The following is a 144,179-nucleotide window of genomic DNA, read 5'->3' as shown; positions in this document are numbered from 1 at the left end:
TCACAACTACAACCAGGTGACTCATTTGTGTCAGAGAGGGTAAGCAGTTAAACCAAAACAGCTTCTTCACCGTCTGAGCTCCGACATTGAAAAGTTCATCATCAGCCGCGGCTTTTCGTGTTTTCGCAGAATCCCGGCGGCGCGTTCCTCCAACTCGTCTCCCTGTGGGACGTTTTTCTGACCGTTAACTCAACTGCATTGAAAGAGGATCTTTTTACTCTGGGAGCATCAGCTGACAAATTGATTCTGCTCGACCTCCGTGGCTCAGCGAGTTTCTGTAGACAGGCTCTTATCGACCATATCGTAGATTCAAGATAAAACAGATAAATAGATGTTTGAGCATCTTTACTGTCATAACAAACGTAACAGTGTCAGAGGGCATTTTGTAAATACGCGGTGCACCGATCTGACTTTTTTTTTGGGCCGATTTCCAGTCGCAAATTTTGCCAAAACCTGCTGATGTCGACATTAAAACACTTTATTTTTGCTTCACTTAAAATTGAAATAACATGTTTTTTTTCTCTGAAACAATGAAAATCTACAGCTACAATCATTTTCAATTATGAATTAGTAATAATTTATTTATTTTAATTTATTGAGTGGGTCCTGCAGGTTATTGAACCATATAAACCGAACTGAAAAAAAAAAAAAATCTCCAGATATCTTCTCTACTCTTTTACAAGAGCGATTATACCTCGCTAACCTTTTAAAAAATGATTTTTAATTATTGTTTTATTAGCTCAAGATATGGTGCTTTGCCACAACTGGTTCAAATCTCATTTGGCAGGACGAGGCCACTTTATTTGCTAATTATTAATCTGAGCGAATGAGGGGGGTTCCTCCAGGCTCCGTTATGCTGCACATCGTTTTTCTGTGTCACCTCACATCCACTGCAGCTGCTGAGTCAGTGTGTCCAAAATGTCGTAATTTCCTCCACCCTAGTGGAGAAAATACAGAAGTCATTGTCTTTGATTCTGGAAATGCAAGATTATGAAATCAGCTCCCTCTGACAACGACGCTAAAGCCAATGCAGAAAAAAAAAAAAAAAAAAAAAGCACCAAAGCAAAGCTAGGTGTGATTATTCACCTCATTGCCTGCTGCCATCTTCACTCCAGTTGCCCCATCAAGGTCAAGATTGCTTTACGATGTCGCTTTTATCGTGTTTTATTTTATTTTTATTTGTTTTGATTGCATTTTAAAGTTTTTCTTTCCATGTCACGCCTAGGTTTTCAACCCACTTCTTGTTTTTTAATGCAATTTCATAATCTCTGTTCCTTTATTTCCTTGTAAAGAAATAACCTAAATAACCTCTAAATAACCTTGGACGTAAATAAACTTAGCTTTCTGCGCAGTGTGTTCCACTGTTCATTAATTTATTGTAACTATGCATGAGCCTTGAAGAGTCTGTTTATCATAAATGGTTATTAATTACTGATGTCAGCATAACAGGCTGTCACAACATGTGTGTCTAAGAGAGCAGCCTGTATTACACAACTCTTTACCTTCATCTTTATTAAAACGAACAAAGGGGAAACGATTGCAGAGCTGTGATTTTTCGCTCTCTTTACTGCTTTGCATTAGGCTGAAGCACAATTTCACAGTGAAAATTACAAACCGTAATCAATCTGAGTCTGTTTATATTTGCTTACCTATGTACTGAAAATAGCTAAAAATTTGCATTAACAAAATTCTAGTTTCCCAAATCAAACACAAAAAAACTTCCAGTTCCTGCAAATCTATTTGTGCAATAAATATCCTTCATCTGTTTCAACCGGCACGTCTAAAAGTTAAACAAAAACGCACAACTTTTAAGATCTTCTCTCCACGCAACAAGTACGCGTCGCCTTTAAGAGGACAAATTAAGGTCGCACGTTTTTTTGTGAGAACCAAAACTGCGCGCTAATGAGCTCGTCAAGAGTCACAAACTGTAGACAGCCCTGGCACAAGTCCCTGAAAAACAACCTCACCACCGTGAAGTCGGTTAAATCTTTTCTCAGCAGTACTTGTCTGTCAGGAGGCGATTGCGCAAGGCGGCCTTACATCAGACACCCTGTGACTGCTTCGATAAGAGTTGATGGACGTGATTGCACTTCACGCCTCGGGTCCTTCTCATTGTGGCAGGGATATATACTCAGGCAGGACGAGACATGCTAAGGCTAGGAGGGGGGAAAGAACACAAGGACTGTCTCTATTGCCCGTTATACACATAAAACAGGATTTGTAGAAACATGCAGTAGAGCCGTCTAAACGAAAAGGACCAGAAAACCAGGTAATCTAACTCGGAGCGAGACTAAATAAGTTCAGGGCTAAGTTCAAGTGCATATCAGCACATCGATTAACCTATAAACCGCTGCTTTACGATGAGGTAGCATTCATTTACAGACACTCAGCATCATCATGCACGTTGGGCATGTCTGTGTTATTCGCTCCCATGACAAGAAATCTCTGCGACAATCAGCGATACAGTCCGGTTACAGATAAGTACAGCTGTTGCCAAATTGAGTCTGGAGCTCTTACTGTATTTCACAATTCAGAAATTAGCGCTGATAACGCCTGCATTGCTTTCTTTTTTCATCCTGGGATATATCCATGCCAACACAGCCCACATAACAGAAACAACAGGATTCTGAGGAAAGAACTGACGAAGAGGAAAAGGTCAAGACTTTTGACATAGAAAGTAGAAAGGCTTTTTTTAAATATATATATATATATATCCCAACCACATTGTACAGTCAAGATAAAACAGATTAGTGTACATTTGAGAATCTGCATTGCCATAGAAACCTGTAACGACATCTGAGAGCATTTTTCATGATTCACAATGCGTTCACTGGAGAATCCTGCAATTTATTAGACAGAGGTGTCTGCAAATAAACCCAACTAAAAATATGTAGCTTTTTATCTTTACTCATTTGCAAGACAGACTACAGCTTAGTAACATTTTCTTCCCTTCTCTTTTTACTTTTTTATAGTTTTTTTTTTCACAGCATAATACGTGGCACAAACTGTTCCTGAAATGACTTCATCATTTTCAAATGGTTGAGTTTTGTTTATATTCATTTTTNGTCCCGGTTTGCTGAGACCTCTCAGTCTCCAGGCCAAGTTCCATGTCCGCTCTGATTATGGCGTCAGAACAATGGGAGCAATTGTGACGCAGCGAGTGTGGAGTTACTGCAGTTTTCATCTCATCCCTCTCGCGCGGCACACACCGCAACGGACCTAAAGCCCTGAGAGAACCACATGAAGGTAAAAATGTATGGCGAGCATGATATATCGTCGACTGGATGCTTAGTGTTCAGGCAGCCTGCCAAGACTTGCAGCAGGCAGTTGAGATCCATCAGAGTGAGAAACACTCACACGCACACACACATGTGCAGCCAGCGCCTCTAACACATGCACTCTGGCTGCAGAAGGCCTCAGGCCCACAGGGGGAGAACAATCTGACATGCCACACAGTGAGGCTCTCTGCAATTAGACACTTTATCACACCACAGCCTTCTCCCTTTCCATTTCTCACTCCTTGCACACCCCTCCCCACTCCACCGACAAACACACAAAGGTGTAATCACTCGCAAACACACTGCCAAACTAAAAACTGCTATTATCCTTCATTAGGCACACACACACACGCGTGCACGCACACACACAGAGAGAGAAACATGTTTCACAGGCACATTCCCGATAAATAAACCCAGTCACAGTCACACGCTGGATGCCTGCACATGGAGTTATAGTCATGAAAACAGACATGTTATGATTTGTCCCTCCGGGACAGGTAGAGCTTCTGTAATCCATAACCTTTGACCCAAACCACCCCGAGGGGTCAGGGGAATTACCATGAGTCAGGAGACCCAGAGGTGTGCACAGGAGTCCTTCGTTTCTCGTTGTCTGTCACTGCATCCTGGAAAAGTCCCACTTCTCTGCATGTGAACCTGAATCCACAAACACTGACGCAGCCAAGTGTTGAAACTGTAGGGAAAGCCATTAGATGAGACTAAAGAGACGGCGGATTAAGATCATTTATTTCATTCAAAATGAACAATCTCCAGAGATAAGCCGTTAACATGTCTCACCTGAAATAGTTTACTCACTTATTGTCTTCATTTGAATCCTGATTGGTTCCGCAGGCTGCAACTTGGAGAAGATGAAACAGACTCAGCATATTGCACGATGATCATTGCTATTTGCTTCACTGTTGTTTGGGAAAAGGAGGTGGGAGGCGGCGAGCCACAAATAATCTTCCTGTGTGAAACACGTACCGACAACGGAACATGTAAAGTGTTTCCTCTCAGAGGCATTAAGGGCTAAATACTCTGTCATTTTAAGTGAACTCTATGTTATGGATCACATTAAGATGATTCAGTTTCACAGTGTGAGCGCTGTGAAACAATAAACTTTAGCTCCAACATCATGTTTTGATCCCTTCTGAGTGTGTTGCTCTTGTCCTCTAGTCTCAAAGGTGACGCGTCAGGGAATTCTGCTCTGATTAAATCGCTTTAAATTTTATTTCAAGTACATTCCTCCATAATGAGGTCGGTGAAAACACGAGGAGCGCAGTCCGCGGACGTCCTGCGTGGCGCTTGAGTAGGCTTTGTGAACTTTCATTATCAAAAATGTTAAAGACGAGTCAGGCCGCATTTGGAAAGCCCTCCAGCGACTCGGTTCTGAGAGACACCGTGACCCATTTTCCTTGGAATGTGCCTTCCCCGTCTTTTAAAGCGCAACATTTCTCAACACGAGCGTTAAACAATTAGACGATGCTTATTTCAGTAGATTCTGCGTTCATTTCATATCAGGAGATTTCCCACTGGATCGACAGCTTCATAGGGAAGCGGGACATTAGGATTAGGATCCATTTTTCATTTTTTGACAAAGGCCATCCTGTTTTCACTTAAAGCGTCTCAGTATTTGGAAGAGCTGATATCTGGAGAACGGACGCAGACCACAGCATCCTGAGTTGAGTGGACTTGAGTTGCTTTTCCAAATACTCAGCGTTTGCGTTGCCTTGGAGAATCACATCCGTTCTCCACATGGCCGTGTTTGTCTTTAGAAACTATAACTACAGCACGTCAATCATCTGAAGAACAAACTAACTTTTTTGTCTAACCTTACATGTAGCTTGTAGCTTGGCTTCTGTCTGTGGCCTGGAGTCCAAATCTCATCCTGGAGTCTCTCAGCAAAGATTTTCCATCATCGCTTCATCCCGTAATTAAAAAAAAACAAACAAAAAAAAAACAAGCATGTTAGGTTAAAAAAAAACACAACTTGATTAACTCTAGTAATGAGTCAATGGTTTGACCAGTGCGTCTCTGTGACGAACGGGCAATCCTCTCACCCAGCCTCTCGCCCGTCTGTGCGTCACTTTTTATTGTAAAGCAATCTTTCACAAAATTTGTAAAGTCTCAAAAACCAAAACAAAAGGAAACCAGACAAGAGAAAGAAATTTCATCTTGCTTCACATCGTTTGACACACAGACCGGCATGTATTCATTTCTCCAGTGCTTTTCCATTCTCTAGAATTCTTTCAATATTTTCTTTTTCTTGTTCTCTGTATAAATTTGTCCTTTCTCTCTCTCTCTCTGCTCTGACGCTGCATGAAAGGAAGCGACTGGGGCGGAGGAGCTTGAACCTGCCTGTGGGGTGTTCTCTACAACAACATCTCAGATCAGTGTCTCCTTTTCTGCTCTTCTGATCTGCGCAGCTTCCATCAAAGACACCGGAGCTGCCTGGTTGCTGCTGCTGCGGCGGGGATGGGTCCAGCCCTGCCCAAGCGCACACACACACACACACATACACACACACGCGCACACACCCGCAGCTATTTCTCTTGCCCTCCACAGGTACTTGGGTTACTAACAGGCTGCTACAGGCCGGCATCTGGGATCCTGGCTTGTGTGCGATCTTGTCCGTGTCGTTATGTGTTTTCTGAAAGCTAAACAGACTTGCTAGAAAGGGCAGGCATGTCGCCGCACGCCGCCAGGATCTGCTGCGCAATACGCTGTAAGATAATCTTTATATAACACTTTCTGACAGGGTAGACGGATGTTACACGGAGGAAGAATGCGCGGCGATTTGTGGGATGAAATGCAGACACGACGGAGAATAAATACATGCAGAATTTATGAGCAAATCTACAAAAATGTAAGTAGTTTCTTTGTCAGAAAAAAAAAAAAAAAAACTTTGGATTTTGCAATCCCCTTGCAAAATCCCTTAGGTCCGCCCTGTCAACAAAGCTTTCTATAAATGAAAAGCACAAGTCCATGCAGGTCAAAGGGCAACAGGGTTACACACGAAGGAAAAAAAAAAAAACTCTCCTCATTCCAAAAGCATGACACCTAAACCTTCAGCTGCGAGGGTTAAACACATTCTGTTAACGTGATCGGGGAAAATTCCCAAAAACAAAGTCTAAAATCAGTCAGTGCAAAGATTTATTTATGTTTTGATTGAGACGACGTGTGGAGGGAGTAAGTTTTAAATCTTAAAATCCTGCCTTTAAAGAGGAGCTAAATAAATCGAGGCAGTCACAAAGTAGATGATTTACTTTGGGGAAATTTGGATTGGACTCCTCTTATCAGTGGTAGTTATTTCCGATATTGCTCACAACTACAACCAGGTGACTCATTTGTGTCAGAGAGGGTAAGCAGTTAAACCAAAACAGCTTCTTCACCGTCTGAGCTCCGACATTGAAAAGTTCATCATCAGCCGCGGCTTTTCGTGTTTTCGCAGAATCCCGGCGGCGCGTTCCTCCAACTCGTCTCCCTGTGGGACGTTTTTCTGACCGTTAACTCAACTGCATTGAAAGAGGATCTTTTTACTCTGGGAGCATCAGCTGACAAATTGATTCTGCTCGACCTCCGTGGCTCAGCGAGTTTCTGTAGACAGGCTCTTATCGACCATATCGTAGATTCAAGATAAAACAGATAAATAGATGTTTGAGCATCTTTACTGTCATAACAAACGTAACAGTGTCAGAGGGCATTTTGTAAATACGCGGTGCACCGATCTGACTTTTTTTTTGGGCCGATTTCCAGTCGCAAATTTTGCCAAAACCTGCTGATGTCGACATTAAAACACTTTATTTTTGCTTCACTTAAAATTGAAATAACATGTTTTTTTTCTCTGAAACAATGAAAATCTACAGCTACAATCATTTTCAATTATGAATTAGTAATAATTTATTTATTTTAATTTATTGAGTGGGTCCTGCAGGTTATTGAACCATATAAACCGAACTGAAAAAAAAAAAAAATCTCCAGATATCTTCTCTACTCTTTTACAAGAGCGATTATACCTCGCTAACCTTTTAAAAAATGATTTTTAATTATTGTTTTATTAGCTCAAGATATGGTGCTTTGCCACAACTGGTTCAAATCTCATTTGGCAGGACGAGGCCACTTTATTTGCTAATTATTAATCTGAGCGAATGAGGGGGGTTCCTCCAGGCTCCGTTATGCTGCACATCGTTTTTCTGTGTCACCTCACATCCACTGCAGCTGCTGAGTCAGTGTGTCCAAAATGTCGTAATTTCCTCCACCCTAGTGGAGAAAATACAGAAGTCATTGTCTTTGATTCTGGAAATGCAAGATTATGAAATCAGCTCCCTCTGACAACGACGCTAAAGCCAATGCAGAAAAAAAAAAAAAAAAAAAAAGCACCAAAGCAAAGCTAGGTGTGATTATTCACCTCATTGCCTGCTGCCATCTTCACTCCAGTTGCCCCATCAAGGTCAAGATTGCTTTACGATGTCGCTTTTATCGTGTTTTATTTTATTTTTATTTGTTTTGATTGCATTTTAAAGTTTTTCTTTCCATGTCACGCCTAGGTTTTCAACCCACTTCTTGTTTTTTAATGCAATTTCATAATCTCTGTTCCTTTATTTCCTTGTAAAGAAATAACCTAAATAACCTCTAAATAACCTTGGACGTAAATAAACTTAGCTTTCTGCGCAGTGTGTTCCACTGTTCATTAATTTATTGTAACTATGCATGAGCCTTGAAGAGTCTGTTTATCATAAATGGTTATTAATTACTGATGTCAGCATAACAGGCTGTCACAACATGTGTGTCTAAGAGAGCAGCCTGTATTACACAACTCTTTACCTTCATCTTTATTAAAACGAACAAAGGGGAAACGATTGCAGAGCTGTGATTTTTCGCTCTCTTTACTGCTTTGCATTAGGCTGAAGCACAATTTCACAGTGAAAATTACAAACCGTTATCAATCTGAGTCTGTTTATATTTGCTTACCTATGTACTGAAAATAGCTAAAAATTTGCATTAACAAAATTCTAGTTTCCCAAATCAAACACAAAAAAACTTCCAGTTCCTGCAAATCTATTTGTGCAATAAATATCCTTCGTCTGTTTCAACCGGCACGTCTAAAAGTTAAACAAAAACGCACAACTTTTAAGATCTTCTCTCCACGCAACAAGTACGCGTCGCCTTTAAGAGGACAAATTAAGGTCGCACGTTTTTTTGTGAGAACCAAAACTGCGCGCTAATGAGCTCGTCAAGAGTCACAAACTGTAGACAGCCCTGGCACAAGTCCCTGAAAAACAACCTCACCACCGTGAAGTCGGTTAAATCTTTTCTCAGCAGTACTTGTCTGTCAGGAGGCGATTGCGCAAGGCGGCCTTACATCAGACACCCTGTGACTGCTTCGATAAGAGTTGATGGACGTGATTGCACTTCACGCCTCGGGTCCTTCTCATTGTGGCAGGGATATATACTCAGGCAGGACGAGACATGCTAAGGCTAGGAGGGGGGAAAGAACACAAGGACTGTCTCTATTGCCCGTTATACACATAAAACAGGATTTGTAGAAACATGCAGTAGAGCCGTCTAAACGAAAAGGACCAGAAAACCAGGTAATCTAACTCGGAGCGAGACTAAATAAGTTCAGGGCTAAGTTCAAGTGCATATCAGCACATCGATTAACCTATAAACCGCTGCTTTACTATGAGGTAGCATTCATTTACAGACACTCAGCATCATCATGCACGTTGGGCATGTCTGTGTTATTCGCTCCCATGACAAGAAATCTCTGCGACAATCAGCGATACAGTCCGGTTACAGATAAGTACAGCTGTTGCCAAATTGAGTCTGGAGCTCTTACTGTATTTCACAATTCAGAAATTAGCGCTGATAACGCCTGCATTGCTTTCTTTTTTCATCCTGGGATATATCCATGCCAACACAGCCCACATAACAGAAGCAACAGGATTCTGAGGAAAGAACTGACGAAGAGGAAAAGGTCAAGACTTTTGACATAGAAAGTAGAAAGGCTTTTTTTAAATATATATATATATATATCCCAACCACATTGTACAGTCAAGATAAAACAGATTAGTGTACATTTGAGAATCTGCATTGCCATAGAAACCTGTAACGACATCTGAGAGCATTTTTCATGATTCACAATGTGTTCACTGGAGAATCCTGCAATTTATTAGACAGAGGTGTCTGCAAATAAACCCAACTAAAAATATGTAGCTTTTTATCTTTACTCATTTACAAGACAGACTACAGCTTAGTAACATTTTCTTCCCTTCTCTTTTTACTTTTTTATAGTTTTTTTTTTCACAGCATAATACGTGGCACAAACTGTTCCTGAAATGACTTCATCATTTTCAAATGGTTGAGTTTTGTTTATATTCATTTTTTTTTTAAAAAACAAAAACATATTAATATAACCCACCATCCATTCACATTTGCTGTCTGTGGTGTTTCTTTTGTTTTGACTCATTTAGTTGATCATTTGAACTGATTCATGCTAACTTTAACAAACAGCTATGGACTCTAAATCTTAAAAGTTATGAGCTTAATGTGATTATTGTCCTGTGTCGTTTATAGTAATAACACCAAATGAAGCGACTGTAAACATATTCACTGGTAACACATCTGTTAGCCAGGGAAGCTAACCTGCTTTTTCCTGCTGATGTTCGGACTCGCTCCTTCGTCCCTTCCTACTTACTTAATGACACGACGGATTGCTTAAAACCCGCAAATATCCTCGAAGATTTCATGTCCGTTTCACATGGATTTGTGGAGCATCTAGAAGTTAAAACCAGAATCAACACCGAGAGCGGCGGGACGCTGCTCCGGACTAAGGCTTGTGGCAGGTGCTGATCACTTCCTGTGCGTCAGCACGTTTCCTACAATCGTTTCCTTTTGCTTCTATCTGATCTGTGGTGAAAATAATAATAACTTATACTAATGCAAATGTTTTGGTTTTCCCATTTCTGATTGGACAAGGATTTCTGAGAAATGAAACGGTGAAAAAACTCATAGATAATAATAAGAAAATATCTTTACAGGAAAAGTTAAGGGAAAACAAAGACTATTTTTCTACTTCCTAAGAGAAAAATCTGATGCATCTTTCCAGTCCACTTCAAGACTACAAAGAAATTAGTAAGTGTTGGGATTTTCCCAACATTATTTGTGCAACTGCGTTGACGATGGACACTTCCTGTGTTTTTCCAGGTCTTCTTGCTCTTCAGCCAATTGCGACACATCAGCTGATCAGGTGTATCGATGTGGAATTAGCATGGTAAGCTATTTGGTCGAGAAACAGCAACAAACTTAGCAACTAAGTTGTGAAAGTGTTCACATTAAACACCCATCATTAAATACAACTCTAAAATTTGAGTTATTTGAAAATCTCAATTCAGTTTTCTACAAACTGATAGTCTGCGACAGGTGAGTAAAAATACAGCCGACAATGTTTTCAGTAAAAACCTCTCCTCAAAATCCGAACCGTCCCTTTGAAGCCTAAAACCAGATAAATAACCGTTTTGGCTTTCTCTCACCGAAACACTGCGATTCTGTCATAATGCTGAAAGGAACATGACAGGTACATTCGTTGATCTTTGTTTTTTTTTTTTTTTTTTTTTTTTTCTACCTCTAAGATGTCTCGTTTCAAATGATGGAGACTCAGTCTTTGGCAAAGCTGCAGAAAACATGCCAGCAGCCGCTTGTATTTTCAGATTATACAAGAATCAATCAACAGGTGAAGGCCACAAGGTCTAGGGAGAGGAGGAGGAGCCTTTGAGGGGTTTCTCCTGGAAAAACGTGTTTCAGCAGAGAGATTTTATGAGCTTGTCACATTTGACCTGATTGCTATACAAAACAGTTTTCCACGCCCAAAGGCTCCCATTCTGCCAGGTGTGTGTGTGTGTTTTCTTGCTGGCAACTTTGTGTTGCGCACCAATCTCTAATCTCTAAGTGTTTTTTTTTTTTGCGCACCAATCTCTAATTTCTAAGTGTTTTTTTTTTTGTTTTTTTTTTTTTTTGTGGGATCTAAGAGACCTGAAGAGGGATAGAGACCAACAGGACACACCTTCTCCCATGTTTCCACTTCCCATTCTAGTTTCTTACCATAAATGTGTGGTTAACCAGGAAAGAGGCTGCTGGTGCAGGCAGAGCAAATCCTGAGGGAAGCAGATTTCTTTGAGAAATCCTTTTTTTTTTTTTTTTTTTTTTTTTTTTTGGTGAGATCAGAGGTTACTGTGGATTTGTCAGGGGCAAGCCTGCGACTGGCCTAAGGACCGGGTGATTATTGTGGCGGAGTTTATGCGCTTTTGGTTTTGGCTAGCGAGCACATGTTGCCTCTCTGAGCTACAAACAAGCTCAGATATCAAGGCCAAAAGTTAGCTATAGCTTCTGAGACCGGCGAGAAGGAGATAGGCGATGGGAAAAACAAGCTGACGAGCCGAAAACAAAGTCCATGAATGAAAGAAACAGATAGGGAGAGGAAAGGAAAGAGTGGAGCAAATGACAGAAACAGCATGAGAGAGCAGAGGGATGGAGGGGGTGACGAAGGGGGGGGCAAAGAAGAAGAGGAGGAGGGAGCGACTGAGCATTGCTTTTCAAGAGCAGAGAGAGAACAAAGGCTCTTTTGTGTGGAGTGCTGAGAGAGTGAAGTGGAGCCAGGGCTTAGGGAGTGTTTAACAGTGTACACCGACTGCATTCCTGCAATGTGATTACAAGACGCGTTTAATTTATACTCAGGAAATGGACTTAACTCTTTGCTTTCCTTGTTTTCCATTACACTCGACCTGTATTTGTTCCCGCTCTCGTTGTGTTAGCGTAGCGTTTTGACGCGATCAGGGTAAACCCGGTCAGAGTAAACTTTAAACTTTCGCACAGTATACACGACTCACTTTTTTTTTTCTTTTCTTTTTTTACCAAAGGGTCAGTTCCACCCGATGTTGATGCTAACTTATATATATTAAAATGCAGAGAGTTTCTATTTTACATAAAATAATGCGTCTGTTTGGCTTTAACAATTGACAATTAATCCTTTTTACTTTCCTGTAGGAAGACATTTCAAAATAAAGTTTTTGGAAAAGCTTATAAGCTCTTAATATTTTACCTCTCTTGAGATCTTAAACTAGTTGGGGCCAAAATCAAAGTGGACATTTATCTTCTTAGTCAAATGTCAAAGTTATTTATGTTCATTTACACAGGAAGTGAAGATGGAAGGTAGTGCACCTTCAATGATCTTCCTACATGAAACATAAACTTCGAATGGAACATCAAAAATATTTTTTTGCTATTTTATTTTTTGCTTTTAGCTACTTTATTTTTAGACAGATGTTCAAGGGGACTTTATTAATGGCTTTATTAGATAGATTTGGTCAACAACACAACAGAGATCAGAATCGATCGACAAAAGTTCAGTCAAGTGTGTTACAATACTCAAACATCAAGGCTGCATGTGGACCTTAAAAAAGATTTTGATAAATACAAAACGACTACCTAAATGTAAAACAACTGTAAATAAGTCATGCACAAATAAAACTACAAGCTGTTTAACAGCAAAGCAAACAAACAGCCAGGAACAAAGCGGTTCTTAGTTTTTATATTTGCGACCTCGACTGAAGGAGTAGGAAATACCCAGAAGGAGAACAGGACTCATCGTGGCGAATGAAGCTGGCCAGTCACTGCAGCTATCTGCTGAACTGTCCAAACATTTCACATGTTCCCTGCACACCACGTGTTTCACATAGGAAGATGTTTGGTGACGCACCGCCTCCAATCTGCCTCCACTTACATACGTCACTGCCAAACGTTAGCGACTGAGCGAAATCAGATCAAATTGTCCACATCTCCACCAAACAATCGCTTGTCAACAGTCGAGGGTCCAGATCCTATGAGTGAAGCAAAGCGTATAACGACGGACCGGCTTAAAAACAGATTGACGTCTCTGTTGGTCTTTTTTCACTTTTAAAATGTTGATCATTGTGACCTCAATTCAATCTGTCCCTTTACTCGACTGGAGGGCGTAACTTCTGAATCCATAGGTAACTCAAAAGCGCCTGATCGACACTATAGATACTCCTTCTATCTACTGTAACGATCTGGATGGATGGAGCGGAGAGTTACGGGGGAAATCTGAACGCTCTAGCGGCCGGAGTCGAGCCTGGTGGACGCCAACCTCTGGCCTCGCTGCTGAGAAAAGTCCCGACCCGTGTCTGGAAGCAATCACGGTGGCTGGATGGTATCTGGAGGAAACATCTGATCTCAGCTCATCACTTCCCCTCCCCCCGTCGCTCCAGTCCGTCCAACCAGGACCAGACAATGGTACGACCTAAGTGTGTCCACCTTATAAGAGACGAGCCACTCGCCGCTTCTCTTAAAGCACACTTCCTCTTGCTTTTTTTTGTTTTGTGTTTTTTGTTATCCCAACTCTCGTACCACTCCCACACGTCCACCGCCGACTGTATTCATGCACTACAATGTAAGATGAAACTCCTGCTCTGGGGTTTGCATTTCTTCCTCCCTTTTCTCCCTTTGCTTTAAATCCTGCTCAGTGCTGACTGATTTCTAAGGGGACTGGGGGCGAGGGGGTTCTACCTCTTTTCTTTTTCTTCTCTTAACATCTTTGCTCAAACCCTCTTTTCCAGTAATGAGCCTGAGCATTGTCCGACTCACTCTCAAGCTCCCATGAACCGCCATGAAAAAAAATAAAATAAAAATAAGAAAAAAAAATAAGGGTAAAGAAAAACCAGGGGTGGGCTGAGAAATAGAAAGCATGAAGAAGAGGAGAAAAGATTTTGAAAACGTTTTGTTTTTTTTAAAGACAGGACAGTCCAACTCCCACCCACCACAAGATTAGCTTCCCTTCAGGAGAACAGTATAAAGATTTAATTAGCTGACCATTTCTTCATGGCTCGCCATTCAATTGGCTTTTTTCCCCCTTTATCTGTATTTCAATATGCCTGCTCTGCTTTTTCCAGACCACCTAAAAACTTAAACCTCCCTTCTTTTTTTTTCCCAGTGTGCACTTTCCTTTTCTTTAATCTGTGCAGGTCTGTGGTGACGGGACGGGCGAGGGGGCGTAGCAGCCTAATGTCCATCAAGAATAAAGTAAGGCGTTCAGTTTAGCAGCCAATCAAGGAGGATTACACTTTCTGAGGCATGTGAAGTTTTTTTTTTTTTTTAAATGTCATCTTTATCCTAAAGCAGCAAACCTTCGTCTGGTCAAAATAACTTTAGCCCAATATGGGCTGGACAAGAGACCTTTGGGGAGGCTCTGCGGTTTAACACGGAGACACCGATTGGGGGAATTTATTTAATTCTCTCGTTGTGGATCAGGCTCACTCAAACGCATCCCACAAACGCTTAATGGAAGCTTTGGCTTCTTTGTCACCTCAAGCATTCACTGTGGAGATTTTTTTTTTTTTTTATGCAAAGGGAACATTATTCTGTCAGAGGAAGGCTGTAGCCCTGAAGGTCTGTGCCGTGACTGGAGCTTTCTTGGTGGGTGGTGTGTGTCAAAGAACAATCCCCCGACGAACCCAAGTTTCTGCGGTTTAAAAAAAAACAACATAAAATAAAATATAAACACTCGTAAAAAGCTTTTGGACGCTCCGAAAAGAACATGAAAATCTTCATGAACTGGTTTTGGGTAATGCAGCTGACCATCGTCTGGCTACCTGAGCAGGTTATTAAGTGGGTAATATAAACCAGTCCGGACCAACTTCAACTATGCCGTGAATGGAGTACAGTTTAAAACTATTAAGAAATATTTATTGCATGCGTAGTAAAAAAAAATATGCTAAAGACGCTCAGGGTTGGGAAGACCGCCATTTCCGAGCCAAAACCAAAAAGTCCGGTTAAGGTTTATGGGTGAGGAGGGAAAAAACAAAAAAAGGAGTGTTTTGGAGGAGACAGCTCAGCGTGCCTAAGGGCCCACTTTGTCAATTGAGCTGAGGCAGAGGAAGGGAGAGCGAAGAGCAAAGCAGTGGGGGATAAAAGATGGCGAGAAAGGAGGCATGGTGAAAGTTAGTCCGAAAAAACTTTTTTTTTCTTCTTTTTTTTTCACTTTGCATCAAAGCAAAGGCTGGCAATAGAAATAAAAGAGGCAATCTGCATTTCCATGGGCTGCTCCTGACCTTCCTTCCCCCCCACCACCACCTCAAACCTCCTCATCCTACCTTCATTATCCTCCTGTACCTTAGCCAACCACCAGCCACCTCCCTTCCCACCCACACCTTTCTCTTGCGCCTACACAGCAGAAACACTGGAAACTGCTCCTCGCTTCATGGAAACCAACTGCAACCCTGTCCTGACCTGCATCTTGCTCAACTTTGACTCCCTTCCAAAACTCTTAATAGGGTTTTTCCAGCAAAGCTGTTCCAGTTCTTAACCAGAGCTGGCGATGGTTAAGCCAGTTCTGCACCGGTTTCTTTAGAAAACATCTTGGATTTCCACAAGCAGGGAGCCAAAAGCTTTGATCATCCGTACATTTGGGATTTTAATTGGGCATCACAGTTGTGTTATGTACATGGCAATACTTCTCCTAGGATGAAGGCCAGTTATTAAACATGTAACATTTTATAATCTGATCAATGCAAGCTGTGCTGGGAAACAGAAGACACAGAAAGGTAGCAAGCAGTTTTTCTACCTTACCTCATGAATGATTGGTTAAGATTTAACAACAAAGAAAAAGCATCTAGAATTTGCAGCACTTTAGTCGAATTAAAAACAAACAGCGAAAAGACAAAGGGATGAGAAGCTAATGTGATTTCCTTTTTTACTGCTTTTGTAAAAATTATACGTATAACAACAAAAGTAACTTGTGAGTTTGAAATGTGAGGCTCACGCCACATTGTGATTGGTTGCTGGGTTTTCGTGGCCCCGCCTCCAGCTCCTGATGAACGCGGTTCTTTTCTCTAAAGAGTTGGTACGAAGATGGCGCCAGAGTTGGTGTTTGCTGCGATGAAAACACAAAGAACTTCCTGATAAAATAATGCCAAAGACTTTTTTTTATAATTATGTTGATATTTGTTACCGTTCAAGGTTTAAGTCAACTGAATACGCTGCCTCTGAGAGGAAATATATTTGGGCCCACAATCCCTGCGACATTTAAAAAAAAAGAAAAAACATACTACGCACAAACATGTAACCGCTGTTGTTTAGACGCTGGACCTCCCACACAAGATCTCTCTAAAGGATTCGGTCTTTCGTTGTCTGAAAGTAAAGACGTGTTGGTGTATGAAGAAAGGTCAAACCACAAATGGAGAACAGCTCTGAGACACCGGTGGCCATGGCCGAAATAAGGTTTCCGTGCCCACATCTAGAGAGACAAACTTCCTCTGGAAGACTTAGGACAAAAAAAAAACATAACCGTGATGCATCTGTCACCACGCAGTGTGGTCTGCTGGTGTGATGTGGTTGGGTGGAAAAAAACACACGCACACGCACACACACACACACACACACACACACACACACTAGATGACAAATGGCAGAAGAGAAAGTCTGACAGATAAAACACTGATAAAAATACAGAGATGTGTTCTCTTTGATCAGAACCCTAATGTGATGCTAAACTGTGAGATATATGATTAGAAATTTATCCTCTTCCAACTGTGTTCCAAAAGACTGAAACGCTATAAACCTTTTGCCAAAAAAGAGGCCTCGGTATCTCATGCCTTATGCCAAACTAGCGTTATTTTTAACTTACAAACCAGATAGGTTTTTTTTTGTCTGTGTTCTGCAACATAATTCCACCACTGTTCCTTGTTTCACTATGATGTTTTTTGATGGCTTTCAGGAACGGACTGACTTCCTAACTATTCCCGTGAAAACCAGCCTGGAGAGAATTTTTGAACTGCAGGACAGCTTGGAAAATCCAAGTAAAAGTCCCTTTTCGGCTCTCTTTTGGTTTCACTATTACATCCCCAGACTTCTTGCGTCCTCCGAGCAGAATGAAAGAAGCACATCAAAACACACTCACGTTAACCCTTCTGTTTAGACAACAGCAGGATTGGGAAGATATGGATGCGCTTGTCCAGATTTCACGCTCTCCTGCTCAAACAACAGAGGTTTTGACCTTTAAGTTTCTGAGCCACGACGAACGAGTCTCTCGAAAACAAACAAACAAAAAAAAAAAAACGAAGCTCCCTGCTGTGCGCAAGTCATCTTTTGTCTTTGTTTTTCTCCGCATTTCTGAATTTTAGTTACCCCCCTCCTCCCCCCACACACCTCCCTTCGTCTCTGTGGGTTCAAATGTTTCATGCCAGAACGCGATGGTTGGCATCGCTTCACGGCAGCGGCAGTTTGGGTTTGGCGAAGAAAGCACGCCTGTCTGTTATAGTAATTATCAGTTGGTGGGAAGAAAAAAAAAATTGCTCAGCTAAATTGTTCTTCTTGTATGTAATCATAAACACCTGCTTTGCGGTGGGTTCAACCTGATTGCTGGGCTAAAGGCAGAGCGGAAAAACAACATCAGCTGTACCAACTCAGAAAACGAGGAACAACTAAGCAGGAAGTCTCTGAGAAACTAGAATCAAGAATAAAGTGTTTTTTGTTTTTTTTTTTTAGGAAAAAAACAAAACAAAACAATAAAAAAGTTCAGGCTATCCCCTGCATTGATAGTATGAGGGATTTACGACGGTGACAATGTCTGAGTCGACCTGGAAGTAACCTCAGTGACAGTGCTCGCACTCGGAATAGACGCAGCTTAATAAATAGCACTCAGCAATCTGGGTGTGCCGCATTTCTCCTTGGCTTCGCTCCCATTGGCGGAGGTGTGCCGATCCCTCGCATCGTACGGAACCTTAGAATGGGCAGGAAGTCAGAAGACGGATTTACTGTTCGCTTTAAGACAAGGCCGAGCTTGTTGTCTTATTCGTTTGTAGCTCGCTGCTCCATGTAAACCACATTCTCTTTTGCTTCCAAGGAAAGTGGATGCCATAAAAGAACACTCTGTTTTACTGTGCTGACTTTGGTCTTTGAGCGGTCACGTACAGTGCAGAGAAAGCCACCCTGACACCCAGGAAATTCATCTTTTATGGCAATGGCGACATCTCCGACCGAAAACAGGACTAAAATACAACCTTTAAGTCTTACAGCATTTCACGAGGTTGGGACACAGAGTGAGAGATATTTGAGCATTCCTGCTTGCACAGGAAGTGTTGATGATGCCAAGCACTCTAATGTGGTTCCCAGCATCTTTGGAAGTAAAAAAAATAGCCTATTTTTACTTCCAAAGATGGTAACTTAAGACAGTTAAGACATGGTTCTTAACTGAAGACTTGAACCGATTCATATTTGGCTTCATTGACAATCAATCAAACATGAAGCTTTGAAAACTTTACATATTTACTTTTGTTATTGTAGGACAGAAAAGGTTGTTTTTTTTCCCCAAAACAACTAGTTAGCATGTAAGTAGCATTTGCTGATTTTGTTTACTGCTTTTTCCAGGGGTGCCATTAATAAATATGGTCAGTGCTGCGACTTACACAGCTGGTTCACTGTAAGAACTGAGACCTAAATAATGGCATCAGATCAAAACATGAGCAAAAAGGAGAAGAAACCAAACATTAACTTTACATGCAGATATTTGGTGCTATAAAAGTGCAGCTTTTTCAGCAGATGTCACAAAGTCGTGCTAAATAAATGGTTTTTCCAACACTTAAAACCAACATTTTGTTTGGAATCACTTTTTTTGTTTTCCCCGTTTGGTTTTACTGCTTGGTTCTAATAAATCATAGCTGACCAAATCATTTGAACTGAAACTACTCCCACATGCTTTCACTTTATTCTAGTTTTGGCCCTGTTCTATTTCTCAGTTTCATACAGAAACCTTTCCAGCAGCAGGCAAAAAAAACAAAACAAAAACAGGACGACGTCTCCACGCAGCTTATAGACCGCGACAACAGACGGTCCATTGAAACCAAAACTTTTAAGTTATCAGGAAACAGACCTGGAATCAGAAATTTAAATCATTTTTAGATTTTCGAGATCTAAAGTTTGTACCAGCTCAAGGAAAACTGCTCCGACAAAGGTGGAGAAAGAGAAAGCAGACAAACCATCGTACTTAAGAGACGAAGAGTTTCACCCTCAGGCAAAAAAATAATAACAATATAAATCAGTCCTGAACAGCTGGGAGCAGTTTGAGAGAAATGTGGGGTGTGATCAACACAGGTTTGGATTTAATAATTCAAATTGGAGGAATTTACATGACTGGAAGGACAAGTGTACCTCCTTGCCTGGCTTTCCCCCCCATCCTTATTTAACTAGGCCTCTATTACCAGGACCGTCCTCCCTCCAGAACCCCCACCCCCACCTCATCCCCCACCCTGCCTACCCTGTGACCCGTTCCCTGCATCACTCACGGGTCATCAGCAAGAAGAAAGAAGGATTTAACGGCCAACTTGGCCCGGGGAGGGCCCTCAGAGGTGGGGGCCTTGCACGTCTCAGCGAATCCAAACCTTCGGCTGACTCCCCCACCCCCCCTCCCTCTTGCCCCCCACTTTGGTTCCCTCCTACTGTGCTTTTCTTTTCCCACTAAGGAACGGAGAGAAAACATCGGCCCTCACTTGGGTTGATTATTAGGGCTGGAGAGCACGTCTGTCAAGAGTTCAATGATGAGGAACAGAGAGACACCCGCTCCCACAACGCACCATCTTGTAGAGGCATGGCGAACGACCTCTGTAGGGAAAATAGCTTCAAGGCGTTTTCATGCTTATTCGTTTTCTTGCTGAGAAATGGAGAAAAAAAAAAAGAAAAAAAAGAAAATCCTACCATGCATGAGCCTGTAGGCATGTACAGAAACTGGAGGCAGTAGCTTGTTAGCTTAGCATTAAACCCGGGGAAAAAGGAAACGGGAGGCCCGACTCTGTCAGTCAGAACCTTACTCAGGATTCCTACACATTGTCTGGGAAAGTATGGAATGTAATTAATCCAGTTTTGCATATGTATGGAAAATAAAATAGACTATGAAAAAAAATATATGTAATTCTGAACTTTATTCCCTGTCCCATTCTCTAAAAGTGTCATCCATTCTCTCCTTAGAGTCCAGTTTCCCCAGGTACTATATTAACCCTTTCATGCATAGTGGTCACTACAGTGGACAGTTGTCTAAAAGCCTTTTTTTTGTGCTTCTTGTTGATTTTTATGTTATAAATCCAAACAGACCACTGAAGTGGACACTAATGCATCATAAAATACACTATCAATTACTGGCCATCAGCAGCAAATGCAAGAAATTATTTTTGGTAAATCCAATATGACCGACAGACAAAACAAAGCATGCCGACCGACCCGGTCCCTCCTCCTACTGTAGATGACTCTAGCAGGCAAAAAAAAAATATTGTGACATCAGATAACCCCTAAAGACCAATACTACTGATGTATTTTTTCAAATAACTTTGTATTTAGAGAAAATTACAATTGATCCAGGTGTGTTGCTAATTGAGCGTGCTAGTCTGGAGGGGCTGAGCAGTGGGGCGTCTGCTCTGTGAGGCTTGAAGCTTGGAAAATGCAGCTCTAAGGAGGTGCTGCGTCTTGAAGGCGGAGCTAGGTCCACCCAGGCGTTTCGCACGGCTGAATGGTTGCCATGAGAGACAAAAAGGATTTCTCAAACAAGCTTGAAAGCATGAAGGCAACACTTTAGGTACGGTTTTTGATGAGGGAACAGCATAATAACGTTTACATTTACTTTAAATAACACTGCCCGTTTAATGCTGGACAACTGCTGAGACATCATCCTTAAATTTAAATTCACGTAATTACCATTTTTCTCTCGCAATAAAACAAGGAAACTGTCAGAGTCTTGAGGCTTTATAGCGTGCCGAAAGTGATCACTCAAATTGGCTCTACTGTGCAGTCAACTGCACGGCCTGTGTGACACCGTGGTGGTGGAAAGGTAACAAGAGTTTTATATGGTGTTGTGTTTACACCACAGACCGTAGTGCCGTAAAATCCTGCTCATGCTTCCCTCACCAGGAATGTGAATAATGAGTCACACAGTTTCTTCCTGCAAGCCAGCGGGGGGGACTTAGCAGGCCCTGCTAGGTAAAATAAGAATTTGGGGAGTGAAATTATGTTTTGTTATCTAAGAAAAGGGACTAAGAGATTAAGGGATCAGGCAGGAAATCACAAAAGCAATCCCATCTTTTTTTTTTTTTTTTTTCTTCCAAAAGCGCCTCATATCAGCCATTGTGATGGGAGGCCTTAGGAGGCTTTTTGTTCCTTCCAGGAGTCCTCAACTCACTGCTTCACTTCTGAAGCTTCGTCGGCCAAGTGGGGAAAGCAGGAAGGTTGGGAGAGGGGGGGTGGGGGGGGCGACGGTGGTGCGATTTTGCCTCTGGGTGGGGTGGAACGGAGCGAGGGACTAGTAGGATTCTTCTGGTTTGATCAATAACCCTATTAAAGACTAATGAATTTGGTGGAGGCAGACTCAATTTGATTGTGAGGCTTTATTTGAACATGGCAGGAAGCAGCAGCAGCAGAAATACATCAAAGGGAGGCTTTGTGAAGAGAGGACCAGATTAGGGCCTCTGACGCAAGGATGGACCCAGCCAAGGGGAGGCGATGAATACACACACACACACACGCACACACACGCACAACGCACAGAGAGAGTGAGAGAGAGAAAGAGCCTCAGCACACAGGCCAACACACTGCAAAGGCATTCAGTCTAATTCCACATTTTCCATTCACTTTCATTGGATGTCTACACGCACTGCTACCCAGAGGCACATGTGTGCACTAACCCAGTTGCACAAAAGCACATGAATGCTCAACGAGATGCATATTTACTGTGAGGGGGCCGGCAGATGGTGGAGCACTGTTAATCAGTACATAAATCTCAGTTAAAAGAAGGACGGCATAAACAACCTTAATCGTGCATGACAAGTTATAAATAACCAGGCAATTTTTTGTTTTAATTATTATTTTTAATAGCACTGGAATGATTTTAATTGTCTTCTCATATCCTGCTGGAACATGTTCAGATAGCATGTCACGACGGCTTTTTTTTTTCAGAAAGTGCAATGAGCACGTGTGTTATCTAATAGATTATGTTAAAATGCTGAGGTTTTGCTTGTCAAAGTGACATTTGTGCTGCAGAGTGCTGTCCAGTAGCTGTCGTTATGTTTAAGACTTTTCATTTGGAAGTAAGAAATAAATGCATTTAACAACTTTTCAGAGACTCTTCTTCCAGAATGCTAAAAACGGCAAATCTAAGCACTGTTTTTCTGGTGTTATTTAAAACTTTATGCGACTGAAGGAAAATGCAGGAATTTTCCTGCAAATTTCCTGTTCCCTCATCATCAAACTACCGTTCTCACTTTTCTCTACAGGAGGCAATCGGAGGCGACCCAGTCCTTGTGCAGTTGTGCATCCCAGCTGTTCGCCATCACTGCTCCATTTGCACAAGTATGTTTAGAGGTTTATAGATAACACTGTCTTATTGTGCAGAAATTTAACATTTCATTTTGTATTTAAATTTTGTGTATGTTAAGTGTATTGTATGTCCAATAATTTCCCAATTCTAGACTCAAACCTTTGCGAAAAGCAGAACTTCAAAGCATATATGGTTGACCCCTTTACAGACAGGTGGGGATATAGACATACAAAATTTTTATGTAAAATAAGTCAAAAATAAGTATAATATACTGTAAATTGACATGTTTTCATTTAATGATTTAGATTGATTTTGAAGTTTAAATATAATTTTAAAAAATGTCTGATTTTACAGTTAATTGTTGTAGGTTTCTAAGGAGGGTGTAAAGTTTAAAACCAAACAGAATGGAGAAAGGAAAGGTTATCTGTAACTCCAATTACATTTAGCTACTGTGTTTTTACTTACTCTTTGTCTCTCTCCCACAGCGTTAATCTTTTTTCCTACCGTGTCCAGTACAACTATACGTGCAGTACTTCAATTACGGAAATAAGGCAATGAAGTTATTCAGCAAAATCCTGTAACTTCTTTCTTTTTCTCAGGAGATAAAGAAAGGCAGTTTTGCAATTTGTGGCGTCCTGACGACAGAGTAGAAAGGATTGATTTACAAAGACTGGCTGTTGGGTTGTCCAAAAACACTCAAAAGAGACTTGAAAAATCTTTTGCTTCTTTTAAAAACTGTCTCTGGCAACAGTGGGGTGCTCTGCAGAAAATGAATAGCATAGAATTTCACATCAATACTATGGTATATTTACAGTTTTTTTTTTAAAACTATCATTTCTGTTTCAAAATACAAAATAATGTAAAATCATTCCCACCCTAGATTTCAACAGGGTGGAGAGCGTGCTTTCTCTAGATTCTTCTTCTGATGCTTCTTGTTGAAGAATGTCAGATTTTTCTCTGTATCGACATCTACTGTTCAAAAGGAGAACAACGATGAGTTTTGCGTGTCTAAGGCAGCAGGTAGTAAAGGTTCACGTTGCTGCAAGAAATAACCTACAACTGGACAAAAACCACTGTTTTAAATTGCAGCATTGCTGAAACCATGCGCGCTCAAACTAGCCTAAAGAAAGTTATGCTTTTTGACATTGTCAGTGTGCAGTCTGTATGTGTAATCGAGTGCATGCTGCCGTTTAATTTGCATTTCTCACTCAAGGCAAATCAATGTGTGGGAGAGAGCTCTACTAAAAATAAATGATAGAACAGAGCAGCGTAATGCTATTAAAAATGAAGAAAAAAAAAACGGTGACTTGCAAAAGACTTCGCATCCCGTTTGTCAGAGTTCTGTGTATTTTATTTGGTTTCTGTGAACACGTATTATTGCATAATTGTGACTTGAAAGGGAAATGATACATGCCTTGGTAGCCATGGCAACACAGGCAGTTGCCGGTGTTGGGGTCCAGCCATGGGAGGAGCAAAAAAGACTAAACTACGGAGAACAAAAGAAACAGGGAAAAACTTTGAATGCAGTGTATTAATCTATTTCCAAGCACAGTTTCCATAAAATGTCAGGTCAGATTGGACTGAGAGCAACTGTGACAATCAGTTTTCAAATCTGGCCAGAGATTCTCCGTTGGATTGAAGTCTGGACTATTGGTAGGTCATTCAAACAGTGGCAAAGCATTAAATGGTGAATGGCCTGTACTTATACAGCGCTCTAGTCCAGAGGATGCCAAAATGTTTCATACTACCATCACCACATTTCGTTATGTGTTTAGGACGCATGTACAATGTCACGTTTCCATGTTTTACATTTGTTTCTAAAAAAACAAACAAAAAACCCCCAACAACTTTGTTTCCATCTAACCAGAATATATCTTTTTATGTGTGGCGTGTCTTATAAAAGGTTTGCCATAAACGACAATCACATCCTGCTTTTTCTTTTGACATTCTTCTATAAAGGCCAGAAAGTTGCCCTTTCAGCAGATTCTCCAACCCCAACTGTGGATTTTCTACGCACAATTATTTACAAGACTGAGTCGGTCTGTCACATAAAACTTCCCTCAAGTTACATCGAAGTGTTTTGTTATAATGTGACAAAATGCGAAAAGGCTCAAGTAAATTCTTTTACAAGACCCATTAACCTCCTCTGAGTCACTTGTTCTATATTTGAAGGCCTGTTCTCTCCCACACACTGCTTTGATTACTGTGACCAATGTGAATGAAATGGCAACAGGCAGATGATTATACATAAATATAACCTTTGTTACAAGTCTTAGGGTATGAATACTATCCCAAGGTAGTTTGTTTAGCTAAATCAGAAACCATTTGCACACACCCCACATCCCCATCCTGCCCACTCCCCCAACCCCCTTGCTTTAACGATGCCCTGCTTCCTAATAAACTTTTGTGGTGTTTGGAATCCATTAGGAGCAATATCCCACTTCTCAAAACATCCTGGCTCATTCTGGGGGGAGCAGAGCGAGGTTGACGAGAAGCCCTGAGAGGGGAGGGCCTCAAATTTCCATTTCTATTGAAGGCAGATGAAGGAGATTTGAGCAAGGCTGTAGAGTCTCATATGATGGGAGAGAAAGAATGCCGTGAGAGTCGATCTCAGAGGTGTCAGAGGAGAGGCACACACCAAAGGGAAGACGCCATGTTTTGAGTAAAACCTACGACGCTCTGCTCTCCGACTGGCTCTTTGCAAAAAGACAGAGATCTGGTCTACGTCATCGCCTCCATGTGAAAAGCCTCTTAGGCCTCAAGAAAACAGAGATCAAACCAAGCAGCCAAATGGAACAATGAAACGTTCCTCAAATAAAACATATGAAGCGTGTAGGTGCTGAATCCATCCTTCAGATGGTGATCATAAATCTGTTTGGAGGCAGAAAGCTGAAACTTTTGTTGTGTTTCTTGGTAAGTGCCTAAATTCCTTCCTCAGAACAAACATAAAACGCAACTGTAGCTCGGCAGCTGCTTGCGAAGGACCCAAAAGAAACCGGCTGAAAGAGCTTTTACTTTCCCATTCTTCTTTTACCATCCGACGTTCGTTGCCCTTGAAACGCACACAGGTATTGTGAGGTCCTTCTCCAAGCCGCTCCGTACGCTCAGAAGCATTCCCATCTTATCGGCTCTGGTGGGTGCTTTCCTGCACCAAAACAAACCTTTAATCCAATACAGATATCAGGCACTCGAGTGTCGCAACAATTGTTCCCTCTGTGTGAAAGTAAGCCGCTATCTTAAAACACAAGAGCTGCGAGACAAATGTGTGGCAGAGCGCCAGAAGTGGGAGGCACGGGAGTGTCGGGCGTGAGATTACAGACAAAGCAGGAGTAAACAGCGCCTTCAGATAAAAAAAAAAAAAACATTCGGGTGTACGTTTAACAATAGTTCTTTCCTGGCAGGGGAGCAACAACAAAGGGCCTTCCTGTATGCACACCCCCCTGCATGCGCCCTGACTTCCCCAGGACGCAGAGACATGCGGCTCACCGCCAATACATCAACACTGACCCTGCGTGCTACTGACCCTAGACCTCTTTGTGGCTTTCCAGCGCTAAAAAACTCACTTACTTCAGCAGGTTACATAACAGGGTTCTGTGTTCGATATGGATTCAGTTCATTGTGAAAGTAACTCCAGAGGAGGTGTTAATCCTGACAGATGACATGCTTACTCAGTTGCCATTTTCAGACTTAGTGAAAGGTGCCGAATGCAGCTTTCAAAAAAAAAAAATTGTTTTTTTTTTACGTGTTTTTTAAAGCTGTCACTGTGCTGTGACAGTATTATATGAGACAGACGATCTGTGAGGAAAAATTGAGCTCCTCCAGCTGCCGTCTGAAGAAACACACCGCTCCTGGTCAAAAACAAACAATTAAAGCTAGGAGGAGGGTCTTAGTGCTGTCAATCAACCCAGGTGGGCGCTGCTCAACTTAATGTCACAGAAAAACTGTTTTTCCGACGTTGTCACAAAGCTGTTGCACGGGCATGATTAACAGCGCTAAGACCCTCCTCCTGGCTCCGACTTGTCGTTTCTAGTTAGCGCTGGGAGCACTGGGTGAAGGCAGTGGAGCTGGAATCGTTTCACAGATTATCTGCCTCATACTGTCTAGACGTAGTTGGACAGTTTCATTTTAATTTACATGTAAAGATCCGACACCCCTAAATAAAATCCCGTGACCTGGTAAATGAGAGGGGCAATTAAATCTCTGCATAAGTACAGCTGTTCCTTAAAGGCTTTAGAGTTAGTTTTTTTTTTAGAGAAAATAAGTGAATGTTAGCACTGTTCAGTTGATCATCTGAAAATGGAAATTGTGTAACCCAACTACAAAGTTACAAAGGTTTGTAGTTGGGTAAAGAGAGCAGTAGTCTCCTAATCAGTCAAGACACAAAATGCTGTGTGAGGCAGAAAAGTCTCTCTATGACTGAACCTCAATAAGGTTGATTTGTTGGTTGCATAAATCGAATTCATCAGGAACCTCAATTGTGACCCGCAACTCAATGCGGTTGGGTGAAATTTGAATATGTCTTTCAAGAATATGAGTGGTAACAGGCTACGAAATCATAACAAGAAAAGCAGCGCGAGACGATCCAACTGTGTTCGAGCAAACTTAGCTTGTAGCAGCGTGAAAAGCAAGCAGCCCTCCCCTCGCAGCTCTGAATTAACACAAGTTGTGCTCGTTCCCCACTCTGGTTTATTGAATCCTGCTTGACTCAGCTCCCTTCAAAGCAGCGTAAAGATCCCGAGAGGCACACAGCTATCTAAAGAAGGAGTTGCAGATCAGACCGGTTAACAAATTCATCATGTTTGTCTTGTTTTCTTTTTTTATAAGTCCTGGCAACACACTTTCAGCTGAAGTAAAAGAGCACATTTGTGCATGGCACGTCTCGGCAGACCCTCGAAAGCCGCTTTCCTTCTAAATCATGACCATAAATGACGCCTGCGCTCGGGCTGCTTTTATGATTCGCACTGAGGACGGGAGGGAGAGGGTGGAGGGCGGGTGGGTTCTGGGGATCATAAAAAGAAAAGAGAAAAGGAGAACACAGGACTTGTGGGTAATCGTGGCTCAGAGTGGTGGGAGAGGGAGCGTATGGGAAAGACTCTGAGGCCAGATGTGTGAGGAATGTTCTGGCTGCTGCAGCACACAGAGGGCGGATGGATGGGTGGATGGATGGATAGATGGGATGGGGGCGGTTTGGAGGGTGGCGGTGGTGCTGGAAGTGTGTGTGTGGGGGGGAGGGAGAGAGAACCAGTCGAATTACACAGCCTGCAGATTGTTAAAGAGCTGTCAGGCCTCCAGCGTTCTACTGTGTGTTTCACATCATCTCCAGAGCGGCTGCAGCCCGTCCTCTCAGCGGAAAGAGAGCAAGTTTCTTTGTTGCTCAAGGTTCTCACGCTTTTCCCACAGTAAAGTTCAATCCGATCACTTTCAAGCTTTTTTCAAGGTAAGTTTTCAAACTTTTCCAGCGCCGCACCGAGGAGATTAAAGCAGCACAACTGAACTGAAGAAAGGCTGTTTCAATTCACTGTGATGTGATGTCGTTTACTACTGGCATTGATAATGTCACCAGGGACAAGATAGGCTAAAATAATAGCATTTTGTGTTTTGAAATGTCTCTCTCACACACACCTTATACACCTGACTGCTCCAAGAACAAAACAGAATGCACTGGATTAATCTACAAAAAAAATCTCCCAATTTCAATAATGTTGTTTTAAGCCAGTAGCCATTAGGAATAATAAATGTTCATTTAGTTCAAACAATCCAAACAAAAAGGTGGATGATCTTCTTATTCAAATAAAAAGAAATCATCCAAAGACGAAGCAAAATCTCTAAAGAAATTTAACCTACATGTATTTCTAAGGTGTCGATTGGTATGGAGACAAAATATATGGAGAAATATTTGAATTTCTAAACTTTAGTTCATTTACTTTTTTTTAAGCAATCCGTCCATCTAATCACTCACTAATCCCCCAATGTTTGTCTGTCCATCCATTTGTTGCTCCATCCATAAGTCCTTAACTTCTTTCATCAAGTTTTCCATTCATCCATCCATCCTTAAAGCCCAAACACTGGACAGTTTTCTTGCATTAATAGAAAAACGCCCCATTAATTTATTACAAATTGGCTGAGAAAAGGACCGAACCCTCTGGAAATTAGAGTTTGGAAAAGTCTGGACTTCTGACATGACAAATGTGCAGGAACCCTGGTGTTTGCACCAAACCACCGACCACAGGACCGAACTTTAAAGCTAATCCATCGTGATCATTCCACAACCTCAAAAACTTGGGCATGTGCTCACAGAGCCTACCCACAATCCACCTGGTGAGCTCAACCTGCGTCACGGGTAGATAGCAAAGCAAAAAAACGGAGGGGGGGGAACGAAAGACAGAAAGAAGAAAAAAAAAAGAAAACACCCTCCATCTGCTTCCCATCATCTTCATCCATCTCCCCCACCCCTGTCAACCAGACTCTTTCTCCCTCTCTGTTTCATGCTCTGCCTTGCCAACTCATCCAGCCCTCCAACACCACAACCACTGGAGCTGCGGTGTGGATAAATAGTCCCCCAACAGCTGGGTCTGACTTTTGACCAGGACCACCCCTCCAGACAGGACCAACAACACTGCCTTTTCTTTCCCACCACAACCACCGCCACCACCTCCTCTCTGAGTGTGTATCCTGTGTTTCAAAGACGGAGCCGAGACAAGTCAGAGTCTTTGTTTATGTTATGATTTATTTGAGCATGTACATTACGGCTCTGTTTGTTCAGATTATTTACTCGGGCATTTCATAAATGGCCCTCTGACTTGCTCCGTCTGACCTCGGCGAAGGTTTGTTTACAATTCCAGACTTGCAAAAAAAAAAAAAAAAACGGGATTTGAGGTATGATCGTTCGACAAAAACCTATTTTCCCGTGTTTCCTTTCAAATGTTTCAGGACTATACACAAATACACCCGAGCCGTACGCGGCTCCAATAAATTCTTGATTGCGCCTTTAAGTCGAGAGCGTGTTGTTTGTTCAGCTGCTCGAGGGCCTCGGAGAGAAACCCGGGGAGGCCGCGGAGAATTCATACCTTCTATTCATCACAGAGGAAGGGGAGGAGGGAGGAGTTTTAGGACGAAGAAAGAGCGAGGAAATGAAAAGACAAGAGCCTGTTTTTTTCCGCCCCCCCCCCTCCTTCTCTGCTGAGTAAGGAAAGAGGTAAGCTCTGCTTTCTGACAGCTGGGCCGAGAAACCTCTGCTCAAATGATCAACGACTCATACCTCATTTATGCAACCATTAAGGCACAAATTGTTTCAGATTTGCGGCAATCAATAATCTCAGTTCCAGACTGAAAAGACAGAGGTTCTTTTTATCTACGGAGGGATTTTCATCGCGATGCACCAGATTTTTGTTTCAAAAGATATACAGAGGAATGGACTACAGACGTGTTGAGTCGATATAAAACTGACCGCTGGCTCACAGGAAATAGCATCACGGAACCATTATCAATGAGGACATTTGCATCACGTTTTTGTACAACTTTTTAGGACCTTGAAGAAAGTTTACTTCTAGATAAGATGTTCTAAAGCTTTCGTACTTATGAGCAAATCTCTATTAGTTGACTACTTACAAATCAGAAGCAAAATAAACAGCAAAAACACATCATGTGCCCTTGAGTAGGAACTGTTGACTTATTGCCTTCTTAGCGTCCCGTCTTTCTTGAAAGTTCATCGAGGTTCAGAGTTGCGAGCCTGTACCTGTTGAATCAGCTGATTCCAGCTGATGGGATTCAGGTCAGGCCACTTTATTCGAGGTACCGCTGTGTCCAGCAGCCGGGACCTCAGTGAGCTGCAGCATCGTCGTCCACGTTGATGAAATTAGGCCTCACAGGAATGATGACATTATTCAGGCAGTATTGGCTTCTCACTGTGCCATTCACAAAATGTAGGGCAGTTTTGTCAACACTGTATCACCACCAACACCAAAAGCTTGTTTAAAGACAACAGCAGTTGATACATCGCCGGCAGCCATCTTGTCTACTCGATGTGAACTGACTTTCATCAGAACCAACCAGTCCTTCATCCGGGGTAAATGCTCCCTCGTGGTGCGGTCAGGGGCCCTAGAACAAGCTGAGGTAAATAGTTTCCAATGGCCAGACGGAAGACCTCTCTTAAATGAGTTGAGTGGCATTCATCATCTGGTTCCACAAGAGAACTGTTCACAGCTTGGGATGTGGCCAAAGGACGTCCAGCTCCAGACCTTTTCTACGCCTCTCCCAGTCTCTGTATCTTCGTTGCAGCCTACAGATGTGACACTATGACCTCAGCGGCCACTTCCACCTGAGGACATCCTGTTTGAAGCCCTGCAGACACAAAGTACTGTTGATCAGACGTGAGGTGTTGTCTCGTTCTCACAATGTCGAAGTGAAAGCTGAACGTCTCCAACTTTTAGTAAGTAGTCTATTTCTAAAAACAAAACCCAAAAGTTAAGACGTCAGCTAATACGCAGTTCAAACAAGATCTGTTAAAGCTGGAGAAAGGCAGAAAGTGTAGATGATCAACGATGTTGCATTACATAAAATGCAGTTTGTCGTCAGAGAAACTTTGTTGTGGTGTCATTATGGTTTGGGCCTGCTTCGCTGCTTCTATGTAGAGGTTATCTTTTTGCCACAGAGGAACAGATAAAATCTGAATAATGCTAATGGGACATCTGAGCTGACGTCATGTTTGTAAATCAAAGGTTAGGAGAAAAGCATAACCACAAGTATAGAATGACTAAACTGTCTCGCAACCATATTTAACCTGACATGACATTTCTACAAAGATGCTGAAAATAAAACAAAGCAGCAGATGGAAACAGATGAGCAAAGTAGATTAAATACTTTGAAAGAATAAATGACAAAATTTCTCAATTCAACATTTATCGGAAAACGAAAGAAATGAATAATTCTCCAGAAGGTATGGTGGAAAATTTGGTACTGGACAAAGTTATTGAACCGACGGTCACTCTTGTACTTTTAGGCCTCAAAACTATGTATCCAGTCCTAACAACGTGTTTTAAAAAAAATATCCTAAAAGAAATGGGAAACAAAATCAGCAAAGGCAAGTCAGGATTCCTGAGATGTGTGTCTGTCTCTTCTTGTGAATCATCCACTGTTTCCATAGCGCCGTCAGTCAGGAGTTGTGTATGAAAGCAGAAAGTGAAGGTGAAATTAGGAACCTTTTTGTCCAATTAGACAACATTTATTGGAAATTGAAGGAGTCGGGCTGCGGTTGGGGACTGAAGTGCCCAGGTGGAGATTTGTGTAAGTAGGCGACAAATTGTGATGAGGTAACAATGTCACAACATGATATGAACACCAGATTTTAATCCTGACCATGACTGACTTCCTTTTTTTTTACTTTTACCTCAGAAGAAATAGATCTTGTAAAGTCTGTGTCCATGAAATTCCTTCATAACTTTTTGAAGTTGCAATTTTCCATGGAGTTTGTAGTGACTCTGTGTGAGATACAAAGTGTAGCTGCTGTTTTATGCCTGCTTGTACAGGCAAAACTAAACATCAAAGCTCATTGGACCTAGATAATACATGATGCTGGATTCACAAGAACAAGATAAGATGACATTATAGCATTTTAATATTTTTGCTACACACAACAAACTTGTATTCTTGAATCAGTGGATCAGCCACAGCATCACTGAACTTTGTGGATCACTTTCCATCCAGCTTAATAACCGTTCGGGGTTAACGATACTGAAATGTTTGAAAATTTTCTTTGACTCACAAGGAGAGAAACACTGAGAAATGATTAGAGGAAGAATAAAGAATCATACAATAGTAAAATGTAATTGTCTTACAGAGATCTGGAGAAGTAGCAGCAGTCTGGGAAGAGACCTTAAGCCACATTCACACTGCTGATCTTATTGCTCATCAGATTTTTTTTTTGTTTTGTTTATTTGCTGAGACAGTTGTTTTTTGGGGGGGTTTTTTTGTTTTTGTTTTGCATTGTTGTTCACATTTCAATTTTAATGCAGCTGTCATCAGACTCAAATATGAACAGCCTGCAGCTCTGAAGTGACCCGAAGAAGACCTGACATCACCACGCTGCGTTTTCCTTATGAGTGGCGCACATCAACTGCAGCGTAACAATTTTGGAATTGGAGTCAATAAAACGTCAACAACATGATCTGCTCAATGATCGCTTCGTCGATTGTTGGATGTTACATTGGGTCTTGCCGCTTCCCGCCTGCTTGGGTGCCAAATAGCTAACCTGTCACTCTTCCATTCAGACCCAGGTTGTTTCAGTTTGGGAAAGCACATGTAAAATAACCCGAGTCTGAACTGTGCTGTTCATTATGGACCACTGAATGAGCAGACTGAACGTAGCTATAAAGGGAGCAGGATGGGATTAGCTAGAATCCGAGGCAAGCGATTAACGAGGTGACAATTACAGGCCTGAGGAACAGGTGAGGGTAATTATCTGAATGCGCTGCAACTGTGGCGAAAAATATGCAAAGACATGGAGGTGTAGTGGCTAAAATGACACAGAATGAATTGAGAAAGAGTGGGAAGTGATTACTGAAAGAAGCAAATTAACCAAACGATAATCCACTCAAAATACAATTGGTAGAACAACAAAATGCAAAATCAAAGCCCAAAGATTCACTTTAGTGTCAAGAAACCAAAATCATAGTTAAAATTAAAACAGCAAGTGGACAGTTCTTCCTGAGACGGGCTTCACCGTCATCACGCTTCCCCATGGTGTTGAGAAGTAAATCAAAAATCAAATGGTTAAATCAAACTCCACAAACGAAGGATGATTAACCCTGCTGCTGCTGTGGAACACGTTCAACCTGAACAGACAGGATTTGTCCTCTCCCCGTGATTCAACGCTAGGCTCATCTCCATTCTGCTCCCACTTCCTCTGTCACGATCATCTCTGCTTCACCCTGTTGTTACTCACTCTAGTTGCAACAGTGGTGCTTCACAAGTGTCTCATCAGCACTTCTCACTTCCCCTTTTGGTGGACTGAAAAACACTGCAGGCTGATTAAGTTCAGATCAGGAAGAAGCCGCTGTGGTCAACAAATAATCCCTACCATGTGAACCGCGCTGCGTCTGGAACGGCTAATAAACCGCTCGCGCTGATTCAGCAAACATGCTAACTGAGTTCTTAACCATTTGACCGTGTTTGGAGTCAAACTTGTTTCCAGAGTCCCTGCTACAGCTGGCACGAGGTTAAAAAACTGGGACGGGCAAAAGAAGAAAAAAGGGCGGGAAAGGAAAACACTCGGAGAGGTAGTTTTGAGAGCCCCAATGGTTTATTACCCTCGATTTTCAGGGGCTGAAATTTCAGCCTCGCTTTGAGGAGAAACTCGAACCGCTGGTCCAGCTGTCCACAGCTTGCCAGGATTGAGAAAACCTCCACCGCACACATTCTCCCAAACCTAGTCTCTTCTTCTTTTTTTTTTTTTGCGCCCCCTCCTCCCTTGCGTCTCCCGGCCAGGTAATCAATAGGAAACCCACACCCAAACACGCTGTGGCTGCCAGAGGAATCGAGACGAGCTGTTGTGACATGAAGGTCCCACAAACAAATCTGTCACTCGGGCGAGCGACCGTGTTCTCACTTGTATGTTTTATGTTCTCTGTCCCGCTCTAGCTGTGCAAACAAAACCAACAAGCAATTGTAACATGACCAGGTTGGAAACAATTGGAAATGTTTCAGCTCTTTGGTGCTATTTTTATCAAGCTTTTATCATTGACTATTATTTTGAAGGAAGAAAGGAAGAAGTTCTTGGGCTGAACTTTCGCTTTGAGACAGACGACAAACAAAGAGCTATTGTTGGGCTGCATGCAAATAGCCAGTTTTATTAGCAAAACTTTAAATGGTCTGTGTGGCAGGGACAAAGCAACAGGAAACACGTAAATGATTTGTAAGTACTGTGAAAATATCGGGAGTGGCTAACAATCAGCGCTGACGACGCTAGCAGCAGACTCTAATCTGAACTATCCTGCTGCGCCAAGCTAGTGGTGCATGTTAGCAATCATCTTATTGAATAAATTGTATCTAGATTATTATATCTAGCTACTTTGTGCGCTGTGTCATCTCGTGAGCTGCGTACATTGTTACACCCCTCTTGTTTAGTGGAATTCATCAAATAGTGATGCTTTTTTTTTTTTACATCACTATTACAGGATTTTATTTTATTTTTTTAATGGTTTTAGAAAGTTCACATTTATATGAGGTTCTAACTGAAAAAGTTGAGTGAAATGTGTTTTCTCTAACAGGTGATTATCATGTTTAGATGGAGAAACTCTGCTTTGTTCTCCTCTGTGCCTCGCGCGGTGCAGCGGAAAGCCACTCCGACCTCACAGTGACTCATTATCCAGGCCTCGGTCACACACAGGGAATTAGTGACCTTGGGCACTGGACAATGAGGAGTTGTATAAACTGCTTGTCTTATCAGTCTCTGGGAAATGTCTCAACTGATCTTTTCTAGCCAGACTCTCCCACAGCCTCCTGCAGCCTTGCCTCGGCTTAGATACAAGGAGCGGTGATGATGTCATCGTGGCGTCGAGGACTTCAGCTTTGATCTGGGATTATAACTTTGCCGAATGTCTTCAGTAAATCAAACCGGTTGCTCTGCTGGTTTTAGTTTATTTGTCATGCAGCAGTTTCCTCTCTTAAATTAGCATGAATCTGAATCATTCATTTGCTCATTGTTTCAAGTCACGGTAAAGGGGCAGTTCAGAGTTTTTGCATTGAGGTTCTCTTTAAAGTTCATGATGAGTTTATGTCTTACCTACAACTAGTTAATGTTTTGATATATTAAGACATAAAAGAACATTTTACTCGATGCCAGAAACAAAAGCTAACAGCTTTCCTGACGGTCCATGATTATACCAGGTTTCTTTAAAATACTCCATTGTCAAAAACTTCATTATGATTTATGTTACTTTTTCTTTGGATGGTTATTTACAGAATTTGATGATTTGCTGTGGACAATGGATGTAGGAGGTGGTGTGTTCCCAATGATCTTCCTGAAGAAAACACATAGAGAGAATAGGAAGTAATTCAAGTCAATAAAAGTGACTGATGTAAAAAGTAAAAAACCGAAACAACAAAAATAATTCTAACAAAATGTAATTATATTTAATCGTACAGTCTTCTGAAAGGAAGCAACTCTGACTTGTAACAATTTACATGTTCTGTTCTTAGTATGTTTCCCACAGGAAGACAATTAGTGGTGCACCGCCTCCATCCAGGAGTTTCTGTTTAAATAACTGTGAATAAACTGAACACCACATCCAGCATGTTAAATACATCTGAATATGGATGCAGATGAGATTTTAAAAATAACAGCATTTAATTAAACATACTTTTGTTCAAACCAACATTTGTGTGAAAAATGTTTTTTATTGGTATGACGTAATGTTAAGTAATTTATGTCTTTTCATGAGCTTGAAGCAGAAAATAATCATATAAAAGCTTGAATACATCAGTTGATGTGCATTTAATCTTTATAATGTCCACTTAAACTGAATTAAATAAATTAACTTTTTAATAATGTTTTAATCTGTTAAATAAATCAAATGCATGTTCCAAAATTGCTCTGAATAAATCTCAAGGCTGATTTTGAGTTTTAAGATAGGAAGGGTTTACTTGGACTTGCTGTTTGCTTTTGCCTCTAAAATTCAGACATTACTCCAAATAAAGAAGAAACATGGAGTCTGGAGACTTATCTACTGCAGGTAATTTATTTACCGCTCTCAGTATTTCAGCAGAACCTCACTATAAATATTTTGTCCATGTAAGTGCAGCACAGCAGCTACAGTACGCCATTCATCTTCAGGAGACATCATTCCTTTTTTTTATTACTCGTGCAGGTTAACCTAAATAGAAGAACAAGACAGCTGCCAGATTTAAGGCAGTTGCGCAACATTGAGGATGTAAAGGAAACGGTTGCTGCCAAGTGTTTATATCATCTGGTTGTTGCGACAGACATGTCCATCTTTTTTTCTTTTCTTTTTTTTTAGAGGATTTATGAAATATATGACTTCAAAACAACTTCTGCTCTTGCTCAACAGTGAAAAAAAAATACAGAGTAAGGCTACCGGTTTGCTAAAATGATGTTAATCTTACTAAATAACACAAAAAAATGCATTGTAGAAACGATGTCATCTATTCTTTTCAAAAGAACCAAATTGAGATTTTTATTTGTTTGCTTGTTGCCAATTAAGTTTTAAAAATCTAATGTTTTCGCCAACCATCTGCAGAGCCTCCTTTTGCTTCCACTCTGCATGCTCTGTAGATATGTTTCTATCGGCGTTCTGCATCTAGAGGCTGAAACTTTTGTACTTTTTCACAGAATTGCTTAAATTGTAGCAGATTTTCAATTATACTTAGGCCTAAATACTTTAACATGAACTATTTCCTTGAATCTTGGGCACCTCTGTTCAAGTATTTTGCAGGTTTTTCTCAAAGATTGCCCCATATTTCCATCAATCGTCCCATCAGCTCTGACCAGCTTCCCCCGTCCCTGCTGAAGAAGAGCATCTTTACACCATGATACTGCCACCACCGTGTTTCACAACGGGAATGGTTTGTTCACATCAGTAAATTATGCACAAGTAGACTTTGCTCACTATTCAGGTAACTTTTGAGGACAATTGGTCGCACTCAATTATATTTTACCAAAGGGAAAGGATGTATACAAAATTTATTTGAAAGAAAAAAATTGCTTTCTTTTTTTTTTTCCATTTCTTACTTATGTGCCACGTAAGTAAGTCTGGGTGTGACACATAAAGACATACATCAAAGCTTGTGGTCCACGTGATAAAATGTAGAACACTGTATAAAACAGTAAAATACATAAAACACTCAACAGGCGTTTTGTCGTGCTGCTTTGTCCAGGACGTAATTGTTGATCGAGGCGCCGGATTCGAACAACAACAACAACAAACGCGCAATATGGACGGAGGAAGCGTGGACTGCGGAGGAGGAAGAAGGCTTGTTGGCTAGCAGATGTTTCAGCTTTTGGGTTTTTGGCTAGAAAAGAGCAATTAAGAACTCCCCTTAATGAGGCTGGCAGCCACCCTATAAACTGTCTGGTTCAGTGAAAGAGTTGCTCATTAAGCGAAACGTTCCCCCACCCCGCCCCTCTCTTTGGCGCTGCCCTCGCTTGTACAGGAAGTAATGGATCAGACTTTTGAAAAAATGTATGCCATCTTCAGACAAAGTTACTTTGTCTGAACGAGCTGGCTTCGCGCTCACACCAACTCGTCTACGCGCGCGCGTGCGTGTGTGCGTCCCGATTTCCGTCCACGTACGCCGACATGTTTGTTACGCGCCTGGCTCGAGCCGAGTGTGGGGAAGTGATGCACATTTTCCATGAGGCAGCTAACTATGCACCTCCAGCACTGAAGGCCACAACAGTCAACAGAACATTACAGATGAGAATGCCGAGATTAAAATACCAAACAACCCAAATGGGGGCCAGATCCTGTTTTCCCACCCTCCGTTTCTGTTCGCCATAAACTTATAATTTAGCTAATAAAGCGCAAGCACCAGAAAAAGAACCCCAGAGAGCTGGCTCGCAGCTGCTTGTAACAGAGCCCTACACAGGCGCTGATTTGTTTGTCACCCTCGCGTTTCCAAAACAGGGCTCCGCTGACCGATGGAAATCATATTCACTCGTGAACCGTACAGCCAGAAATGTGAGTTGTTTCATGCCGCACTTTATTGAATATTTAATAGGCGCAGTCCTCTGGAGTTTGCGATCACATAATTGAATCCTTTGGCTTCGGTTACACAATAAATATCAAGTTTTGTGGCCGTGCGATTTTGGCTTGAATTCGCTGCGTGTTTCCAGAAACCGAGAAGGATGCTGAATCGAATGGGTCCAGTTCTTCAAAAGAGTTCCTTATTTATGGTGCTTTCTTGCACATTTTTACATTTTCGTCTTAGAACCACAAACTTAAATGCATCTCGGATTTTACGTGACACATTAGCACAAAGTAGTACATAAAGGAAGGAAGACAGACATATATATATATTTTTAAAAAAGTTCAAATAAAATTTCAAAAAGTCAAGTATTTGTACTAGGTCCCCTTTATGCAGATGCACCTAAATACATACGACTCTCCACTCCGGACTTAAAACTTTTACATCTTTTACCAGTTTTTTTTATCCTGCCCAAAAAAGTCTCACAATGGCGACGTCAGGGTGATCTGCAGCATGTTCCTCCACACATGTGGACCAAAAAGTTCAGTTTTGGTCTCATCTGATTTTAACACGTCCTTCCATATATTTGTAGTATCCCCAACAAGGGTTGTGGTGAACTATGAAGATGAACTTAACATTGGGGTCTTCTTCTTCTCACTGTTCCATGAAGACGAGAAAGTGGAGTGTGGGACATGCGGTTGTCCTGTCAGCATGTATTTCCACCTGAGCTGTGGATCTCTGCAGCTCCTCCAGAGTTAGCGTGTGAATCTTAGTAACTTCTTTGAATAAACCTCTTTCTGCAACGGTTCTCAATTTAGGTGGGTAGGAATGTTTTTGTCACGATCCTGGGGATTGTTGTTTTTTTTTTTTTTTATCCTTTGTTTGCGTGGTTTATTTATGTTCAGAAAGTTTTGCCGTATACAGCTTAACGTTTTTACTTATAAGGGTTTGCCGTATACATCCATCTCTTTATGTTTAGGTTCTTGTGTTCTGTTGTTGGATTGTATTAAAAGGGAACCAAAGTAAAATGCATGCAACACAATTCAGATATTTATTTTTGAAACACTTCACAGCTGCTGCTCTACTTTGAGCTGGTCCGTTGCATAAAATGCCACTAAAACAGATTAAAGTTAATGTGACAAAACGCTAAAACATTCCAAAGGGTGCAAGTAAAGCATTTTCAGCTGTTTTTTTTTTTTTTCAGGCTTTATGTGGTCAGGTGACCACACAAAACTAAACCAAACCAAACCACAGGATTAACTGATTACCTGAAAAAATAAACACCAAATCAACCCTTCCCCCTAGAACAACAAGGGATACCGCTCTCGCTGAGCGTATCTGGTGGGGCCTTGTCCCCGGACCCCCGTCTGGCACCAGGAGGACTTGGCACAAGGCGCCCCATTGAGTCCTGACCAAAACTAGGTCATTTGCAAAGCTCCCGCTGGACACGCGCGGCGGAAAGAAAATAAACGCGGAGATGAAGAGAGCTCGACGGGAGGCGGCCGAGCTTCCTGCGAGGGCCACAGAGGGATGCTGGGAGCGAGGTTAAGATAATGCGGAGCTGTGATAATGCACTGGCGTTTTCGTGAGCTCGAGGTTGCCTTCCATGTCACCTCCGAGTCTTCCTTTCATTGTTTCAGGCTTTACCGTGTGATGTGTTCGTCCAAGTTTCCTCCAGCTGAGTTCAATGATATTTAACCCCACTCCCTCACCCCCACCGCCATGTTTAAAATCATGAAGGAATCCCAAATCGCTTTCATAAATCACCCTCTTACCGAGGCAGACATTGCAAAACAGGCCCTGGTTGACGTTTGACGGCTAATCATAACTTAGAGAAATTATCAAGTAAAGCCTTACAGCCCACGACTTGACCTATTGTTCATGTCTCTCTCTGAAGCCTGCAAACAGCCGCGCAGCAGCACACATGTTGTTGTCATCACCGCCAGGACAGGCCTTCTCGAAATATCTGGTAGAAACCCCAGGCACGCAGGAAGCGAGAAAGAAAAAAAAACAAAAAAACAATGCAGATATGAGAGGCGGGAAATCAGGTGACTGGAGTTTTAATTGTTTTTTCCCCCTTATAGTGTTACAGCAGAAACACACTCGCTGGAGCCAAACACAACCGCACCGAAAAAAATAAAATAAAAAATGCACACGCTTACATCTGAAAGGAACCATGTCCACCCGGTCCCTCCAGCCTCCTTCTCCCTCCCTTGGTGAAAATCCTGAAGTTCTCCGTCAACAGTCCGTGGAGTTATGGAATCGATCCCTACCCCCACATCCTCCCTTCTCCACGCAGCTTCAAGCGTATGCCTGCCAGATGTCCAAAAGCAGAGAAAGGGGAATATGAAAGCTGAAGCCGAAGACTGCCAGAGGTGTCTTTTATGGAAGGAGTTAATGTCCTAATCATATAACATAACAGATGCCATCAGTTTGCCGAGAACCAGTGCCTCCCCTTTCCGCATCAGTCTCTTCAGGATTGCTTTTTGGAAAAAAAACAAAAACAAACAAAACGATGATTTTCCTTCTTCTTCCATTCAAATAAACTATCCTATTTTTAAATCACGTTGACATTCGTGAAAAAGACATAACTTCTAAGCTTAAAAAAAAAATACCCATTGTTCAGTGAAAATGCCTAAACTCCTTTGTTGAGGTATTGTGCGTTTCTGTAAACCGCATACATGTGAGGGGGAAACTCGAGCCCGTGATTTGACTTGAGTTATACCATGTAGCACACATTGTATACAGACCCCGCTAGATGGATATCTACCCCTAAGCCCTTGGAGTATTTCAGTGAATAGATGAGGAGGAGGGTAGACAGTACCTGACATTTACTCAGTACTGCAGGAAAGACAGGCCATTGTCTTTGCTGAAATGAGAGACTCGGCCACAGAAGGGCGACTGGGGGAGAAAGAGGGCGGTGTAAGACAACCTGATATCAATCTAATGAAATAATAGCAAGCGCTCTGAAGTGGATATCTGGGATATCTCTTTTTTTTCTTTTTTTTTTTTTACCCCATTGTCAAACACGTTCTTTTCCTGGGGAAGGACGAACTCAGCCACACAAACTTGCTTTCACTGTCTCTAAAGGAGATGCCTGGCGAACCACAGAAGTCAGAAGTCCACATAATGCTCGTCGCAGGCAAGAGAGGGGTTTTAAATCCTGGGATGTTTAAATTCTCAAGACATAACCCCTCCCTCTTGGTATTTGGTGAACTCTCCTTTAGTAAGGTGCAGAGAAACCTCTTGCTTTTGGACATTTGACCTCACTTTTTATCAGAAATCATACAAATTGGTTGTTTATTTGTGTCTATTGACCAATCTTTTAAACTAGACTGCAAATTTTCAATTCAATGATTCAAGGAGTTTTTTATTGTCACACCACCTTGCTTGTTTGTGGTACTAAGTTCAGACTCGGGTCCCAGATTAAGAAATTTACTGCACACACAAAATCTCTATATAAATAAAGTAATTTATGTGATGTATAGATATGTGTGTGTTGAAGTGAGGGGTCATTCCTAATGTGATTTCTATGATCTTGCATCCAAGTTTCAACAAGTAGATGATGTTTTCATGAAGTTAAAGTCAGTGACGGTAGCTGCTTTTAGGTGCGGCGGTGGCAGCTTCATGCTGAGGGCCTGCGGTTCTGGTGCACGGCACAAAGTGGATGGAATAATAAACGTTTAGTCTTCAACCTCACATCAAAATGCCACATGAAAACATTGTGACACAGCTGGGTGATCCAACAACTCTGAGATCCCAAACACACATTAAAACGGTTCATTAGAGTGGAAACAATCGGGATAGTACTAAGCGTTCGGCATGACCTCGACCTCGACCTTTTGAAAAGGCTGCGTCTGTACCCAGAAACCGACTCGTTTAATTGAACTCCGCCGATTCCGCTCAGAAATGTGGTCAAATATGTAGAGAGCGAAGTATGCCAGAACCTTGTAATTGGCTGCTGTGGTTTCTCAGTAAATCAACAATAGTGCTGAGTTTTTGAAACCCGTTGAAGTTGCTTGCTGCCTAAAGAACGGCTCTCGACGCAGCGCTTAGGGGCTGTCATGTGACATTTGTGCAGAGTAAGAGTGTTGGCGAACTTCTGACGGGCACCGTCAACAAAAACCTCCGCGGAGGCCACTACAAAGACGTGTGACTAAGATGACACTTGTGAACCTTCTGGGCTGGAAAATGTTTCTGTTCTGGTTGTCTCTTGACTAATGGAGAGAACACAAAGAAGAAGAAGAAGAAGAAGAAAAAAAGAATCACCCATGAAGTGACAAACGGCACATATGGCAGGCAGAGGCAAACAAACAGGGTAAAGTCCAAGACAGTGGAGAGCTTTTCTGCGTCTGTTGTGTCGGGCTTCCACAGAAACAGCAAAAACGGCTCAGCATCCAGACAAAAAGAGGAAGGGAAAGAAGAACTGGTGAAAGGAAGTGAGACTGAGGCCAAAGAAACATCTGCTCCAGATCCTTTTTAGTGCACGCCGTCCACTTCTCAGAGTGAAGAGTGATTTGTTTGTCCGTGAGTCAGGAGCACAAGCCAAACGCACAGAGAGAGACAGACAGAGAGAGAGAGAGAGAGAGAGAGAGAGAGACGTTAAGGGATGTGTGCGCGCACAGAGGGAGAAGTTAATAAGTCAATAGGACACGGCTCCATATCTTGTTGGGCCTTGTTTGAGCGTCGAGTCCCGGAGAATAATAAACAGGACAGACACAAATCAGTGTTATCTTTTCACTCAGCGGGGTGAAGGGAGCGGGTAACAGAGCCAAAAAGAACAAAAAAAAGAACAGAGGAACAAAAAGAGAAAGAAAGGGAGGGTTTGGGAGTCGGGGGGTAAAGGAGAATGAAAAGCCCCCTTCTGACTCGCATTGACCCACATACATTCGCCCAGCTTTTCTGAGGCTCGCTCTGTCTTGGCAACCAGCAGCCTCTGTGAAAGAATCCCAGCGTTCAGCCAAAGGCAAAGCCCATGTGAGAGAGGAGGGAAGGGAGGATGGCAGAGGGAGAAAACGACAGAAAAGGAGAAGTGGATGGGTGGACACTAGATTCCTCCTTTTTTTTTTTTTCCTTCTCCCTCCTCCTCCTCGCCAGCCCTGTTGCTCCTGACGACGGGCTCTCAATGGATTCCTACATATTCAGGAGGCTGAGCCCGCATCGGCTTAAGTAAAAAACCATGTGGGGATCCTCCGTTATAAATAATCTTCGTCAAAAGCGCTAAACTACCACCAGCTAGGACACATAATGGAGTTAAAAGCCGTACCGCTGTGCTATTAAACAGACACGAAATCCAGTCGGTCGTTCGTCAAATGGCAGTTTTATTGTTTTCTCGGGAACGACTGCTCACATCCGGTGTTTTTAATTGCGACACAGAGAAACGGAGCGACTGATAGATGGCAGAAGAGCTGCAATCGTTTTAGGAGTTTCCGCAGCTGAAGCCCGTTTTCGCTGCGATCCGATGCAAAGTTAAAACAGAGACAGACGTATTCAACGCCGTTCATGTTCCATCGACTCTGCTGGAGGAAGGCATTCCCACAGCATGATGCCACCAACACCGTGTTTCATCACATCAGCGGTGTTAAAAGATTTATGTGGTGTTGCTCTTCACCCACACAGTGTTTGGCACAGCAATGGTCTATAAAAAAAAAACTCACTCTGGTCTCAAAAAGACATTCTTTAATCACAGAACAGCTTCAATCATGTATAAAATAATTGTCTTCTGGGGGAGATTGGTATTTATTTACATTCAGCGTAGTGTTGGTCTCAATAAAGACATCTGTGTTTTGCGACGTGTAATAAGAGTGCATTTTAACTGGTTTTCTCCTTTAGCTTTATCTGCTCACTCACCTTGCTTGGATCAGAAGAGCCACACGAGACAAAGGCGAATTATTTTGGCGCACCGTCTTTTTTCGGTGCAGAGCAGCAGCTGCGATCAGTGAGCAAACTGAAAAGAGACTTGTCCAAGCTTTTAATGGTGGGGGTCTGATTGGGGTGTCCAGACTTGTAGCCTAATGATGGATGAATGCAGAGCCTTCTAAGCATTAGTGACATAATCAGAGAGCTGTAGGTCAGCGAGTGACAGTTGGGTGCCTGTAGCCGGAATGGGAGAAAGAGGCCTTTCAGCCCCAACGTTCACAGACACCGGTCCAAGTTCATTAGCAGTCAGACTGGCTACAAGGCCCGCTGCAGGCTTCTCCCGGCGACACATGGCGCACACATACAGATGTATCAGCGAGCGCTGAAACGCCGAGCGACCCCTAACAGGCAGCGTTTTCTTCCTTAAAAGTGAATCTGTTTCTGTCCGCGACGACCCAACGCCGGTATTTCACGAAAACCCCCGCTGGCCTTTTAAGCAGCTCTGGCAGCAGGTTTTATCTGTAAACAATAAAACGTTTGGGCTTAAACATTTTTTTTTTTCTTTCTCTCTCTCTCTCTCTGGTTTTGGCGTTTTTTCACCAGCAATCATCTATAGACTCTCCCTTCTTTTCCTGCCATTAAGCGATGATGAGGCCAAACCCGCAGCTCAGCCAAAAAGAACCTGATAGTCGTGGAACCGACGCAGATTCCCCCTCCACGCCGTCCCACCGCCCCTCTCCGAGCCCCCGCACCTTGGAATGCATTTCTGCTGCGCTGCACTTTTCACCATCCAGCAGGGAATGGATGCAACAGGAAAAAAAAACAAAAAACAGAAAGAACAAAAAAAGAAAAAGAAAATCCCCACCTGCACCCACCCACTCAGGCACAACCCCCTCCCCCCACACCACCACTTACTTTTCGAGCAATTGCCCCAAAGACCCCGTGAGGCCTGCGCAAACACACTGACAGGCGTGGAAAGCAGCTAAATATGTCCTGTTGAACTTCAAAACAGGAGTTAGACGTAGAGCTGGTTTAAAAAAAGGATCTTTTATCAACTTTAAAGTGTAATTAATTAATTACTTTACATACTATGCTTGCACATTTGTTAGTTTTGCTCCAATTTAGATTGGAAAACATTTATTTAGTTGGGAAAAAAATTAAATATATCACAGACAGCTTTATTGTGCTATCTAGGTGCAATCTGTGTGACAAAGTTGTTAATTGCCTTTCAAATAAATTTAACTACACCACTTAATACTTTTTCCTGTTTCATAAATTTGATGTGACACAGAGGTTAAAGTCTTTTAGCCACAAGTCTCTAAACTGCATGAAATCCATATTTATATCCCTAACAAACACACAACGAGGAGGACAATATGCTGGTGTCATCAAGTAACCATAACAACCAGTAGATAGCGACTACAGTCCAGTGAGCTGTTTTGGAAATTATGCCAAGAAAAAGCCTTCTGCGTCCTACAATAACAAAGTGGAGTTTGCGAATCGATGCAGGGATTTTAAACAAGTTTTCTATCCATCTTCTCTCGGGGTGTCAGTGACTACTCGGTCAGTTTTGCCTTCAGATCATGCAATATTTATTTTCACAACAAGGATGAACCAACCAATGAGGAAAAAAATTACACCAACGTTGAAGAAAGAAAAAAGAAAAGAAAAAGACTGAACTTTGTTGTTTTATTAACTTGATCCTATTAAATGTAATGACCCCCACAGTCATAAAAACCAGAGAGCCAGACTGCCTCTTCTTTCATTCTTGACCCATTCCATTCGTATTTTCACAGAAATGGAGAATCTGTGCGCAAATCCAATCCCTGTTGATTTCAAATATCAGGGCTTAGTGGGCAGCGAGTTTCCCTTTAACAAGCTCACGCACGCACACGTAAAAAAACATAAAAATAAGAAAGAAAGAAAGAAAGAAAGAAAGAAAGAAAGAAAGAAAGAAAGAAAGAAAGAAAGAAAGAAAACCCAACAAAGAACCACCAAAACACACACCCTGCTTCTCATAAATGACCACAACTGAACGGAGACAAATTCCACCACAGATGCGCCTCTCAGCCTCCCTGACCGCAGAAGCTATGGTGGAGAAAACAAGACCCCCGGCTCCCACCACGTACATCACATCCTCTGTGGTGCACCTTACGCCCCCCGCCCTGCCTCTGTTTAAGTCATCCTTCCTACACACTGAACTCTAACTCTTCCATTGCGCCCCCTGAAACATGCTTACTCGAGTGGGCTACAAGTGTGTACAGTAAGACGCGGTTTACAGTGTAGGTGTTTGAGCCGCGCAGTCGCTCTGCACCTGAACAAACGAGGGTTATAAAAAGGACATTCATGCTAACGGTGAAGCCCCCCTCAGATCCGGTGGGAATTATGACACTGCCCCCTGGTGGCAACAAAAGAAACACAGACAGCCCACCTTCCTTCCTCATTTCTTCAATCTGCCAAAATAAACTTCATTTTATGTCATTGTACTTTTAAAACATGCTCCAATAAACTCCCTCACACACAGGTTTGTAGAAGGGGAGCCACAACGCGAATGCTTTCCACGCCCTGCCTTGTTTTGCTGCTCGTATGAGCTGACCTTAAGCAGATTTGAAGCAGATAGTTTCATAAAGGCATCAACTGGGTTATGACCTGGTTGTTGAACTAATGAATTAGATGCAAAGAAAACAGACACCTGAGAAGTTTTCCCACACCCTGTTCCTTGCCATTGTGCTGTGGGTGTGTGTGTGTGTGTGAGCTGCATTGATTTTAATGCTTGGATGTAAATGCAGGGAGACATGACACTAACTAGTTTGTAGAAGAAGTATTTCTTATATTGTGTTGCTTGGTTGTGAATGAACTTGAACGAATCTTCTCAGTTTGTAAAAGCAGACCACTATCTTACTTTGTGGGTTCTTCTCTACAACACGTGATCTTTTATTTGTCATGTTACCCTAATTTAAACATGAGGACCTTATGAGTTTGCCGTATTTCACTGGAGAGTACACAGTGCCTCACAAGAGACTCAGAAACAATAACCTATCTTGACAACACGAAGTAGGCTTAAGGATCTCTAAAAGCAACACACCATGTCCTGATCTAAATTCAAGAACAGATTTAAAGAAGAAAAAAAAACAAATTGGCAAGGAGTAGTGTGGTAAGGGTTAGAATGCAGTTTCTAAGGCTTTGGGACTCCAGCTAACCACAGTGGGAGTCATTATCCACAAATGGAGAAAACATGGCGCAGTGGTGTGGTGATCCTTCCCAGGAGTAGCTGATCTATCAAAAATGTCCGTTGACTCATCAAAGAGGTCACAAAAAAATAAAATAAAATGCACAAACCAAGCTGTAAATGAAGAAGGAGATCGAACAGTTAGAAGCCAAAAACATGTAATAAAACAGAGGGCAAGTTTAATTAAGTCACTAAATACATTTCAGTTTTTGTCATGAGAGTTTTAGCAGCAGCTGCAGGTGTAGAGCCAGCTTTCGCCACACAGCAGCTGTAAGCCTTTTGGGTTATTCCTTTACCAGCTTTGCACATTTAGAAATATTTTTACACTTTCTTTTTTTTTTTTTTTTGCATTAGCTCAAGCTTAGATGTATTTAGGTCTGGACTCTGATTGACTCACTTCAACAGATGAGTGTGTTTTGCTTTGCTAGCCGTAACGCTGTGCGTTTGAGGTCGTTTTCCTGCCGGACGGCTTAATGTTTCCACCAATGCCACAGAATTTTACTCTTGAGTCTCAGCATAACGGAGCCTAAATCATCAGCAGAAAAACTCCAATGACTGCGGTGTGTATCAGCGATGGGTGATAAGCAGAGAACAGAGAGCTGGTGGACCGCTTTGTGGCATGTTGTGGGAACAGTCGTCTTATCTTGAAATGTGAGCGAGACAAATCAGATTATAGATTCATGAGAAATAGCATTAAGTAAAGTGCTGTATAAATACAGAGTCAGTGCCTAAGCAACTTGATTTAAAAAAAAAAAAAAAGGCCAGTGGTTCTGTTCTGGAAAACCACTGGAGATAACGATGCACAGAAGGATTCTTCATAAAAATCAAGAAAATATGAACCACCTTGAGTATTTTCTTCCTGAGACTGTCGTACAAAACCAGAGTGTCTTCAGTCGGAGTTTTCTTTAGATTTGCTGTAACACAGACTGCTACAGGAGATCTTTCCTGCCCACAGCCATCAGCGTCTACAACAACATCTTGGAAAAATCTTGCGTGACATGAGCTGCAGCAACATTTAATTTCCCTTTTAGTTTCAATAAAGTATTTATGAGTCTGAACTCAATTTGAAATGCAAAGTATTCCTACATTTTTAAATTAAAGTTTGCAAATTCAGGTCTGTCTGTGCGCTTGTGGATCTTCTGTGGGCTCATCCCTGTGGGGCCTTTCCCTCTGGGCTGCAGTTCAGTGGGTTATGAGCTCAGGCTGCCAAAGCAGAATAGACGGTTTTTATTGAATTTATCACACGTTCTGACCTGTCTGCCTGTCAGCCAGCTTTTGTGAACAACTGCAGAGCGAGCATAAGTCTTCTAAAACCGCTATTAAGCCACATTAGGTGCACACGGTACTGTATGTGGTAATGGGCATAGGAGGAAGGGCTCCTTTCGCGCATTACAAAAGGGCTTCCTTAAAATTGCATACAGAAAGGAATATTTGCTAACAGAAATTATGATTTACATGTTTTCACAATTCTCCTTTTCCTGTGTGTTGGCTGATTTCTGCTGATTTGACTCAAATGATGATGGACAAATCTTGAGAATTGCACATTTTTGCATGAGAGAGAAGGCCGTGACTCGCTGACTGCAGCTTGATACGTGCCACTAAGGAAGCTAAACTCAGCTTGGCCTCCACTGGCAGCTGATATGTGTTCATCACAATCATGCTGCTATGTGCACAAATCCAAAACTCAATGTCCTGGTGTTTAATGGAAGACAAAAAAATGTCTGACTTTGATCCTAGTGTCATTTTGTTTCATTTTTGTTGCACAACTTGCTGACCTGAAGGTTAACTCAGTGAGAAAGGAAAATTGCTAAACTGTGGTTCATTTTTTTGCAAATCTAAAACACTTCTCTGTTTCTGTCATTTCTCAAATGTCAGCAAAGTGAATAACAGCCTGTCTCATCTCAAGAGTTTTCTACACAAATAATCTCTGACTAACCGTCTAGCACTTAATATGATTAAGAGCGCACACTCACCAAGTTAATATTTCCAGAGGTTTAGGGGTAGGAGTTTATAAGTTCTCACTTCTTCCTACCCCATTTTGAGCATGATATGTTAACTGAAACAAAAAAATCTGTATTTTCTCTTCTTTCTTATGCACTTCTTGTTACTGTGTACTATTTTTATTTTTTTATATTTGTATCATGTTCGAATAAAATTTCATTTCATTTCATTTCATTTCATTTCATTTCATTTCATTTCATTTCAGAGAAAAGGCTTACAGAACCAGAGATCTCAGGAGTTGGATAAAAAAGGCAAAAACAAACAAAAACTGTCACTTAGAGATGTGTTTAGTTTTAGAAGAAAAAAAAAACACAGACAAACCTTTATTTTACTTAATTTCCCAAATTATTGTTTAATTCAATCTGAGTATATATGCAGCTTTCCTGTGAAGTTTCAGGAGTTTGTCAGAGATCATTAGTGAAGCAAAAGCATCATGGAGACCAAGTGAAACAGCAAAGAGGTCAGAAATTTAAACCAGGGTGACGTTACAAGTCAAAATTCAGAAAAGTAAAAAAAGTGCTGTCCCTCACAAGAGCAGATCATTAATCATGGAAGTGGCCTATCTAAAGCTCGAATGTCGATGGACATGTCATAAATCTGGTCTTCATAAAAGAAAGCCTTTTTGAACAGAGCCTTTTTTAAGTCTCGTCAGATGAAACCAAAATTGAACACTCTGACTAGGAAACTGTGACATGATTGAGACAAATTGTGGTAAAAGTCGTTCAGCCTAAATCTGCCTGAGGTATGAAAAATGTTCAGATTCAAAACGTGTTTCTATACATATGAAATGAAAAACTGTGAAGTTTGAGGTTAAAACTGATAAGTGTGAAAAGGTCTCAGTAGTACAAATATGTTTGCAAGGCACTTGAGTACATATTCAAATCCCCCCTATTCTCTTGCAATAAGAGATCTTAATCTGAGCTAAGGCGGCTATTTGATCAGAATCTTTGAATTTTATCAGCTTGACAGGCAGCAGAGATGAGCTCGACAAGCCACGTTTTCAGGTCTGTGCAGATATCGAGGCTTGAGGCATTTTTTTGCTCAGTCAACTAAAGCAGCTAAGTCAGATCCGCGACAGGTGTGGCTTCAACACCCAAACAGTCGGGTTGGTCGTGTCCTCTAACCTCTCCTTCCTTCCCTTTTCCCCTTATCAGCCCAAACAAGCACTTTGCCTATTATCTGCGCCTTTAACGACCCTTGGCATCTTGCATCTGCTCCGACAAACTCAATAAACTCTATCAAGTGCTTTCAATATCAAAGGGTGCCGTTGGTCTGAATAAACAGCACCTCAAAGACTTTGGCCCTCAATGAGTAACGGTGAATAGAGGCTAAAGTACTTCAAATATTCAAAGTACATTTAACTTCCTTATAACCTCAACTGCTTTGTGTTTGAATCAACGTATGGCTGGTGTGAAACAAAGCCATCCTTCATCTGATGGAAGCATGTGTGTGAGAAAGGTTGTGTTGCCTGAATTCCAGGGTAAAGCGATCCCTCAAGCATTTATTGACTTCATGCACAAGTGTGCAAATGAGATTTTTTTTTTTTTGGTTTTTAGCTGATATTGAGACTTTGGAATTGACTTACAGAGGCTCTCAACTGTCCCCAATGACAAGGCCACACACCCGGAGCATACCACACACTAAACATGGAGACCGCAGCAGGCACGGTAGTTCCCAGGTTAAGAGCAGTCCAGATGGGTTGGGGCGGCGGGGTTAGAGGGGTGGATGCTCAGATGGACTGCATTCTTGAGAAAATGTAAACCTGCCAGGACCCTTTTTTTTTTTTCCCAGAATTGGGTGGTCCGCCGGAGTAATGTGGTGCAGGCGAGGACGCATAAAGGCGCCAACTGTCCGCGTGCCGCAACCAGGTGGGACATCAAAGGACGGCGGGGGGGACTCCTGTTGAAAGTGACCCGCAGAGTCCAGCCTGACTCAATCTGTCGCCCGTAGTACGTCCCTGCTGCCGAGATCACAGCCACGCGGTCACAGATCGGCTTCACGTCGCCCCAGAGGAGCCGCACATTCCAAGGATCCCATTTTCTCTGGTGGGAGAAGATCGAAACACCTGCTGGCCCGGAGCAGCAAACGTCGCTCTTTAACCATGAGAACATTTACGTCTTCGTCTAGTAGAGTTGATTTATACCCATAATCACTGGAGCGGTGACCAACATATTTGATGTCTGTTGATGGTTTTTATGACTACAATGTAATGTTTGTCTCTGGTTTCTGTATGTTGTTTTTATGACAGGGATGTTGTCACTTTTTGTGCATGTTCTTATAATGTAAAGAACTTTGCTGTTGCTGAAATGTGCAATGCAAATAAACTTTATTGATTGATGTAAACCGCCTGCATTAAGAAGACTGTATTTAGTTAAGTCTCTGATCGACACATGCTTTACTTTGCAAATTTTCAAAACTTACCAAAGATTCTCAGTGACTAGACGACTCCAACGCTTGAAATTCGTGTTTGTCAGTATTGGTATCGGTCAGTCCTGGAGACATTGAAGTCTTGCAACTTTTACAGATTAAAACAGCTGTTTATTAGTTCCCAGTAGCTTCCCAGTAGTTTGGGAACAGTTCCCAAACTGTTTGGGTGTCTTCTAACCCTTTCTGTTGGCTGAGTTTACTAGGATTTCTGTTCTACATGGATGGGAATGAAAACAAAAACAGCAACTTCAGCCAATCTGTTATACTTTGTCAATTTGTAAGTTCTGTTTTTATGTCTTCTGGGTTTTGTAACAAAAATATACTTTGGTTTTTTTTTCTACACACAGTGGACCTCTACTGCACAGTTCAATAGTTGCAGATTTTTTTATTTATTTTTTTTTTGTGGAACTTTGCTCAAATTATTTGCCATGTTTCTCATAGCTGTACTGCATTGCTCACCACCTGGTTTCAATTTTACTGTTGGCCCTCCTGATATTTACAGATGTTAGTCAGATCTTTCCATCAAATGTAATTCTTCTCCTGTTGCTCCTGAGTTTTCCACCCCTCTATTTCCACCTAAAATCTCCTTTATCCCTGCCTCATTTAAATGCTTTTATTTGTAAGCTTGACTAATAAAGACTTTATTAGTTTGTGACCTCTGCCTCCGTAAATGATGACACTGGCTGTATATTTCGAGTCATCTTTCTGCTTTGCAGCGATAACGTGCAGCATTATGTTTATTTCCATCCATCTTCCAATTAACTTAACTTTTTTTCACCCTAAAAGGAAAATATTTAACACATCATGATAATGCTGCCACCGTGTCTGAGTTTCGGGATGATGCGTTCAGGGCGACGCGTAGCGTTTTGCATGTTTTGTTCACCACAAATGTTCTCCCACATCCTTCTGATTCCTTCAAAGAAATGTTGCTATAAATGGCTAAAGAATTAACTTTACACAAGCAGATGCTATTTACTGATTAAATATTGTAGTGTATTTGTGAATTTTAGATGACACAGTAAAAGGGCATGAGAGCAAACGCATGCCACATTTCAGATTTTGTTTTGCCACACACTACATTGTTTCAAAGTGTGGAAACGTTCATGTATGAGAACTTTACTTCCACCCACGCACACACACACTGTGGTGTTTTCATCGCTTGTGGGGACTTCACGTTGACTTCCATTAATTTCTACAGCCTAACCCTATACAATAATCCTAACCCTAACCATCACATATCTAACCCTTATCTTAACCTTTACCCCAAACCAAACCATCACAGACTAACCACTAACCCAAAAACATCAATTTCCCTCATGGGGACCAACAAAATGTCCCCACAAGGAGCGATGGTCCCCATAACCCCACATTGTAGACAGAAATAGGTTCCCATAAAGATATGAAAACCTGCTAAGCACACACACACACACACACACACACACAGTGATCTCCAGGGTTCAGTGTAGTGGAATAGAGTGGAACACCAGATACCTCAAGACCACGACGGCCTTAAATTCATTCATGAGACAAAAGGGACTTTCCCATAATCCCTCACATCATTTAGTTAATGAATGACTGCAAACACTGTTGTAAGAGCTTTTAATTTAACTTCAGAATTACAGAGATTAGTCATCAGTTTAACTGATACTTTAGCTGACCTGCAAAATAATAAGAATGACTCAAGTAAACAGGCCAGGCAGAGGTGGTAATTTACCGCCTCAAACTTCACTGGAAGTTTGTTATTTTCCACATGAATCCTCCTGGATTTTCTTTGTTTTCCGACCCAAAACTGTGAACAACACTCACACACACACACACGCATGCACACACACAAAGGAAAAACCAGGCTTCCTGACAATCGGCCCTGCCGCTCTGTCTCTCTGGTTTTCACAGTCATTGTCTAGACCTGGTAATCTTGGCTTCATCTGAACCTGACCAAGATTTTATTTTATTTTTTTCATTTCCATTTAAAATGAAAGAATGAGGTCAGTGATGAATTCACAGAATGAGACAGAACCGCTTACTCATCCAGCCCTCGGACAGCCATTCACTGAACTCCGCGGTTGTTTGCATGTGAAAAGGCGCCAAACCTGCATTTCCAGTTTACACAACCTATCTTTTTTTTGTATATTTATTTTTTTAAACCCTGACAAATCAGCGTGTGTGTACGTGCCTGCCTGTTTCTGTGATTGACAAGTTAGGACAGCCAAAGCAAACATTAAAGGATCCCTCCGAGTGCTAATGAAAGGTTGGAGGGTGTGCGTTAGAATGTTTACAGATGAAATCAATCACTAACTTGAAGCGCGATGACTCACGGAGGACCAGAGCAGCCAAGGAGAAACAAAAGCAGAGCCCTCAGGTAGCGTTCCCACTGTTACATCACAATAGGTGGGGGATTGCTGCGCTGTCTGGCCGCAGGCTCTCTGCCAACTAGTGAGCTGTTCGGTGGGAGGGGCCGGTCAAAATGATGGATGTGGATTAAAGACTATTAGGAGCTGGCATCCGTTTAGGGGAAAAAACAAAACAATACATCAAAAGGTCAGATCATGCCTCGGTTTGCCGTGAGCTCAGAGATTAGGAGGCAGTTCGGAGTTATCCTCTGCATTATCGCAAGTCGGTAAAATAAACAATAGGTAATAGGGTCAAGGAAGAACTTATTTTTTGGTGGTTTATGTTCCGGGTCTTAAATGATTTACTAGTCATGGGAACAGAGAGGAGCCTCCTTAACTTTTATTGAGTTTATGTGCACAGACAAGGTGCTCTGCTTTTAGAAAAACAAAAAACTTTTTGCTAACTCATGTAAAATTTTAAATTTAAGTGCCTAATGTGGAAGGTTAGTCACTACCAAAGATAGGGTTAAAAAAAAAAAAGAAACGTTAAGCCTTAAACTGGATGACTAAACAAGTAAGCACTAGTGATAAATTAATTATTTTCCATTTTGTCGTAACTCAGTTTAGTTCATTAATGTTTACACCAGGTATAATAAACGTCATCTAACTCCACAGGACAAATAGTCGACTCAGTCAAATCTTACTGACACAAAGTCAATTAAATCAGTCACTTTTAATTCAACACTACTAAATTTCAGATTTAAAAAAAAAGATAAACTTTTGACATCTTCTATTGACAAGAACTTAAATGATAAATGACATTTTACATTCAATTATACAAAAGTTATACGTTTCCTTATTGTATTCCTTGAAAGATTTTTAGTGAAGTTTTAACAGGTCATTTATTCAAAATGGCGAGTCGTGTGAAATATTGAGGCTCCTTCTTGTATTTCTCTCAACCAACAAACTGTGTCTGAATTTTGACTCATTGTTTGGTTAAAACAACCCATCTTCTCTCCCAAAATAATAATCAAAAAACCCCAGCTTTTTGGACATCTTAGAATAAAACTCCTACATTAAGCTGATCACTACAGCTGAGAAAATAATACAGTGGAAAATCTCGTCTATTCACGACTGTGTGTTTTTGTGGAGCATTTCTAAAATAGCAAATGCAGCTTGGGAAGCTGAAATATCTGGGCACAATGCTGCTTAAAATGTTATTGACGGACGTTTTTCTAAAGCAGCCAATGTGGGAGCGGCATTTATTTTCTGAATATCCAAAAGTGGAAGTAAGGAAGATTGTAGATGTTAGCTTCTGCGGTTGAGCCAAGATGGTTTTCACTCTGTATTAATACATAATAACATATATTTGGTGGTGGAACAATTGAAAAAGGCTGTTTTTGTGTGGTTCCTAATCCCTGCACATACCAGAGATCCACAGTCACACTGAATCACAACTACAAGAAACCTAAAACAAATGTATAGCTTCTTAAAAAATGCTCTAAAAACACTACGACTTGGTGGTCAGGACTGTACAGAGAAGTCTTGGATTAAAATCCAGTGTAGAGCTCGTTGTTCTCTCTGTGCACGCTTGGGTTTTCTCAGGTTACTCATGTTTCCAAAAAATATGCATGCGATGTTGCAAAGACTTTTTCTTTCCCCCCATTGTTCTCAGAGAGTGTGTTGGCATGTCTGCTTGTTGTGTGTGTCTGATGGACTGGCATTGACCCTGACGGACTGGCAACCTTTTAGCGGTTACGCCCTTTTGACCAATAATCGCTGTACATTGATAACTTTAGCATAAACAGTATAAACATGATACAGAAAATGGATGGATCGATGGTGACCTGAAGTCCTTATATATAAGGTCCGTTTATATATATAAACACCTACTGAACCTATTAGCTTTTTCCAGAAAAGAGCTCTAGAATATCTTCTTACATTTGATCTATTTGAACAAGGTTGTTTCGCAGCACCCATCAAACATCTGATCTGAGTGAGCATGTGATATTCTCCACAGATAAATGGTACCCGCTTGAGAGCCAGCCAAGCTATGACCCGGGCCATTTGTCATAATTATATCCAGCGCTGGAAACTTCACCTGTCACACTGGAAATGACTCCAGTTGAAGATTTTTTTTTTTTTTTTTTTTTTTGCAGCAGTCACCTGCGAGCAATCACTCATCCACCTTCTCCTGTTCCTTGAAACCCACACTCTCTCACACATGCTTTTAAGCGTGCAGTGCCCACATCCTCGTGCACAGAGGGGCCATTCTACCGCCAGATGCTGCCCGGCCGAGCGAATTTCTGCAGTCAGGGTCTATTTTCATAATGACAAGCAAGATTTGTAGAAAGATGGGGTGGAAGAAAGGAGGGGGAGGGAGTGTTGTGGAGTGTAGACATGATGTAAAATAACTTAACTGCTTCATAAAATGCAACGAGGGAGGCGGGAGGCGAGCGGGAGGAAAGAGAAGCTCCCATGAGGGAAAGAGGCCGAGCTCGTGGACCGCAGTCGGACAACACAAACCACACTCAGCCCCCCGTGCCAAAATCAACATGAGGAGGCCCGAGCAGATGCTGTTTTCGTTGCTGCCAAATTATGCCTCTTTTTTTTTTTTTTTTTTTAATCAACATGAGGAGGCCCGAGCAGATGCTGTTTTCGTTGCTGCCAAATTATGCCTCTTTTTTTTTTTTTTTTTTTTTTCACTTTTTTTTTTTTTTTTTTTGCAGGCGAATAAACATGTCTCTCAGAGCACATTTCGCCCCTCTCTTGTTTTTAACCGTTTACTTCACGGTTGTTGGCAGATGAAGTGGCTCTAACCTTATCTGATGTCATTTGCAAAGAACAGAGAAAAACACGTTATCTGAAACCCTAGACCGACTTGCATTAGTGTTTTTTTTTCCCCCTTGAACTTTGTTTTTCATTCGATCACATTTCAGCCACAAACAATAATGAATTTTATTAGTTTTTTTTTTTTTACGTAACAGACAAACACAAAAGCAGGCCACAAGTGGAAATAAAATTAAATATTGTTTTGAAACTTTTTTAGCAACTAAATATCATGAAAACTGTGGCGCGTCTCTTGATTCAATATTTGAACCATCTGTAGAAGATTTACACATGTAGAGTCTGAGACAAATGGCCTTTTCAACATGGAGGGAGATTTGAACACTGGATTTAAGTCTGGACTTTGGGCCTCTAGTCATGGGTCCAAACCATTACATTGTGGTTCTGGTGTTTTTGGGGTGTTTGTCATCTGTAGACGTGAACTCTGGAGGATCATAAAGGAATTTCATTAAATTAATCAGAACAGGAGCCGGACAAGAATGGGACTTGAAGGAGAGGAAGAGAAATGAAGTAAATGAAAACCTAAATAAAAAAAATAAAAATAATTAGGAAAAAAAAAAGAAAGAAAGAAAATTAGGTGAATGGCTGTGTGGGCCGAAGTAAAACTCGAGGATATTACAGAACGAGGCGAAAAGGACGATTCTGATCCAAGATAATCACAAAGAACAGAACATAATGGGCTAAGAAACTAAAAACAAATGAATGAACCTGTATGGCAATGCCTTACTAGCAATAATAGGATGCAGAATATGGCAAAACCTAAAGAATATATTGAACAAGAAAAGGATCAAAGCAAAACCCAAACAGCCTTGGATCGTAACACTTTAGCTACAGTGAATTCAGCTCTTTGCGTTGGCCTTTCACGTGAAATCCCAAGTAAATCTATTAAAGTCTTGTGTTGTACTTTGTCCAAAATGTGGAAATGTTTATGGAGTAAATTTGTGTTTGCAAGGTGTTTTTATTTGTCAAATTCAAGATCCTATAGGGTGAAAGTTATAGTTTGCGCATGTTTTATGTGATTAAATAAACCTCCTGTCAGGTTAAAGTGTTCACAGGGGTGGCTGTGATGAACATTAAACCTGACAGCTCTGTCCTGGCTTCGGGCCCGTGACAGTGCATAAGCTTCTTCATCACATCCTCATTAGATCAAGAGGAGGAATAACAGAAGTGAGACGCCCACAGGTGGCGTTCAGCAGAGTCGTGGGGGGCGCCGACCGACCCGCAGCTTGGAAACACAGGCTGTCAGCCCACGAATCAAAGCAGGTCTAAAAATAGTCGCTGACTGTGCCCCTCTGCTTTCCAGTAAGACCGAAGAGGGGGATGGATGCGGGTGGCGGAGGAGGAGGCCCAGGTTGAGACCCCCGCAGCATGCTTCTGAGCCAGGCAGGAAATCACACCGTTTGCCTTTGCTCTGAGTCGGGCACTGCTCTGAAAAGCACCAATGATCCAAAACGGCACCAGCACGTTTCATAATCCGACGTCATACTGCAGCACACCTGTACAAACAGCAGCTGTACTGTAAAGTCTTGTAGAGCTGCTCCCAGGCGCACACCGGGCGGAAAAACAGGCCATGAATGTAACTTATAGTGTATCCACTGGTTGAGCTGTTGCTCTCACACACACAGGAGTTAATTGCTGATATAAAGTCTGCAACAACAACAAAAAGTACAACTTCAGAGCGCCTCTCATAGATACGCCTTAGATATAAAAAGCACAATTCAAGATCAAACAACAGATTTCCACGTTTTTATGATCAAACTGTAGCTTAAGCCTTGAACTTTGACGTAAAATGCAACCGGAGCTGACAGCTGCACTCAATAAAAAGAGTTAAATATTTCCTTTTAAAATCTCTGCAAATACGTATAGTCTCATGACACAGTAATATTTAGCCAGAGGTTCGACACCATGAGCATAAAACTTAAGTTTACCACTATGGTAAAGGTAAACTAACTTCTCGGCTTAAGGAAAAGTCCCTCGTCTTTCTTTGAAGCTGTAGAGGCACAGCAGTACTGCTAATGTTTTTATGTTGTTTAGCTTTATATTTAGCTCCATATTCCCATCAAACATCCCCACACCACCAAGCTGCCACCACCGTGCTTCACAGAGAGCATGGTGATAGCCAGGATCCACGGGTCTTTGGCGTTTTAAGATGATCTGCACAAATTGATTCCTTTGTGTTAAGTTTTTTGTTTCTTAGCTCTTTCCAGGGTTTTGCTCAGGTTGTTTCTCTAGCTGTTGTCATGGCAACACATTCCCCCCTCTTTAAGCTCCCAGCAGCTCAAAGATAATTTAGTTTCATTACGTCTTCACCAGATTCTTCAGATTTGCTGTTCTCATTGCTTGTTATCTTCCATACTGACCCTGTTTCTTCTGGTTTTCCCAGTTTCTTCCTTTGTAATTTTTCATTCAATTAATATTCAGCTACTACATGGGAGTGCAGTTCACTGCTCTGCATTTGGGTCCAGTTCAATCACCACCCTCGACAGTGATGATGTTGAGCTAGTTTTCCACTTATAGCATTTTGCACACTAGCAAAAGAGTTCGATTTTGCTCTTCCCTCGTCAGAGTTTCTTATGCCACATTTTACCCCAGCATCAAACTGCAATTCGACTTGTTGAAGCCTTGTTTTCCTGACAGCCTCCTCCTTGTCACTTATCAATAGAGACTGGGACTGGAGTGCAGGAACAATTGTAGAGTAATCTACAAAGCCTTCTGAATTACCTTTTTCCAATTTGCCAGATTCTGAAGGCCACAACTTACAGCTATGAAAGCAGATTAACCCACCTGAGCTCTGGATCCCTGGAGAGCTGCCACCGGCTTTTTGGCTAGTCAGTTCAGGTGCATGGCAATGTCTACAACAGGACAATAACCTTCACATTTTTTGGATGTTGGTGTTCCATGAGATGCTTAAAGTTTGAGTTTTATTTGCCTTACTCTGCTGTAAACATTTCCTGTTGTGTTCTCTGTCCTTTGAGATTCTGTTTTCTCACTAATGTTCTCAGGCCTTCGCCTAACTGGCTGGGTGACTTCTGAAGCAAAACATTTTGAAATCCTTATATCATTTTTGCTTTCATTTCATATATGCTACACATTTCCCCCCCCCCCAGTATATAGAGGGAATATAACAAAGGTTACACGTAACTTCATGGCAAAAGTTGAAAGCATCTTTTATACACCTGGTTGAAAAAAGAAAAAGTACCAACATGGAGGCAACAGTACGAGCAAACAGCAAACCAAACGCAGCACTGTGAGTTCTGCCAAAGTCAGAACTAGGCTGAATGAGCAACCTGGAGTCACCCACAACCGCCACCGCCAGCTGGCGAGAACCTCCTCGTGGAAAACACAAACACTTCCCCCACAGTCGGAAAACCTGACAGCGGATCATGACCAGAGGGCTTATGCAGCCACAGGGTCAGTAGCCCAGCTCTGGGGCACGAGTAAAACTGTTAGATTCTTATCTTTGCTTGTTTGAATGATCAAATATTCTCTGTGTGCAGATGGTCACATGGGCGCACACTTTCAGTTGTAATCAGAAACATCAGACAGGTGCTATGTGAGCGATGCAGGTAAATACAGTTAAGCCATAACTTTGGCATTCGTGTTTGTTTACACCTTAGGCTAAACTGCTTCCAATGCCTTAGCAGGGCGTTCATCATAAAAACAAAAAAAGAAAAAAAAGAGAGAGAAAAGAAAAAGGGAATGAGTGGTAGGGGAGTGTTTTTGTGGCCTCTGTGTTGGTCAAATGAATGTCTAAGATGAAATAATTTCATGGAAAAAAAACCCCGATCAAATGCAGTTTAAAGTGAACAAAGTAAACCCTCTCCAGCTGGACTCCGCCGAAACCAAAGTACGACAACGGCAGAATTTGCTTAAGTGAAAGGATTCCCACTTCAAAGAGGAGGATGAGGACTGGCCCCGGACTCCAGTGCAGCGTGGGGTCTGTTTGAAGTACGGTGGACCATGTTGAGACACAACACAGATCCGGGCCCTTGGCTCTGTTGGACTTAGACAAGCTGGAATTGGTTATGTTGGACAAATAAGACACTCGGATCAGTCCCCAAAAGCCAAGCTTTGAAATGCCCTAAATGGATAAATGGCCCCTCTTAAGATTATGCTGGGTTGACACAAAATATACCCAAGAATTTCAAATGAAATAAGGGATGAATGCCGAAGTATGTAGTTGATACTGCTGCAGCCAGCTCCTTAAGGCCACATGAGAAGCAGCGGCTGCTTTAATTTCGGTAACTGCTCCTATTTTCCACATTCTCCGCGGCTTTCGTTGTAATCCAGGCTGTCTACCTGGGGAGGAGAGTTACAATCGAGTCTGTGTGGCTGGATCATAACCAGGACGGAAAAGAAAAACAAGAAATAAGAGCAAGAGACAAAGCAAAAACAAGTGATCATCGGACGATGGAAGCTTTAAGACCATAACCCTAAAGACAGAAGATGGACGCCTGCTACATCGCATAGTCTGTCATAATTCAATGATCGTGTTCAAGCAGAAGATCCGTTGAGGGGAAAAAGCTCCCAGGTCATACAGGAACCTCCTCCACTGTGGTAGTTCAGGAGGAAGGATTGTTTCAAACTAAATAAATCAGTCTAACCAACTGGGTTTCCTTAGATAGAGAACATTTTATCTCCTAAGCTAACAAAAAGACCGTGACAGCATCGCTTTATGACTAAGAACTTATAAAACTTACTTTGAATCCGTCTTTATGACGATTCGATTGAATGGACCGCACCCGCCACAACCATGGAAGTCATCATGAGTGTCAAGATTTTTTTTCCCCCTTTTGTTAAAACTTTCATGCCTCTTTTTGGACTCTCTCTGCAAAGTCCAAAGATTTGTGGTGTGCTCATTAAGCTAACCTCTCAGATTCCCTCCCTGGATGCTAGATTCAGAACAGGCCTTGACTTGGTGTTGAGGATCAGATGAAGTTTTTGTGAGATCTCACAACTTGGAATTTTTGTTTTTGTAACTATCAGGTTATTTTAAGAAAATTTACAGCGTCCAATCTTGGCAGCAAGGGTACGATGCAAGAGGCCTTGCATCTACATCTCCACAATCATGCCAGGTCCAAAGGCAAGAAAGCCTTTTGGAGCCACATCTGGGGAACATCTAGACATTGTAAATTTTCTCCATTCTTCCTTTATGAGCAGCTCAACCTCCTGTGAGCAAATTCTCAATAAGATTGAAATCTGGGCTTTGACTTGGCCACTCCAGAACGTCTACCTTTCTGTGCAGTTTTTTTCTTGCTTTATGTCTTGCTGGAAAATAAATCTGCCCCCAAGATGCAATTTCCTTGCAGGGCTGAGTTAGATTATTGCTCAGCATAGGAACCTATATTTTTTCAGCAGTAGTTTTCTCTTTGCTTTCCTTCTATACAGTTTCCACCGGAGAAGAACCTGGGGCCACAGGTGGTGTTTGTACAATCTCTTCCTTCAGAGCCCCTGAAGCTTTTAGTTCCAGATCTGTCCTGGGAGTCTTGGTGGTCTCCTTCACTCAGTTTATGAGTGCGGCCAGCTCTGAGCAGATCCAGCCAAGTCCCATCCTCCTTCCATTTCTTAATGATGGATTTAACTGAACTCCCTGAAATGCTCAGCGAGTTGGAAGTCTTTTCCAGGCATCGTATGACTTTTTATGATCTTTTCTCAGAGTTTCTTAGAGTGTTTTTTTTTCTTGATGTTGCAATTTTATACACGCATAAACTGCACTCATAAAATGGCAAAAGGACTGAATTTATACATTGCTTTTCCAGTCATACTGACCAATCAAAGCACTTTGCACCACAGCCGCATTCACCATCCAGTTTTTGAGTTTAACTTTTCCCTAGTTGTGACGATGCCGGCATGTTAGAGGGAGTAAATACTTATGCTTCTTATATGATGTAGATGAACTGAGATTTGTTTGCAACAATCATTGCCAAAATTCTTGGCAAAAATGTCAAATTATTTCAACTATGATTTCATGTAGGCTACACAGCAGAGCAGAAGGTCGTGGGTTTGAATCCCAGCCTGGGGTCTTTCTGTGTGGAGTTTGCGACCATGGCAACCGGAACCTGTTGGTACCTAGCAACCAGCCCATGACTCAATGACGGTTGGAGACTGGCACCACCCTCTTCCCCATTTTGCAAGGGTACCGAACCCTTGCATTCATGTACTGCAGGTTGCAAAAATAAAATTTTACATGAGTTTAGTTCATTTAAAAATGAAATATTCCAGTGAAGAAAAGCTGTTTTTGGTGATTTTTTTATTTTCTTTCTTTATTTTATTTTATTTTTGTTATTTGCAGATGACAGAAAAGTTCCCGGGTGTCTGAACTCATATGACACTTTTACGAGATGAAGAAAAAAAATAAAAATGAACACCTGCTAAGTAAATTTGCATCACTTTTACAAATAATTGCTCTAAGGTCGACATTTAGAGCTTTCAATTAATTACCTGACAGGTTTGGAGATCAAATCATTTTTCTTTTGTTTCTACATTCTGTGTTTTTTTTGTTTGTTTTTTTTTTGTTTGTTTGTTTTGTTTTGTTTTTGGAATAGATAGATTTCAAGTACAAAAGACTGGAAGCAATCTTTTTAATTAACTTTCATTATGAATCTTGACGTGACAAACGATGACAGAAGTATGATTTGCCTTTCTGGCAGTGATAAACATTCTAAAAATGACTCTCTTTGCATTTAAAAAAAAGAACAAATGTGACGGGATTTTAGGTATACAGATGAGCACATTTGAATATTATCTGATATACTGAAATACAGGTTGCTATAAATGAATTATTTCTAGTCTAAACAGGTAATTTGAATATGAAAATCAGTGTGCACTAGACCAGGCAGGGCAATGAAACATTTCTTCTTCTTGGCAACGTCTTCCTTTGACCTTAGACCTACATCCTGCTCGCACGTTGCTACGTTACCAAAGGATTTTTACGCCTGAGCTTAAAAGTGACGTGTTGCACAAATCAGTATGTTAGTTAGTAGCTATCCATAAGGCCTCTTCGTAATACATTCTTTTCTGTCTGTCTGAATCTGAGTTTGATTGCTGTGCAAATGCAATAAAATTCAAAGTGCAGAGAGTGAGAGTGAGTGATATTTACTAAAAACCTTAAGTTAACTTTTCAGATTTGTGCCCCGGTGCAAGCGGCGGTGATCGCTGTTTCTTGTCAGTCACAATTCAAACTACAGCTCGTGTAATAAAGCTCATGTAAAGCAGCGTGGGAAAGCGTTGTTCCCTCTTGTTATGCAAAAAGCCTCTCAGCAGATAAACCGTGACCGTTGACTAAACGGCAGGTTTGTACAGATGGCCACAGGTTCAAACTGTCAGAATCAAATGTGCACAAACCGCTGCCCGTTGTGGCTTTGCTTAGGAGCCCTGCCAGATACGGAGACTTCATTTTACTAACTGGCAGGCAGAGAAACGAGAAGGAGGACTGGAGCCAAATAAGGGGAATGTTGTCATTCAGGATCTGTCATCTTGGATCTCAATAAACCCATCTCCAGGATTCAGAACGCAAATCATCACAAGCTGCTGTTTTCTTTTCTTTTTTTCTTTTTTTTTTTTTTTTAAAGACCTCGAGGAATGGACTTTGAAGAAAAGACCGGTTCCATTTTAAGACGGCAAACAAACCACGAAAAATACAAGTACAGACACAGGCTGCAGATTTGTCAACATTTCTAAGGTCATCTATCATAATTTGAAATGACGTTTAACCCAAATATAGGCAGGACGAAGGCAAAATCCAGTGACACATTTCATTCAACTGAAGTACTGTAAGTTTTGTTTTGTTTAATTCTTACACAGGGCAGCCATATTGGATTTTGAGGTTCTGGTTGGTGAGAAACATCTAACATCCCACTTTGAAGTCCAACTTTAGATGGAAGCCTTCTGTTATTCTTCCTTAACGTTCAAACTAGGAAATTGTCAGCTTTTTAAGTCACATCCTGCACCTGATTCTGCAGAGTGAGAAGGCAAGAACGTTTTTTCTTTCAACTCGTTTTGAGCCTCTGGTTTAGTACAGTCACTAAAGAGAGAAGAGTGGTTCAAAAGGACAATAACTTCTTTAAAAAACACATAAATTGTGGAAGAAAAGTGAAAAAAAAAGTACACTCAACAGCATTTACGTATTGATACCAAATTGATAGGCTTAGGGTTACGCAAAGGATTTCTATTGCAGAAATTCCAGCTTATTGACAGGCATGTAGGTTACCTACCACTTTGTGTTTTTTTGATGTGTTTTTTTTATTGAACTGAAGTAATATCCAGATTTGCTGAGAGGAGTGTTTTGGGCTTTTAATTGTGTAACTACTTGTAGTTGCTGCATAACATTTTGCTGCCTCTTGGCCAGGACTCCCCTGAAAAAGAGGATTTTAATCTCAACGGGACTTTCTTGGTTAAAATACAATTAAATTGTGGGGGCTGGGGGGGGGGGTTCTTGGCTGTGAGCAACAATCTATGAGATAAATACTTAGAATATATCACCATGTGTGTAAAAAAATATATATACTTAACATGTGGGTTACGCTGTTTGAATTGAATTACCGAAGGGAAATAAAAAAAAAAAAAACATTTCCGATGACCTTCCAGTTTGCTGTAGTCTGGTGCAAAGTGGTTCGAAACACTGAGCATTTTAAAAGTGAAGTATTCAAGTGAGCTTTTCTTTTCCTCTAAGTTCACGAATGGCAAACAAATTAGCGAGCAATGTAGCGACGCCGGGAAGGATTCCCTTTCCTAACGCCACGTTTTATTCATCTGAGCTGCTTCTGTGAAGTTATTTAGCATTTCCAGAACTACGTGAGCACATATAAAGTTGAGTGGTGGAAGAGAGTGAGTGATCCTTCGAGCCACGCTAATTCCCCGTCACCAGCCGGTCCAGGGTTCGTCGCAGAGTGCCCTGACTGCCAGGAGTCCTGGCACGAGAGGAAAAAGTGACTGAAAAAAAGCTCGAAGTTTTCCAGAAGGATGGGAGCGAAGAGCTCAAAGTTGATCCAAAGCTGCGAAGACGTGAAAGCAGTTCGGCTTGGAAGGGCCTGATGCGTTTTCTAGCTCACGTGTCGAACAGACGTAGAGGCTTTCTTTGCTGGAATTTTATTCTGTTCAAATGCAGATGTTTGGGCCTTGCCTTGATTCGATGGAACGGTTCATTTTCTTGGCTCACCCTGCTCAACGCCAGCTACCTCCACCTGACCCCACATGCTTACAGTCATTCAGTACCGTGACCCTGCTGCTGTTCTCTCTGCTGCTCTGTATTGCTGTTTGGGTTTGTTTTTGATGTGGACAAGTATCATTTTAGATGACGTACAGAAGAAAATAAAAGCTTTGATATGAGTGGTGGATGGATGCTGGGCAGCAGGACGGTTTCCTGGGTTCAGCCTGGAGCTGAACTGCTTCATCACTGTGTGTTAATGTTCATCCCGTGGATAACCGGATGGATTATTTACAGCTGCGTGCCCACACCCAGCATGTACATCTTCCAGTAAGAGAGACTCCCGTGTTTTTGTTTTTGACCAGCTCCATGGCAACGTCTTTGAAGCTGGATATAGTATCAGCCTATATCTGCCCACTCGAACAACAAAGAAGCGAGTCTGCTGCGAAAGCTCCGACCTGATGCTGTGACGAACATCTGGGTCGGAGCCCGAAAGACGAAGAAGTTTTTCCAGAAAGCTGCAAAACAGCTGAGATCCTGTAGTTCCTTTAAATAAGTCGGTTTAGCGTTGCCTTTGATTCATAATAATAGGAACATTGGTCAACATATTTGATGATTTTGATTATGGCATTTGACAAAATGCATCGTTTCATATTTAGTTTCATGTTTAAACATGGAGTAACGCGTTGTGAACTGCTTTGTTGCTGAACTGTGCTTTACAAACAAACTTGACTTCAAGCACTAAACTGAAATCATCGAAGGCTACCAATCGCCACCGGACCAGCTGGTTACCATGGAGACACAACACAAGACAGTGGACAAACATTACTGACCTAAACTACTCCTTTCCTGAGTGACGTTGGAGCTCAGTTATTTAGTCACCTCAAAACATTGAAATCCTCCAGACCAGTTTAGCTTCTTTGCAAGCTTTAGATGCTAAATGGAAGTTTATTGTGGTAAAACAGTAAGAGACCAATGGTTGCAGCTGCTTTTAGATGTGCCAGTTTTAAACAAGTAGGAAGTGACAGCTTTCAGTAACAGTTGTTTTTTTTTTTTACATATACATTTTATTTTTGTTTTCCATCATGTACACATTTTACAGAGAATTTTCCTCCTCGAATGTTTCAAATTTGAAACGAGGCATAGATATATTGACTCACAGGGAAGTTCAAAGCAATGCTGCAGAGGAAATGATGTAAGTTCTTCTCACTCCCGTATCTTTAACTGATTAGTTGCTGCAACACCTCAGAGTCTCAATTTGTGGCAAAAGCAAGATGGGAAAAAAAAACAAGCTTAAAAAGTCCAAGATCTTCAGCTACCCAGCTTTTTTTTAATTATTATTTCAAAAGTTGTTTGAAAACTGCGTTTAGTGACATGGTGAATCTTCTGAGGATGAACTGAGCAAACAGTCTGCTTCTGTACAAGTCATTTCTGCAAAAGCGCAACACTAGGAAACCCAAGAAAAGCATTAAGACTTTCCACGTGCGCTCTGGTTGTCTAAAAACCTGTCACCTCACTAAGCAAGCTTTTAGAGTCAAGACTGTTTAAAACATTAGTACAACAAGACTTGGGCTTTTATCATTTGATGTTACATCACAAATATATTTTTTTGATGTATCTGCATTAACAATTAAAGAATACATCTTCAGATTCCGAATGAGAAAAATCACTAGGAAGGACAGCATTTTAAGTTAGAAATACAAAAGTTTTTCACTAATACTGACCTCAAAATCCAAGATGGCAGCCATGCATTTAAAGCACATTGGAAGCTATCTTCATAAATAGCTTATTTGCATTTCTGAACATTTGTGTCTCAGTAAATCAACACACACGTGAATAAAGGCACTACAGCTGTCTGTGCAGTTTTAGGACAGATTACAGATGCTGAGTATCCAGAGAGAACAACTTCATGCATAAAGACCCCAAATCCGTGGAATTTGAACCTCCAAATGTCATCCCACAGCATCTCAGTTGCATTTAAGTCTAGACTTTGACTAGACCACTGCAATGTATTTTTGTTTGTTTTTGTGAGTCATGCAAAGGTTGTCTTGAGAGCAGAATGCATGGATCCACCAATTGTTGCAAATCATCCAGTTGCTCAAGAAGGAAAGCAGAACACTGGTTCTTCATAGTACCGCCACTATGTGTCACTTATATTTTACATTAGATCTGAAGAGATGCACCCTGAAAAAAAAAAAGTCTCTTCTGGTCAGCATAAATTGTGATTAAAAAACAGTCTGCATGGTGAGAAAATACTTTTACACATCCGTGAAAAGGAACCCAGTGAGGGCATTTCTTCCATTATTTATTATCCTTAATCCGTGCAGACTTCCTCTTACACAAACTTCAAACATGACCCACAACACAATGAAGTCAATCATGAAGACGCTTGCCAAAACTTAAACACAAGACACATTTGGGTGTGAGCTCGCAAACAGCTCAACATGGTGACAAAACAGGCCTTCGGATGTGCCCGAGGGAGGACGCTGGTAATCTGCAGCGCAGAGATTACAGGTCTTCAGTTTCCATATTTGGTATGAGAGGCCCTGATTGGAGGAAAGGTGATGAAGCCATATGCCGAAGGTGTGAAACGAGGCCGGGCCACCATGGCTCTGGGCCATTAGTGCAGCAGAGCATGCAACGTGGACACACCCTCACATGGGAGCCTTTGTTTTGGCTGCAGGGCCTCGAGGCCAGCGGGAAACCCGCAGTTAATCGAACACTTTGACAGGCGATGTTCTTGGAACACAGAAAGAGAAGGAGATGGAAACTATTTTTATGTTTCGTTCGAGGCCTCTTTGTAGGCAAATGAGATTTGTTTAAGCATACTTTTAATTGTGCTTGAACACTTCTGAACTGGTGTCAGAAATGGATGATTATTTTTATTTTATTTTTCAAAAGAAAAATAAAAAAAAGAACAACTCTGATCATGCTGACTGCAATGAAGGTCATTTTGACGCCCACACCTTAAGATGAGTGCAAAGTTATATTTGAAGTAAATCTGTGCTCTGTTGCTTTGGAGGCCCAGTCATGAGATAAGCCTGCTTGACTAGCCTGCTTGCTAAGTGCAGACTGGTGACTCAACCTGTGACTTTAAGCTGAATCGCAAAGGCAGGATTGTCTTGTTTTTGTTGGTGAAAAAGAGCCATCTTCAGGTTCAAATGTGTACTGCAACAGAAGAGCAGACTTATTTATATCGTGAATGGTAAAGACTACAGGCTCTATATTTTCTTTGAAATAATTGCAAACAACTACATATAATATAACAAACATCTGTCTGTTCAAAATCCTGGATGAGGAGAGCTCCGTGGAGGGGGCCTGGGGGTTGCTTTAGGGCTGCAGACTGCAATTCACTATGCCAGCCACATGGAGACGCCATAATGGAGAGTAAAAGTTTGTGTGTGGATAACAAAACTCAAGAACATCGGAACAGTGAAATGCTAAACCATAAAAAAATACCCTTCAGGGAGGGAGACAGAGGCTTTATTGCAGTTGATAAAATTCACCATATATGATGTTTTTTTGTTTGTTTGTCTTAGATGGCTCCCCTCTCAGGGCGCCCTTCCATCCAGGGGTGACGCTCTAACAACTAAACTGGAAAGTTCTGTCTGTTTTCTATTTGTTACTTGCGTATTGAGTCAATGGGGATTCAGCCCCGTTTTAGGTTAAAAAGTCCCTCTAAGTTCTGTGTGAGTGGGTAAATCAAGACTATTTTTAATATAAAAAAGTAGGACCTTTTTCTGATTTCATGTATGAAAAGTGACTAGTATTGATTGGTGAAAGCTACAGAAATGGCTGTATGATAAACAAAAGAAACATCAATAATTTAACCAACATGGTTTAAAAATGTTCAGTATTCAGTATTACAATATATCATTTGCACAAACCCGTTTTCATTAGGTGAAAAACTTTTTACATTAAAAAAAGACACAAAGACCAGCAAGATGTTTATCTTTAATTCATGAGGGTTAATAATAATTAATCAAGAAATAATATAAAAAGGCATTCTAGACATATTTCACAGTTCTCACACCCACACACATTAAAAACCAAATACTTATTTTAAAAAAAAAACAACATTTGTTCCTCAGGGATTGATAAATCATTCATTAGCAATATACAGTACAGATTTCTCAAGAATCCTGCTCCTTTTTTAAAAAAAAATAAAAATAATGCTTAGATCAATCAGCAGCAGCTTGAAACTGGAGTTTGGTGGAGCTGCTTTTAGACATGCACATTCAAAGAGAGACAGGGAGAGAGAGAGAGAGAGAGAGAGAAATAAATAAAAACAACACCAGACACCCAGCTTACTGTTAACATCTTATTCATGCACTTACTCAGAGACAAGCGTCTCTGCGTGACTCAAAGTTCACACACATATTGCAGAGAATACATTTAGGTTAGCAAGTTAAGATATTTACTGCATATGAATTATGCAGAGACGTTTTCTTAGAAAAGGGTAATAATCGCATCTACAGTATTGCTTTTAAGCCTAATGAAAAATGCATACGACGCTGAAGAGTGCAAAACAAACATTCCTGTTTCCTGGATGTTTAGCAGGCCGCTCACCACTGGGTGGCAGCACTTCATCTGAGATGCAGAGCAGCTCTCAGGAGAGCCTCGCGCAGGGAAAACGCCACATTTAACGCATCAACAACACAGGAGAAGGTCAGAGTGTCCACTTAGTCAAGCAGAACTGTGGAAACATTAAAAAGAGTAATGTTTATTATTATTATTATTATTATTATTTATTAAGTTTATCTAGTCTGCTGTGACATTTTGAGTCTATATTCAGTTTAGTTATGTTCCTTTCTTTCCCATGGAAGATGTTTAATAAAGAGTCATTTGACGGAGACTGTCAGCTTGCGATCCCATACAGGATTTATATAATTCAAGCCAATAAAAACACGAAGCCCTTTCTACTTAATCTTATTGATATGTTTTTTATAACTACTGATGTTACTCTTAAATGATTCTCAGGGCGTTTTTTTTTTTGTTTGTTTGTTTTTAAATTCTCTAGAAATATGCTTACAGTGTCCACAGAGCCTTCCAAAAACACTTAAAAAATTTTTTTATGTTGACTACACACCAAATGTATTTTACCTGGATTTTATGTGACGGACGAACACAAAGGAGCACATTGCATGAGTTTGCTAGTCAAAATCTGAAAATTGTTACTTGTAATCTGTCTTTACCGTCATTGTGAAGTGGCATGTGGTTTGTAGAAACAAACATCCGAGGCCTTCACAGAAACAGCTGTATTTATACTGAGATTCGCTTACACACACGTAACTTCTGAAGGCAACAAGTTGCACTTTTTCTGGTGTCAGTGTTGAATACATATTCCTCGTAGCACACATTTATGCGACTATTTTAATTGTAAAATAGGTTGAACGCAATGTGTTAATTCCACTGCACAGCTATGACTACTTTGTGTTAGTTTATCGCATGAACCCCCATCAAAATACACTGAATTTTGTAAGCCAACGCTTTTGTAAGGCTCTGTGAATTGGGTGTATTTTTTTGTTTGTTTGTTTTTTTTTTTACAGTAATTAGTATTACATAAGACTTGCCATACTGAAGATGGCATCAAACCACACAAAGTGGTAATTGCAGACAGAGACACACAACATAACTCTTAAAAGAAAAAAATTGCAAAAGGCTTTTATGTCGATGGCCACGACTCAGTCGTCACAGACTTTAGCATATAGGTAATAGAAATGATGTCAAGAGGAATCATTTTATTTATCATCCCCATATTTACCAAAAGAACACACATATATGTCCAGTTACACACACACACACACACACACGCACTCGCACTCACACACACACAAAATAAAAAACAGAGTCGGAAAGCAGCCATGCAAAGCCATGACCTGCTTACTTACAGTTTAGTGGTTCAACATGTGGCTCAAGGACACTTTGACATGCTAGGAGAAGACAACCGCAGACCCTCGCTGACAACCAGCAACTTCTGTCATTCTGTTCGCACATGCAGCAGAGTGATTCATCAGACATACATTATGGTTGTTGATTGAATAAACGGGCTGAAAGAAGATCTTTCCATGCATTTTTTTTTGCTTTGTTTTTTTTTTCAGTGTGATCCTTGAGACCAAAGCGAAAAAAAATAAATAAATAATGGCGAAACCCTGCTTTTGGGGGAGGATACATTCTTAAAGGTCCATTGCTGCAGAATGTGATGAAAATGCTGCCAAGTGAACATCAGCCAAAGTGTTTCTGGGTGTAACCTTCAAAAGCTTCTATCAAAGAAATGAAATTTGGCCTGGTGCGACTTTTAATTCACAAGAATGGGTGCGATGTGGCGACCACAGTGTTTCAAGGGGACAGTTTTTGCTGTCGCACCACGGCAACGTTCACATTAAGAGTGACGGTGGCAGAAAGACAACAAGTTTGGACATATATCCAACAAAAGAAAAGCAAACATTATTAACAGTGTTAATTTAATTGCTCCTTTGCCAACTCGCACCCTCAGTTCACACACACACACGCGCACGCACACACACGTTACCTCCATTAGTCATTTTCTACAGCCATTTCATACATTCGTATAAATAATACCAAGACTAAATCATGTTACCATTTTTGTAGTCAAGTGTTTTTGTGTATTACTGTAGACAAATGGTCAGAAAAATGTACCAAGACACTACAGTGATAACGAACCGTCCTGTACTAAATGGAAGTGGCTCCGGGTCAAATGGTGCTGCTTGTGTGAGAAAGAAGGGTATGAATTGGTGAAACTGCACACAGCTCTGGAGACAGGTTTAACACAAACACAGAGTTTTAGGTCATTCTCCCTTAAACTTGAAACCAGATATTTACATCAACTGTATAAGCAAGACAGTTTTTTTCTTATTCTCTGAAATTACATCAGATTTGCCTTTTCCTGTTTCCAGTTGGCGCCACCAAGATTGTTTTTTATCAGCACCAGAATAATGAAAGAGATTTTTTTACTTCTTAATGTTCCAAGATTACATTTAGTGAGTCCAGATAATGAGAATGATCTCATAGCTTTAGGATCTTCGAACTCAAATTGAGGAATATCTGTGAACCTGTGGATATTTTTTTTAAATAACTGATCAATTATTATTCTGGTCTGATTTAATATCACACAGTGAGAGGGAAACGGTTATGTGTCTTCTTATAAAGTGCATGTTAATATCTAGTTTTATTTGTATCTATTATGAACTTTAGCACCTTATGAGAATAAACAACAGCCTTCACCTGACAACTTACCTCCATATTTAAGACCCAGGTGACTGGTAGGTTTTCTTTAAAAATGGATGTTTTGTAAAGAGTTTTTCATGTATAATCAATGACTTGGCTGTTGGAGTGTGATATGAATGTGCGTGTGTGTGTGTGTGTGTGTGTGTGTGTGTGCGCGCGTGCACCGTTTTGACGGAGGGAAGTAGAACCCGGCTCTTTTGTATGCTTCAAGAAGAAAAGTTTGGGAACACCCACAGCAGCACTTCTATTGCTGTTTAATCAGAGGCTGATTCAATTATTTAAAAAAAAAGAAAAAAAATTGCACATGCGACCCTAATATAAATTACTTATTACAACGTAACCGAGACAAAATTCCTCATATCTTCATAGTTTTTTCTAGGCTGATGAAAACAGCTTTGCATTTTAACTCAAAAGATCATCCTAAATGTTACACATTCCTTTGATTGTAAAGAAAGGCCGGCATTTGGGTCTCTAGATGATACTTTGTGGCTGTGCTGCTTTCATTTAACATTCCTATGAGGCAAGAGAACTGTTCTTACATAGATTGGTGCATACTTAAATAACACAAATACTGTATTTGTTTTGGGTTTTTTTCCAAGAAATCTTTTTACAGAACAATAAGACTAATCTCTGCAAAAGTGCTTTTTTATAATCCTATATTCTGAGCTCCAAGAAGGAGTTTTAAAGTTTAATCCAGATCATTGAAGATCCTAGCATTAGGGTTAGCCCCATGTAAATGTAATGTGAAATGCAGTAATAACAGTAGCATTATGAGTCCCTGTTTAGCTAACGACGGTGAGTATTTGGGATATGAAGCCTCAGTTAGACATTTGTTTTCTGGCTTCCTCAGCATTAACTAACCTATTCTTGATGGCTGTCTCTCAATCCCATGCACTACAGGGTGAGGATTGCATATGGAAAAGTGCCAGTGGCGGGTCAAGGAGGTTTGACAGAGTCCCCTGAAAATTGACTCAATCAACTTTAAGGTAGCCGTTTGAATTAAAGCCACTCCCCCTCCTTTGTTCTCGTTGCCTGCTGCCTTCCAAAGTTTCTCCAGCGCCTCCCCCTCCAGCATCATGCCTATGGTTTGACCAGCCGTCCTCGGGCCCTTCATGAAAGCGTAGCCGCAGGGTTTTGCGGATAACAAAGCGCTCCACGATGAAGGAGGCGCAGAACCACGGCACGGCGTACTCGGCCGTGATCAAGCCCATGAAGTTGTAGCGGAACTCGGCGTAGTCCCAGGGACAGGCGTTGAACTGCCGCAGCAGCAGCCCCGTCCCAAACTCCCACAGGTACGTCCACAGGGTGTAGATGATGCAGCGCAGCAGCACGGGGCAGCGGCCGCGCAACGTCAAGTACATCCGCTCCACAATGAGGATGCAGGTGCCGTAGATGAAGAAGGCCCACACGCTGGTCACACCGGGGAACTTCCAGTTGCAGTTGACCACAAACTCCCAGGCGGCGGTGAACATCACTTCGCAGAAGTAGCCGTGGATGGCGTAGAGGTACCAGCGGGAGAGGGCCGTCAGAGGAACAGGGTCCCCTGAGGTTTCTAAGGTTACCATGGTTCCTCTTGTGGGTTTCACACAGATTTCCTATTTGTATGTACAGGATTCAGGTCTGAAAAGAGAACAAAGAAAGACTTCAGAAATGATCATTTGGAAAACCTGCTAGACCTTATTCAACTCCAGGTATCAAAGGAAAGGAAATTTGTACGTGGTTGATTTTTTTTCATTGCCGTAACAATGTTTCATGGTACTGAATCTCACACTGCTGAACAGTCTGTTTATTGTCCCTTAAATTGGGCCTCATTTGTAAAGAAAATGCTTTTGTGGGTTGTGCAGCAGAGTTGAGTATGTGGGTTGCTCTCGAAAAACACTTGCCAAAAACCAAACAGAGCGACAGTGTGGGACGGCATTTCATCACTGTCAACGTCAGAAGCAATCTTCACAAAAAGAGGAGTCAAGATGAGATCCTACAACCAGTGGCGATCCCTTATTTGCTCTCTTTGGGACCAAAATCTAACTTCCATAATGTTAATGCCCGACAGAGAGAGCTTTTACAGACACCAACTATTTCCTCCCTGCAGTCCTGACCGCAACCTCATTGAACAGTGGTGTCAAAGTGACCAATGCAACTACATGCGACAAGTGCTGGTTGAAGACTAGTATGCCATCTCACACCAATATGATCTGGTGATCAGAATGAGGAGAAGGTGGCAGGATGTTGTGGCTGTATATGACACACTGCTGAGGCCACTGTTTATTCAATTAATATTATTTTGGTCATAATTGCTTCATCAAGCTTCAATCCCATAGGCCAACTGATGACACTCAACAAGAATAAGTAGCAGATTAAACTACTTGGTATTAGCAGAGATGATCTGAAAGGTTTTCCTTTGCCACAGCCCACATACTCAACTCTGGTACTCAACCCACAAATGCATTTTCCTTACAAATGTGGCACCATTTAAAGGGAAACTTAAAAAAAGCTTTAGAATGGCATGAGATTTACTGAAAGAGGTATTGCTACAAAAGAAAAAAAAAATCGATAAAACACAAGTTGCCAAGTTGTTTTCTCAGTCTCAGAGATGGATTATTAATACAAGACATCTAGCAAATAATGTGTGAACAGCAATGTGCCAATACAGAAATAGCAGTGGGGAGTCCATAATACAAAGTTTTCCATCACATACAGAGACGAGGAGAGCAATAGAAGATGTAACAAAATCTCCAAAGCGAACCACAGTCAGAGTGGCGTCTCAGGTCACCGAGTTTCCATAGCAACCACAACATGCTGCGATATAACCAAACGGTTCGGGGTGATGCCAGAAAAAAAATAAGACAAAGAAAAAGCCTTAACAGATGGAAACACAAAAGGAAATTCTACTAGGAGTTGAATTGGAAGGGTGTGATGAGGATTCAGCAACAAAATATGTAAGACGCAGGATGAGTAAAGGAAAAGCATCTCATGTTTGATGCAAAGGATAGTGGGAGATTGGTAATGCAGGGGTGTATGGGTTCATGACCGCTTTGAAATAAAATGTAAAAACATCTACATTTCATCTGAATACAAGTGTAAATTATGAGTCTTATTGTGTATTTCTGCAGCTTAATAATCAAAACACAGACCAAATTCAAACCAACACAGACATGGCCGCCACAAAACAAATCAACATTCTCCCATGACTATCACAGTATCAGGATCTGCCTCCTACAGAAAACCTGTCTGGGTGAGATGTGGAAAATAAAACATTACATTAAATGTGTCAGATGCTGCATTCTGGTTTGTTCGCTTTGCTCCCTGCAAGATTGTTGTGTTACGCCTCTTGTTTAGTTTGTATCAAAGTTGTTGGTCCGGATAGTCTAGCTTGTTGTCTTTGGATTTCACCCAAAGCTTCTCCATCTGAATGCCATTTATTTAGTAATAAAACCTTTCAGTTTCAATGATAAGGCCCCAGAGGGAATCCAGAATTAAGTCTTCGACTCTGTTTCGTGACTAAAATGTACAATTCACCAGGCAGCAATTTCTGAGAATACTTGTGACAGGCACTGCAACCGCTTGTAGAGATTTTACCCCAGAAATTACAATAATTATTCCTCATTATAAAACACTGACATGCAGTACATCCCATCTTAAGCAATGATTACAGCCTAACTGTCCAAACAGAGTCTGCTGCCTGCAGAATTAAACGGGATTTGCTGCCATCTCCAGCAACAGCCATCTGGCCAAATCAAAAGTGAAATCTTCAGGATTAGAAATTTAATTGCGTGGGGTGCTAAGCCACTTTTAAATTAAGCCAAGGCAGTGAAACACTGCAGGCATCAGGAGATTTAATTAAAGACTGGAGGCTGATGAAGCACTTAAAGTGTACCGACCTTCCCTCAGCTGATGCTATTTACACAGTGAGGGGGTTTCTTATGTAACGTATAGCTTTGTCATCTGACTGCCTACATCAACACTCTGCGTCTCCAACTCGTGCTGCTTGACAAACATTTCGTGCTGACATATCAGGTATCAGAAATCCCACGAAGGGACGGGCCCGTTCGTGGCTCTGCTCCACACACACCGCGTCTTAAGTTAGAGGAACACAGAATGCAAACAGCACAATGACGAATTCAAAGGCCATTTACTCAACAAGGCCACACAGTTTATATCCTTTACCATACAATGTCTCCAGAGGAAGCTGTCATAGCAACAGCGATTATACAATAGATCACAAACGCTGGGTGAAATAGCGTCTTAGTACGAGGTTACAAGTACAAACGCATGTTTGAAGAACAAAAGGTCTTTTTTTGTCTCTTTTTGTCTTCAAAGCCTGGCTGTGACCCAGAGAGAGTCCGCAGGGATTAGCACATTTACTCCAAACAAGGAACAAGGGTTTCATGTGATTAACTGGGCCACAGCTCCATAAACCTCCTTATTCCATCTTTTCTCTGGCTTCCTGGGAAAGAAACACACCTCGTCTATGAAAGTCAGATTGGGTCAACTTTTCAAGTGCTGAGAAGAAAGGTTCAGCCTGTAACTAAAAGAGAAGCACGCCGAATTGAGTCCTCCTTCGCTTCTATAAGTCAGTAAAAAGTAAAAACAAGTCAGATTGTTAAATTGTGTCAAAGCCACAAGGAATTCATGCCAATATGATTCTGTTTCTCTGTGTCATTTGATTTTTTTATGTCTTAGTCACCGAACTACTTCTGCAGACTGTCTGGTATTTCAGTCATTCAAATATTCGGCATATTCAGAATCTGTCAGCTATCACCAACATTATTTACTCCTCTTGCACTTTTCAAATATCTCACTTTTTTATTAAAACAAATTCCAGCCTATTGTCACAGGGACTGTGCCCCATCGTCTCATGGAAGAGTCAAAAAGGCACACAAGCTTACCAGGTCACTCTTTGTTTTTAGGCTTTTGAACATCTCCATGCTATCAAAGCAGAAGCAGCTGTTTGAGTTAGTATTAAAAGGCAAATTCACGTTCTTCATACTTTTTCAGAACACCACAGTTAAGGAATTAAAACTACTGTTAAAAATATTATTGTTTACAGTGTATATTAATGTAAGTATATTAACTAATGTTAAAATAGCAAGTGCTGCTAGCCTGCTAACATTTGCTAACCTGCTGGAATTAACATTAACTACTACACATTAGCTAATGTTAGCATATCACCCAAAAACAAGTAGCAGGTGATATAACTATCATTAATAGCATCTTACAGGTTAATGTTAGGATGTTAGCTCTTTGTATTCTTTACTGTTAGCTAACATACTACCATATTTGCTAGTGTTTTCAATATATGTATCTTAAGTTAAAACCATGACAAATAGCCAGGCAGAATAGCTATTATGCTAATTTTACTATGCTAGCATTTTAGCTAATGGTGGCACAGAAGATGCTATTAGCAAAGCAATGAATACTTGCTAAAGTCAAGTAGGAAAGATAAAAAAAAAAGAAATAAGCATTGAATTTAAAACTTGAAAAGTTTTTTCTTAAAAAAAAAGAAAGCCTTTCCACTCATTTTAAGTGTAGCCTACATCACAATTTCAAACTTTTCACTTCATGCCTAAGCTCTCCCACTTAAGTTGCAAATTCCCTACTGTTTAACATCGTCAGCTGATTTACGCTCTCAGATTTTATTTTATGGTCTCTCATGCCAGGCTGCTGATTCTTTAATCTAACACCACTTTCAACAGTTCAGCTCAGTTTGCTATGACTTCAGTTTCTTCAGCGGTTTTCAGTTTCAGTTTCTGCTTCTGCTATGCAGTATGGCTCTGTTGAAAGGGATTGTTCTCAATTTCTGCCTCTTTGTTCTCCATGACATTCATTTGTGCTTCAGTTAAACTTTTTCAGCAGAAGTTAAAATAAAAAATCAGATTACCAATTTAGCTTACAGTATCCAGGCAGCATTTATAATGGAAAAGCTTTTTTTTTTTCTATCTAGTTCAGGTTTTCACCATAAAACTGTCAAATCTGCCATTATAAGTAGACAATAGTTTAAATACACCAGCATATTCCAATTTCCAAAAAATCCCCAAACCACATTGATATAACACTTTCTATGCAGATCAAAGCAGTGTGTTAGCCACATTGTTCTCTTGTCATCACTGACGACCACTTTCTCACAGAAACCACGTCCGTTTTTTCTCCCAACACTTCCCCCTTTCTCTCTGCACCTAAAATGCACATTACATTCGTCACCCACACACATGCAAATCTGCTAATGAGAAGGATTATCTAAAACTGTAATGAGGCTGTCCTACGCTACACCTCCTGCCAAAAATACGTGCAAACGTCCAGACGAAGGTGAGGCAGCGATGTAGCACTGAGAAAAGGAAATCATTTCTGTGTTCTTCCTGTGATCTTCATTTCTGAAAACAGTTAGTGGTACTTCTGATAATTTCATGGCGTTGAGAAACCAGAGAGAGTCAACACTTGACATGAACTAAAATGGTCCAAACAATTTCTTTTCTATACTCACAGAGATTCTTGTGGTGATGATTCTTTACTATCCGGTTAGGCTTATGAAAGGTTTTCCACCTGTGTGTGCCACTGTGCGTGTTTGTGCCCAAAGGTAAGGTGAGGCAGAGTGAAATGTTTTGTCTAGCACTACTCAAACAAAAGATCATTCAAACAGCCAAACCCAGCGGTGAACTGGGACTCCTCTAGCCTCTTCTCAAATCATCGTATCATCATACGTAACCACTAATCCCTCTTGGTGGCTCATTTAATCCTGTAAGTCACACCAGTTGGTCTGGTGAGATCATGGTCAATGTGAGCTTCTTGAGCATGCAGTGGGTCGGTGTGGCCGAAGGGGCCGGGTCTACAATGCAGCGCATTCACCTGAGTAATATGCATTAGATGTGTCACATTAAATTTAGCTGAGATTTGTTATAATTATTGCACATCCATTTCAACGCGTAAATATATTAGCACAGTTGCATCCAATGTAACTGAGTCTCCACTGTGAAGTGAATTAATTGGCAAAAGCTACAAACATGCAACAAATAGCAAATATTAGCAAAGCTAATCTTACAGGTTGTTCCTTCACATTAAACACAAAAGAGAACTTTTAAGGACAGCAGTCTCAAAGATTTAACTCCTTCAAGTATGTTTCATACGTGGTGCAGCAGCCATTTTGCTGTTGACCTACTATTGGTCACCCAACAGGTTCTGGCAGAGTTCTTGAGGAGACTTGTCGTGAGCAAACCCTCCAGTTCACTAATAATCTTAGTTCTGGATTCTGTGATCATGTTTTTCGAATCAGACCAGAGTTTAAGTCAGACGATTAGGTTTACCAGTCTAGTCTCTTTCAAGGACTCCTTCTGACACCAAGCCTTGGTGAAGCACGCTTGAGATCATTGTCCAGTTTAAACGGCCAATCGTTTCGTCACACTTTGAGAAAAGCAACATAGTTTGTCTTTGTCTGATAAAATATTAGTGGGCTAAAAAAGGGCACTGTACACTGCTCCATAAAAACTGAACAGGCCTGTAGGATTATGTCAAACCATAATACTGCTGGCATCAGGCTGGCTGGATGTTTGATTAGCTTAATTTACTTCTGCATGTAGTGGCAGAATCATGCTAAAGATTTGGATCGGTGCTATTGTTACTGGTGGTAATAATGAAGATGGAAGAGTTCACCTAAGGGAGCAGAGAGATTCACATGCGACCCCAATTGTAAAAGGTCAAATGTAAACATGGCTAAGCGTTTAAATGAATAAATATCAGATGTCTGAATGAAAGTGCCGAAGGATCTGCGAGCTAACATAGCGAACTCTTCCCATGAGGCGAGGGATCATGAATTGATCAAACGTCGGAAAACACAATACATGAAATCCCTTGAAACTTGCCAGTTTTTTGCACTTTGTTTTTAGCAACTGCATGAAGTTGTGTCACGAAGTTGTGCTGAGGTAGCAAAACCGAAAGATGCTTTTGATTACTCCCACTGTACAGCAGTCAGAAAGCGACTGAAATATTAATAGTAACATATTTAAAGGCACCTAGCTAGACTCAAATTGGGATTTCTTTGATAATTACACCGAGACAGCATAACCAGATCACCTTATTTATGCTTCTTTATTGACCCGTTGCCTCATGATCACACAACTAAATTGCCAGATAGTATTTTGTTCTGTTTTGGATGTAGCTGCTGCATCATATCCTCCCTCCCCATCACAGAGGCGCTAAGCTATCGATCAACATGGCTCCTGTCTGCTCCAACTGCAGTGGCCCCATTCTGGCATCACCCTTTATTGAAACCTGCCACAAAATATCTCAGTTTGAGGTGGGAATAGCCAGCGGAAACAAACTGAACTGAAAAAGTGTAAATCAACCGCGCAACGCAGGTCTTGTTTAAGGAACTGATTGTGTGCTTTTAAGAGAAACAACATGATTATTTGTGAAAGGAACAGATGAGACATTCAGGGAGCAAGAAAACACACGGACTGATATACGGAGTAAGCGAAAGGTGGAGAATAAAGACGTCTTTATAGTGCTGACAGGTATGAGCTCTGACAGCGAACACACCGAGGGATCCACAACGCAGCGCACAGTCAGGTTATCTTCCGTGCCGGTGTGTTTCCGAGTGTGTGTGGCACGGATCCCAGGTCTACTCCGACTTTTGGAAGGTCACTTTGGGAGGCATCAGAGAGGAACCAGCAGCATCCGATATGCGGGTGAACGACGGCGAATCGGGGTGACCTCAGCGACAACTCATCTCCAGTGACAGAAACTGCATCAGCAAGAACTGCGCTCCCGCATTTAAAGGGATAGTTTGGGATTGTTCAAGTGGGGCTCTGTTAAAAAGCTTATAATAATTTAGTATTGTATTGCTCTGCGTCTTCATTTAGCAAAATTTGCATAAATTCTGGTTGGTCCAGGAGAAGTCAAATTATCTGCCTTCCACAGTCTTTCAGAAAACCCAAAAACGACACAGGACTTTTTAAATGTGCGATTTTAAAACTATTAGTACGTTTACATTGGAGATCGAGTCAGCAGACAGCGATCTGATATCGAGTCTTGTGTGTGAAACACTGATAGATCATGAAACACTCAAAGCATTTTCTGGTCAGAGTCAATGTCTGATATAAAACTAAAGTGGTGCTAAAAGCAAAACTACTGTAGAGGTTTATGTCTACTGATTTTTTTCAGGGCAATCCCTTTTTCTATTAGATGATAAGTCAAAAACACTTCACATGTTCTGTATTCAGAATGTGTTTCACACAGGATAATCTCTGGTGGCACACCGCTTCCTGTCATTTGCTGCGTTTGTCGCAGGTTAAGACATTATCTAAATAATAAAACATCTAAACAGGACCTATTTTCAAAAATACAAAATTATCTGTATGACATCATAAAGTTGCAGTCTTTCACACTTTAAATGGCATTTTAGTTGCTGAATGTTCTAACCAGAAACAAGTAATGAAAAAATAAATAAATAAAAAATAAGTGGTTATTTCAATTTTTAATTTCATTATTTCAAATTCAAACAAATTAAGTAAAGGAAACATGAACTAGATCAAAGTTTAGAATAAATACAGAAAAAGCAAAACATTTTCAGATTAAATCTTTACAAAAACGAATTTGACCTATTTTAAGAGGCGAAAACCAAGCACTTTCTCGTCTGAAATATACACACAAGACAGGCTTTAAAGTTTAAATTGTGCTTTTAAATTGCTGCGACTTTCAGCTTCCTCACATACCCACCCTGATCACATGCTCTCTGTATCCACAATGAGCAACAGGCCGAGTCGGGGAGGGAGAGTAATGAATCCAGAGACGAGTTTGAGAGGAAAAAAGATGGACAGGCGCGGGGGATGGAGGAAAGGTGGAATGGGAGAACCCCATGAGGCGGCACAAAAATAAAGCGACCCTGATCGATTGCAAAGACAGGTCAATTAGCTCCGAAACAGCAAGCTGGCCTTCAACCCCCCAGGGCAGAACTACGCCTCTCCTCTCATTCAGACTCGTGCAAAAGCATCTAAAACTCCTGCAGCTACGATACGCCGCTTCTGGTGTCACGTTTAAGAGGCAGTGAGTTCAACGCGCCATCATTCGTGCTTTAACTTTACAATCTTGGATGCAAAGAAGCATGTGAAAAGAAGAGAAAGTTAATATTAATGTCGTTTGGCTATAAATGTGAGTTTTCTCTGAAAATCATAAGACACTAACCAAGAACGGCCACTGTAATTATTACTTACATGCAGATAATAGGGAAATTATCATCATTAAAAGCTATCATTTTCTTGATAGCAAAACATTTTTCCTGTTATTTTAAGGAAACTACGTATCTAGATTTATCAGAGAAATATTTTATAGCATCCAGATGATGACATCAACATTTTCTTATGTTTTATATCCAAATTTCCTTTGATAAATAAAGATTAGAACTGTGTACACACTCCAATTAAAGCAGTTTAATGTATTATTGCATTTATGATCTAAGGATGGTGAGAAGTAACATTATAGGGATGGAGGGAGGATATGAGAAAATGAAAGAGGAAGTAGTGAACTAGGAAAGAGAAGTTAAGGTGTGACAGTAGGAAATAAGGAAGCAGTGAAAGAAGGAAAATTTAAACAATGCAATAGGGAATAAAGTCTTGAAATACAAATATTTTCCATTGATTTATCTTCTCTCTCCTTTTTAAATGCAGGAATCCCACACCCTGCAAACAACACGCGAAACGTCCCTTTAAAAGCAGTCTTCCAGTTAAGCGTGTGGAACATGTCGTTCCCCGCGCCCCTCCCTCTGGTTTACAGTTTCAGAAAGCAGCTCAGTTTAACAACAACATTAGACCTCAGGTTATGTACGCCACACTTGTTTTTTCCGTCAGTCTGCTCCGGCGCGCCGCGGCGTGTCGGGTGAGGCCGTGCGATCATGTGAGTCCAAGCCGCCCAGCGGGAGGCGGCAGCCGATGTTCATTCCTCACACTGAAAGTATTCAGTCTGCAGAAAAGTCAACTTTATCCTAAAATCAAGTCTTCTGCAGCCTTGTTTTTTATATTTATTTTTTTAAGGATTGTCACATCTATTCTATTAATTCTAACCAGCTTCATTGTTGCTGGTAAAGAAAGAGATCCCCACAGAATTATGCTGCTACCACCATGCCTCACCTCGGGGGTGGTGCGAGGACCAAAAAAAGTTTAACTTTTGATCCGTTCTGACCGGAGCACCTCTTTCTCGTGGTTCCTTGTGGCATTCTCCACCTGAGCTCAGGATTGCTGCAGCTCCCCAAGAGCTACCCAACGTTCTCCTGGCAGTTTCTCTGACTCCTCGCCAAGGCCGCCATTTCTTTGTAAGGTTTGCAAACACGTAGCCTCTGAACTGCGTCTAAACCTTCCAAACATCACCGGCGCGACGCTTTTTCAGACAGATGCACAGCTTCATTCGTAACACAAAGCCTCGGTTTGCATGTTTGAGCTCTATAATTAGCGAGGTCTCTCAATAATGCTCTCAGGTGAGGCTGGAAAGGCGCCAGGAAGCGCTGACACTAAAAGCTCCGGCGCAGCACGGCCGACACAGGCCCGTGCAACTTTATCAAAGGCATCCTCTCCATAACCGCAAGGTGAAAGCTTTAGCGAGTGACACAGAGCGGCGGAGGAGGAAGGATTTATGTAAACAGGGAGGCGGGTTTCAGATCCAAAAGGCTTTTATTGATTGGCAAGAAATAGAACCTGAAGTCATGCGTGGAGGCAAGGAGGCTTCTTGCGCTAAACGTGACAAGTCAAAAAATAAGCTTTCCCAAACAAGTCAGTTATATAACAGAAGGTTGAACTTTCTAACTCTTTAATTAAAGTGATCCATAAAGCCGTCCAGGCAACATGTCAGTGTCCAAGGGTGATCAGACAGGCTGAAGCTTCAACTGGAAGCAATGTCTCTGCTTTGGGCTCCAACAACAACGCAATAAAACAAAACAGATTGGTGTGTAACTCAGAAAGTATCAGCAAAATATTTGATTCATCAAGGTTTATATAGCAATTTATGTCACCTAGGGACATATGATTATAAAGATTTGGGATAAGTATGACATAAGACCAAAAAAAATGTTTAAAAACTGTCCACATGAGATTATTGCAGCAGCACAATCTCACACTGGAAATTTCAGAAATAAATCCCATCTGTAATTAAAGTACATTTATTCAGTGGGTGGATAGGATCTCATATAAAAAAATAATTTCTATAATTACGTTAGAAAGGAATTATTGGACACGTAATTACGTTCAATAAACTCATAAAATAAGTTCAAATGAGGCATTTTTTTTCCTCATTTTTATGATGATCAGTATAAATATGAAGCAACAGAGCGGCTACATTTCTGAGACGCTCTACAAAATGGGAAGGAGAAGCCATTAAAGTAAGGCAGGAAGCAACTTACCAAAACTTGCCCTTTTTTCCCCAGAGTGCAAAAGTAATAATTAAAAGGTTCAAAATAGCTTGAATGACAAACAAGGAACACGGGCTTATCTTATAGAGATTATTTAAGAATGACATCAGATTTCCTATAGAAAATGTTTGTCAAAAATCTGTATCTTTATGTCATGTTACATTTGCGGCTCCGAAGATAAAAACGGCTCTTTAGAGTGTAGAGGTTGCAGACCTCTGCCTCCGAACAAGAACAGCCCTGAGGGGGAGAGTCTGTTGACAGGCAACTAATAGTTGCACACTCTGCAAATCATGCTACTGCTCCAAACTAACAAAACACCTGAGACTTTAACATGGAACCAGAGTGACAGTGGAGCTGTTTAGATAAAAGCTGATTCAATGGTCCAGTCAAAGTCCAAACCTAAATCCAGTAGAGAATCTTTGGGAAGACCTGGAAGTTAATATGTTTCACGTAATCTGACTGATCTTCAGCTGTTTTCCAAATCAAAATGAGCAAACATTTAAAGTTCTGGATGGGCAAAGTAGGTAAAAATACCGTCCCCACCCCCAAAAAAACAAGGCTTGCATAAAAATGTTGTTGCTGAAGTACTGACTAAAGACGAGTCTGCGTTTATGCATTACTCTGTTGGTCTGTCGTAACGCCACTCTAAACACATTAATTTTCTAACTGTAATGTGACAAAATGCGAAAGAGTCTGAGAGGTACAAACACTTTGCAGGTCCATTACCGTCCTGAAGTTTCAGATCCTGGGAAGCTGAAGCTCTGACATTTGTGGGCCGAGCTACGCATTAAATCTTAGAGCTCCTAAGGAAGAATCTGGAGTTTTATAGACATTGTCACCATGGAAGCGGTGAAATGGAGATGGATGCACCTAATGGACGGGGATTCAACCGGCTATCAGACGTAGAAGCTTTGTAATCAATCGTTGGTCATGCATAATTGATGTTGGTTTTATGGCAGAAGATCAGTGGAAAACAACAGAGGTACAGAAATGTCCTGTCTGAGTCAACTCAATGAACTACTGAGGCTACTGAGGCTTTTGTTCAAATCAATAAACTGGAATAACGTGTTGAGTATTTTATTTATAGAGAAAGGGACAATTAACGATTAGAAGGTGAGATGAAGGCCAAACTCTGAGTGACGTCAGAAGTATCCGTTTGCTTTCATGCCGCAAATTCCCAGAGTTTTTGAAAGAGCATATTTGCTAAACCGGACCTGTGACGTGACGCAGACATAGTTTATTCGTAGCATTCCATCAATTCCAAACACATAAGCTCAGTGTGTAAAAACAGTGCCAGTTCTGGCATGAGGTGACCTTCTTTTAAGCTTGGCGTGGTGGGAGGGAGGATAAAATAGATTTTCTTTTTTTTTATGGATTTGCAAATATTGGGAGTCATTGAGAATCAGGGATACTTTGGATATATTCCCTTCCGAAAGGATTTCCATTGCAACAGTGATTCCCACACACTGTAAAGTGGCGGGATCGCTAGCAGGTGAGATAACCCTGACACGATGTGACACAGGGAAAGCCGTTGACCCAGAATCGGATGTTACTGTACTGAGCAATTCATATGATGTGTGGCGGTTAGCATGAAGTGTGCTCCAAGGGAGAGCAGTAAAACAAAGTCACGCAGCTGTAAATGTTAAATGGCCTGTACTTCTATAGCGCTTTATCTAGTCCAGAGGACTCTAAAGGGCGTCACACCACATTTACCCATTCACCCACACATTCTCAATGTAGCACAGGAAAGGCGGATCATAAATAAAGATGTAATTTTCAAAACATGTCATTATTTACTTTTGAATGAGGCCACTAGTTTTTTAGTTTATAATCTGTTTGGTGGCATTGCTAAGCGATATATAGCAAATTTGTTGTTATGGCAGTATAACTGTATGCAATACAAAGAGTTGCTGCCTGTATTGCAATAAGTTTTACCTAAATATTTAGGTACCTATGCCCGAATTCCTGTAATATTATTGTTATACTTGATATTTAATCCATTAACTAAAAAAACCAAAGGTTTTTAGAAGATAATAAGGTGATGAAGTCACTAAGAAACCAATAAAAATGGGTTGTTGGGATTGCTATCAACCTGAAGCAAAGTGTATATATATATATATATATATATATATATATATATATATATATATATATATATATATATATATATATGATGATCTTAAAATAGCTTATTTATCACCAGTGATGTCATTCTCCACTCACATTCACTAATATTATTACGCATATCACGTTTTAAGAGCAGAGCTAATTTTTTTTTTTTCGTTCATCACTGCAGCATTTTTGCTAACTTGGAAAATGCACGCAGCTTTGCCTAAATGAAATTTTCCGCATATATTCTACTGCGCTACTGTACTTGGCTGCTTTGTGAACTTTCAATTTGAATAATGTTCAACGTCTGCTGTGAAGTTTTGGTTATTTACTGTTTGTTTTCATAAAGCCGAAACAGCCAAAATGTACAATGATTCAGGTCGGATATGTTTTAGAATTTCAACTAGAGATGTACAAATGCAGGCCAGGGTTTATGTAAAGGGTGGAAATAGTCCTTTACTGTAACGCCAAATTGAAGTCTGTAGACAGCCAAATAATAATTATATTTTTTTACAGTACTTACAATAATGCCGCCCTCAATGCCCTCCTGGGCCTGCGCCACATTGCCAATTTCATTAACCACCACTATGTCAATATTATATACCTTTTGCTCCACGTAAGGTGACTTACAGTAAGACCTATGAGTTGGGAAACTTCAACACGTGAATACAGAGTGGTAACAGACCCGCTGCATCACTACGGGAATATTAATCTTGCGTCCACACACACAGCTCACTGTTACTCCCTTTCAGCAGTGTTATAGTACGGGGTCATTTTGGGATTCCTAGCTGTGGAGGCTGTTGCGTGGGTTATAAATAGGCTATGGACTACAGAAGCGACAGCGGGGATTATCTCACCCCAAATGATAATGAACTGCAGGGTTTATGTGGCATAAATCGATTAGGGCTTTTTTTTTTTTTTAAAGCTTCTGCAAAAAATAAAAAGCTTCCACAGATGGAGCTACACTGCGGACGTGGAGTCCAGGCGTCCATCCGCTCTGCAAATGAACGGCTTTTCTTCACGCTGGACGCCCGCCGATCCTGACCTGTCCCGGGAAACTGGAAGGTGCAGGGCCCGTTGGAGGGGCAGGGGGCCGTGGAGGAGGAGGGGGTGAGGGGTGCACTCCGCTGCAGCATCAAGCACACTGATGATGAGCAGTGCGGCACCCTCTCCGCACACTACAATTAAACATACATGTAGCTGTGCAGCTCATGCACCGATTTCATATCTGGGACATACTTTGCAACACTTTGGTATCGCAATAAAAAAAAAAAAAGGTGACTTGCGATCCACAGAGCGGTTAACAAATAAACTTACGATAATCCGAATTTTAACAGGTGCAGCGGCGCGACTGCGCAGAAAACACGCGCAATATTGTTGTTGAATATGAAAGGAGAGAGAGAGGGGGAAACCGCTTTAAACATTCAATTGAATAAACGGTTAAAATAAAAACAATAGCGCAGCACTATTAAGTTGGGAGTAATCTGGTGACATTTCATTGCGAAAGGGAAATAAAAACCCAAAAGATTTCCCCAACAGGAACACATGTTGTTGCCCTGAATGTCACTCCGCTTGAGTACAAGCATGTTGACTGCATTCCCCCCTCCTCTCTCTCTCTTTCTCTTTCTCTCTCTTTCTACGATCAGCACAGCGAAATATATTTCATTTTTATTTTATTTTTTTACCTTCAGAAGGATCTCTGCGGTGTCTCCCCAGGCGCACACCCCGGCGGATCCGACACATCCCTCGGTGAGGTCGGTCGGGAAGAGTCGGTGTCGGTCCGTGCCTCTGCTAGTCTGTCGCCCGGCTTCCCCTGCGCGGTGTCTCCGCTCTGTCCTGTGGAAATCCACACATTTTTTTACTTCACTGCAGCAGCAGCGGCGGCGGCGGCGGCGCCAGCGGCACATGCTCAGATGGACTCACGCAGCTCCTGCATCTTTGCGCTTAACCGTTTCTTGTCCGCAGCTCTGCGCCCGCTTGACAGCCAGGCTGCATGTTGGTGCACGAAGGGCGCGGAGAGCAGTTAGCATATTTCCCCGTAGCGCCACTTTGTTTTTGTTTTGTTTTGTTTGTTGCAGCACTGATTACAAGTGCTTTTTAATAGATTTTTTTTAAAAGTTTATGAATTTTTGTAGTTGTTTTAATATTTAAAATTTTTTTTTGCTTTCTGCTTATAGTTCCCTTAAGTTTTTAATAATAGATGCTAATTTAAAAAGAAAAAAGAAAAGTTTTTTAAATGTAGAAATGCTATGGTCTACACGTCATCACGAAGGTTAACAGCTTCCATAACAAAAGGTGACAAGTAAATTTGTTCAGAAGCTGGTTCTTAAAAGGACACTATTAATGGAAAATTGAGTGGTAGGAAAAGGTGTGAAGAAAAAAACAACAACCCACAACCAATGGATGACTGCAACTTTCAATATATTGTCAAGCAAAGCACAATAAAGAGATTGGAAGAGATTCACGAGGCTGGACCGCAGCTGGAATCAGAACGACATTAGAAGTGTCCCGGATAGGTACTGAAGCATCCACGTTCCTTAGCGTTTTTAGCCAATCCTGAAGAACAGTCTCAGCTTGACCACTGTCACTCGGTGGTCTAAAGTCGTTTTTAAATGGTGAAAGTAACTCCCGGAGACTGGAGGTAGAGCGGAGAGGCACACAGTCCAAGTCGCTCAAGTTCTAGTGGGAAGTTTCCACAGTAAATGATAATCTGGTGAGTCAGGTCATCAGAGGCTGCTGCTGGCCCTCTGTGTTTCATCAAGTCCAAGGTCAGAGCAGTCATTTCTGGATTAAAAGTCCTTTTTTAGTTTTAAATATTTGATAAGAGAAACTGAATTTGTGTCTAACTACCTGTATGCAGTCTCTTCGGTTGTGCTCTCGCTCTCTCTTCCTCCAGGCAGCTGCAGCTCATCCAGCCTCCTCAGGGAAGCTGATATATGGAAACCAGCTCTCTCAGACGGACGCCGGATCGTTCTCTTGGTAATCAGGCCTCAGTCGCTTCATGTTCAGCTTTTATGGTTTCCAGTATTGACTTTCTGACGAGTGAGCTCAGTTTGTCGCGTCTTGATCTGATATGGTGCTCGTTTATCTGGAACCATCTCATGTTGCATGGGTGACCTGGTCCTAACTTACCTGTTTGTCTGCTGCCGGCATGACCATGACACCCTCCAACGAATCTTCTGACATTTAACCTGCTGAGAGACATTACGAACCACACAGCTAGTTTTCAACCCAGTTCCTGGCATTCACAGCCTGTGGTGTGTTCATCCTGACGGCTCTTATGATTAACTTACTGAACTGGATTCTTCATCTCAGTTAACTCTATATGTCCCTTACAGTCACCTTTCCTGGGGACCAGATCCAAGGCTATACATGTCCTTTGTACCTGTTAAATTCTTCCCTGTTTGCTTGTCTAATTTTTTCTACCTGTAAGACACGATAATCAAAATGAACATATGAGTCACATCTTGGTGTAGTGACCTTATTATATAAATTTCACTCTTTGAATTGCTAAGTTAGACTTTTAAATCCTGGATGTGGTGCCGGTCAGCTAGGTCTCCAATCAGCGTTTTTTCCGAAACCTCTTTGCTGAACGCATCACCTTAAGTCTTAGCCTTTTGAGAAAACAATCTGTGGACCTTCACTATCTCTACATTAACATTGTTAAAAAAGTAACTACACAAATATGTAAAAATACCTTAAGATTCTTTCAATGATCATTTATAATGCTTGTATTTGCACAATACTAACATTACTTTCTTCAAATATGCTTTTCTTTTGTGACTTGATTAAATCTAACTGTTTAAAAAAACATGTTTTACTTTAATTATTTATAAAAAAAATTTCCCCCCTGCCCCATCAAGACCAGAGTGATTGCGGAAGGGCAGCCGTCAGTCGGAAGACGATCATCCAGATACACGTTTTACAGTTTAACTTGTTACTCTGGTCTTTCTATCATCACATTAATAAATTAGTAGGCCTCCATTATCCTTAAAAGCCGTGCGGGTCAAAGCCGTAAGACGTCCCTAATATATTTAGAGATGATTAGGAGCTGTTTAAGCTTTGTGTTTATCTCTTAGTCCATTCACTTTTTCTTTCTCCACCCCAGGAACACTTTGTGTTTTTGGAGATGTTACCCACTGCTGGCTCTTAAGCGCAATTTGCTACCTCTAACGAAGATCTAAAAAAAGGGGCCAAATTTAATTGGCTGAAAAAAAAACAAAAAAAACAAAAAAAACACAGGTCCAACGTAAACTTTCCATTTCCTTTAAACGGACACAACTACGTAAAAATAAAATTTTCTGAGCTTTACGTCATGTTAAAATGGTATTTCCACATCATATCTACATACCTGGAGTGTTGCCTTGTTCTTTTCATGCATAAGAAATACTTTAATCTCCCGTGGCAACCATTCAGCTGTGCAAAGGGCTTGGGTGGACCTAGCCCCGCCTTCAAGGATGAAGCTCCTCCTTGGAGCTGCAGTTTTCAAGCTTCTCACAGAGCAGACCTCCTCTGCTGTGACTCACCCCGCTCTGCTCCTTCAGACTAGCCAGCAGCAGTTAGCAAACACCTGGTGGAAATGGGCATCCACTCAGCTCTTCATGCGAGCCGCTTCTCAGTACAACGCTGGTTAAAAAAAAAAAAAAAACTTTGTTAAAAGTTGTAATGACTTCCCGAAGGCGGAGTTTCAGAAAGAGCAAGAGTCTTTAAAGAGACAGAGGCCCAATTTCAAGGCGTTAAGTTACAAAGTCAAATTTCTTTTAAGTATTTGATATATGCAGCATTTTTACGGCAACATAGTTACTTGATTGTGCTATGAAATGATAAAAACACATAACACTGCCCCTTTAAATAAAAAAACAAATCTATGTATTTTATCTCTACATAAACCATCAATTCAAACTCAGCAGTAATCCCAATCTCAATAGATGCATTTAAAAAATTTGGATCTACGATTTGTGGTAAAATTCAAGCATTTATGGTCGGACAACTAAAAGCCCTAACGTACCGATTTCTGCAGAACACAGCCACCTGCTCCACATTACCCAGCCTGATCAAATAAACATCGTGTCCACTTATGACAACATAATATAATGCAGGATGTGACTGGGATATTGACAGTCCTGCACTTATGGAAAAATATACTCGGGAGTGACAGACAGTATATTTACAGACATTTAGTCAAACTAAGAGCTTTCTGAAAATCGTTACGCTGGCCGTCGGAATCGATCCGGTCGTCCGTACGAGTGGACTGGACCGGATCGTGTCTCCACGGTGAGCGCCAGTCATCTCCTGCAGCTGCCGTAAATATTGAGCTCCTCCGGCACAGAAACGTCATCTGAGCAGGGATCAGATCGGATTCAAAAAACTCAGCCAAGAAGCGAGTCGATAAGAGATGCGCGTCTCTCATCGCAAAGTTCACTTTCTTGAAATCTGAAAAGGGCCGCAGGCGCAGATAGAGCCGCCTGAGATGACTCAACGGAGAAATATTCAGGAGGTGTTACAGAGGAGAAGTTATCTGACGGAGGAGAAAAAGCAACCGGCACAGGAGGAGTTGGAGCCAACTATGACCCAACGAGTGAGGAAGCGTCCAGACTGAAGATGAATCCAGATGTTACAGAACAGGCTGCAGCTAATCCGTACTTATAAGAAAAAGATCAATTATTTAAGTAGTCAAAACATTAAAAACAAATTACCCTGCTTCTCTGAAAATAAGTATTTGTTAGAACTTCACACTTGACTTGTGAATTAATTGTGTATTCTTATGGGCTTACTGTGATCATTTGGTTAAATTAGAGACTACATTAAAGTTGAAGCCATCATACTTGCACTGCCTTTCCAAAGTTCTTGAACACCTTAAACTCTTTTGTCGCAGCCACAACCTTTAATGTATTTTATAACACAAAGTATTTCATAATTGTAAAGTGGGTGGAATATAAGATACTTTAAGTTCTTCTGGCCAATAGTGTCTTGAAATTGCGACTTACTTTTGTGTTTATTTAGTTTGATAAATTTTTGTGGGTTTTGGAAAGACTGTCAATTTTAGTTTTATTTTAAAAAGTGCATTTTTAACATGACATGTTTGGGCCGTTTCATGCAATTAAGTATAAAAAAAAATCTGTTTTATTTGTGAGAAATATTTCATTTAAATGTTACCTTTATGTTCAATAATATGCAAATGTTTGTAATGTCCATTGCTGATGTGCGTTTATGTGTACAATATTTAGTTACAAATGTTTATTTTTTGTATGTGGTTTCACAGTCGAAGCATCGTTTTCATTTGGCTCAGAGATCAGGCCAAACTACCCGGCAACAGTTGCGTTTACTTACTTTCTCTCTCTGCATAATAGCAAAAACTGCAATGCTCCTCTTGTGAAAGTAAATCTGTTGGACTTCTTCTTGGCACTCGGACTCTGAATGCTACACTGCCAGACGGAGGGTTTAAAAAAAAAAGAAAAAAAAAGAAAGAAAAGCAGAGCAATCTGTGAAATGTTCAAAGCTTGAGGTTAGACTTTAATGACCTACCTCTGGTCTAAAGTTCTCCAGAACTTTATCTCCAACCTCTCAGCCATCCACAGAACAGCTGAATTCACACTACACACAAGTTGGACTCTAGTCATTTAACACGGCGGCTGGTTACACTGCACTCCTGACGGAGTAAATGAGATAAACACGAATAAATGCCACCATTTAAGGATTTTTATTTCTAAAAAAATATTTGAAAACCATGTGTCCTATTCATATTCACATGCCCTACTTGGATGTTTGTGATTGAAAAATGTGGAAAAACAAGTCCAAGGATGTGTCAGGCACTGCATAAGCGCTAAGCTGTGGGGTTTGAGGGCGGAGTCTAAAGATGCAGCCCTGGTGTCTGCCGCCTTTAAAAAAAAACAAAAAAATCTTTTATGCTGAAAACTTTAGTGACGCCAAAGTTTGACAGACAAATTAATTATTCTTCATTAAGAAAAAAATGCTAGGCGCAACAGAGTATGCATCTTGACATTTTTCTTTTTTGGTGTCATTGTAATTTCAAAGTAAGCAGAACTACACAAATACAGAGATTCATGTAGAAGCAAGCATTTAATAAATGTGGCACAAAAAGCCTCTTTTTTGTTAACTCATTTGTTTGAGTATATCCCAAAAAAAAAAAAAACATTTAGAAAATAGAAAACTTTTAGGACGCCGACATTTCGGGTCAGAATCGAACCCACGGCTCTCTGATTGCAAAAGAACTACACTTCCACAGGCCTCCGCGTTTAGTTTTCCCTCCAAGATGTAAATACTTGGTTTCTTTGAGTGTTTAGTTTATTGTTAGACAGGTGAAAATGTCAGCTCTCACAACGTTGTTGCTGCCCGTCGATACTTTGGAGAGCGCTCTAAACAGTCCTCAGGTTCAACGAGCTACAAGGATTCAAATAAACTACAGTCAGAGCGTCGCTTGAAGAAGATACTTATTCACAATCTGGTTGTCTCAGATGATTGGTGGGTTGATTTGTAAACGTGTGTTATGGACGGATGGTGAAATTACATCTTTCTTTCTTCTGCTTTTGTGGAAAAGCCAACTTTGTTCGTGACGTTTTCGACAAATGTACAACAATAAACACACCGACAAGAGGTTGGACAATGAAAGCAGACTGCATTCCTGCTTTTTAGTTCATTTCAGATGTTTGCTTACAAAACAAAGAACGGCTCGAGCTTTAAATCCGCTCCAATACTGACAACATATAAAGCCATTAGGAATGAAAAGTTGCTGTAAATTTGCATATACCCTGCTTGCATACCCGGTGTGGAGTAGAGGAAAAAAGAAAAAAATTAACACACAAACTCACACACACACACACACACACACACACACACACACCGACAGCAGCCCGGAGCGGCAACGGTCTGTGTGTGTGTTTCAACACCTCAGCTCTGTGGACGGACACCGAAACAAGAAGAGGGGAAAAGAAAAGAAAAAAAAAAAGAAAAGAAAAAAAATTGACTGTTTTTAATTGCATTACGAAGCAAAGAGATGCCGCCAATTGCTGAAAAAAGTAGAAAGAACATCAAGTCCTTCTCAATAAGTTAACCCTCCTCTGGCTGCAGAGCGGCGCCGGCCTGAGCGACGCAGAAGACGAGTTGAACTCACGTTGCTAAAACAAAGAGAAAAGTGTGTCTCTTTTCCGACTTGATCTTGTTAAAAAAATAATATTAAAACACAACAAAAGATGCGAGTGGCTTATGTTAACGTTCCTTCTCCACAGGGGCTCCTCAAGCACTTCTCATGAAACTTTACAAGTCTCCATCGTTTGATCGACAAACAAACCGAGTTATAGTTGGTAAAAAAAAAAATAAAATAAAATAAAATACAAAAACAAAATGAAAAAATAAAACCCCAATAACAATAATTACAAAGACAGTAATAACAAGTAATGTAAGTAATAAACACAGTCCTGTACAGTCAGGCTCATCTTCAGATGGAGACCTCTGCCGAAGCGGTCGCCTGGTCTCCAGCAGCAAAGAGACACAAACTGACTGAAAGAAAAGTGACCGATGCCGTCGTCTCCTCTCAGCTGCCCTCACTTATGGTCTGGTAGGAAAGCCTTCTCCTTTTCCTTTCTCCCCCTGCTGGAAAAACGAGATAAGAGAGAGAGAGAGAGAGAGAGAGAAAAAAAGATGCCATTAAATATCTTTGGCCACATGGGGGCAGCAGAAGCATCGTTTAGCGGAGGCGTCACAGAGGGAAGAAAAAGTGCAGCTGGACGCATTTGAATATCATTAATAACTCAATACAAAGCGTGAAACTAAACCAGATTTTGCAGTAGCAGGGGGACGGACTGACATGGCTATAAATATCCGAATGTAATATTTCATTCAGTTTACTTTTGGATCCCAAGTTTTTAAAACTTCCGAAGCTTTTTTTTGAATTTGTTGAATTGTAGACGCATATATTTCCACTACCTAGGATTCACAGGTGAACGCCATGATTGTGTCACGTATGATTTACTGTGCGATGGGATAAACTGCAGGCTGATAAGAAACGAGCTTCATTTGGGAGAAATAAATACCGTTTCTCACGGGAAAAACAGGATTAAATCCACGGATATTTAATTCATTTTTGATGGCCTTGTCCCACTGAATCATTTTATTAAGAATACTATAAATTGGTCACTTGTAGATTAGTGACATTAGTTGTAATACTTTTTGACTTGTTTCTTTAATTTTTCAATACTGTCAATTAAAAATCATGTGGTTTAATGTTTAAATTTTATTACATCAGCACATGAATTTTGGCCTTAGTGAGCAAACGTTTAGCAAATAAACTGAACCAGAAGTATTATAGATGCATATTTGAGCTAATTCAGACGATTACGGCTTACAGCTGCTTGGTGGAGCTCGTTTATCACGAATTACTGTGCTAATGTGCACCACAATTTTTCCTTCCACTTAACTTTCCATAAATAAGTTTGCATACAGCACTCTGGACAGCCTGCTGTAAAGTCTGTTGTATTCCCAGTGATTATGTAGGACATAATGTGGCAATTCTTATGAAATATCGTTTTGTTAGCTTTATGCAAAAACCATGAACAAAAACTTGGTGCAAAGAACATATGCAGTTTCTGTTCTAACCTTATAAAGATTAAAAAGCGTTCTTTTTGTCGCCCGCAAAGCTGTTCAATCTTCAGCTTGGTTTTCGCCTCTCAAGTCAACATTTGCAACACCACCAACAAGCAGACAACCTACTGAATAAATCACCCCTGGTGTTCAAAGTGGTGCAGCAGCAGAAGTCAAAGTCTCACCTCACTGCTGTTTGCAGTAGAGATTGTTCCCACGGAGAGTTCAGTCCAGTTCGTGGATCTCGTCCTGCAAGGACGCCGAAGGCCGTCCCGCATCGCTAACACGTTTGGCCATAATGTCCCACTGTGGAGTAAGGGCTTTGGACTTGGTGCCTGCAAATGGAGCGGAGCAGGAGAGCTGATTCAGCAGATATCAAACACAAACACAAACACACACACACACACAGATTCAATCTGCCAGTTCTGGAGGGGGAGAGAAAAAAGCTAACCTTTATCTGCCCCCTGCTGGCGTCAAAAGCAACTAATTTCATGTGATCACAGCAGTTAAAAAAAGAAAAAAGGAAATTACCAAACATTATCAATAGTCAGTTTTTCTGATTTGACTATATTATGGATTTTTCTCTTATTTTAATTTGTAAAATGGATGCAGAGGACAGTTTATCAGAGAAGCCATGTTTAAGGATCACAAATCTTTGGCTTTATGGATTTTCAGGATGCATGAAGTGAGACATCACAGTTTAAAGATAAAAAAATTTAAAAAAAGGCTTCCTAGATCTTCTTTAAGAGAAATTTCACAGTTTCCCTCTCAGATTTTCATATTTCTCAGCCAAAATTCACAGAGTGGAACAAAGAGATGAATGACAGACGTTAGGACTGATATTAATTTAACTTTCCCATCAACCGTCTGGTAAAAAAATAAAAAATAAAAAATCCTTTTAAAAAGAAACTATTTTTTAACATTGCAATAAACACAATGTTTTTTAAAATTAAATAAATAAGAAAGAAAACTCAATCTCAGCTAATTTCAGACTAGTTGGTAAAGCACAATTGAGTATTTATGTTAAAAATAACAAATCACCAGAGTTTAGTTTGTGTGTCCACTAAATGTGTTCATCTATTACAAATAAGAATCTCTTGTTTGTTTAGCTCCACATTTATCAAGCCTGATCTCAGCATATTTAATGTTTTTTTTTTCTTTCCATTTTCTCGCCATGCAACATTTACCACGGCCACTTTTAACTGCAACACATTTAGAGGAAGTTTAAACAATTACAGCAGCAGAAAACGTCCCACATGAATAACCTGCCGTTAGCCCCCTGCTCATCTCACGACGACGACCTCGACATGTTGGATTCGACCAGACTGCAGCTCCATTAACTACCGATTTAAATAAATGTTAGCACACGGACCCGGCGTGGTTCTGAAGAGGGCTCGGAGACCAGCTGAATCGTCTCGGCGAGCCTTTCCTCGCCTCGTTACCATGACGACATGCGCCAAGGCCTACAGCCGAAGCAGCGCGGCTGATCGGATCTCCGGCTCTGCCTCCTCTCTCTCTGGCGTTCCCCTGATCCGTCGGTGTCACGGTAACCCGACTCCCCGCGTCACACGGGACCACAGCAGCTCCTCGCAGAACCTCCATGTTTAAGTCAGGTGGCGTTGGAAAAGTATTTGTTTTGCAGGTGCACTTAATTGGGCTTTTTTATGTGCTGCATAAACACGACAGATCGGGATTTTGAAGTGGCGGAAAGATTTATTTTTTTTAAACTTGTGCAAAAACAAAAAGAATAACCTCAGAAGTGTGGTGCAGGGCTGAAACGATTGATTGATTAATCGCTAACTGGAGAACGCAGCCTCAAAGAAAAAAACAAACAAAATATCTAACGAGTGTTGATCTCTGAGCTAAACTCAAACTTTTAGCAGAAAGAGTGATTTCAGTGAGGTCGTTACAGTTACTCAATGGTGTCGCTCTGGTTGCAGTAGTTTAGGCTAAAAGGAAGAATGTCCTGAATCGGTGAAACCCACCATCCAGGCCGTTGTGCTGCTCGTAGCTGCGCTTGCCCAGGATGGTGGGCGAGCCGTTGTTGAGGATGGGAGAGGACTTTATGGGCGTCAAGCTGCCTGTTGAGATGGATCCGCCACGGGGCGGCGGGTTGGGCTTGGACGGACGGGGATGTGCTTCTGCATACAGGGAGCATAGAGAAGAAGACATGAGAGGCTTTACTTTCAAACGGATAAACATCTTAAAAGAAGAAAAAACAAAAAAATAAACATTAAATACTGAATTTATCTCTGGATTTGAGAAAGTTTCAACAAAATCAACTCATGCACAACAGATGCATTCAAAAGAGAAACAGGAATAAACAGCGGAAGGAACAAACGCAGTAGGACGCAAAGAGCAAAGAAAGAAAGAACAGGGATGAAGGAAGAGCGCGATTGAGGAAGGATACAAGGAAGAATGGAAGGACACAAGAAGTAAAGATGGGAATTATAGGAAGGACATGGGAAAGAAAAGAAGAAAGGACAATCCAAATGGTAAAAGGGCACAAGTAAGGGAGTGAAGAAGGAAGGAAAGACAATTAAAAAAGGAAGTTGGCAGAGGGAAGGATAAGAGGAAGCAAGGGCTCAATAAAGAAAGAGGAATAAGGAAAAGGATAAAAATGGAAAGATGAGGTAGGGAGGAAGGAAAGACAACCGGCCAGGGAATAAAGTCTGGAAGCAGTCGTATTTTCTTAGTCTGGACTTTTCCTGGAAAAGATTGAAATAACATCCCAGACAATTCCAGACTTTCCCAGACTTTCGTTTTTAAGAACAAAACCTTCTCATGCACAACAGATAAGCTGAAACATGACAAACTTGACAGCAGGCCTCTTACCCAAGTACCGAACCACAGACTCCAGAGGTTTCCGCTCCACCGGTTTGAGCTGCGAAGGCTTTTTTGGCCAATCTGGTAACCTCAGAGCACCTGAAGTCAGTCAGCGAAACGACACTCATCAATAACCAAACAAACAAACAAACAAAACGTTTGAATGTGGCCAAAGTTTGGCTGCTGGGAACACGAAGCCTCCTACACTCGGCTTTGATGGCTGCTGTGTTGACGGGGAGGTAGGGGTGCCGGGCCAGGTATCGCGGACGGATGATGTCCTCGCAGAGGCGGCGCGCCAGCCGCGTGGCGCCGGTGGTCTGCAGGAAAAACGCCTGCCGGGTCTTGACGGCAAACTTGGGGCTGCCGCTGTGCCGCAGAGGAAGGCCGTGAGGACTCTGGAACGGCAAACGTCGGGTCGGTCAGAGGACAAGGCAGGACTCGGACCTGAAAACGAATGACTATAAAGTGCCAACATGGCTTTGAGGTCAATTTGTTTCACCTGGACTCGGATGGGTTACTTTACTGCTGCGAGTAGCCATTATTTTTGAAAATACACAGACGGGATCGGAGAATTTAACAAACCCTGATAGTTTTCTGTTGTATTTTTGGCCGCTGCAGCTACGGGCAAAACTCACTGAAACGCCAACTCCTTCGAAATAAAAGCCAAAAAAGGTGAAGCTTTATGCAAGAATCAGGCCTGGCAGCTTCTTTCTAGCAGCAGTGCATGCTCTACTGCAGGCGTACATGTGACGGCCACATGTAGCGAAGAGCAACGTCGGAAACACGAATACAGACGGAGTCGGTCCACTTTTGTCCCCCGCACTGTAAAATTCAAGAAGTTTTCAAGTAAAATTAAAACACTTTCTGCTACGTTTTCTGGCATTTAGCAAATAGAAATTATTTTGGTAATTATAACTAACCTAAAAGTAAGAAAAGTTTAGTCTGATTTAACTTCAGACAGCGAGGAAAAACAAAACAAAACAAAAAAAAAACGTCTCCGAGATGAAAATGTCTGGTTTCAACTGCAAATAACACGAGTTTCTTTATTTTGAACATAAAGTTTGAGTTCTTTAAAAAAAAATGACAGCAAAATGCTTTTAACCACCTTGTAAAGTCATTCAGTGCTCTGCTGAACCGCAGCGTTAATTAAGTTACTGGTGAAGCCTGAATAGCTGGAAATGTGGATCTCTTTGTGGACTTCATTCACTCCATAGCGACACTTTTTGACTTCGTAAATTCGGTCGAATGGACAAAGCGGAATTGGGAGAACGAAAACAGATAAAGGAGAGTTTGGGGAGGGGAAAAAAACTAAACGGAACTTGGAAAATAACCAGCCATTGTTTGAGATGCAGCTAGATGGACCGAGTCGGGAGGATTTCCTCTGATTAACGGTCCAGGAACGCAGCCGTTACCATGGTGTTGCGGTTGGGCCCCGGCCTCTCGCCGTCCAGCCTTGTGGGCATCTTCAGGCCGCCGTACTTCTTCCAGTAGGTCCAGCATGAAGCGCACAGGCGACACTGCATGTTGGGAGGTCCCCACGAGTACCACTGGTAGGAACTGCTGGCTACACACACACACACACACACACATCAGCATGACAGAGAACAGACTTTCACTTTCTTTGTCAGCTGATAGGAGAAGTCATGATCTCCTCCATCATAATCATCTAATGTGATCCACAGAGAAGAGAGGGAGTCTGTGTTTTCTTAAAACACATAATAGTAGACTTACTATAGCAGCTTTCACAGGCTCTCCCCAGACCCGGGGTCTGCGTTGAGCCCGGCGGTGCCGGGACATTTGAGCCCGCTGCTCCGTTTAGAAGCGCCGGCTTTACGCTGTTGCTCAGCTGGTTGGGGTTTGGCTTGTTGCTGGAAGTTCAGACGAACAGAGACGGAGTCAGACACGAGAACAACAGACCGTCTTAAAACATGAACGCAGCCTCAGACTAGTGGGGGGGGAAAAAAAAGGATGGAATGACCAATATCTGACTAATATTAAAGTTTAATTACTGGAAGGGAAGAAATGGCTTCCTTTAAGGGCTTTCCTTTACAAAACCACAAGGTTTTCACACACTGGAAGGCTTGTTGGGGGTTTTTTTTCTGGCTCACATCAGTTGCAGCACTTCTTTCCTAGACTTTCTTTAACTTGTCTTAATTCGCATTATTTAACAGATACCTTAATAAGATCCAATAAAAATAAATAAATTAAAAAAAAAAAACCATGATGGATCACTCCACACTTTTACTCCCTTTTAGTTCTTCAAACTCCCTACAGACTCTCAAATTGACTCTTAGCGATGAGACCAAACGAGTCCATCTTTGAAAGCAAGGAGATCAAACTGCAGCATTACGCGTAGAGCGACTCTGAAAGCGGATACTTCCTCTCTGTGTGCTGAAGCTTCTCAGACAGACTCTATCCTCCAAAATGTAGGAAGCAGCTGAACGAGGGATCCTGAGGTTCAGACACAAACTAAAATGTATGTGATAGACCAACACAACACATTTGGCCTGTTGTAAGGACATTTTCTACAGGGCAGTGACAAAGTTCAGTGGACCAGAGCTTAAGGTTTTCATACAATATTGTGCATCCGTAGTTTTCAGTTCTGCCATATTCTTACATTTAAAGATTGTGAATCGGTCAGAGTTATGTTAGATGTTTGAAACTTGGCATATTATATAACCTAATCTTCCCTTAAACTTCTTTACAACTTTATCACTGACTTATTTTCAGTGTTTATTGGTTTTCTATCTCAGTGTTTTCTCTGAGCTGGATTTATACTGAGGTTACACACACACACACACACCCACACACACACGCTTCATTTACCAATCAGGTGACTTCTCATTTTATTTAGGGGCGACACAGGAAAGGGAGCCAAACACAAGAGCGTGCTACAATTTTTGTTTATCACCAAAAAAGGAAAAAATTTTGTGGCTGCAACTCCAGTTTTGTTTTTTTGTTTTGTTTTGTTTTTTTTAGCTTAGCAACCCGTGTTGCTTTCTTGCTTTGAACCGAAACGTGCAAAAGTCTTAGCATCTGAAGAGAAAGCACTCACTAGTTGGGGATGTAGACCTGCTTGAGTTTGCTCTCTGCCTCGGCTGCTTTTAATCGCTTCTGGAGCAGGAACGGGCGAGGAGGAGAGAAGAGGAACGACAGAATTAGATCCATTCAGCTCCTCGGCTTCCTGCAGCCAAACATCAACGCTACCGAGCTTAAAAGTGAGGACAACACACCTGCTGGACGTATCTGTCTGTAGTCTTCCACATGTAGTAATACTCAATTATACTCGTCAGCGACTTCCAGGGCAGCTGAGAGAGAAGAGGAGGATGAAGGACATGGTCATGTGAACAGCTGATTTTTAAATAAAATCCAATTTGCCACAGAGTTGTTGTCGCTGTGGAACATTTTCCCTCCGGGAGGAAAACCTGAAGATTTATTCTCTGGTTCAGCTGGAGCCGATTCCAGATCTCAAAGTTTAAAACAAAGATGTAGCAAGTTGCAGCCCCACCCATGCTGCTGTTTTAAAAAAAAAAAAAGAAAGAAAGAAAGAAAAAGGTTCAAGTGGAAACAAGAATGAGTAGCACTGAGAGACGCTAGCCACCAGGTGGCGAAGTAGCGCTCACGGTGAACCAACTGTGGATTAGAAACGTTCTTCTCAAGACGAATCAGAAAATGAGGAGCTGCACAGCGTCTTCCTCCCGGCTTCTCAAGCTTGTTTTCAGGCGGATCTGTGTGATCACCACACATAGGATGATCACACACACACACATATATATATATATATATATATATATATATATATATATATATATATATAAATAATCAATGTGGCACAACTGCATTTTAGGCAACAAACATGTTTTGTTTTGTTTTTTTCTAATTTATAAGAGGAATTTCTTTGTTTTTTATTTGCAACTTTTGATGCATTTCTAAAGCTGATTTTTTTTAATGGTGCAAGTAGTAGTTAAATGAAAAATCTGTAGAATATGCAATTTTTTTTATTTGATTAATTGTCAGAAAAACTGATAGTGTGCTAAAATAGTCATTAGTTGCTGCTCTAATGAATGTTGAAAACAAAGCCTGGGGGAACAAGTTTGAATTTATGCAGGTTACCTGAAGAATATTTGCAGTAAATTAGTTAAACTAACGCTTATTTTTAATAAATTATTTTTTGAAAAGCGCATTATTAAAACTAAAAAAAAAAAAAGAAAAAAAAAGAAAAACATGATGATGATAAATATGAGACCGGCGCAACATGACTGCGCAATGATCAACTCCAGTCTTTTTATTAAAGGAGAATAAAAGAAGCTAGAAAAAAAAAAAAAAAAACTGAGCGATTCTACTTTCTGGTTTCGTCACTTACAAAATCCTGCTGGATATCTGTGAAGTCTTTGCCGTATTTCTCCAGCGCTTCCTCGAACAGGTTGGCCTCGGAGGCGCTCCACTCCTCCATCTCGTCCCTGCAGAGGACGGGCCCGCCCTGAGGCACCAGCGCCGCGATGGCCCGGGTCATGTCGTAGCCGTTGGTGTGGAGCGTGTCCATGGCGTGGAACTGGAAGGAAACCGCGGCGCAGAGTTAAAACGCTAAGCTACCGCTAACGTAACAGCTGCACAGGACAAGGTTGCACGCTCTTAAGCGAGCTAACTCCGAGCCCGCTGCCGCGTGATCTCACCAGCGTGATGTCCCTGGAGGCGGCAGCGGCGCTCATGTGGAGGCTCGGCTGCCGGACGGAGCTGCTGCAGTCCAACGCTCTGGCGAATGTACCGACCGACCTGCGGGACGAAGACGGCTTTCAACAAGACGCACAGCGGCTGGCGATTGTTGTAGCTACTGGGCTATTATTATTCTGACGGATAATCGGATTAAACTAAATTGGGCACATTCAGATTTTTCATTTAATTATTTAAGCCTTTATTGTACAATATTAGAAATACATTAAAATGTGTAAATAAACAATTCATTTCCTTTTTCAAATAAAAAAAAACTAAATTTTATTGCCTGAAATGCAATAATATAGCTCTTGTTTTAGTGAAATTGACCCAGGCGAAGCTAAAACTATGCCTCTTGAGGAGTTTTAGGTAAATTATTTACAAACAAATGGGTTTTCTTCTTAACTACAAAAGTTTGGCTTAATTACTTATATTAATATGTTGTTTTTCTCAGCAAATTACATAATCTCAGATTAACAATTAATCAATTATTAAGTTAGTTGACGATTATTTCAACAAACAATTCATCACGAATAATGTGATTAATCGTTTCAGCCCCAATACTAAACATGGAAACATTTTGACTTTTAAAGGGCGAATAAAACATTTTCTATTGCGGGGGAAAAAAAAAAAAAGTTCTGATTGTCTTCAGGTCAGTTTTGGCTCCTGAATGTCCAATGTTTATAATAAGTCATATGGATAAGATGGAGGGAATGTTTCTTTATTGCAGGATTTTATTCCAGAAAGACAGTGGCAGGTCCTTTCTGCCAGCGACCGTCAGACTGCACAACAAGCACGGCTCCCCACAGATTGTGTAACAATGCAAAATCACAAGTACACCTCCCAACGTGGAATCCCATTTAAGGGACAAAATCTGATGAGACTGGAGGCTTCATGTTCTGTACAGACGGCCTTTTCTAAGAGAAATATTTTATTTTGGAGTTTTTCTGAGGTTTTTCTTATTGCCATTTCTCTTTATGTGTTTTTTGTTGTTTTTTTTGTTCTTTTTGGTGTATTTCTTTTATCCAATTTGTTTGTTGATGATGCTAATTTCCACACACAGACAGATAAAAGAGCAGAGGTGTTACACATTTCCAAAGATGAAAGCGCTCTCGAAACAATGCGTTCATTATTAATAAAATTTGGATACGTGAAAATATTTATTTCTCTTAAGTAAAGATGTTACTCATTCAGTTTTAACACTATTGCACTTATGAATTTAATAAAAATATTTCTGTTCTACTGTTCTAGGTTTATTATTTATTATTTTTTATGCCAAAACAGTAAATTTTGTCCTATTCATTTAACTTCATTCAATCTTGTGGTTGTTTTGCACGTCTGTTTTGAACATATGAGAAGCACTTTGTATTATTTTTGTTTCTATCAAAATAAAAGCTTAGTAATGGCGCTATTCATGCGGCATATTAGCGCTACTCGTAGCGCTTAAACTCAGTTTAACACTACACGATGCTCATTTTGCAAACTTTGTTCCCATTCAGTATAAAATTATGATTATATGTTTACAAAATCTTAATTCTGTAGTATCTCTTCTAAGCTCGACTTTCCATGTTGTACTACACATAGTTTCTGACGGAACCGAAACATTTAATCCATTTTTGGTTTTCACATTAATTCAAACCTGGGAAATTTTGACAACAAACGACTTTTATATTTCAACACAGAACTGGAACCTGGAGACAATGCATGATTGTTCACGATAAAACTGAAATCCAAAACCTGGAATATTTTTGTATCTTTACAGAAGATGGACACCATTTTTAAAACATCTGCCCAGCGTTGGCATAATTATGTTCCTTTCTAATCAGTTTTCTTGTGAGTATTTTTTTTTTTGTTTTTTAGCGTCATTGTTCACTTACCGAGCCACGACTAAAAACTGGTCGATCTGTTTCTCTGTTAGTGAGCTGTTGGGATCCCAGATCTTCTCTTCTAGCTTTGCCAGGTCTCTGCCGTCCTCTTCGTCTAAATTTACCAACAAACACAGTAAACATAATTTGATTTAAAAAAAAATAAAAAAAACTGATCTACGTGTTAATGTTTTTATTGAATCCAACTGGTTTTCAGCTTCTGCTTTTCTTACTTGCTAAGAATAACAGGTTTTGGCAAAACATATAATGTGTCCACAAAGATTTACATTTTCTTAAAGTATTGAGACAAAAATATTATTTTTCTATGGAATGCTGTAATTTTGGAATAAAATTAAAAGTTGTGGTTATGATTCATTTTCTGTGAAAGTACAAGTTGTGGAAGCTTTTCTTGGCAGATGCAGATTTTGACCAAAAACATTTTTTTTGTCTAAACAAGGAGGGTAAATCTGCTGCAGGTTTTTAAATTGAAGTAGGTGGTTAGAAATCTGAAAGACTGTAATTAAACAATTACATAAGCAAATCATACATCTGCATACGTGTGTTAGAGGGCGAGTTTATAGAGTGAAAATAGTAAAAGTGTTTTGTTTTGATGCAATTAATGAATTAGGATGAAAAATAAGCTACATTTCCAGTAATTGATCAGCCAATCACTGATTGGAGCTGATCATTGGATGATTTATTATGTCCTTTTTTCTTTTCTAGCTGTTTTTCGTAGTTTAACAGCCTTACAGGTTGGATCTTATCTCCGTTTGTTCTTTGAATTTTTGCAGCTTTAGTTGTTGGAAACGTGCTACATAAATAAATTTGATCTCGATCTTGTTTGCTGCATCTCTGATTTTTAACCGTTCGAAAATAATTGTGTATTTGATGTATAGTTTTCTATGCTTTTTCTTTTACACATTAAAATCTGAAAAGTGTGGCATGCATTTGTATTTAGTCTCCTTTACATGTATGCTTTGTGATCAGAGATCGAATGCATTCTGTTGTGACGAAGCGTGAAAAAGTTCAAGAGGTGAACAAACTTTTGCTGGCTGAAAAATTATCGGACAGCGCTGGGACGTCAGTGTTCAGGATCAGGTATGAAAGCAGTTATTTATTGAACTACTGTGCCGTTCGGGCGCAGCGCATCAATATTCAGTGGTTAAAAAAAATAAAAGAGAGAGAAAATATTCCCTGAAGAAAAGAAAAACCTTCTTCTCTTAGAATCTAATGTTTAAATAAACAGGCCGGATTAAACTACCTTCATTCAGGAGGTCGGTGATGTCGGCCTGGAATTTGTTCCCGATGCGGATCTCCCCTTTATCCGCCAGCAGGGTCTTCTGCTGAGGGTCGTACACCAGCGAGTAAAAGAAGGCATCCTGGGAATTACAGGCGGGAGGAAAGTTCAGAGCAGAAGACGGGCAACCGGGCCTGAGAGTGTGTCGTTATTTGACTGCGTGCGTGTGTGCGTGGTTTCTTCGCTGCTAGTCTCTCGTCTCCTCATTACTGTGTGTGAACAGAACATTCTGGGTCAACATGCTGAATAATTCATCTAGAAACAGGAATCTTTAAACTCGTAAGACTCAGACCCACACAACCTCACACAAGCCCGCAAATCTAACACACCTAATCACATATTTAAATCCCATGATGCCGCTGGGCATCCAGCATCTGGGGCTGGATGCGTACCGTAGCTTCACAGTCAGACGCACAACAGCCCGTTCCTCAGGAGTATGAGGCTGTGTGTATAGATCTCATTGAAATTTCAGTCCTCCTATAATTTTATTTCCCCTCACGTGTGCAAGGATGCAATAAACATGAGCTAGTTATAGCAACATATTTCTGCTCTGTGCGGCAGAAACGTTTTTTTTTTTTTTTTGTAATGTTAGGTGTTTAAAGCAACAGGAAACATTTTCAGTGAACAAGATTGTCAATGAGAAACTTCTGTGAGAAATTCTCACTGCCAACGCAGCAGCCGCAGGAAGATGCAAGTTTTTAATAAAAAAAATAAAAAAAAAACTTGCTGGGAAGAAAACGATGCATTTAACTGAATAGAATGTCATTGATTAGGTTTATTGTTGGAAAGTTGTTTGAAAATTATGAAATGTTAAAGTGGCGGTTAGAGGTGAGGTGATGAAGAGGTTTTAAAACTGTAAAAAGTTTTCTTTTTGAAATAAACAAAAAAAAAGAAAGATAAAAGCTGAAATGGAAAGGTACTTCCAGGAACTATTACGTATGGCTGTATGGCTGCAGGCGAATAAAACTAAAACCAGCCACAGTCNTGGTGCAAAGCCGGTTTTAAAAATCTTCATGCGCGGTGCATTCTGCTCACGCGTTCCTCAGTTGCACGTTTCTCTGCAAGAATGCCTGCACGCTCTCTGCACATGGACGCACACATACGTACCTCTCTGTCCAGGTAGGACTTCAGGGCTTCAGTTTCATTCAGCAGCGTCACGCAGCACTTCCCTCTGGAGCCGGGCGAGGACGGGGAGGAAGATCAGAGCAGCGAGATGCACGAGATGAAAGAGAAATTGGAGGAAAGGCCAGAAGAAACATTTTCAGTGTCTTGCAAAAAGCGTTCATGTCCCTAAAACATAGCATTGGGTCACGTTAAAACCCCAGACTTCAACGTGTCTCATTTCTAGTAACACAAAGTAATGCATAATTGTGAAGAGGAAAGGAAAAAATGCGACGTTCCGAATTGTGCTTGTCTATCTGCGTTCAGCTATTTTTATTCCGTTACATCTAAACAAAAACCAGGATAATTGAAACTTGTTTAAAGTGAGGCTAAAAAAAATAAAAGTGCATATTTATAACGTTCTTCCAAATCAGATGAATCACGGCGCAGAGGTCGGTCAGCGATAGTGTCCGTTTGGCTTTGCTAATTGCTACTTTCTAAATTTAGATGATTTCGCAGGAAATTATTAACACCCTTATATCTCATTTGGGAGGGTGACAAACTCAGACAACCTGTGAAAAAGTCTGCACTGCCGTGTTAATCAGGAAGTCTTAATCAGGCTTGGATTGAACCTTTCAGGACTCTTTCAGGAGTAACGGTCAGGATTAGTCTAGAAACTGGCTTCTGTCAGCATTTAGTGCTCGGTTTGCCCATCAGAGCTTCACTTAGTGCCAGATTATGTTAATAAAGCACAGCATCCTTTAACCCTCAGGTGTCTTTAGCCCTTTTTTGTGTGTTTTGGACGTTTGGAATTAAATTTTTATTTCTGTAGCGGTCCGTTAGAAGATAAATGTTCAATCCTCTTGAGCCATAAAGGACAAACGCGTCCATTTCCAGGAAATGCAATAAAAAAAAAAAATAAAGAAAAAATAAAAAAAAAACCATTTCAGATTTTTATTTTACTTTTCTTTTGACAATTTTCTCAAAACTCTGAAAATTTTAACCCTTCATGCCACTGTTATCTATTTAAAAAAAAAAGAAAAAGTTATGCAAAAAAACAAAAAGGATTCAAAATTTTGACTTAAAATATTACTTCAAGTCACATCTTTTTCAACTTCTTTTTTAGGTCAAGTCTTTTGATCAACTTCAGTCCTGATCATAATTATATATTAAACAACAATCAGAATTTTATGTCTTCGAAAGTCAGATTGAGATGTTAATATTTTTTCTGAAAAAAAAGAGGTATTTTCCATCTGCCAAATAATAATGATCTGCTTTAGAGCCAGAATGTAGCAACAATTTAGTCATTTGCAGATAAAATTTATGCTGCACAGAATCCCATTAAAAGCCCCAATTTTTAGTCTTTCAGGGCTTGCAAAATATAATTATGTGTATAATCTTAGAGTTTCATTTTCTGAAGAAAAAAAAAAGTCACAACTTCATTTCAACCTGTAAGGTTTTCACAGCACTATTTCAGGAAATGGTAATTTATTTTCGTCCTTAATGACTTCAGATGGTTGAAAGTTGACTGAAACCTTTGGGTTAATCAGTTATTACACGGCTGTGCTCAAAAATAAAATATTACAATGTTTTTTTCTTGGTTTGATATATTCTAAGTTTATATTTTGCCTCAAAAAAAGTTGAAACAAAACAAAAGCAAAGGCGCAGTGCAGCTAGCGAGGCCAGCCGGTGGACTACCTGATGTGTGTTGCTGGTAGGGACTCCAGCTGGCGGGACAGGAACAGCTCTCTGTGCCTGAGCTGGTGCTTCTGCTTCTCGGGGAGATCGGCCATCTCTGAATTCTCCATCTCCTCCTCCAACTCCCCTAAGAGTAAAAAAAAAAAAAAAAAAAAAGAAAACAGCAGAGAACAAAGGTCAAACATACGCACATCAGATGAGGTGGAACAATGGGCTCCTTTGGGAAAAACAGCAGGAATGGAAAAATCTTTCGGCAGCTGTCGGTACGCCGTCTCAGGTGCACAGCGAGAGGACCTGAAACACGGGGACGCGCACTTGATGAGCCAGAACAATGAAACCCCAACCCCCAGAGGCATGAGCCGTGTTTGCACACACCTCAGACGGGTTTTATGGGAATCCGACTGACTTTGCGTACAAGAATAAGCCAAAAGAAACAAGTTCACGTGTAATAACTCTGCCTCCTTCAGATTGACTGAGGTAACACAGCTGCCGTTTTTTATGTCTTACATGGTGATCACAAAAGTAATAAGCTCAGAAAGATTGCATTGGGTTTTTTTAAAAAAAGAAGCAAACAATTTTTGATGTGAGCAGATGAAATTGTAAAATCTTCCTGTGCAGCTATGACTCACATTGACAGGAGGTTCAAACAGCAAAAAGGTCTTCTGTTATGAAATAGGGATGATTGTCATGAAGGGGTTAAAAAAAAAAGGTGCATTCACACACCAGCCCTGTTCAGTTCAACTTAAGAGTTTGACAAGAATGTCGGGTTCGTTTGGGGAGGTGTGAATCAAACGCTGATGTGCACCGAAAAGGCAAACTCTGCTCCGCATACAAACCTAGTATTGAACTTCAGCGCGGCTCGAATGCATATGTGATCCAAAATCCAAAAGCAGAAAGTGAACTGCAGCAGTGCATTCTGGGTAAATGCACTGCGTAAACGAATGCTCTAGTCTAATGGAAGAAAAGGCTCATTGGTCTTTGACCAATGAGAAAAAAAGAGAAATCCTACAACCGCTAAAATCTGACGCTACTCCATTTTTGTTCACAGTTTGCGAAGGAGGAAGTTGCGCTCACGTCTTCTTTTCAGGTTTTTGTGCCGCTTTCTCCAGTGGTTCTTGCTACAGCGCCACCACAGGCAAATGGGGGAGAACGGGTTTTTCAAAGCGTTTGCTTCGTCTGACAGTGCAAAGTAAAAGCGACCAGCACCAGATAGCAAATTTTGCAATTTTGGTCCCCAAACCAACCAAGCCTGAAACTGCAGTCGTCATTAAAAGTAGAATTTTTTGTGTTTAACATTGAGAAACCACATCCTCATCTCTCACAGACAGACACCAAAATCCTCCACCCCTCTTCCTACTTCCTGCAGAAACTCAAGCAGTACAATCTTCTGGTCATTTTCTACGCAACAATTATTTGGTCTGTCCTGCGTTCGTCCATCACTGTGCAGTTTAGCTCATCCACAAAGCAAGACGTGTGCAGGTCTACGGTCAGGAGAAGGATAAGCTAACATCTCTGCAGATCCCACACATCCTGGATACAAACCATTTGGACTTAAACCTTCAGCGTCACTCGCAAAAACCAGCAGCCTTAGGGACAGTTTCTTCCCCCAGACCGTCTCTCTGGTGAACACGTAACAGTCGGAGTGCCCGGATCGATACATCCTCGTCTTCCTGTTTCACAAAAACGCTTTATTTATAAACATTTACAAGGAAGAATGTACTTTGTCTTGTTGGCATTAGCAGCAAGTTTGAATATTTCCAGGGTTTGAATCCTGGTGTGGGGGCTTTTTTCCATGGAGTTTGCATATTTTCCCAGTGCAAATGTGGGTTCACTCCAGGTAGTCTGGCTTCCTGTTGAATTAAGTGGTGCTTCACGCCATAAGGTGTTAGTTTGTGTGTTTCTGTGATGGATTGGCAACCTCTCGCCCAATGACCGCTGGAGAGAGGCACCCCCAGGAAAGAAATGAACTGAATAATAGATCCAAGAAAAAAAATCACAGTAAGGAGTGGCAAGAATAACAAAAGTATCAAAGATAAAAGGGGAATAAAAACAGTGAGAAATGAAGACAACGAGAGACTGCCATTATATGGGAGGGGGGGGAAAGCCTAAGAGAGGAGAGAAGTGAAACGAAGAGCACCGGAGCAGTCGGTACGTGCTCCAATTCATTTGGAGTTTCATTAGAGGAAGCGAGGCTAAGAGAGAGAGAGACGGAGAGAGGGAGGCTGGAAGCAGAACAAAAGCAATCAAGGGACTTTCAGGAGAAGAGATGTGTGGCCAAAATCAATAAGTACTTCTTCACTCCCTCACTCTCTCTGCCCAGCACTCGGCGCCCAGCAGACACACCATCAATGCCCAGGAAGAGCAGTTCAGCTCGCTCAGATGGATACACTCTGCATGGGCCCTGCGCCGCCGCCTTCTTCTTCTTCTGCTGCTGCTGCTGCTGCTGCTGCTTCCTTGTGCTGCTGAATCATGTGAAGCACACAGGAAACAACCAAGCCTAATTACAGGAAGTGTTCAGTCAAAGCTCCAACAAATTTACAATTTCAATATTCCAGCTTAAAGTTTTATATTCCAAAACTAAACCTAGACAGGTTTTGTTAGATCTGTGGTCTTCAAAATCATGAGACAACCCAAATCTGACGTTTGCTTCTGACCGAGTTGTGTAGTAAATATATGGGCATTAACGTCTGTATCGGCCCACAGCGATCACTTTCTTATATATTGGTGTCGATGTGTTACAGGAAAAATGTTCCCCCTTTAGGACTAACTATGCGTACAGCTTGGTATCACAACGAAAGCTCATGGACTGGCAGCCATGTCTGGACCGTCTTACAAAGTTGACTCTTTTTTTCAAATGTACTGAAAACAATCTGACCTCTTCAGAACAAAAAAGAGTAAGAGCTACAATTCCCAGAATGCACTGGAGCATCAATTGAAGCCATAGTTACCCTCCTTCCATCTATCATCAGGCTGACGTTTTTTGGTTTTTTTTATTTAAAGATGCAGATTAAAAAAAGGCCAAAATAACTGAATTATTTTCCTGCTGCTTGGCTCTAAAACGAAGCATTTCTACAGAACTATATCAGCTAAAACATATAATTTATCACAATTGAAACAAGGGGCTTATCCATATCTTTATCAGCAATTATCAAATGTAATCAAATTAATCAGAGGGCTGTTTAAGAACAATAAAAGTGGAATCTAAACAGCTACGCACACTGTTTAAAGTACATAATACAATGCAGTGTATACTGGTATAAATAATAGGCAGATAATACACACTGAGACAGAGACAATTGCTCTTTTAATTCTCCATTTATCTCCAAACAGCTGAAGCAAAGGGGAATATAAACTGAGCTACATTAATCCCAGACAGCCAAGTTGAATCAAACAACCTGAGGAAAATCCTGTAAATAAGTAAAGTTAAGATTCTACTCTGCGAGACGTCTTCTCTTCTGAGCACAGCGGACCCGTTTCAAACAGAAACGAGAGAAGACGCACAACATGCAACAATCATTCCCCCACGAATGCAAACCTTGGATCTAGCAGCGCACAGAATGAGAAAACCACTTAACCAGCTGCAACCCCTCAGGAAAATAAAGCAGCCCAAATGTGTTGTAGAGACGTTTTTAAAATCAACGAAAAATACCACAAGGTGCACCGATTACTTTTTGTAGCTAGTTTCCTATTTTTGGGGGGGACTTGTAAAGCTCCGACACAGATTTTGTTTCTAGGAAATCATCTTTGAGAGCGAATTGGAAAAGTGTCTTTACAGAATTGAATTATGGTTTCTAGGAAAACAACCTCAAGTTATAAAGTGGAAATAATCTTAAGAGTTATGCAATTCTCTTAAGAGTTATCAGTGAAAATAAAACCATTATTTTTGATTTATTATTGTGTTAAGTCGGTAAGTTGTTTATTTGCTTCTTACAGGACCCTTATGAAGCCTTTAATACTGCCGTGTGTAAGAGAGCAGTTGGAGTTACGCAGCTCAGCAGAACAGGATTTCACAATTACTTCAAATAAAAGAAACAGAGATCACTGGTGTGACTTTCAAAACTATAATAGTGTGCTGAAAGCAAAAAGAAGTCTTAAGCATGAATTCCCTGTAGAGTTATAGATCCTAATGCTACCTGAGGGTTTTCCAAAAACAGTGCCAGCATTTCCAAATCCACGTTGCACAATCATAAAGTATAAAACGGAGCAACTTTGTTGTAACACGATCAGCTTCCTGTTATCTGCTGATGTCTAACTCTCTTGGTTGCAGCAGCCTGGTTGAACAGACAGAAAACACAGCCTCCTGTCTAAAGTCTTGCATCTTCTGGGCTTCCTCCGACTTCCTCTGTAAACTCTAACAGTGAAACGAGCTGCAAGAGTCGTATCCACCAAGGAAAAACATCCACGCTTTCCTCATGTACGCGTCACTGACTTCATACACACACACACACACACCTACACACAAGCAAGGATTATCAAGTAGTCCATCGGTTGTTTGGACCTTCCAGCTGGCGCCTCAGTGCGAGTCCTTGAGTGGCAACCCAACTTCGCAATGTACCCACACCACACTCTCTACAAATTGCCTCTCCGCCTCACCTGTCCGAGCCAATTATCAATTATTGATGAATGGGTCGCCTTACTGGCCTGAGAGATGGAAGAGGAAGGTGAGGAAGAGAAGAGAGTGGGCCTGAGGGTGAGATGTTTGTGTGAGGAGAGCACAATGGACCTATATTGCCTTAATAAACCTCCTATACTCAATATGCAGAGTGTTAATGTGTCAACAGCAGATGTGCAGTTAAGACTTGCAATTCTTCATTATTATAGGTACTAAATACTAATAATAATAATAATAATAAAAACATCGGGGAAAGAAAAGTTTATCAATAGTAATCTGTTGATTTTAGGGATGAGTAAACAGTCGGAAAATTTTTTAATTTCATATTTTCTAAGTTTTCAGGTCATGCTAACTTAAAACACACTTCAGAGCGGAAGTCATCACTGCATTAAGATAGTTAGCCAGTCGTCTGTATTGTTGACATGTTTAAACACATCCAAAGGAAGCACAAAAGGTTATAAGCTAAAAATAATTTTTTATAGAGGCACAATTCATTCAGGCTTCTCCAGAGGAGAACTATAATTTTAAGAGTGTTGTTCTTTTCGCTCATTTGTCTTTTGATGCTTTTACAACTTTTAGTGTTTCATACCAAACTTTTGCAGGTAGGAAAATGTGCCGTCTGCCCTTCATTGGAGAAGAGACTCAGAGCTGACTTCAGTAGATAACAGGAAGGAGAAACTAAACCCATTAAAATAGCCCTGTTGTCTCCTTTGAAGCTTTCATTCTCCGTCATTGACGTCATTGAACATGATGAACTGGAAATGTTAGTCTTTTGGAAAACTTAGGGGTGTACATTATTTAATACAGAGTACACACAGAGATAAATATTTACGGTTAGCAAAGCTGACCATGCTAGTTGCCCTAGCTGTTAATATCAGGTCCTAAAACCTGTTTGAAGTGACTGCTCCATATTAGAGTTTCTGTCGGTTTTAAATATAAGACTTTTTAAGACCATCATGAATGGTGTTTAAAAGTCTTAAATTTGTCCATTTGCCAGCCAAGTGGTCTTTGGCTGGACAAAGTTCATGAATGTATGAATTTTGTTCAGCCAATCAGCAATAAATTTGCTCTTATTCATGATAGATGTACAAAAAAAAAAAAGACAACAAAAAAAAAACTAGCTAGCTAGCTAGCCAGGGTATGTCAGCAGTGACTTACTGGTAGCCTCAACTATCTAGTCACTTTTGCCTGACAGAAAAGTTCTTTGAGAAATATGATTAAATAGTCATGTCAGATCAAAATATGTAACTTGTGTTTAACATACTTAAGGCCAAGTTACTTGAATTTAAGACATTTTAAGTCTTCATTTTAGATGCATGAATTTAAGACTTTTTAAGGACGCACAGACAGACCGCATATAATGATGCATTTGTTTTGAAACAGTAAAACCCTACAATGGTAGCTCTCTCACATGCACACAGCATGACATGGATAGTTTTTAAACAGGATCGGCTAAAATCAGGACTGGCAGCTTGAAGCTTTTACAAAAACGGAGACGAAAAATCAGCCACAAAATCCTGATCAGTGCATCTCTAATAGTAGCCAATTGTTGAATGGATACAAATGTGCTGCTACAAGCTATGGAGTGGCTCAGGAAATGGAGAAATACAAACATACTCCATCTCAGACTAAACATGTTACTAAGTAAAAAAAAAAAACACGCTTGTAAAATACAGTCATCAAAAATGCAACTGTAGGTCAAAAGAAGTCAAAGACTTACCAGCTATCTGCACAGTTCTCTGTTTGCTACGTAAAAGACGACTTCCAGAAAACCTTTTCAGTGTTCAACCGTTTCCTCACTCTAGTGCATTGTGATTTTTTTTTTTCCTCCAATCCACAGCAGATTCCAAACGGGAACAAAACCAGCACAGCTGGAAAGTAAGACGACTCTTTATATTGTTTGCATTAGCTTTACCATTGCACCTATTAAGAGTTTATAGACTTGGTTTAAAAAATTCAGAAAAAAAAAAAAAAAAACTAAGGTTGAGTCATGGCAAATTCATGCGTTTGAAAGGAGGAGCTTCAGAGCCAAAAAAAAAAAAAAACAGAATTAGAAACAGTCATCTTCCATTATGTTCAGTTGTGGGAGCAGAAAACACCTAATTACCGGAGCTACGAGTGAGGCGGCCGTAAAACGTCTTCAGTTTTCAAGTAATGAAGCACATTTTAAATGAAAACATAAGCAAAACTGGGTTGGATAAGCCCTGCTAGCTTCCCTAACTGCCAATGCTTTTGTGAATCACTTTACAAATAGCATTGAGACCACAGTTTATAGGAAGAAGGCACCACCTTTAAAAAAAACCCAAAAAAAAAGACAGAAAAAAAAAAGAAACTAAAGGTTGAGTCACAGCAAATTCATGTGTTTGAAAGGAGGAGCTTTGGAGCCAAAATGCCAAGTTCTCCAGAGAGACTGTCCACTTTGGAGCCCTGCTTTACTTGTAGGGAGGGACTAAAGCTCGAGTTGAAGGCCTCGCGCAGAAGGAGCACTGCGAACCTCTGCAAGCAAAATATTTGATCAGTGACTCACAGCAGACACCCAGATTTATATATACACAGGCCATGAAGAACTGCTCTCCGCAGAGCCATTAGAAATGTTAAATTAAAAGTAGATTCAAGCCCTCCAGTGGCACCTAAAGGCAGCAGCTCAGGTCTATTATGCATGCACATGCATGCATCTGCAGTCATGCACTCAAGGGGATGTGAGGTCGCAGCTACAGAAATGCAGATGGGACGTTAACCACACCCATGTGGTAGAGTCCAATTGTCACCGTTTGTTTTGGGGGGGTTTTAAATTAGAAATGTTGAAATTGTCAAGTCAACCCATCATCAATCCAAATCTGGTCCAATCTACTCAGATCCTGCAGAGTATTTCAGTGTGCTTTCTTATAAGTACATTCAAATTTCTAATCTACACTTCTTCTAGACATTAATTGCATACAAAAAAAAAAGACTCAATAAAGTACCACTGACTGCCCCGCAATAGATGTGGCCCCATGTCTCCTCTGTGGACGCCGTGGTTAAGACTTGTATTTATATAAACGCGCTTCCAAAAAGGCCGGTCGGTCTCTTTATAGAGACTCACGCAAGTGCTTTCACACCCTCGGAGCCAACACAGCCTGCCACACCCAGCCGGAGTCTACAAGTTGGTTTGCAAACCTCCAGAGCGTGTGGATGACAGCACGACTTACTGAAGACAGTAGACTGAGTTAAATGAAATTGTGGAAAATACTTTTATTATCCAAGTTTTGGGAATTAAAACATTTTTTGGGTGCAGTTTTAATGCTAATCTAGAAGGTTTCACATCTGATGAAGACACACACACATATATATATATATATATATATATTTTTTTTTTTAAGCATCTGATCCTTAACATGCAAATTACTGGATTGCAACAGATGCAAGACATATTATATTGTGACGACATGTATTTAATAAAAAACAAAGTGGTAACGTAAGGAAAACTGACTAATGCTTTGATTAACGAGGCAAGTAGCTGGTAGTTACTGCCAATTACATTTACTTTTATTATATATCTTTTTCTATAAAAGGGACTGTGTGTGTGTGTGTGTGTGTGTGTGTGTGTGTGTGTGTGTGTGTGTGTGTGTGTTTGTGTGTGTGTGATAAATCAAATTAAAAAACAATTAATTAGTGCTGATTTTAATGTTCAAAACCAAAACTTGCTTTACGGCTGAAACAACACAGATTAATTGTGATGAATAAATGTGAATTTATATAGACATAATTTGATGAATTTCAATAATTGTCAACTAATTTAGTAATCTATTGATCGATAAATGGAGTACACAGATTAAAAAAAAATATATATATATATATATATAAGCTGAAAAAACACAAAGCTTTAATTAAGCCAATGCTGTACAAAGAAAATACATTTAAGATTTTAAAAAAAACCTGTAGTTATGTTCTAACCAGAACTCCTAAAGTGGCGTAGGGTTAGGGTTGCCATGCAATTATTTATCGGTTAGTCAAACAAATAAACAAACAGCATATATGCCATACACAGTATTCATATTCAGAAGGTGCTGAGCTTTTCACATGTTAGAAGATTTTTTTTTTAGCTGCAGATGCATCATTTCTGACAAATCATCAAGTATTCACTAAAAGAATTACTTTATTATTCCCAAAGCGAAATTAAATACTTTTGAATTTGAATATCATTCAGCACCTATTGGCTACCTAACCAAACTAATCAAATTATTCAATGCACATCAAGAGATTATGACAGTCTGTAGAGTTAAAAGTGTTTCACCTACTCAAACTTATAGCTTTTTAAGATCATTAAGACCTTTATGGATAAAATTTAACACCTCTACCACAGCAGAGATGCAGAAAAAAGAATACAGGGGACCAAAACTGTAACATATCTGGGGTCTTTCTGTGTCGCCTGGCAGCCGCTTTGTGCTCTCGAGCTAGCAAGCATTAGCAGCTTGTTATTGGTAGCCTAAACCGCCTCGAGTTGCACAACGCAGTGAGTGAAGAGGTCTCCGCACAAGAGAAGAGAAGTCCCTACATAGAACATATGAGATTAAATGGTCCTGCCATAACAAAATTTAAGACTTGTGATTGAACATATTGAAAGCCGACTTACATTTTCTTTAAGGAATTTCAGTCATTTTAAGGCCTTAATTTAAGACGCATGAATTTAAAGCCTTTTCTTAAAATTCTTTTTAAGAATATGAAGCCACCTGGTCGGAAGAAATCCTGTTTTGTTTTGTCTCTGCTTCTTTTCCCTTTCAATTCAGCTGACCTCTTTGGCGATGATGCAATAGTCTGGAATGGCTGCCGCTTTTTAGCGACAGCCTTCTGCCACCTGCAGCCACAAATCTTTCTTTTGCGCGTGCTCCTGTTGGATTTGCCACACAACTGAACAGCGTTCCCCTTTAGCTCATTTGTGTCCCAGTTCACTGACCCTTCTCTTGGAGAAATATCAAATCACAGATATTAACACCGAGAGGCGACCTGGGGTAGCAATACTCCGAGTACGATTGGACTTGCTTTGGAGAACAGCACTCCGCAAGCAAAGAGCTGCACATTGAACACTTCCACACACACACACACACACACCCGTGCGGGTATACACGCAGAGTCGTCGTCACACTGCAAAACAAAAGAAGAAACAATTTTCTCCTCAAACAAGTCTGCAGCCTGGATCAGTGCAGTAAAAGCTCTTTTGATTTCAAGCCTGCACTATTTAATGTTGGGGCTTTTCACCTCCGCAGTGAGAAAATAACAGAAAAGGTTTGCAGCAGAGGAGGGCATTTTTATGCCGGGGGCTGGAAGTCTTTGATGCCCGATGCTTACTGGTTGGGTTTTTGGTCAGTCACTTACTTGCATGTTTGTCTGCCAGAGCGATGAGTGTGCTGGAGATGTCCCTGCGCCGGTAAAAACACACCACTTTGGCCTCCACATTCCCATTGGCTGTCTGCAAAGCAGAGACAATCGACGTTACCAAGGCAACAAGTGGTGCCGCACAAAGAAAAACCGACACACGTGAGAATGCACTACACAGACTAAATTAAAAATATATATATTTCTTTTAAATCAGCGCAAGACTTGTTGTTAATGTAGCCGTTTTCTCTACAAACTTAATGAGACATTGAATCATTTATCAAAAACAAAAAGACCAGAAAATGGTTTCATGCTTAGAGGAGTTGAGGCTGAATTATGTTGAACTGAAAAAGAAAAAGTAGGAAAAAAAAAGATCATTCTAAGCTTTTATTCTGCCAGCAAGGAGGACCTGCACCTTCTCTTTTTGTTAGTTAAATAATTTGAATCCCACTTACAGGATCCTCTGTGTGAAACTCGATGATGAAACTTGATAATCGGTTCATGTGCAGCAGTGAAAAAAAATAAAAATAGCAGAAAAACTAAACCACAGTCTGCATCACAGACATTAGCAAGTAGAAATGTACCAAGAAATCGGCTGGCGACCAGAATTTACAGAAGCAAAAACAGACATTAAATGTGTGTCATCCAAGCAGAAAGTCCTCATGAATCACATTTAGAATAAGACATTGAAGGACATTTTATAAAGGAATCTGTCTTGCAGCTAAATTGGGAGATTAAAATCGTAAATATGTGTTTTCAAGGTAGATGCAAATTAAGTTTTTGTTTTTTGTACAGCAAATAGCGGGAAAGTGACAACATCAAAAGGTTTAGGCAGGAATGTAAGCCGTATCTATAATGTGACGAGGTGATTTCAAGGTCTGTGAATGTTAATCTGACGCAATTTTAAATCACTGGAAACTAAACCTGTTCTGTGACGACTATTTCAATTCTTTCACACACGCTTTGTCATCAAAACGGGTTCATTTTCAGCCCCACTCTGAAAGCATCTGTTGCCACTTTTAAGGATTTTAACCCAAAACTTACTTAAGTCGTCTTTACGTTTTATGCAAGGAGAGAATGGATTCCTCCGGTTTAGTTCATAATTTTTGTTCAGCGGTTTTCCTTGTACACATCTACGCTTCTTAAATCTCAATCTGAATCCGTATCGCGAGGAGACCGACGGCGACAGTCGGAAGAGAAGAAGGCCGACGGCGGGATCTGTGTCAATCACGCTACAACAACCTCCACATTTTGGAGCAGAGGCACAGATCAGGAGATTGGCACTGGGTTTCTGACAAAAAAAAAAAAAAAAAAAAAAAACAGCTCGCAGGCTTGACTCGATGAGTGACAGCTCATCTGTCCCCTTTTAGTCCTGCTTTTATTATAATAAAACAGTTTGACTGCTTTTGATGCAAAACAGATGGAAGAATTTAAAACACACTGTGACTAATGGTAGGATTTCAAGTTGCAATTTTTGAAATTATTAACAATGAATAAAATGTCAGTTCTGGCTGTTTATTATTGATAGTGCCCTGTATTATTTAATAGGAGACAAGCCACAAAACTATAAAACTGTTTTAAGTGCCTTAAAGCAGTGATTTGTTCAGATCTTTAGGCTAACAATTTTTAATGTATTTTTGTAACAACTTTGTAACAAGAAATGGATTTTACCTCTGAAATATAAATGTAGCACTTTTCCTAATAACTGAGAACGGTTATAGAATCTTGGAAGAATGAAATCAAGCGTTAAGACCTCTAAATCCATCACAATAATAAAAAAGGGCATCTGCAGGTTTCAGCAAGTCCAATCTAAGACTTTTTAATACCAGATTGAATTAAATTTAATACTGGAAAAAAACAGGGGATGATTCCTGCTGGATCGTATCGGCTGGCAGTGGTAAAAACAAAAGTCGCCCAAGCAACTGGTGCACTTACTCAAAACGGACACAAAAAAAAAGCTACCTAGCTAGCAAGGATGTATTAGCAACCAGCTGCTGGCGCCTCGAGTTACAAAAAAAAAATAATAATAAGTTGTGCCCAGGATCTTTGTCAAGAGCAAAGTGGAGGAACTCTCAAACCAGGGCAGCCAGAACAGAAGGACGTCATGCTGCGTTTGCATCTCGGGGAGAGAGAACAACTTTCTCTTTACTTGTGGAGAACGTGCTGGTCTGCACAGCTCTGTAAGAACCGGGAATGTCCTAGACAAATCAAGGCCAATTACTTTATGCACCTGTATTACAGTTTGCACACATTGCTTTAAATGTAATTAATCTCAAATCATCTATTTGTTTAAAGCGGAAGAGCGACTGTATTGGCTGCTGCGTTTTCCTGTCTGTAAGTTTAGTTAAGTGGGAATGTACTGAGATGTACTGTTCCTATACTTTAAGCTGAACAGGTTTACAAAAATTAAAAAAAAAAACAAAACATTTTTCTACAGGTTTTACTAAAGGAGCCGAAGGAAAGGTACAACGCTGGAGGATTTGGTGAAGCAGAAGCCTTAACAACCGATACACAGTGGTGGGATTAGTGCCACATTCAAGGGTGGAAATTCAACCTCCGACACCCACTCACCTTGTTCAGCTCCTCTATCCTCCTGATCAGAAGTGGGTTGCTGGATGAGTTCTCAAAATAAACATAATCTGTGGAACAAGAGGAAGAGGAGAAAGGGAAAAAAAAGAAACATGACAATCGGCATTTTAAAAGTCACTCAGCAACATGGGGTGCCTCCATTCGGACACCGCGACTGCTTAATTAACAAGTGTGCACCAGACACGTCTACAGAAATGCGAGTTTAACTTGATTAGGCTAATTTCATACGCAGAGAGTCCCCATTGTAGCCGGGGAGGCCGACTGAATGAGACGTTGATGCGCTAATGCGCGTCTAAACAAAACAAATCTGGCACTGCAAACCTTCAATTCAGCCTGCAAACCTTGAATTTCCTCAACCCTCATGCTCTCTTTGTCTTTTGCTCCATTCATTCTCCTTCTGTTTAGTGTTGTTTGCATGCGCAGTGGGTCTGGGCTTGTGTGGGTGTGATGAGAGCCTGTATAAGCTTTAACGTGTGTGCGTGTTCGTGTGTGTGTGGCTCCTGGCGGAGCTCCAGGCCCACTGGAGGCTTAGCTCTCACCAGGATGTCCCCACAGGCCCCGGTCTTGGTAGGGTGCCTGGTCTTAGCCCTGCATGTGTCTTGGCTGAGTGTTTTCAGATTATACACAGCACTTGGTAAGTTGCCTGGTACCGGAGCTCTGCTCCAGTCACCCCCGTATGTATCGCATGCCGTCTCTCAACACCCCCTGATGCTCTGCTCTTGACCGTCAGGGGCAGGGACCGTATGACTTCCCACCAGAAAAACCACAACAATTCTTGCTTTTTTTTGTTTCCCCACTCTGAAAATGCACCGACACACACCGGTTGAGGCACTCGGGATGTGAATGACAGCCAAAACTATGCTTAATGTCCCGAAAAGCCAATATGAAATCAAAAAAGCCCTCTCTTGTGGTATTTTTTTTTTTGGGCAATATTTTCATTAATCTACAAGTAGCTTGATGGTAAAACTAAATTTCAGACAACTGAAAGTACTGCTTTTTTTCCTACACAACATAATCAACTTTAATGGCTACAAAATTAGAGACTTAAACAACAATTTTAAAGTTTAATGTTCCAACTTCATTTTGGTACATTAAATTGAGTAGTTTTGATTTTGGTTCAAATCCTTTTGATTGACGAGAACCATGGCGTCGAGCTGTAACCAGGTCTAGTTGGTGGCAGCATGGGACTTTTATGTGATTTGGCACCCAGCTGGAAGCACTGTAAGTCAACTTTATTTACACGGCAGATTTAATAGACTTCAAATCGCCCACAGTGATGTTTACATTTCTAGAAGCATTGTAAAAACCAACAACGAATCGTTAAGTGATGGAGAATACTTTTTTTTTTTTTAAACTGAGTCCAGCATTCACAAATGTAAAAAAAAAAAAAGCAACAAGATAAAAGATTTAAAAGTTGAAGAAGTAATATTAAGATTAGTAGCCAAAATATAATTTTGAGAAGATTAGCGGGTTGGAAATCCAGTTTAAAATATTAAATATTTCTGACTTAAAGTCATCAATGAGAGGAAAATATTAACAGACCTGGAGCAGCAACTAAAATGTCTCCATCTACTTTCACCTAACATTATTTAGAGTAGGAGTGAGCGATATAGACTTAAAGCTTTATCACAATATTTTGTGGTACTATTGTGATAACAATAAAAGTGACAACGAAAGCTACATCACTAAGTTGCACGCAGTTACCGGATTTAATCAGATTTATAAATTTGTCAACATTTCTCGAAACGCTGATTGAACACACAGTGGGGAAAATAGTAAAACAATCCAAACAGTGTGGACAGTTTTAAACTTTATTAATTGGAATTTATTGCAACAACAATAAATCAAAATTCTAACGACAAATTTATCACGGTAAATCATAAACAGTGCAATAAATACCCACCAAATTAGGGTAGGCATTAATTAATTCATTAGTAGGTTTAAGTAATCGCTTTAATTTCACAACATGTTTCTTCTGATTGGATCGTTTTCTTATTTTATGACAGACATCCGTCTCATTTTCTGTCAGAAACGTCTTGGTTGAATGAAAATAGTCTTAAATCTCAGTCTGCCGTGGGTATGAATAATTTCTGCAGGACATGCCAACACCTGACAGGATGCCATAAGTCCAAGAAAGTGCTGGAAGCAAAACTATCCCATTAACTTTTACAGTGGCTCGGGTTGCGATGGACAGAACGCAGCTTCAGCGACCGCCAGCAGACTAAACGTGGTGGAAAAACATCGACTTGTACATTCTATATTTGCTGATGATTGTTTTTGCTGTATTTTTCTGCCACAACAATCTCAAATTTTAATTGTTTGATTTTGAATTTATTACAAAATTGGTTTTTGGAACAACCAAGCTATTGCTAACACATGAACAATCACTCATTGCACATAACCCACCAATAATGTAGTCATCCCTTCATGCCTGCCATTAGAGTGCAGTTTTCACTTTATGTGCATGTAAACTCCTAACACTTTGTGGCAAGTGAGGCAAACGTGCAACCAGGAAGAGGGAGGATCATATTATTTAGGTGTGAGAGTCATCTAAAGTGATAGGAATGCAAAAAAAAAAGAAAAAAAGAAAATGCAATTCAAATTTTAATGTTATAAGTCATTTTTAAGATTATGACTGAATTATTTAAGTTTCTTGATGAAGACAAATTATTTTGGATTCCTTGGTTTAGGATTGTATACAGATCTTTTCATCCATGCTGATTCAAGCCAAGTAGGCTCTACCATGCCATGGACTCTTGGACAGAAATATGTGCTTTAACTAGCCAATTTTAACTAAAAAAAATGCTAGAAATATAAAGAGAGAAAAAAAATCTAAACCAGTCACAAGTTTTCCAAAAGAAACTCTAAGAAAATATCTACAGTCAATGTAGCCAAAAGTAATAGAAAAGGTGGCAACAGAAACCTAACTGTACAATGCTCTCTGAAATGACCAATAACTTCCCTCTGTGAGCTCACCAACGCAGCAGCAGTAATTCAGAAGAAATGTAGAGCGCAGTTTTCTCTCGGGCACTCTTTTTTTTACTGCTGAACAACACTGTAGACATTGGGGGGGATCCACACGAGGCCCATCAGCCCTCACACTGTAACAGCTTATCAGACTCCACTGTCACTATGACATCTTCGTCACACTGCTGAATACCAAATAGGGCGGCATGAAATCGAGCGCTGGAGAGTTAGAAGATGATCATAAGATATTCGGGTAGCTCTGTTTCAGACACCCAGATAAGACAGCAGACTGAAAAGAAAAAAGAAATAACAATACTTGGACTAAGAATGTAAATTGATATCTTGGAATGTAGAAGTAAAATGTTTTTACAGTTAATTTACACTTAACATGATAATTGAGCTGTAGAAATGATCATTTAATCTGCAGATGGGCAAGTGTCAGACCGCTGTTTTCCCTACAATAAGGTAGAACTACAGAAAAGCACATTCCTCCAATTTAACTTGTTACTGAAAGTTCACACAAAGAAAAAGCTAATCCAAAGCTCCCTAAATCTGACCGAAAGGTTAGAGTGCAACACCGATGACTCGGCCTGTCGCATCAAGGTGGAACCCGCATCTGACTCCACATTGGAGTCTGCAATTACCATCCCAACTTCAGCGCCATCTGTGGTTTCTGATCTCTTAAAAACTAGCTTCACCAGAAGGAAATCCTACAGGAGCGTTTCCTCAGCAGCAGGGGTGATACGGCACTCTCTCCATGTCTTCCATTCACAGACACCCTCTTCTGGTTCTGTGATTGGCAGTCCTTCATGGAGTTATGAAGTCCGAGGGGAGCAGGATGTAAAGCATATAGTGGTAAGGTCAGTAATGACCCAACAAGAACCAGAACAGCAGCTGAAAGGAAACACTGGCTTAAAAATAGACGAGGCGTCTAGCATAGGTTGGCAGCAACCTTCGCATTTGCATGCCAAAGTATTGACAGTCTCACAAAACAGTAATGATATCTAACACAACAGACACGAATGTAGGCTAAACAAGGTTGGTGGCATCAACTAACTCGCTCACTCTTTGTTGAGTAAACACCCCAACATGTTCGGGCATGCATCACTCAGTCAGGTCCGCTCATACACAATGCAGACATTTGCACAATTGTCAATTTTACGACTCGTACAGTAAGTTGCTAGGTGGGAAACAACGATCACAAAGTTTTGTATGCGGCACCAAGCTGATAATGTTTGCAACCCGTCACTACAGTGCATAGTGTGCCACTTTCTGTGCAGGACCAGCAGCTGTCCGATGGGTGCCCTGGTGGAGGAGAAACAAGGATTGGTGCCCAACTGGCTCAACGAACTTGCTAGTATGATATCCATTCAGATTGTGGGAAAAAGACAGAATTTGTCAAGAAAAGTTTAGGTACTCGGTACGCTTGACTGTGAAATTTCAATTGTCTGCCGACGGTGTGCGCAGTGAGTGCACAGTACAGATTACACACAGTGCGCCTGAGTAAGGGAGCAGTAAGCATGAAAGTAGGAAATAAGTACAAAAGCTCAAGTTGTGGATAAAAGACAAATGGCCACGTCACCAGTTTGGCAGTATTTTTGACATTTAAAACAAAAAGCTAATCAATAATTACTGATATAAAACCCTTATAATGCGTTATAAAAAAATAAAATACAAAAATAAAAGAAAGCTTTTTGGCTACATCCTCCAGCCAACAAATCAAGGATAATTCTATGCTAAAATAAATGTTTCAGAACAAACATGGATCTTGAGCATGTAAGGCGTATTTCTAAATCAGTCGTCATTACAACGTTCAGATTTTCTGATACTGCAAAGAAATCTAATCAAAAACCAGCCATAGAAAATGATAATGATTAGCCTGCATCTACAAACGAGATCATTTGAATAATTTTTTTTTCATAGGACCCAGCAATAATTTTGCACCTTTATTAAAGCTCTAAATCAAAGCGACATTCTGAATGGGTGTTGTGACAAACTGCAGGGACCAGTTCTGCTGTTTATTAATTGGGAGCCAGAAAGTGCTGCGAATGTTTCAAACATGAAGCAAGACCACATTTTAAAGTTTTAACGTGATGAAGGGTGTGATTCGCTTCCACGCATCTTAAGACGATGACAGCATGTCTGCACCTACATCTAAAGAAGAGGAGACTTTGACCGTCTTCGTTTTTCCTGGTTAAGGAAGAGTAAGTTACCAAGAATGACACGACGACAGTGAGGAAATAGTTAACCGTCAAAGAGCAGGCTGCTTGAGAGTTTCCACCATGAGAGGAGTTGTAGCCTAGTAGAGAACAGCCTGGAGAGGAACTCAAAATGAGAGCAACAGAGAGAGAGAAAGAAAAAGAGAGAGAGGGCCTGTAGGCACTGAGCAGCGTCGCTCAGTCTCTCCGTTTCCCATGAGCCCTCCCGCCGCCTCACCCAGCGTGCAACCGCCCGACCATCCATCCCCCACTCCGAGCGTCAGCCAAACAGCAGGCTGTGGCGGCTGTGATGTCACGGTGCAGGCAAATTTCGCGTGAGCCAATCAAGGCATTTTCCTGAGCCCCAAAAGAGAGAGCCTGTGGGGCTGATCCAAACCAGGCCAGAGAGAGACTCTCAGACTCCGAAATGCATTTCAGGAGAACCGTGACGTACTGAGCCGCACGGATTTTTAAAAAGTAGGCAAATTAGCAAAGACTGGTGAAAAATGAAGGAAATATACACAATTACGTCAAATTAATTATTGTACATAGAACAGAAGAGTGTAGAGGGAAGCATGTTAGCCGTAGCAAATGAGTTACTCAGACTGAACTCTTTACCAAGAAACTACTAAATGTCTTTATATTTCAGCAACCCAGAATCTGGGCTGCTGAAATATGAACAGGAAGTGCTTCATGAAACCGTCAGAAGCCCTCTCCAGATCTACACAACTCATGAAAACGTTGTCACAATACCAGCGCAATACGGTATCGCAACTGCAAAGGACTGATGAGACTGGGTTGGCCTTTAAATTTCATCAATCAGGCCTATGAACTCTCCCTGCACACAATGCCCACACCTGGTGCAGAGTTTAGTGGCAGAGATGCTAAAGCTCAAAGAGGCCAAACAGGACATCAAGTAAATGCAGGTTTAACATCCTGGAGGTCTAATTTAGATGAACTGTGATTTTACCATTTGACAGTCTGCTGAGACATTTACATTACTTACAAAACCCAAGCAAAGCTACTCCCACAACGGCGGCTGCAACACTTTGTGCATGTTCAAATATCATCTCATCCGATGATTACGTAAGCAGGTAGTTAATAGCCTGCAATGGACCGGCGACCTGTTTACTGTGCATCTCTCCTCTTGCCTATTGGCTGCTAAAGATAGGTTCACCGTCACCGTGACCCCAAATAGGATTAAACAGCTACAGAAAATGAATGGATGGAACTTAACACAGTGGTCCTGAGTGTGAATTAATTGTGTTGCAATAGTATTTGCACCCTGTAAGCTACCCCCGCCCCCATTTTTCCAACTTTTCCAACTTTAAAGCGTTTTGTTGGGATTTTTAGTAGTAGAGCGATATCAAGGTTGTGAAATTTTTAACAGATTTCTTTGCAGAAATAAGTATAGCTCAGTCAGATCTGATGAAGGGCATCCAAACAATTTTTTTCTTTAAACTTTCCAACATATTCTCAGTTGTATTTGAATCTTGACTTTGAATGTTTCAATTAATGAAATTAAACAATTCCCCCGTAACTGTGATTGTACAGTTAGGGTTGTTTTGCCGTGTGAGAGTGAACCTCCACCTCTGTCTGAAGTCTTTTCTTTTCTTCAACCTGGTATTCTCACATATGACCTATGTTTAGAATCATCCATCAAGTCTCACCAGCTTCCCTGAAGAAAAGCATCCCCACGCCATGACACTGCAATCACCAATTAGTCTTACCTGACCAGAGCACCTTCTCTCTTTTTTTTTTCTTGCTACTGTTCCAGAAAGTCCAGAGTCCTGGAGTGGAGTATAATTTTTCTTCCACATCAAAATGATGCTCTACTTTCTGTTGGTCCATTGCTTAAAATACGCTTAAGTTTCTAGCTGTAACATAATATGTGGAAAAAAGTGAAAAGGGGCTTAAAAGCTGGGGTGGTATCCATGCCTACCGCAACATCTGCCGACACGTGTTGATCACCTGACTGAGATCCAGCAGTTCCTGCCAATGGCACTCCAATTAAAAGCTAGAACACAGCATGTGACTGGCAGGAGAGAACTCTGAAGAGACGATACCAGTTCAAGGACATGAAAACCTAATCAGTCACCAGTCGGCAAAAACAAACGAGGTTTAAATGTAAGAAATAAACATGGCCTGTTCAAAGTTAAGCATCCCAAGGCAATGATGAAGACGGCCAGGCCAACGTACGAGAGGAGGAAGATCCGCCCACACTGGCATAGACGAGGGATGGAGGTTTCTATGGTAATAGCTGGAAATGTAATATTGTGAAGTCAAACTTACCTTTTTTCTATACTTAGATAGTAAAGCTCTCCCCAATTCACATAACGTCTTCATGGATATTCTTAGAGGTCAGTCTTTAGCAGAGATTTATGTGAAACAGTAGAGCTAAACTCATGCATCAGCCATGCGTTCTGAACAATGGCAACATTTCTGCTTATTCTGAAGCCGACCACATCTGAAATTTGAAATATTTCTGCTCCTGCCAGCAGGAAGGGGGAACACAACAACAGTTAGCTCTTGGCTAACACTATTTATTGTTACAGACATGGGTGATGTTTTGTCTCTGAAATGCAGCGATGGTGACACGTTGTTGAGGGAATGTAATTGCTGTCATGCATCTGTCCAACTGGCTGTCCTGAACTTGGCAGGAAGGCTGCGAAGAAGCCTCCGACTTTCACTGTGTGAAGCGCACCCACCGGAGCTGCGGGCCGAGACAACTGCCAGCGTGGGAAATTAACACCAGCGCTCATCCAAGCAAACTATGAGCTCTCTCAAAGTTTTTTTCCACTTAATCGGTTTGTGTATCGGTAAATAACTTTCAAGCATCAAACGAATCGCACCAAGCAAACATGGAGAGTTCCTCTGCAAATGCTAGATGAGCTTACAGCAGTGTTTGTTGCAATACAACTTGCTTGAACACAGAGTATTTATTCACAGCAGATGTGAAATTGTCCCAAAATGATATTCCGGTGTCCATACGATGGCTGAACATCTTGTGCGAGCTCTAATCACTCCTTATGTCTATTCTGGCTGAGGCCTCGATTCCCACTAGAAGGAGCTGTGCTGCGTTCCAGCTGTGAAACATTTTGTTCTGTTCTGATAAAGGAGGTTCTCTCACACCAGAACCGTTTCACCAAGTACGAATATCCGCGTGATAAATGTATAAGTCAAGCTAAATCATGTTCTGTTTTAGAACTTGTTCACCATTTTCTACCAAACCTCCGTTGTTCGTGTCCCTGTTAGGGAAGAACGGATCAATTGGTCAATTTCTCCTTGACTGGCAGGACAAATGCTGAAAATTTTTAATCTTTTCCTTTTTAATAAATGCATTAAAAAGAAAATCCTTTTTGTTTTTCAGCTTGCGAAACACATTCCCAGAAAGTGCATTAGTAATGCACTTTCTTTGCCATTAGTAAAACTCTGGATTAGGACAAGGGATCCACAATGCCGATGTTGGTCTTTTCTCTTTTTTTCAACATATCGGTATCGGTCCAAAAAATAAAGCCAGGCTAATATTACAGACCGATATTTATTTCTATCTTGTTGTTTTATGTTTCTGAAGGGGCAGAGGAGGAAGTTGTATGTAGTATTTGTTTGGACATGTGATGGTGATGCAGAAAAAATAGTGGGGAGTTTAACTGAAAGGGTGAAGTTAGTGGGGTTGTTAGTTTTTTCAAGGTATCAAAAACCTAATGAGGTCTATTGATAAATATCAGTTAGCCATAAAAGCGATATTTATATAGAATATCGGCCCAGATTTTCATTTCGGTGCATCTCTTTTGGGGACGTGAGCTTTAATAATCTCTTCATTCCTTCTAAGATCAATTCATTATGACTACTCAAGAAACTTGCAAACAAATGAATGTGAAACATTTGTTCCTTCTTCTTCTGTGGTTAATTATTTTTACAAAAGTTCCAACAAGATTTTCAAATCATTTCCACAGTTTTCCAGACTCAGGATTTCCAAATCCTTTTAAACATTTTGTGACAGCGATTGAATGTAACAGATAAATAGTCAAACGGTTAAAAAGAATGAGAATATCTTGGGATTAGACGATATTTGAATATCTTGGAGTGGCAATAATACTGGTAAACATTGCAATGATATTACTTGTGATATATGCCTATTTTTCCCTTTTGCCCTCATTTGGGCTTCATCACTTCTGGCATTTTGAGTGTCTGCTGCCATGAGACTCTGTCCAAATGGCTGAATAGTATTTTAGTACAAAAACTGCAAGTTCATAACAATAGCCAACAATTATTGCACTCCAAACAGTCCTTTGCAACTTGTGTATACTTTTGTCGTCTTGCACAAAACTACACTGACGGTTAATCGAGTAAAAAAAGACAAGTTTTAATTAAACTCCAATGAGAAAACAAAAGCAGTATAAAACTCTCTAGATTAATAACAGTAAGTGTGAAACCTTAGAAGAAATAACTTTAGTAGTGTAATCTAACCATCGACTCAAGAATCAAATGATCTTCTCTTCCACGCAAGTCTTTCAGAACACCATATCAGCTGTTTGTCACATGAGACGCTGCCTTCTCGTCAAAACGTTGGCGGCCCTTCTAACATTACTGCTCTCTTGTCAGATCATGTCACAAAGCTAGTAAATACGGTGCATCCTGTTGAAACAACAGTGGAATGGAACAGCTGCATGTGCTGATACGCAGCAAGAGGACAAGCTCAACTTTAGGCGCCGTTTGTTGGAGTTGTCCATTAAAGATTTCTTTTGCTAATTGAGCCGAGGTATCAGCCACACCTCAGGTGGGAAAATCTGAACAGTTTAAGGCCTACACTTACTTTTGGTCTCTCAACATGATTGATCCGAAGAGAAATCGCACCAACTTGGATCTGTGTAATTTTTCTTTTTTAAGAGAAACCCCCAGCAGTTCCTACTGTTGACGTGCTAAAATGGAAACATTCATGTCTGTAAGGATGACTTAATAAAGAGAGAGGAGCTCTCTGAACTTGGTTTCTGAGGAAACCATTATTACCGAGCCTTGTGCTTCCTTGGCCAATCGCATTCATACCGGCATCATTTTCTGTTGAATCATTCAACGTACTATAAATGCACAAAGTATAAGGTAAAGAAAATAAAAATAAAAATCATAGATCTAATGCAAAAATCCCATCCACGCTTTCTGTCTCTAGCTGGATTTAGTTTGTTGCAGGAATCATTTCCATCCAGTTGAAAACTAACATGGCCACCTTCAATACCCCTGAGATGACGAGTCATTGGCTGTGTGAGCTCATTGTTAGTCATCAACACTTTGCGCACCAACACTGGCGTTGCATGTGCCGGATGAGGAGAGTGCGGCCAGCACGGTTAACAAAAAAAGACATCAAGGCCTAAGAAGCCATCTTTTGTCCACTGCTCTTTGAAAAGGGAAGCCGCTGCCTTCCCAAGACGGGCCCTATTGTCCTGCAAAGTTACGGTTGTCTCTTTGAGGACCAGGCTTTGTCGGGACGCTAGGTTGAAATTATCTCTGAAAGTTTGTGATTTTTGTTGTTAGTCTTTTTTTTTAAAAAGGTTAAAAAGTGACAATTTTTTGGGCTGGATAGGAAAAAGAAATTCACATAAGATTTCATAAATGCACATCGGAGGTTTCCTGTATTTTGTAGTAAAATGCATTTAAATTAGAGGTTGAATAAATAATGTCCAGCACTAGGAGATCGCTCTTCGTTATTTTGTTTGATCAGCTGTCATAATCGATGATGATATCAGCTGGCCCAAGCAGGGATCAGGAGACCGGGTGAAATACAAATACTTCTGAAAATAATATACAATGATTGAAGATGCATGAGATTTGAGCCTTCTATTGATTATTTATCCCCACAATTGCTGAAAATACTGCAAAAAAAAAAAATAATAGTTTACATGCATTGGTAGAAAAATGGAAGAAGGAGGATGTGAAATGTCAAAGTGCAAGTAAAAAACGGTTTATTTTTGGCCTAAACTAAAATCCATCTAAATACTTCAGCCCCTATAGTTATTTCAATATTTCTTATACAGACCAAAAGCGCCGTTAAGTGACGCACGCACCAATCAGATTTTACTTGGCTGATGCTAATTGCTCCATTCCTCTTTTTTTTTTTAAAAGGACTAGAACGCAGGAAAAAAAAGAGAAAATACTCATCCAGCTCCTTGATAGAGGCAATAGCTGTGCATTCTTAACCTCTGACATTTTATAAGTTATTTTAGAAAAACTGAGCCAGAGTTCATGTTGTTGGTTGATGTGTTTATAGACCAAAAACAGAGGGTATTTTTAGTTTTAAAATAGAAGAATTTTTCAGTATTTGACTTGTCTGACTGATGAGACTCGAAGTGAAAACTGTGTAGAGACTGGCGCATCTCTACTACTGTCTAAAATAAATAATTAACAGCCTTACATAAAATAGTTTGGTCTTTTCTCGTTAATTACATTTAACTTGCAGACATGCAGCGCAACAGCATGTGGGCCAAATCCCACAAGCTGAAAGGGATACAGAGGAGGAAACTTGTAGCAAAGCTGCTGTAGCTACTCGGAGACAGGAGATGTGAATCCAGGCTCCTTGGACCCGTGTACCAGGCTGGCAGCATCGAGACATGCACCGAATTAAGCAATATGTGGCCAGAGAAGTGTTAATTTTCAACCTGGCCTTGCTCAATTTCACACCGTTCGCTGCGTGTGCCCGAGCCGAGCGCAGAGTCCCCACAGCCCCGTTTTAACAAGACAACCGTTGGCCATCGAATGGAAACGGGCCCTAAACATTTAAGTTATCGTTTTCACTTCCACGCTCCCTTCTCTTCATTTACAATCAGCTGGAAACAGAACTGTACAATCAGTACCGTTTTATCCGTCGGGCACGGTGACGGATAAAACAATAAAAATAAGAACGAATAAAGAACCTACTGTGCTCACAGACCAGCCCAGCAGCACGTCTTCCTGTAATGACGCTGGTCGAGAGTTAGCTTTAAAGCTAACATCCCTGTTGGCTTTAATAACTTCAAAGCTAATTAGTAAAAGTCAATCAGCCTCACTTGAGTAGTTCCTCATCTATAAAGGAATTCCCTTTTGTCAGTTTTCCTAACTATGTAACTGGTTGTAAATGACTTAGTCAAGATAAAGTTAATCCTTTCAAAAACAAGCTTGTGCCTCTGGTGACGTCACATAAGGCACAAGAACCCGATCAGACCTCTAAAGGGCACCCATTTGTATGCTTTTCCTCTTTTTTGCAGTTCACCTAATCAGACTTCTCATTTAAGAGTTGGTCGCTTCTGTTATGAGCGACTGCAACAAAAAGTTTGAGTTTGTATCTCCAAACACAACATGGGTTTCTGGAAACTATGCCAACAACAAACAAGGTTTGTGCTACTTTTTTCTGCAGTTCTGGTCATTCTTTTATAAGAACATCACTTTCTCAGCATGAATTACAAGAAAATAACTTTGTTTTATGACTACCATGAATAATAAGCAAGTGAGAGAAAAATTAAATAGGTGTTTTCATTTATCTTAAACATTTAAATACGTCTAACTTGAAGACCGTCTAACAGTAAATGGAGAAAGCATTAAAACAGTTACTAAGAAACCATATGAGTCCCTGTTTGTCCAAATCCTGCTACTTAGACACAATCCAATGAGCCTAAGATGAAATATAACAGTTTCGGACGTGTAAGTGAGCTTATTAAAAGAAAAAAGAGAGAAAGAAAATGAACATAAACGTAAGGCCAAGTATGAATAATTTTAATGTTTAAAGAAAAAAAATCATCCAAGGATTTAAAAAAAAATGCTGATTGCAGCTGGTTTATCAAGATGATCAGGTCAGACAGGAATGGATTTTTTCCCCCCCACATTTCTCCAAACATCTTCAGTTCCTATGATGTTTTCTCCAGCGATGCAGTCACCCCTTTATTCCCACCAAATATATTTACCAACGAGCAAGTGTGCCAGTTGGCCAAAACACGCATCCACCTGCAGTACAGACCACACCGTCATCACCACGATTCAAGTCGATGCCAGAGGTGAACGCATTCAAAAACTAATAGAAAATTTTAAGCACAAACTTAATTGATTTGAACAAAATAAAAGTTCAGAACGCAGTAAATGTCACAGTCATCATTTCACCGCCTTGTCCGTCATGAACTGATGATCCTCAGTCAAATCCGGACTCGCGTGTACAGTCAAAGCCCTTGCAGTCACATTTCAGAATCTATGAGAATCTGTCAAAAGTTGCCTCTCCTCCGTAGTGTTGATTAACCTCTGCCTCTCCTGATGTAATCAACCCAAAAACACACAAGTTTTTGTGTGAAACATTAGAAACATTTGTTTTTTCTGAAATCTCACAGTGAAAATCCATACTTCCTTACCCAGTACATTCGTTGGCAAGGGGGAAAAGTACACCAATGGAGAGTACTCTGTGATCGTTTTTCTTTGTTTTAAACCTAACAAATCTAAAAAAAACAACAACAACAAAAAAAAAAAAACACTGTTCTAATTAAACGGTGGAACAGCAGCCAGAACTTCCTTTTGGAGTATTTTTACTGAGCACCATCAGGATGTAGCAGAAAGTGAGTGGGAGGGGGAATCAGGAATCTTAATTAGGTATTAGAAGCAATTGCCTGTATAAAAAAAAAAAAAAAAAGACGGAGGTCACCCTAGTTGTACATATGCAAAGGATCCAGAAGGATGCTAGAAGATTTCCACCCCCCTCATTTCCATCTGTTAAAACTAAGTGTATCTTTCAACTTTTTTGTGTCCCTGTTGCCTTCACTTGCCTGAACTCCTGGATGCTTTGTCAGTTAAAAGCGGTCCCTGGAGGTCAGTGAAGTGCTCAAAATGCTACTTATAGGAGCGAGGACATGAAATAGTTGAACAAAGGCAAAAACTTTTGGGATTTCTCAGACAAAAGCAACACTGACGATACTTTGGGTGCATCATTACATTCAAGTTGTCCGTGTTTATGCCGAGTTTCATTAAAGGAAGAGAAAATAAAACAAAGGAAGTGTGGACATTTTGAAGCAATTTTTAGTCCTCATCACCATCCCTTCTCTTCACAGACTCACCATCATCTCTCAGTGAGCTATATAGCTTTAGGGAAATAAAAAAAAATAAAAAAAAAAACGAAGGGAAGCAACGACGGACCACGCTCTGAATAATACACAAAACCGAGTCTGCGTTAATCATGGCGAGAGCGACTTTAAGCGATTACCGCTCTAAAATGTAATCCACCAGCCTTACCTCCAACCCGGTACATATTCGCTGCCATGACTGCCCCTGGTCCCTGGCTTCCTCTCCAGGTAGAGGGGTGGCTCTCTGCTCTCTCCCGCTGCCGCCGCTGTGTGTTGGAAAATGGAGGATTGATCAATACGAAACAGACTGGCAGTGAGCTCTTAAAGAGACAGTACACCTCTACGTAACTCAGACTCTGGCAGGGGGAGGAATGTAACAAAAGGCGCGTTTTTGACTGCAGGAACCTTTTGCAGGAACCAGGGTAGTTTTCTGGGGTCTTTGTTCATACCCACCCCGTCCCCAATTTCCACTGCTTCTTCTAGGCTAAACACAGATTACCAGGTTGACATTTACCTCTTTAAAATGCACTGCAGGGGATCAGGGGCGGGGAGTAGCTGATGTACTACTCAGAACTACTGAGTGGAGTTTTGTGGAGGGAGTGATAAGACTGAATTTTCTCAGCACTGTGTTTCTGTCATCTCAATTAAAACCAGAATATATATATATATATATATATATATATATATATATATATATATCTCTCTTTTATCCTACATACTTTCAAAAAAAAGGTCTGCTTAGCTGTGCTTCTCTCAAAAATGAACACTGTGAAGGAGCTACTACTGACATTAACTTTTTACGTTTCTTGAAGTTAGTGAAGTCTGCTGGAAATCGATTCCTGTTTAAAGATGGATTTTGATATGGGTTTGTGTTTGTTTTATTATTATTTCGTTTTTTGTGTGTACTTTATTTTTCAAGAAACTTCTGTTATACCCCCCGGGCATTTAGTGTACCTCTCAGTTTACAGGGATTTTAATACTGTTTTTTTAGTGTTTCCACTGTTGTACTCCTGACAGTAACGCTCCCTTTTCTCACTTCAAAGCCGAAAGAACATCTATTGCCTTTTTTTGTTTTTTAAAGTTTGTTACACATTTTTGTGAATGTTAAAGTGAATTGCCATGAGTTATAACTTGTGAAAGGTGTTACAGAATCATTAGTTATAGTTTAATTACTTAAAATCTTAACTTTTTTTATTTTGGCAGTTAGAACCTCTTTGCACTCTCTGTCCCACAACGGACGATAATTGTGATTGATTTAAAATCTGTTCTAGATACACATTAACATGAGTTTTGGAGTAACTTTATATGGTTTTAAATGAAGACTGTTATTGAACTACCCTTAAATTAAGCTGTATTAGTGTGAATTTAATGTTTTTAATTGCTTTCTGGTCTCAGCAGTTGCACTAGCAGATGGTCCATATGTGTAGATCCCTAAATTTGCATGAATGTTCAAAATTGAAACCTCTATTTGTGATCAATAACAAGTGTTCCTTTGAACCAATGGAGTTTAACAGATAACAGGCTCTTTTTTATTTCGCCCCTGAGTTTTATTACGCTTCCAGTAGCTATGCCAACGCAGCTTACATGAACAGTGTGATTTTTTGTCACACCATGGAATGGCAACATACAACAGCATTGTGTAAAAAAAAAAAAAAAAAGTCCCTATAATCCAGATGAATGTACAGGATTGACACAAATATATCCATCTTTTAGGATTTAAAATTCAGGTTTATTTGTTACATTCTCATTTGTTGCAGAGCTACATGGACAAGTGAAATAACATAAGCACAGGACTGAAAAATACTATTCCTAAATGGAAGTAGAACTCTAAACACCAATGAAAAATAGTAACAATAATGAATAAATAAACAATGAGAATGAAAAACAACATGATATTGTTAGAAATGGCAGGTGAAGTCCATATGGATGACCAGTGCAGTCAAGACAATCAGCTGCATCTGTACATCAAAAGTAAAAACTGGAATGTGCAACACAATGCGCTTCATGGTAGTGGTGAACCGTTTCAGATAGTACGGCACGGCCCCGTTGAGGAGCCTCAAGCTATGAGAATATCAGGCCCTTCTGAGTCTCTGGGTGTTCGCTGTCTGAGTTCTACTACCTAAACAGACAGATACTAGGTTGAAAGGTATCTGTGATCATTTTGATGGCTGTACTTGGCAGCTCCTGTTGTTGATATCCTGCAGTGAAGGGAGATTTGATCTAATGTAGTGCTCGCCTGCTTTGATCACGCTCCACAGGTCTTAACAGTCCTCTGCAGCACTGTAACCTTCCCAGTGATGGACAAAGTATTGCGAGCATCAGCCCCTGTAGAAGGTTTTGAGGACCTTAAGACACCCTCTGCAGCCGCCCCGGGGTGGGAAAGGTACAGTCCTCCTGCCTTTCTGACCTGAGCATGTATTTGGGTGGATCAAGTGAGATCATCTCTAAGCTAAACCTCAAGGAACTTGGTGTTTCTCAGCGTTTCCACCAGATGCGTCTCTGATAGAGAGAGGAAGAAGAAGAAGAAGAAGAAGAAGAAGAAGAAGAAGAAGACCAGTTCCTGTCATAGTCCACAATCGTCTCCTTGGTGTTGTCGACGTTCAGCCGCAGGTTGTTACCCTGGCGCCATCTTGTCAGGACTTTTATCTCTTCTCTTCACTGTTGAAGCCAGTTGTGGGTAATCTTACTTTATGGACTCTGAATTTTCCAAATCTGCTGATTTGCTGATTTATATTGTCTTCTATCCAATCACAGTGTCACTCTGTCCTTTCCTTTGTTCATATCGATCATAAGAGAGTTTATATTTTCAAGACCGTAGATGATGATGATGTCATCATGGCCACATCGACAAACCAAAACATGCATAGAACTGGAAATACAAATACATTCTGTATAGAATAGAATAGAATAGAATAGAATAGAATAGAATAGAATAGAATAGAATAGAATAGAATTATTCTTTATTTTGGCTCAGTGGGAAAATGGAGGTGTGACCGCAGCAAGTTAAACTTAAATGGAAACATCCATATTCAAACTATGGAAAGAAAAATATAAAAAAATAACTATGAAAGTGTACAGTAAGAACAACATAAGAAAAATAATACTGGATAGCTATTTACAATAGCAAACAGGAAGACTATTTACCAAAAAAGATGTAATAACATCCCACTGATGCGCAAATGACACCTCATGAGTTTGATTTTGTTAGGAGCAGCAGCAGCTATGAAGTCTAACAGCTGCTGGGAGGAAGAATCTACAATAATGTTCCTTTGTGCACTTAGGATGCAGCAGTCTGTCACTGAAGGAAGCTCTCCAGTTCGTGAACGCGGTGGGAGACAGTGTCTATCGGTGATGTTATTATTTTAGCTGGAGTTCCTCCGTCTCCCGCCACCTGCGGTGGGTTGAGGGGGCATCGTAGGACAGAGCTGGCCTTCCTGATGAGCTTATTTAACTGCTTCCTCTCAGTCGTTGATAAGCTGCTGCTCCAACATACTGCACCACAGAAGATTGCTGGTGCCACCACGCAGACTCACAAAAAAGAGAGAGAGAGAGATTTGAATCTTTTAAGACTATAGTCAGGAAGTTTTGCAACAAGACAAGCTTTGCTCCTTTCTGCTTGCATGACGCAGTATCGCCGTATGTTTGCGATTTTATTACTTACCATAAGTTAGCAGACTTGCAACCGCATAAACTGTCAGTGAGAGGTGTTTAGCATATTTGCCAGTACACGATGAGAGAATGTCATTTAGTAATCCCCCACACAGTTGTATTAGCTCAGTTTTCTTTGTGGGTACGAGCACGGAGCCTCTGTGCTGCAGGAATGCTGTGGTTAAAAGCTCCATCTGATCTATACCATATGGAAGCTTCAATTACTGTGGCCTAACACAGGGGACTACAGCCTGCAGTCACATGACCGCTGCAGGCCAATCGTGTGCACTTGTGCCGCACGCACTCCTGCTGCCGTGCAGCCTCAGCGTTGGAAGTGTGCTGCGAGGGAACGCCATCTATCCTGTGCTGTGTTCCTTCAGCTCTTTCATGGCAGAGGACGAGGGAAGTCAGGCAGTGTGTTTTTCATACGTGACTGTGTGAACGTGTTGGACAAACAACGAGTTCAAATGCTTGTCAGAGTCAGATCCAGCTGCACAGTTGCTGAGGAGGATCAGAAGAGGCGCTCACGTTACTCCGCTTTTACAGTTTCCACACTGGCTGCTTGTGCATTGTGCACTGGTGTTTCAGCTGCTTAAAGACGTTCAAACTGAGATCTTAGTCTCACATATTTATGGGATGAGTTATTCATCTAACCACACCTCTGCGGTCTTCCTTTGGTAATATTCAATATCTAAGCACAACCTCACACTGTCTTTATTACGGAGCCGGGAATCATACCATAGAGACAGTGGAGTCTCTATGTGTTGAACTTGCTCTATGCTGAACTGATCCAATGATGTGTTGAAAAGCAAACTTAAAAACGTTACTTTTCTCTGTGTTTTTCCTTTAATGACCTTTAGGAATTGTATCCTTAATTCTACTCAATGCACATTAAGACAATCATCTGACTTTATTTTGATTTTAAATCACTTCTCAGCTGATTTAGCTTTTTGGTGGTGATCAATGAACTATAACAACGTGCTTAAAGTCCTGTTGTGTGAATTAAATAGATTTCAGTTTATTTTTCTTTACATTTTTATTTGCTATTATAGATTATTTTATTTTTATATTCCCCTTTTTTAAATCTTAGACTTAGCACTTCTATTTTGTCTTTTAATTTTATCATGGCTTATTCATTTACCTATTTATTTATTATTTTAAGTACTTTATCAATACTCCTCCTATTATTTAGTTTAAATCTTAATCATTATTTATCTTTTTACTTATTTATTTTCTTTTTATCAATATTTTTGTGTCTATTTATATGCTATTTTAACTTAATTCGTAATATCTATTCCTCCTTTTAGTTTTAACACGAGATTTCAGACCTTCAGAAATGTCATGTCTTCTTCTTGTCCTCTTCATCATTTTCATCTTCCTAAGTCTCTCAAATCAACATCACTTCTGGTAGCTGCACATTTCTTAACATTTAAGTTTAGTCTTGGTTAGCTCTTCGTTTATGTTTTCCTGTTTGTGTCTTATTTTTTATTTTTTTATTATCTCCCACTTTGATCTAATGTGAAGTTTTTGTTGGCTCACCATCACTGTGAGCCAACAAAAAGCAGCACCTTTGGAGAACGCTCCCTCATTCTGTGTAGCACTGAGAAATCTTATGCCTTTGCACCGTCCTCTAATTAGATAGAAACAACTGCCAATCTATAAATGTGGTCCCAATTAAAGGAAAATGGATAGTATAGCTGTAGTGGTGCGTTTGGGAGCCATTCCTGCTTTCATTAGGACTGCTTCCTTGGCTGCGTGCTGCCTGCAGATGTTCGATTTGAATCTCCACTGCTCCTCTGCCAGATGTTCTGCAGTCAGGAAGACGAGCGGAGCAGCACTGAGGCAGAGCTCTGCTCGGAGCTGTGCTCTGCAGGTGTCCTCCCTGGTGCATCCCAGAGTTTGGCTCTGCATATTGCAGCACGTCTTCAGAAAGTCCCGTCTCCCCGGCTCTCTCTTTCTGTGCATCTCCTTTCCTCACCTTCCTCCTCTCCCAAGGGAAGGACGTGGACACAAAGGAAATCAATTAGGCCTGTTTTCCCCCCGCAGAAGCCACGCCATAGCTTTGATTGTGCTTTTTTACATTTCCCTCACGGGGCGGTGGGTGGAAACAGACAGACTCTACGGGGAGGCAATAACAAAGAGACTATTGTTGGAGCACTTTCTCCAGCACACCTTGGTGCAATTAGGTGTATTCTTAATTAACTGAAGAAGAAATGTAATTACTTTTATTAAAGTGCAACGTGTGACACAGCTCTTGAGAGGCAGAGGGCTGATTCCTGTTTGCACAGTCACTCTCCAGGGTTAGTGAGGGCTTTTTGGTGGTACCAAATAGTTCTGTGGATATGAAGAAACTTACAATTAGATGATATCACTTGTACTAATAACACAAGCAACTGCAGAGTTCTTAAATCTGACTTCATCTTTCCTGCTCAAAGAAAGTCCTCAAATAGTTTGCTCTATTGATAGCACACTATCGATATTTGACCTCAACAATGAGTCGTCATGCTGAAGCGGATAACTCTTAGGAATAAAAATTAAAGTGTGTAATTATATTAATCCGCCAGCAGAGGGAGATGTTGTCTCTGTTTTGGGGAAAATAATCTACAGTTAAGACAAAGAAATCTGGATCTATGTATTTACGGTCAATTTGGTGCTAATTGTAATATGCAGATGGTGTATCTTTTTTTCTTTTCTTTTTTTACAGTACAAGAAATAGTAATTTTGTTTTTTGTTGTTG

At 40.8% G+C, this 144,179-nt stretch overlaps 2 protein-coding genes and 2 long non-coding RNA genes across 7 annotated transcripts; 1 reads left to right on the top strand and 3 right to left on the bottom strand.

Moving 5' to 3' along the window:
- Positions 1–29,009: 29,009 nt before the first annotated feature.
- Positions 29,010–36,011, top strand: LOC103148334 (uncharacterized). The gene is made up of 2 exons (XR_001664094.1): positions 29,010–31,069; positions 32,652–36,011. It is a non-coding gene; the product is annotated as an uncharacterized LOC103148334 (long non-coding RNA).
- Positions 36,012–39,532: 3,521 nt separating this feature from the next.
- LOC107838036 (uncharacterized) lies at positions 39,533–41,532 on the bottom strand. 2 transcript variants are annotated; one of them, XR_001664097.1, is made up of 3 exons: positions 41,165–41,532; positions 40,503–40,653; positions 39,533–40,306 (listed from the first exon to the last, which is right to left on the bottom strand). It is a non-coding gene; the product is annotated as an uncharacterized LOC107838036 (long non-coding RNA). The 2 variants fall into 2 exon arrangements; XR_001664096.1 differs by having other exon boundaries at positions 40,503–41,532.
- Positions 41,533–70,253: 28,721 nt separating this feature from the next.
- tmem229b (transmembrane protein 229B) lies at positions 70,254–89,991 on the bottom strand. Of its 2 annotated transcripts, XM_007567045.2 has the most exons (3): positions 89,841–89,991; positions 89,603–89,753; positions 70,254–75,046 (listed from the first exon to the last, which is right to left on the bottom strand). In XM_007567045.2, the coding sequence occupies exon 3, from the start codon at positions 74,989–74,991 to the stop codon at positions 74,398–74,400; it is 594 nt and encodes a 197-aa protein (XP_007567107.1). In that variant the 5' UTR covers positions 74,992–75,046; positions 89,603–89,753; positions 89,841–89,991; the 3' UTR covers positions 70,254–74,397. The 2 variants fall into 2 exon arrangements, with proteins under 2 accessions (XP_007567107.1, XP_016534655.1); XM_016679169.1 differs by having other exon boundaries at positions 89,603–89,991.
- A 4,610-nt stretch (positions 89,992–94,601) lies between these two features.
- On the bottom strand, positions 94,602–138,085 carry mta1 (metastasis associated 1). 2 transcript variants are annotated; one of them, XM_007567044.2, is made up of 18 exons: positions 137,964–138,085; positions 123,547–123,614; positions 120,976–121,069; positions 111,012–111,138; positions 109,320–109,383; positions 108,177–108,294; positions 106,928–107,030; positions 105,014–105,113; positions 104,704–104,892; positions 103,574–103,648; positions 103,396–103,454; positions 102,072–102,208; positions 101,753–101,904; positions 100,546–100,735; positions 100,350–100,439; positions 99,500–99,655; positions 97,700–97,849; positions 94,602–96,524 (listed from the first exon to the last, which is right to left on the bottom strand). In XM_007567044.2, the coding sequence occupies exons 1-17, from the start codon at positions 137,989–137,991 to the stop codon at positions 97,740–97,742; spliced, it is 1,860 nt and encodes a 619-aa protein (XP_007567106.1). In that variant the 5' UTR covers positions 137,992–138,085; the 3' UTR covers positions 94,602–96,524; positions 97,700–97,739. The 2 variants fall into 2 exon arrangements, with proteins under 2 accessions (XP_007567106.1, XP_007567105.1); XM_007567043.2 differs by having other exon boundaries at positions 94,602–96,527; positions 137,964–138,084.
- Positions 138,086–144,179: the final 6,094 nt, after the last annotated feature.

This window comes from Poecilia formosa, unplaced genomic scaffold (genome assembly GCF_000485575.1).
Source record: "Poecilia formosa unplaced genomic scaffold, Poecilia_formosa-5.1.2 Scaffold203, whole genome shotgun sequence".
NCBI lineage: Eukaryota > Metazoa > Chordata > Actinopteri > Cyprinodontiformes > Poeciliidae > Poecilia > Poecilia formosa.
Note: the sequence above shows the minus strand (reverse complement) of the source record. Positions and strands in the feature narration are given on the sequence as shown.

Excerpts from the sequence above, each read along its gene's own strand:
- tmem229b (XM_016679169.1), bottom strand. The coding sequence starts at position 74,991 with ATGGTAACCTTAGAAACCTCAGGGGACCCTGTTCCTCTGACGGCCCTC.
- mta1 (XM_007567044.2), bottom strand. The coding sequence starts at position 137,991 with ATGGCAGCGAATATGTACCGGGTTGGAG. Across the intron at positions 123,615-137,963 it reads GAATATGTACCGGGTTGGAG|ATTATGTTTATTTTGAGAAC; the intron begins GTAAGGCTGGTG and ends CTTGTTCCACAG. Across the intron at positions 108,295-109,319 it reads AGTCCTACCTGGACAGAGAG|GATGCCTTCTTTTACTCGCT; the intron begins GTACGTATGTGT and ends TGTAATTCCCAG.